The sequence below is a fragment of the Micromys minutus genome, assembly GCF_963924665.1.
Source record: "Micromys minutus genome assembly, chromosome: 17".
Lineage (NCBI taxonomy): Eukaryota > Metazoa > Chordata > Mammalia > Rodentia > Muridae > Micromys > Micromys minutus.
The window spans coordinates 28,619,850-28,748,562 of NC_137952.1; the positions used below are offsets into that span (position 1 = coordinate 28,619,850).

At 42.1% G+C, this 128,713-nt stretch overlaps 3 protein-coding genes across 6 annotated transcripts; 1 reads left to right on the top strand and 2 right to left on the bottom strand.

Moving 5' to 3' along the window:
• Positions 1 to 7,030: 7,030 nt before the first annotated feature.
• ZSCAN29 (zinc finger and SCAN domain containing 29) lies at positions 7,031 to 10,762 on the bottom strand (the record flags this gene model as incomplete). Its single annotated transcript, XM_080930965.1, is given in 3 exon segments — positions 7,031 to 7,758; positions 10,503 to 10,518; positions 10,522 to 10,762. Coding segments are annotated over 3 exon segments (927 nt in total). The 5' UTR covers positions 10,705 to 10,762.
• A 1,366-nt stretch (positions 10,763 to 12,128) lies between these two features.
• Positions 12,129 to 38,269, top strand: TUBGCP4 (tubulin gamma complex component 4). 2 transcript variants are annotated; one of them, XM_080931256.1, is made up of 18 exons: positions 12,129 to 12,246; positions 13,916 to 14,044; positions 15,707 to 15,829; positions 16,128 to 16,181; positions 16,829 to 16,885; positions 19,432 to 19,511; positions 24,411 to 24,612; positions 25,295 to 25,460; positions 25,624 to 25,748; positions 29,030 to 29,080; positions 29,418 to 29,523; positions 30,659 to 30,766; positions 31,112 to 31,253; positions 33,981 to 34,158; positions 35,486 to 35,620; positions 37,001 to 37,117; positions 37,692 to 37,831; positions 38,187 to 38,269. In XM_080931256.1, the coding sequence occupies exons 1-18, from the start codon at positions 12,169 to 12,171 to the stop codon at positions 38,197 to 38,199; spliced, it is 2,004 nt and encodes a 667-aa protein (XP_080787382.1). In that variant the 5' UTR covers positions 12,129 to 12,168; the 3' UTR covers positions 38,200 to 38,269. The 2 variants fall into 2 exon arrangements, with proteins under 2 accessions (XP_080787382.1, XP_080787383.1); XM_080931257.1 differs by having other exon boundaries at positions 31,115 to 31,253.
• A 1,432-nt stretch (positions 38,270 to 39,701) lies between these two features.
• On the bottom strand, positions 39,702 to 107,675 carry TP53BP1 (tumor protein p53 binding protein 1). 3 transcript variants are annotated; one of them, XM_080931254.1, is made up of 28 exons: positions 107,552 to 107,675; positions 106,808 to 106,992; positions 106,493 to 106,583; positions 106,183 to 106,267; positions 97,314 to 97,441; positions 94,647 to 94,805; positions 92,003 to 92,132; positions 90,449 to 90,615; positions 86,765 to 86,891; positions 86,009 to 86,103; positions 82,312 to 82,514; positions 74,872 to 76,183; positions 70,137 to 70,256; positions 69,200 to 69,403; positions 65,710 to 65,767; positions 63,445 to 63,537; positions 57,416 to 57,902; positions 52,076 to 52,228; positions 49,595 to 49,863; positions 48,890 to 49,039; positions 48,243 to 48,673; positions 45,589 to 45,780; positions 45,017 to 45,232; positions 43,190 to 43,405; positions 41,590 to 41,684; positions 40,923 to 41,122; positions 40,294 to 40,439; positions 39,702 to 39,939 (listed from the first exon to the last, which is right to left on the bottom strand). In XM_080931254.1, the coding sequence occupies exons 1-28, from the start codon at positions 107,556 to 107,558 to the stop codon at positions 39,752 to 39,754; spliced, it is 5,907 nt and encodes a 1,968-aa protein (XP_080787380.1). In that variant the 5' UTR covers positions 107,559 to 107,675; the 3' UTR covers positions 39,702 to 39,751. The 3 variants fall into 3 exon arrangements, with proteins under 3 accessions (XP_080787380.1, XP_080787379.1, XP_080787381.1); XM_080931253.1 differs by having other exon boundaries at positions 49,595 to 49,866; XM_080931255.1 differs by lacking the exons at positions 106,183 to 106,267; positions 106,493 to 106,583; positions 106,808 to 106,992; positions 107,552 to 107,675 and adding an exon at positions 98,722 to 98,755 and having other exon boundaries at positions 49,595 to 49,866.
• Positions 107,676 to 128,713: the final 21,038 nt, after the last annotated feature.

The window sequence follows — 128,713 nt, forward strand, 5'->3', positions numbered from 1 at the left end:
CATCTTGCCATGGTTGTCTTCTCTCTGCCCTGCAGGAGTTTCTGCTGTTTATCTCTCAAAGTCTCCTAAACTCATTTTTCCCAGAGCCGCATTGCTGTCCTCTCATCAGTATTCACAGCACAGTACAACTCAGGGTCTCCCTCTAGTAGTCCCTCTCTCTGCTAAATTGATTCTCTGCAATAAATGGCTATATCATGCATTCATAAGGTTTTTCCTGCTTCAAGTTTCAGTGAGCTTTATATCTTTTTGGCTTTTGCTTTGCTGTTTTACCATTGTTTTACCACCGAACCAGTTTTACAACTAGTTTTGTAAAGTCTGCCCCACTCTAATTTACCATTACTTTCCTTCATCTGTTCTTACTGTTTCCTGAAAAAAATACTATACAGATTTTTCTCAGAGAAAGTTATGTTAAAATGTATGTCTTGTGTAGTAACACTACTAAGCTTACTATATTTCTTTAAACAGTTGCCACCTTTCATGGTGAGGTCACACCCTTACTATTAGCATTTTGACGACTTAGGTAGTCAGATCTCCATGAGATCTAGGACAGTGTAATCTCTATAGTAAGCAAACCCTGCCTTTAAAAAATAATAAATGTTGCAACTATATATTTGTGCCTATATGTTTATGTATTATCTGTTCTCCAGTATCAGGACAGGGCAGGGTGTTTCCACTATATGTCTGTGTATTATCTGTTTTTCAGTATGAGGACATGGGACTTTATCATACATCTATGAATATGTGGGAATTAATTCAATACCACTTGATTATGGAAACTTATAATTACTTTTGTGTTCAAATAGATATTTTTATTTATATACAGTTTTGTGTGTGTGTGTGTGTGTGTGTGTAGATTGGTAGAACCACCACTTTTCCTTGTCATTTAAGAATGAAGTGTGTTTTAACTGTAATTGGAAAAATGGCAGTGGTTCTGCTTCTTGCAGTTAGTATTGAGCACCCAAAGGCTGCATGACTATACTAGATGTGTGGAGTGTAGGAGAAACAGGTGACTCCTGCTGGCAGCTTTGCCTGCTTTTTCTATTACCGTATCTCTAATTTGCTCTTTTGACTGCTAGTCCATAAGAGAGAGATGAAATTTAGATGGACAGGAAGAGGAGGCAAGGAAGGAAAAGGAGAAAAATCAAGATGCTATAAATGCAGTATATTCTGTTGTAGAATATACTTCCACAGTCCTTGTAGGATCTGGAAGAAACTAAGAAATTCAGTGTTTATAGGAAACTTACATTGTTTCATTCTCTATCTGTCTCCATCCCCGAATGTGCAAGTTCGTGTGTGTGTGTGTGTGTGTGTGTGTGTGTGTGTGTGTGTGTGTCTCGGGTTTGAATCCAGAGTCTTGTGCATACTAGGTAAGTGTTCTACACTGAGCTATACCCCTAGCCCCAGATTCTTAGGAAATGATAGAACCAAGATGGGCTTTAAACTCTTTAAAGATAAATGAAGAATATACATAGATTTAAGTGAACAAAATGGCCCAAGTCTTACAGCTTCTTGAAAAACTGATGAAATGGGTTTTTCGATTGATGTGCATGGATTGACAGTGTGAATGAAGGATGTATGTGAGATCCACAGCACACACCACCATATCCTCTCTCGGGGAACAACACAGGTACCAAGAGGGAAGAGGTATTACCATCAGTTCAGACCAAAATCTATTTTTTAATCTGAAAGTCACTGGCATTGGCCTCATCTAGATCTGGGAAGCATAAGAAATAAAGTGGCAAAAATCCTAAGGAGTGCTTCCTAAGACAGCTGGGCACAAAACAGGAAAGGACTTTACAAGTGATACATTTACTGAGGCCTTTCCTTAGGCACTTACTTAAGCACTCACTATGACAGCAGCTTTTCTCGTGTATGAATCTCTCTGTGTTTATTAAGGGCAGAGCTCTTACTGAAGCACTTGCCACAATCATGGCATCCATAAGGTTTCTCTCCTGTGTGGATTCTGTGATGTACACGTAAGTCAGAACTCTTACTAAATCTCTTACCACAGTCAGGACACACATGGGGTCTCTCCCCTGTATGTATCCTCCTATGTGCATTGAAATGAGAACTGTTATTAAAGCTTTTCCCACACTCTTCACATTGATAAGGCTTTTCTCCTGTGTGGGTTCTCTGGTGAATTATAAGGCTTGAGCTCTGATTGAAGCGTTTTCCACATACACCACACTGATAAGGTTTTTCTCCTGTGTGGATTCTCCGGTGGGTAATAAAATTGGAACTGTCACGGAAACCTTTCCCACAGTCAAGACATTTATATGGTTTTTCTCCAGTGTGGATTCTTTGGTGTCTGATGAGGCGTGCACTCCGACTGAAGCTTTTCCCACAGTCAGCACATTTATATGGGCTCTCTACCTCATGGGAGTTTGATCCAGAGCTTTTGCCATACGTGAGATATTTATAAGGTCTGACATCCAAGCCCGGTCTCTGATAAGTCAGGACTTTACTTAGACTCTTCTCTGGGAATGCCAGTTGTCTTTTTTTCTCTCTTTGAGTCTTTTCCCACTGGCTTTCTGATGAACATTCATTCTTACCAGCTTTACTTTGGTTAACATGACGGGGCATTTTCCGTTCAGACCTTGCAAGTAATGTCCTATGCAGCTGCACTTCCTCAGAAATATCCCTCTTTGAATTCTGTTCATTATCAAATCCAGCCTCGAAACCTAATACAAGAATACAATTTGAAAAGTTATTCATTCCCTTAAGCACAACAAATCAAACCTGGGAGAAACAAATATTACCTAAGAGGATTACAAATAAATGGTCAGTGAGTTTCAGGTTTTGAATTCATAAGTTATTTTGGGGGCTGGGGGGATGGCTTAGCAGGTAAAGGTGCTGGCTGCTCAGTCTGATGACATGAGTTCAATTCCAAGAATCCACACAGGGGAATGAGAGAACCAATTCCATGAATTGTCCTCCAAACTTGTGCCATGGCATATGTGCTCTCTAAATAAAAAAAAAAACATGGGCGGTGCTAGAGAGCTGGCTCGGGGGTGAAGGACATGCTGCTTTTGCAGAAACCGGAGTTCAGTTTCCAGCACCAATATCAGATGGGCTCCCAACCACCTGTAACTCCAGCTCCAGTGACTCCAACTCTGACACCTGTATCCACATGCACGTAGCCCACACATGCACAGACATAATTTTTTAAATTATTTAAAAATGTTTTCAAACTGATGGTACATACCTTTAATCTTAGCACTTGGGAAAAAGAGGCAGGCAGAATGATCTCTGAATTTGAAGTCAGACTGGTCTACAAAGTTCCAAGCTAGCCAGGGCTGCATAATGAGAGACCCCATCTCAAATAATAATAATAAAGCAGAAAAGCTCTTGTCTCCAAATTACTATTATATTAAAATTATTAAAATTCTAGTGTTTTTCTTCCCTATGTTGGACCATCACAAGCCTTTCATCTACATAGTCTATACAGAAGCTGGTACATGTCCAGCTCTTTCTGAATATCCAGTATCTGCAGAAAAATCCAGAGCAGCAAGAAGTCAGCAGTTTTTTAAAGAAGACAATTTCTGGGTTTACAAACAGACACTTCCACATTGTTCTACCACCTCTTGGGCTTGCTGTGGTCTTGTCCACTGCCAGTGACTGAGGGAACTAGAAGGAAACACTCAGGGATATTTCCTGGAAATTTTCTAGATCCAGAAATAGTTTTTGCTAAGTCCCTTCCCACATTCCAGTATATGTTACAGGGGGGAAAACAGGGAAGACAAAAATACTTAGCATCTGTTAAAGAACAAAGGACCTCAAAAAAGTATCTCTAGAAATTCTCCAAAATCCAGATGTTGCAAAAAACATTGTAATTTAGCCTAGCTAGGCAACCTTTTTAACATTCTAGAAAGCAAATGCCAGCTTTTCAGCATTAACTATGAGAATTTACGCTCATCTACTTGTTCCAGGTTAACTTTGGCTCCTGAATTCCTTGGACTAAATCTATGAACAAAAGAATACTGAGTGTCGGCCTGTGTATGTATTTTCTAGAAGTTTAACACTAAGGTGGGCCATAAAATAGAGATTTGTTGGATCGACTGAGATCTTAGAATCTTAATATGTGAAAGTGTATTGTGCACCTCCAAGAAGATTAACATTTCCCAAACCCAATAAAATATTAACACATTCAATGCAACATCAGAAAGCTGATTTAAAGACTTACAGAAGTGATAACTATTATCTATTGAATACCTACTGTGTGCCTAGCACTGTGTTGGATACTTCACACAATATCTCAGTAACATAGTCAGATCAGCCTTGTAACATAGTTCATTTGCAGTGTGAATGATTAACCTAGAGCCTGGGGCACGTTGAACAAGCAAGCACTCTACCACTAAACTCTGTCTCCAACCCAAGTTCTTAATGCTTAACAAATTTAGGGGTTAAGTTACTTGCACTAAAGCACCTTAGCACATGAAAATAACAGTGAATCTACAGTTTGCAACTATCTCAAGTGATGCAGTAGTGTGATAAAGGAAGCCACATTAATAATTTGCATTTTCTTACTGAGCTGTTTTAATAGATAGGAAACATGAAGAAAGATAAGAACTCAGGAGAACTTGGTATAGTGGTCAGCTCTCAATCTCAAGGTTTTTCTCCTAAATCTATAGCGTCTCCTCTGCTATTTATACAGTGAGAACTGAAAGACTCTTAGTTAAGCATGAAGGCACACATCTGTAATACCACCATTTAGGAAGTAGAGGCAGAAGGATTGGGAGTTTAAGGACTTCCTTGGCTATGCAGTGAGTTCAAGTCAAATCTCAGCTAAACAAAACAATAACCCTATCTCAAAAAGTAGAAATAAAGAACCTTACCACTGGGGCTCTGGAATAAGACTGGGGCACGGGTTATAACAGTCCCTGGAGGTATCTCAGTATCATCTTCATCATCTGAATCTTCTGTGTCCTCATCTTGCTTCTCAGGTTCAGTCTCACTGGTTTTCTGGAGGTAGCAAGAAGCTGTTTCTTTTTCCTGGTCATCACTAGGTAGGGCAGCAACTTGAGCACTCACCAAAGCATCCATTTCTTCAAAGAAGGGGCAGGTTTCTGGTGCTTGGCCATTTTTGACTTTCCGATAGCTGGTCTGTAGGCTTTTAAATTTGGTGCGACATTGCTCTGGGGTTCTAAGGAAGCCATATTCCCAGAGTCTCTCAGCAACTGCTCCATATAACTGGCTATTGCGGTGACAGTTCTGGAGAGCTTCATAGAACTGAGTCTCACTAAGAATTGCAAGGTAAGTCTTGGTTTCCTCGTAGCCCCAGTGTACACCTGCACCAGAAGAGAGATTTCAGCGTCATCTAACCCAGAGCTTTAGAGCCTCAACTCTTCAGTCTTACTGCCGGCTTCCAGGAAAACCAGTTAAGCTGGAGACACTAGTTCAGAGTGTACCTCAAACATAAAAGAGGCCTGGGGTTCGATTTATAAGCAAAGGAGAGACAGAGGGAGGCCATCCAAGCCCAGGTTCCTAGACTTATCACCAAACCTATACATGAATTATAGATTGTTTTGTTTCTTTAGTGATTTCAGAAAACCTTATTAGAACCATTTGGTGACTTACAAGAAGCCTTTCTACTTGATCATTGGATCAGTCATTATGCACTGTGATGGCTAATCTTCATTATCAACTTAACTAGATATACTCTGGGTGTGTCTAGGAAGGTGTTTTCAGAAAAGTTTAACTAAGGGAAGACCCACCCTGACTGTGTGACACCATTGCATGGGCTAGAGTCCCAGACTGATAGAAGGTAGAAGAAAGCAAGCTGAGCACCAGCACGCATCACTTTCCCTGCTGCCTGACTACAGATGTGGATAACCAGCTACTTCCAGCTCCTACTGCCACACTGAGAGCAGCTCTCAACACTGTCTTTCCCAGTAGGATGCACACACTCTCCTTAAGTTATTCCCATCAGGCATTTTGTCACAAGAAAAACAGCTAGTACAGATACACTAAGTACTTGTGCACAGTACATTTCCCATCCTGTTTACTAATTTCTCTAGTTTTGATAACCAACTAGGAAAGTTACTTGTCTGGTGGGGGGTGGGGAACAGCTGCTGTCAGCCACAATGTGCCATCCCTAACTTCTCTGTTTCTCATAGAATGATTCAAAACTGGATAAAGTGTAAACTCCAATGGGAAGCTCTATGGCTTCAGAACCAATAGTCAAACTAACCGATTCTAGTTAGTTTTGGTGGGATATTGTTATTTTGTTTTTAATTTTAAGCTTTTGAAGTAAAATTCATAAAATTATAAATAATTTTTTAAAATAATGACTCAAAATTCTAAGGAACTGCCTATTTCAGAATTGCACTGCCGTCAGATTTTCATCATGGCTTGCCTTCATCTGTTACTGTCTCCATTACGCAACCCCAGCAAGAGCAAAGGCCTGAAGGGTCTTACAGCCATGTACTTGATCTGCAGGGTAGAGAACTGCAGAGGCCAGAATGAGGAAAGAAGCAAGAACAGTGTATCTTCAACCTGATACATGCTCACTGCAGGTCTCTTTAGACTTTTAGCAAAGGAACAGAGGACATTGTATCCAGGGAAAGAGAGGGAAGGTTCAGACAGTTTCTATCTGAGAACACCTCTTCATTATTTCCCACTTACTGGGAGGAAAGGAAAACAGGGAAGAACCAAAAGACCAGAGGAAAACTAGAGAGGTAGGAAAAGATGAGAACAAAGGTAATGAAAAACATTTTGTTTCAGCCATGATTTATTTTAAAAATTCCCTTTTAAAAGGGGGGAAGAGGATGGAGTTTTTGTTTTGTTTTTCCATTTCCTAAACAGGAAAATCAATTTTAATAAAAAAAAATTACCCCTTTGGAGACACTTTATTTGGGTATATTTCTTTGAAAAATTAAATCTGAAATTTGAGATGTAGCTCAAACTATCCTCTTACTATTATTTCATGATGTGCTCACAGAAGAGAATACAATACAGAGTTAAGAAATAACCTTGTTTCTATTAAAATGGCCAAGCTGGCAAGTGACAATGGCTGGTTCCACATCCAGTTTCATTGATCTTCAAACCTAATCCCAAAGCCCAAGAAAAGCTTCTTACCACTTGGGCTTCGGAACAGGACAGATGCAGGTGGGTTGTCAGGGTCCTGGGGGGTTACCTCCAGGTCATCACTGTTTGACCTTTCATCTCTAGCCTCTTCTCCATCTTCATGCTGCCAGGCCCTCTGCCCTGGCTCCTCCTCAGTCTCAGCATCACTGCCAGCCTGGCCAGAATGGGAGGCTGCCTCTTCCAGGCCATTAATGGGCAATGAAATGACCTGGGCACTCATCAGGGCTTCCATCTCTTCAAAGAAGGGGCAGGTATCGGGTGGATGACCACTCTTGACCTTCCTGTAGCTCTTCTGAAGGCCTTTGAACTTGGTCCGACACTGTTCCAGAGTCCGGAGGAAACCATACTCACGCAGCCTCTCAGCTACAGCCCCATACACTTGGCTGTTCCTATGGCAGTTTCGGAGAGCTTCATAAAATTCAGTCTGACTGAGAATTGCGAGCAGTGTTCTAGTCTCTTTGTAGCCCCAGTGAACACCCACCACCTTCTCATCATCAAAGACCCAGTGATCCTGTTCCATCCAGCCAATTCTCTCTCTCTTGGATGGTAATGGACTGGCTCCTGTGCTGTTGCCTTTTGGGACCTCCTTCTCCTTAGAGCTAAGCAGATCTGAGATCCATTGCTCTCCTTGATCCAACCTGGACACCACACTGTGTTTAGGAAATGGAAACCCTGTTTGCAGGGAAGGAAACCGAAGTATCACAGATTGGACTGATCATACAAACAACAAAACACCTTTCCTCTTTAATTCAAGAGATACTATCTTCTTTGTTTGAAACAGGGTCTAATATAGCCCAGACTAGTCCTAATGAGGCTACATAGTAGAAGATGACCTTGAACTTCTGATCTTCCTGCCTCCACCTAAGTGCTGGAATCATAGGTGTGTAACACCTAGCAGAATTTTATCAGATGTTGGGGATCAAATGAGGCCTTGTGCACACTACATTCTACAAACAGAGCTACATTCACAGCCTCTATCTAAATGATTTTAAAGGAGAAAGGTGGTGGTGCTGCAAACCTTTAAACCTAGCACTCAGGAGGCAGAGGCAGGTGGATCTCTGAGTTCCAGGCCAGCCTGGTCTACAGAGTTCCAGGACAGTGAGGGTTACAGAGAGAAACCCTGTCTTTAAAAACAAACAAAAATTGTAAAGGCAATGTTTTCAGAGTTCATTGGGTTGAAGAATAGAAAATACAGGCAACCTCACAGGGTGTCAAAGAGCTTGATTTGTCTTCTAAAGCAGAACAAGAGAAGAAAGTGTTCTGAGCAGGTATTTCCATTCCAGGTTGCTCCCTAGTCTCTACACCACTTTTTGCAGATCTTTCTCAGTCAGTCACTCCTAGCTGTTGTTTTTTGTTTGTTTTACTTCAGTCCTGAGAATTAAATTCAGTGATTTCAGGAGGTTGGGAGGGGGGAAGTTTCTTTACAATCAGTCAACAAATTGTAAATGTTTCCCTCAGCATGTGTTCTCCTTTCCATTCAAGTCCAGACTCTCAATCTCCGCATAACTAGCAACACAGCACTTGCTGTGCTAATTGCTCCTCAGCTCACATGCCATCCTGCAGAACCTTAATGTTGGTGTGTAGCATATTCTGTCCATTCCTGTTCTCTCAAGAATACTGTACATTTTATTCACCTCCTGTTGGCACTCACCCATCCTTTGGGAAGCCTTCTTGCCAGTGCCCTCAGGAGGCATTCCCTAGAACCCCATCTCATGGCCACACTGCTAAAAACCCTACAGGACAACTGAACAAGTCCTTAACACTTTTTTTCCAGACAGTTGAGTTTAGTGCATATTTTTAATTCACTGTGTGCTCTTATATTGTAAGCTCTTTGATAACAGGTACTTTAACAAAATGTTCATGTGTATGTATGATGTATGTGGGAGTGCACCTGCTATAGTGCATGTGGAGGTTGAGGACAACTTCATGGACTTGCTTCTACTCAGGTCATCAGGCTTATGCAGAGGGTACCATTATCATCTGAGCCAGCTTGTTGTCCGACAGGTACCTTTTCTTACTGCAGTGTGTGTCCTTGTGGCAAACAGTAAGAGAGATTCTGCAGGCTCTTATATCAAGGTTGAGGTACTTGAAGTGGATGACTAAAGACCATTATTAAACTAACCAAGAATGCTATTGCTGGTCATATTGGATGATAAGATCAGAATTCAAAACAACCTCAGTAAATTTGAAATAATAATAAACAAAATATAGTTCAATAGAGCAAAAAGAAGAAAAACAAGTTCTACAAAATGAATAAGTGACTGGGTCCAAAGGCAGAGGAAAGCTAAGAGTCATGGCTTTACCAGGTGAACAAAGATCATCTGTAGTCATATGCTGGGCTGTACTACAGGAGGCTGCAGAATTCTGTAGTAAAATTCTTACATCTTTACAACAACATCTCAGAAATAATACAGATATCATTTTCTTCATGATAAAGTATTTAGAGAACTTCAAGGTTCTAATGTAGAGAATAAGAACTTAGATCTAAAAAATGGAGCTGACGGAAAGAAAAACTGGAACAAAGGTGTCTTCAGTATATAAAGAGGGTGTCTAGAAAATAAGCATCTATCAGTAGAAATAAAAGTATTCCAGTTGTAATAAAATCTAAGGAGACTTATCAAAGGAAGAAATGTAATACTCTACCAGAGGGTTGAACTAGCTGCCTTTCCAGGGTCCCAAAACATCACATTTGGCAGGTGCCACTATCTCTGAAATCCCTTTCCCCACTCACTACTCCCAACTCCCTACTTCCAACTCAGAGGGCTCTCTCCCATACGAATCTACTCCTCACCACTCCTTTGAAAAGGTTTGAGATTCTCCTTTGGGTTCTTCTGCTCCTGTAGTCTCAGGGCTGGACTTCTTGCCCTCTCTTTCTTGGATACACCCTTGGGCCGGGGTTCCACAGACTCCTGCAGAACACTCAATAACTCCAGTGATGATTTCAGGGGTGTCATCTTCTCCGAGTGCATTTCCTGCCCCTTCACAGAGACTGTGACCTAGAAATAACCCCCTGTTAATTGTCATGGTCATAACAAGGGGCATTGGGGGAGGGGATTATTTAATATTCCCAAAGAGACCATCCTCTGAGGCCAGGCCAGAGTGGAGGATGGGGAGGTTAGGACAGACAAGTGTTTATTACATTATCATTAGCTTAGAGTGGCTGGAACTGCAGAAAGATCAAACGGAAACCCAAATAGCAGCTGGAAAAAAACTTTTCCATTTTTCTTTCTTAAGAAACTGAAGTGAACACTTAATGTAACAGAGTAGGCATCTCCAAGCAAGCCCTGCCTGAAAAAGCAACCCTGCCAGACCAGAAGTATAAAAATCACCAAACCTCTTTACATCTGACTCATTAAACTGCCCGTTATCCTTGCCTCTCCCCAGACACACACTTCTGAATTCCCCCTCCTCCTCACCGGATGTCCAGGTCTTTCAGGCTCTCTTTCCAAATCTTCCACCAGAGTCACCGCCTCCTCTCCATTTTCTGGACATTGCTTCTGTACCCAGTTCTGGATCTCCCCAGGTAGCACGGTCAGGAATTGCTCTAACACTAACAATTCTACAATCTGCTCCTTGGTTCGCACCTCTGGCCTCAGCCATCGACAGCAAAGTTCCCATAGTTGGCTAAAAGCCTCCCTGGGCCCAGCCACCTCCTGGTAATGGAATCTTCTGAAGCGCTGCCGTAAGCTTTCAGAATTAGTGCCATTTCCTCTCCCAGTGGGTTTGGCCATCCTTAACAGCAGAAAGCAGTTTCCCTCCTCAGTGTCTGGGTTCCAGGACTTAGTACATTATCTTTCCATGCCCTTGGAGAAACTCCGGCAGAGTCTCTGTAAAAGTTTTATCTTAGAGAGTAGAGAGAAATGGCACTATCAGAGGAGAGTATCTTTACACGTTTAAAATCTTGCCAGAGCCAGCCTGACTTTCTATATGCTCCGATGGCCTTCTGAGGCAGTACCATCTCAGGACTGCAAATCAATGAGCAAGGAGAAAATGACCTTATAAAAACTGCATTCCTAGGTGATGTCTAGAATATCCCCGGGAAGTTGCAGAGAACAGAAAAATTTGTCCGCTTCACTCCCACCTCATGTAAATCTGATCATATTTAGTGCCCCAGATCAAAGTTGATACTGAATGCGAACCGCACGGGATGCCTGAGGCTGGCGGACTGTAACGGTAAGTCAACATTTAGCTGAAGACAACAGAAAGCCTCTGTCCAGTGAGTGCCGGCTAATCTCTAGAACCACCGCTGTCCTTCCAGAAGCTCCTGCTGTCTGCTCCACCCCTCGAACGCCAAACTACAAGATTCCATCCCGAACCAAAGCCAAGTGCTGAACACTGGGTCTCTTGCTCGCTCCTCCGAACGGAGTAAGAACTCAGCAAGAGTTCCGGAGCGACAGATGGAAAAGGTCACGCACCGGGGAAAGCTGTCTTGGGCTTTTAAATTGAGGTGGACTAGGGAAGAGTTTCAGGAGTTGGTGAACCGAGGAAGCCCGAGGGGCTGCACTAATGATTCTGCTGAGAACTGGCCGGTGCTGGCCAGTGCTGACCAGTGCTGCGAGTCCGCAGGCTTCGAGCACAGCTCCACAGCGGTGGCGGCCAAGTTCCGGCTTGGTTTTCCTCCCTCTGGTCACTCTGAGAGACGTCGGCAGTCGGTCAAAATGCCACAGACCCTGCCAAGGAGTCCTGAGGACTCCCTCCGGCCCATCTCTGGCCGCGTCTCTCTCAACCAGCTTGTCAACTCACTCGCATCCCTTTCCCTGAGCCAGCCTCATCCGCTTGGGTCCAGCTAGACCAGTCTCTCTAACAACCACAGACCGGGCTCTCAAGCCGGAAGTCCGAGCAGGCTGCTCCGGGCGCCCAGGGCGCATGCGCGCTGGCCCGGCGCCTCCTCTTGCCTCCTCGCGGCTCCGCGGCGGCGGGAGCGAGCCGGTGGGCGCCTCAGCCGCGCGCACTTCCGGCACGCGGCGCGCGGCTCTGTTGACTGCGCGGAAACCGGGCGAGAGCTTCAGCTGGGTGTGAGTGGGCGCCCATAGAGGCGCTGAAAGAGGTGGTAGATCTAGGGACTCCGGGGTCGCCCCAGAAATGATTCACGAACTGCTCTTGGCCCTGAGTGGGTACCCAGGGTCCATTTTCACCTGGAACAAGCGGAGTGGCCTGCAGGTATGGAGTGGGTCAGAGACGAGCAGCGGCGAGAGGGTTGCAGCTGAGCCGCAGCGAAGGGCGGGACCCGGGGGACTGACGGGAGCCGGCGGGCGAGGGGAAACCGAGGGCCAGCCCTGCGGAGCTCCGGTTTGGGAGCCCCTGCGGTCCCGCCACTCCTGCTAGGGAGCCACTAGGAGTGGGTAGAACTACACTTCTTTTCACTGCATATTGATTTGTTGTTAAACTGAACCCCTAAGTGTGTAGCAGGTATCAGATGATAGTTTGTTATTTGAAGGAAAAGGGGTGGGGGGAGTTTGGGCACTCCTGTATATCTATGCTTGCATTGATTCAAATTGGATTTAGAAAGTAGTGGGAGTGAATACAAAGAGCTCAAGACACTATACTCAGTAAATCGTGTTGGATAAAAAAAATTAATTTGTAAGTATATGGTGTTTCCCTCCAGAAATTTCTGTACCAGGTGAAGAACTTGAAAGGGGTTCTGATTAGAAGAGTATAAGAGGAATGTACCAATTCGGTGTTTTCTTTTCCTCTCCCCTTCTCCTTCCTTTCTCTCCCCTCCTCCTGTGAGAAGCCCAGATGTAGCATGATGCTCAATATTTTCCTGAAACTAAATTGGCAACATTGAGTTTAAAAAACTTACTTGGAGCCAGGCATAATATTTGTGTCTGAAACCCCAGCCTTTGGAAAGAAAGGAGGGAAGGAAGGAAGGAAGGAAGGAAGGAAGGAAGGAAAAGAGAAGGAAAGGGAGGGAGGGCAGAGAAGAAAAGAATGACAATGACAACTACAGGTGTGGCTTTCTAAGTGTGTTGTGTAAAATGGCATCAGTAACTTCAAGGTGCGGTTTACTTTTTCAAGGTAATTAAGCCTAAAACTAGATTTTCCCCCCTTAACTAGAGTATGTGTATATGTTGTATGAGTGTGGGCATACATGTCACAGAGTGATGAAGAGGTCAGTTTTGTGGAGTCACTGCTCTCCTTCCACCTTTATGCAGGTTTCAGGGATTGAACTCGGTCTTCAGGTTTGTGTAGCAGATGCCTGACCCTCTGGCCCATTTCACTGATCTTAAACCTAGAACTTTTCTAAAACTCTGTCAACAAAAAGTGTTCAGATTTGGTGATAACTGTGTAGAAGTTTCATCAATAATAAAAGACACACACATATGTATTGAACACTTAACTGTGATTAACACCTGTCATTTATATATAAAATCTAATTATCACAGTTCTCCACTAAGACGTTGAGGGGTGCCATAAATATAACTTGCCTAAGCTTTCAAGCAAAATATAATTTGAAGATACAAGCCAAGGGAGTCTCTGTGTCTCTCTCTGTTCTGTTTACACCCCCTCTCCCCTGTGTAGGTTAGAGGACAACTTGCAAGAATTTCCTACTATGTGAGTCCCAGAACATCTTTCCAGTCCCTATTGTATGAAGTCTTTACTCTAGGTTACCTATTTTAAGAACAAGCAGTTACATGTGAATGAAGAACACTACCTTGTACTCTTATAACAATACCTTGTAAATCAGAATTACCAACCCAGTAGCAAGGAAAATTAAAGCCAAGTAAAACCATGGGCAAAGAGAATGTAAAGCATTTTAAGCCCCTAAGAACCTTGGCTGTTTACTAGCAGGTATTAACTTTCTTTATGACTATCCCTCTTCCTGCAGGTTTCCCAGGATTTTCCGTTTCTTCACCCCAGTGAGACTAGTGTCCTGAATCGACTCTGCCGGCTTGGCACTGACTACATTAGATTCACTGAGTTCATCGAACAGTACACAAGCCATGTGCAGCAACAGGTGGGCAAGAGGGCTGTCAGGCTCTCAGTGAAGTCACTGGTAAAGTAAGTTAGGAATGTCTGGAATATTCCCGAATTTATGAATCACTGGAAATGCTCAAGGGAAGGCAAGATCTCTGATTGGATTTTCTTGGGTAACAACAAAAATTCTTTACTCGTATTCCTACACAGACTTTGTATAATGAGAATTGCAGTAGAATTCCTACTTCTCAAGTTCTAAAGAAAGTCCTAATGGTGTTTTCCTTTTTTCTTAAATAAGCAACAGGAGCAAGATTTTGTGATAAATGAAGACTCATTCCAGTTTTCTATAATGCCATAAGAGCAGGATAAAATTGGCTGGTTGTAAACCAGTCTGGTTCTATGTCTATTCTATAAGCATTTTTCTTTAGGAACTTCAGGATCCTCCTGGTATTTTTTATAGCATCTTCTGGCTAACTACACTGTGTTCTTTAACCTCTGAACTCGAGCTCCTGTAGCACGCCTGGGGCTGAATTCTGTACTTCTGTACTCTGAGAACCTGGTTACCCAGATCTCTACCTCCATCATAGCCTCTAGCTGTTAACTTACTCCCTCATATAAAACTATATGAGAAGTTTTATATGAAACTGACCAGATTCACTAGGTTCCTCCCTCCAAAGAATAATGAAGACTACCGAGTCACACTCAGACAAGCCTAGCTACAGAGAAGACTCTCTGTCAAGCCAAGCTGCCTGGAAAGCAGCAGGGATTAACCAGACAACTTGAAGGATTCCTGAAAGACAAGCCGTATTTTATATAACCCTTTGATAAGAGTCTTAATGTTTTTAAGATTTACTTTTGTTTCATGGGTCTGAGTTTTGTTCGCTGCATATATGTGCACCATGTGCATATCTTGTACCTGCTCAGGCCAGAAGATAAGGAATTCCCCAGGAACTAGAATTACCACCAGTTATGAGCTACCACTGGGACAAGCACCTTAAGACAGAAAGTCAACAACTTAGAACAGCTTCAGGAAGTCCCTAAAACCAGGCCCCTCCCTCTGAAGCAGCCCAAAAGAAGCAGAAACCAGCTTAGAAGAGGCTCAGACAAACTGAGCTACCTGGACAGGATACTCCAACCTGTTGAGCTGCCTGTAGGCTGTGCAGTGTGCTCCAGGTTCTCAATTTGTGAGCTGTCACCTGTGTTAGGCTGGGGTTTGGTGAGTAACCCCCCACTCATATTCCTGAAAATAACCCAAATAAAACTGATTGGTTTACAGACCTATCTATACTTTGGTCTGTGATGGCTCCCCGTCTAGTGACTAGAGGAGGCGTGTGTGTGTGTGTGTGTGTGTGTGTGTGTGTGTGTGTGTTTGTGCATGAGAGTACATGCGAGCACACTCATGCATGTATGTATTCTATTTCTTCAGGAAAAATCTTGTCGCAAAGCAGACACTAGGAACCAAATCCTACAACAGACCCTTCCCCTTAACCGTACTGTGGCCATGAAGAGGTCATGTCAGTGCTTCTTTACTTAGCCCCCTCAAGTACATTTCATCTTCAGTCATTTTTCCTCCTTCTCTTGCTAAAACACTGCTTTTATATGGAATTATTCATAAAAATGTAAGTACTACTAATAAAAGACAATGTCTTCTGGGTTTCCGGTTCTGAACTGAAAAGCCGCCCTTTTCTTTGTTTATTTGCAGGATCACCATCCATCCCAGCAGGGCCAGGGTGGGCTGCATGGGATCTACCTGAGAGCCTTCTGCACAGGGCTGGATTCAGTTTTGCAGCCTTATCGCCAAGCACTGCTTGATTTGGAGCAAGAGGTGAGAAAGAGGTAATACAGAAAACAACATCCTTAGGGGATAACAGATTAGAGTGTGTTCTTTACTTGGAAGTGGCCTTTGATAAGGTTAGCTAGTTAAGAGTGAGCTCTCTCCTGTGTGGCTAGCGGGCACAGTATTCGAAGTGGCTCCATCTTGTCATCTGAAAAGTCACTCTGTCATCTATTAGTTCTGCAGACCTTAAAGCAAACACTGAGCTCTTTGTCACATTTGCTCCGAGTTTATATAGAGCGAATTAAGTTATTTGTGTAGGCTTCTGATAAGTGTGCTTTTATTGCAGTTTCTGGCTGACCCACATCTCTCCATATCACATGTCAATTACTCCTTGGATCAGGTATGCCTTGGAATGCTAAAATGCTTTGGAGTCTGTTGCTGTTTTTAAATAATACAATTTGTGGCACCATAGTAAAAATGTTTTAACCTAACGTCACTGCCCAATACATATATTTTTCTCAATTTTATTAGCTGTGCTTTGGTAGATGAGAACTGCTTTAAGAGTGTGATCTCTGTGGGGTCTGCCTGTCATCCTGGTGCTCAGGAGGAAGGGGCTAACCTAGTCTACAAGTTTTCATCAGTGAGTCCTGGGCCAGCTTAAAAAACAAAACAAAACTAAACAACAAAAAGAGTTCCACATTTAATTAGCCCTTAACATGATATGAATATTTTCCTGTTAAAATGGATAATGGCAGGGACACATGACTCAAAGGTACAAAGTGTTTCGATGTCAGATTGACTTAGGATGCACAACTTGTGTTACTTTTCTCCCCATTCCTCCTCCCCCATTGTGTGTGTGTATATGTGTTTGAGACAGGGTTTTTCTGTGTAGCCCTGACTGTCCTGGCTGTGTAGACCAGACTGGCCTTGAATTTACTGAGATCTGCCTATCTCTGCCTCCCAAGTGCTAGGATTAAGTTATGTACTTGAGTCAATCATTTTTAATCTTGTATTTAATTTATACCCTGGGTTTTCTCTGTTTTGCAGTTCCAGCTCCTTTTTCCCTCTGTGATGGTTGTAGTGGAGCAAATTAAAAGCCAAAAGGTAAGAACTTTGTTATGATAAACTTCAAAGAAGATCTAGTAATCAGTGCTGCTTTACAGTCTTTTTTGGAAGAAACTGCTTTTAATATTTTTTATTTGTTTAGCATTATTCCTTTGCCATTCATTCAAAATGTTAGACATTCAAGAATAAGACATTATTGTACTTTCTTTAAACACCTTGTGATTGAGAAAGTAGAGTATATAGATCTACCTAAGAATGTTGCTGAGGTTAGAGAAAATACTTTGGGTGTTTGGTGCTGAAAGCAGGTTGTACTAAGGGTTCAGAACCACTGGCTTTAAATATGGAGAAGAACCCACTTAGAAAGAAAAATGGTTTCCTGAGAGTTAAGAGTCACTGGGTAAAACTCAGCTTGAAGTGTTCATGCATGACACCAATTGTCACAAGTTTGATCACACACTGAACAGTTAAGTCCCCCACATCAGAAGATTGCCTTTTTTGAGTGGGGTAGTATCTATGAGGAAAATCCTGAGGTACTTTATACCATAGGAATTCTTTTCTTCTGTTTACTCATTATTGAATTAAGTAGACAAATTAATCATGATCAGCTCAGCTCTCCATGTTTTCTGGCCACAGTGTCTGTGCCTTAGGTTGTCCTTCATAGTGTAGTTAACTAACTGACTTACTCTGTAGCTGCTTTACTTTTTCAGTGAGTTTAGAAATGCAAAGCTCTGCTCCATTGACTCTGCTCAAGGTCATAGACAACAAGATAAATGACAAGATCTGTGTAACTCAAAGACTGTGTGCTCTTAACTACTCTGTTAAACTTGAAATGGGAGGGAACCTCCTTCATGAATGGAGTTAGTGAGGGTACAGAATTCCATGCCTAGCTGCATATTCAGTTGACTTTCAGCTTCCATTGGCTACAGGAAGAATGGGGAACAAATAGAGTGACCCTTCCTACCTGGCCAGGTAGTGATAAAGGAACTGGTGAGGGGAAGAATGGGAACCAATTGCAAATAGGCTAACCTAAGGGGATTGTTTTTGGAGTGATGGACTATTGTAAACTTGTATTAGAGTGATGGTTGTGTAATACTGTACATTTACTAAAAGTGCTTAAATAATACTGTTATAGTAAATATTAAAAAAATAAAAAATGGTTTATCTCTTTATTGGCCCTGAGGTCCCACTCCTCAGTCCCAGTTTTAGTTCAAACCCGAGAGCACCTCTGTTGCCCTGTCTGAGCTGCAACCACGGCCCAACTTGTCCACACAACTCCCTTCCCTGGTTGGTTTTCTACCACCTCTTCTCTGCCTCTGTGCCAGGATGTTTCTGTACCCGAAAATCCCACATAAATACAACTCCACAAGGTTTATATATCCAACTCTCAATCCACAAACCTTCTACACAACAAGATTACATCAAATAGACAAAGATACAAACTGCCCTTTGTATCTATATGAGATATTAGACCTATAAAATCCTTGATGTTCATAGCTATTTAACACTAATCAATCCCATCTGGGTCCAGCTGGTCCCTGAGAACCTCCATGTTGCTACAACCTTTAACCTCTGACCTCCAGACCTCCCCCCCCCCACTGGTTTTCCTTTATTTTACTAATTAAAATGGGAAGGTTCAGATGAAGTCACCTCTTGAGTATGTGACTAGGCAGGCCTTCTTGGGGAAGTGGAATTAACATTAAAATACAAACAGCTTCAGGACAATCTAGATAATACATTTAAGACTGGCATGTAAATTTAGGATATACTAATTATACCTCAAAGTTATTTGTTAGGAAAGCCTGGAGGGCACAGAAACTTCAAATTAGGGGCAGGGATCATATAGTCTGACTTGAACCTTATGAAAGACTTTTCCATGGTTTTGAAATTCCAATTCCCCATGACTCTGGTTTCTTCAATAAATTGACTCTCAAACCAAAGTGTATATTTGAGTGTATTAACAAGCACCTGGGATGCTTGTTAAACCACAGAGGTCTGAGCTTTACCCCCAAAATTTGCATTTATTTAAAATTTTTTAACCAACTTGATAAATGAGAGTCAATTGAGAAAAGGAACCTCAATTGAGAAAGCACCTCTGTCAGATTACCTGTGGGCAGATCTTGATTAATAGTAGTGCATTTTCTTGATTAATGATTGATGTGGTGGGAACAGGTCACTGCAGTAAGTGCCACACCCCTGGGCAGGTGGTCTTACATAATAAGGTAGGCTGAGCCAGCCATGGGGATGGGAGAAGGGCACAGTAAGCTAGTAAGCAACATTTCTCTATGGCCTTTGCTTCAGTTACTGCCTTGAGCCCTTGCCCCTAATTGCCTTCATAATAACCTATAAACGGAAATAACCCTTTCCCCACCAAGTTGCCTTTAATCCTTTAATCAGCTTTAGAAACCTGAGACAACAGGTAACACTGATACTTAGGGCAGGGATGTCTGTCTGCCTTTGCAAATTGACTGACTGTACAGAAATCTGGTGAGGGACTATATTAGCCTTCTCTACTGGACTATGCTTTCTTGGTTGATGTAGAGTATGGGTTTGTGTAACCTAGATTAATAAGGCTATCTTTTCCACAGATCCATGGCTGTCAAATCCTGGAAACAGTTTACAAACATAGCTGTGGGGGGTTGCCTCCAGTTCGAAGTGCATTAGAAAAGTAAGTCCTGGCTTTTGTAAATATTGGGAATAGAGGAGGGAGTCAAGTGACTTTACTTGTGGTTTGTTTTCAGGTCATATCAGGTGGATCATCTTCTTAATGTGTTCTTGGATTCTGTTTACAAGTATATAATTGATAATTTTTGCATCGATGTTCATAACTGAAATTGGTCTATAATTCTCATTCTTTGATGGATCTTTAAGTGGTTTGAGTATTAGGTAATTGGCCCCAGGAGACAAATTGGACAGTGTACTTTCTGTTTCTGTTTTGTGGAATTATTTGAGGAATATTGACATGAACTCTTCTTTGAAAGTCTAGTAGAATTCTGTGCTAAAACCTGGGCTGTGCTTGGTTTGGAGACTTTTAATAACTTTTATATCACTAGGGATTATAGGTCTGTTTAAATTGCTTATCTGATCTTGACTTAACTTTGGTAAGTGGCATATATTGAAAAAATTATCCATTTATTTTATATTTTCCAATTTAGTGGAGTACAGGTGTTTTAGTCAGGGTTTCTATTCCTGCAAAAACATCACAACCAAGAAGTAAGTTGGGGAGGAAAGGGTTTATTCAGCTTACACTTCCAAAATGCTGTTTATTACCAAAGTGAGTCAGGACTGGAACTCAAGCAGGTCAGGAAGCAGGAGCTGATGCAGAGGCCATCCAGGGATGTCACTTACTGGCTTGCTTCCCCTGGCTTGCTCAGCCTGCTTTCTTATAGAACCCAGGTCTACCAGCCCAGGGATGGCATCACCCACAATGGGCTGGACCCTCCCCCCTTGATCACTAGTTAAGAAAATGGCTTACAGCTGGATCTCATGGAGGCATTTCCTCAACTGAGGCTCCTTTCTTTGTGATGACTCCAGCTTGTGTCAAGTTGACACAAAACCAGCCGGTACAATAGGTTTTTAAACTGTGTCCTTATGGTTATCTGGATTTCCTCTATGTCTGTTGTTATATCCCTCTTTTCATTTTTAATTTTGTTAATTTGGATCTTCTCTCTCTCTGCCCTTTAATTACTTTGGATAAGGATTTGAAAGTCTTACTGATTCTCAAAGAACCAACTCTGTTTCACTGACTCATGTTATTTTATTTCTATTTCCCTGATTTCATCCTGAATATGATTATTTTTTGCTGTCTACTTCTTTTGAATGTGAGTTCTTTTTGTTCTAGAGCCTTCAGGTATACTATTAAGCTACTAGTAAGAGATCTGTTCTTTTTTTTTTCTTTTTTTTTTTTTTTAAATAAGTGACGAATAGCTCATTTTATTTGTTTGTTTATATTTTTTTAGGGAGCAAGCCATCTGCAGGTACACTTGCATGCCAGAAAAGGGCATTAGAACTCTTTATAGATGGTCACGAGCCACCATGTGGTTGCTGGGAATTGAACTCAGGACCTCTGGAAGTATAGCCAGTACTCTTAACTGCTAAGCCATCTTTCCAACCCCATTTCTCCAGGTTTTTTAATGCTATGAACTTGCCACTTAGAATAGCCTTTATTTTATTCTTTAAGTTTTGATATATTGTGTATTTATTTTCATTCAATTCTAAAAAGTCTTCTTTTCTTAATTTCTTGGCCTAGTTTTCATTCAGTAGTGAATTGTTTAGTTTCTGTGAGTCTGTAAGGTTTCTGTTATTATTGATATTCAGTTTTAATCTAATCAGATAGGGTATAGGTTGTTATTTCAATTTTCTTGTAACTCTTAAGACTTGCTTTGTTTCCAAGTATGTGGTCAATTTTAAAGAAAGTTCTATGAAGTGCCCAGAAGAAAGTATATTGTTTTGTGATTGGGTGAAATGTTCTGTAAATATCTGTTAAATCCATTTGGCTTAAGCTAAGTCCAGTTAGCTCCAGTATTTTTCTGTTTAGTTTTGTCTGGATGACATATCTATTGGAGAGAGTGGGATATTGAAGTTACCACTGTGTAAAGGTTGGTATGTGATTTAAGCTGTAGCCATGTTTCTTCTATGAACTTGAGTGTCCTTGTGTTTGATGCATGGATGTTAAAAACTGAGTGTCTTCTTGGAATTTTCCTTTGATAAGTATATAATATCCTCTCTGTCTCTTCTGATTAGTTTTAGTTTAAAGTCTTTTTTCAGATATTAAAATGGCTATGCCAGCTTGCTTCTTAAGTTCATCTGCTTGAATTAGTGTTTTGCATCATTTTACCTTTAGGTAATGTCTATTTTTGATGATAAGATAAGTGTTTGTTGATTCTAGTTATTTTGATGGTGCTGGTGGTGGTGCTCGTGGTAGTGAGTGTTTCTCCTTTTTGATTTGCTGTCTGGAATTATTCATTCCTTATGTTTTCCTGGGTATAGTTGACCTCATAAGGTTCGATTTCTTTCCTCCTAGTGCCTTCTATAGGACAGAATTTATAAATATATATTGCTTAAATTTGGTTTTGTCATGACTTGAGATATGGCTCAGTGGTTAAGTTCCTGAGTTCAAATCCCAGCAACCACATAGTGGCTCACAACCATCTGTAATGAGATCTGATGCTCTCTTCTGAAGTGTCTGAAGACAGCTACAATGTACTTAAATATAATAAATAAATCTTTAAAAATAAACAATTCAACGAGTGCTTTTAAAAAGAACATTTGGTTTTGTCATGGAATATGTGATTTTAATCCATCAATGGTGATTGAAAGTTTTGCTGGGTATAGTAGTCTGGGCTGGCATCTGTGGTCCCTTAAAATCCATAACATATCTGCCCAGGCTCTTCTGGCTTTTAAAGTCTCCTTTGAGAAACCAGGTGTTATTCTAATGTGTCTGCCTTTATATGTTACTTGCTCTTTTTTTCTTGCAGCTTTCAATATTCTTTCTTTGCTCTGTAGGTTTAGTGTTTTGATTATGTGCTGAGTGGACTTTCTTTTCTCATCCAGTCTATTTCGTGTTCTGTGCACTTCCTGTACTTGTCTGTGCACTTCCTGTACTTGATAGGTGTCTCCTTTAGGTTAGGGGAGTTTTCCCCTTTGATTTTGTTGAAGATGCTGTCTATGCCTTTGACTTTGGTTTCTTCTCCTTCCTCTATATTATTTTTAGATTTGGTCTTCTCATCATGTCCTAGATTTCCTGGTTGTTTTATGCCAGGAGTTTTTAGATTAACATTTTCTTTGACCGAGGAACTTATTTCTTCTATCTTGTCTTCCATGCCTGAGATTCTCTTTTATCTCTTTGTAGTCTGTTGGTGAGGCTTGCCTCAGGTTCCTGTCCAAGTTCCTACATTTTTCATTTCCAGATTTTCCTCAGTTTGGGTTTTCTTTATTGAGTCTATTTCCATTTTCATGTCTTGCTTAGTTTTATTCATTTTCTTCCACTCTTTGCTTGTGTTTTCATAGCTTTCTTTAAGGGATTTATTCATTTCCTCTTTATGACCTCTGTCACATTCATAAAGGCCATTTGAAGGTCTTTTGTGTGTGTGTGTGTGTGTGTGTGTGTGTGTGTGTGTGTGTGTGAGAGTGAGATATTCATCTATGTTGCAATACTCCGGGCCTGGTGTTGGTAGCTAGGCTCTTCCTGTGTTTTCATACTGGCATCTAGGCATCTGGTTTTGGGAAATTTTTAATTCTAGCTGATGATATCTGGTCTTGTCTTTGTTTAGTGGGTGTTTTGTTCTTTGGGTTCTGCTTCTCTGGTTCTTCAGATTGTGGTCGCATTGCTTGATAGAAAATGCTTCTGGAATTCTTTCTGATAGTTGTGACCACTAGGGGTTTAAGATAAGATATGTTTCTCTGTACTGGAAGCTGACACTTAGGAAAGGGAATTGGCTGGAGAAGGGACTGAGGGGGTTCAGCAGTATCTGCCTAGTCCCCTAGGAATGAAGGCAGAGTGAAGAGAGTCTTACATTTACTACAGAGCTGGAGGTGAGACTGGGGAATTGAATATGGAGGAATAGAGGGAGAGTAAGCCTACTTGCTTCCTATTTAGTGCCTATGGGTTCCTAAGGGAGTGCCTGCTTGAGTTGGGCTGGGGCAAAGTGAATGGGGGGAGGGAGGAGGTAGGTGAAGGTCTGTTCGAACTAAAGGAGATGGGGCAGAGGGGCAAGGGAGGTTGATGCAGGTGTTCTGCTGCAGAGCTGGGGATGAGACTGGGGGATTGGATTTGGAGGAACAAAGGGAGAGGTTAGCTTACCTGCTTCCCTGGCCAGGGTGCTATTTAATTTTTTGTTTTAAATAGAGAATTTCCTTCAAGCTTCTATATTTTAAATAGTAGACTAAAGTTCTATTTCTTCCTCCCTCCCCAGCTCTCATTTTGAAAAATATCAATCCTATGAAAAAATTAAATATAAAGCACTTGATTTTCTTTTAATTTTGCCAATTATTAACATTTTGCCTAATTCGTCTTTTTTCTCCTATACACATGTGAAATATGTACACATCTTCCAATTTTGTTGTTGGGACATTGGGAAGTAGTTGCAAATATCCTAACTTAACTCCTAAAATAATATTTCCTGAGTTTAATCAAATATGTAGTACAGGTTGGACTTAAGTCTCAACTTATGTATGAAAGTTTAATTGGCAGCTGGAGAGATGGCTCAGCGTTTAAGAGCACTGACTGCTCTTCCAGAGGTCCTGAGTTCAATTCCCAGCAACTACATGGTGACTCACAACCATCTGTAATGGGATCTGATGCCCTCTTCTGGTGTGTCTGAAGACAGCTACAGTGTACTCATATACATAAATAAATCTTCAAAAAAAGAAAAAAATAAAGATTAATCAGTCTGTCTGTAAGCAATTAAATGATCACAGTTATCTTTATCTTGTTTCTCCCACGAATCGATCATTAAACTATCATGCTTCTGTCTGCCCTATCAAAATTTCAAACATGATCTCTAGCCGAGGTTTGTCTCAGTATTCTAAGTAGACTGGTAAGGCTCTCGCTTCCTTCTCTCCTCAGAATCCTGGCTGTATGCCATGGAGTCATGTATAAACAGCTCTCGGCCTGGATGCTGCATGGACTCCTTTTAGACCAGCATGAAGAGTTCTTCATCAAACAGGGTCCATCTTCTGGTAATATCAGTGCCCAGTTGGAAGAGGATGAGGAGGACCTGGGCATTGGAGGCCTGACAGGAAAACAACTGAGAGAACTACAGGACCTGGTGAGGATACAGCAGGAAGCCCAGGGCAGCCACCTATCAGGAACACCTGCAGCTGACTCATCTGACTTGGGCTCATCACAGCCTGGCTGCTTTCCATGAGTGGATTAGTTAGAAACACCGGGCTTTCTCTTAATTAGTTAGAGACTACAAAATAGCAAGTGATTTTAAAATCCTTGTTTCTTTCTACACGTTACATGCTTTTACAACTTTAGTGATGTTTTATATTTAAAAACTCAGTGCTAGGCTGAGGGATTGAGTCCATTGGTCAAAGTGCTTCAGTAAGTGTGAGGACCTGGGTTCAAATTCCAAGAACCCATGTAAAAGCCAGATGCTGTATACTGTTAACATCTGTAATCCCAGTGCTCCTGCAGAGAGATGGAGGCAGAAACAGGATCTCTGGAAGCCTGAAGGCTAGCTAGCTTGACATACACAGCAGAACAGCAAGGAGATCTGGTCTCAAGGACAGATGTGAGGACAGCACAAGTGAGCCACACTGACACACACACAGGTAAATTAAAAGATAAGAACTCGGTGCTTTCTGCCATGCCAGTATTCTCCATGAAAGTGTGATACATTTCCAGTGCTGGTGATTTAGGAATTGTACTTCAGATTTACAGCTTACCAGTAACACAGATTTAAGACCTGTCATCAGACATCACTGACGGGTTATTTTCTTTACTAGCGCCTAATTGAAGAAGAGAATATGCTGGCCCCATCTCTAAAGCAGTTTTCCCTGAGGGTAGAGATTTTGCCATCCTACATTCCAGTGAGAGTTGCTGAAAAAATCCTCTTTGTTGGAGAATCTGTCCAGATGTTTGAGAATCAAAATGTAAACCTGACAAGGAAAGGTATGAATCCTCTCGTTCTGTTGGTCACATCCTCAGAGGCTCTTCATCTCCAACACTCGACCTGGGTCAGAATGGCTGATGGCAGCAGTGAACTGCTGCAGCAAAGCAGCTCCCATAGATTTGCTCTGACTCCTGTCTGATGATTTGTCATCATACTCCACAGGCTCCATCTTGAAAAACCAGGAGGACACTTTTGCTGCCGAGCTGCACCGGCTCAAGCAGCAGCCACTCTTCAGCCTGGTGGATTTTGAGCAGGTGGTAGATCGGATCCGTAGCACTGTGGCTGAGGTCTGTCTGTCTTATATTGTTCCAGTAGAAATGAGTTTGTAGAGCACTAAAGGGCAAGAAGGGAGGAGGGGGGAATCTATAGGGCTGGAGAGATGGCTCAGTGGTTAAGAGCACTGGATTTGACCTAGGTTCAATTCCCAGGACCCACATAGTGGCTTTCAGCCATTTGTAACTTCAATTCCAGGATCCAGTGCTCATATTGATATATACAATCATTTAGGCAAACACCTCATACATAGAAAGTAAATAAGTAAAAGTAAGTCTGCTTTTCAGATAGAAATGGAACTGACCCTTCCACTGGTGTATTTTAATAAGTTGATTAAAGGGGAAGTCTCCGTTTAATTCCTAACACTCATGAATTTGAGTGATGAAAAGCTTTGTGTATGTGTCTGTCTGTGTGTGCTTCAGTATCTACCATGTATTTATTTCACTTGTATGAGGTAATCTTACAAAAGGAAAGCCAAGCACACAGGTTGGTGGTCCTGGCCCTTGAGATAAGTGGGAAGGGATGTATGGGGATTCTGGGTACTGGTACTTCTTGAGCTGAGGGTGCTTATGTTGATTGGTATGTTCATGTGAACTTCAAGGTCTAAGCTTATGATTTATTTGTTTTTCTGTATAGTAGATACTACTTTGATAATAAGGTTTTAAAATTTTGGATATGTAAGAGAAAATTTCTTGTATCTTCAGTTGTTTATTTTATATGGAGACATAGTAATGCTAATTTATTGCTAGCTAATCTTACACATTCCCCTCCACTCTGTCTAACTAACTAACTTATTTATTTATATACTTATTTTTGTATGTGAGTACACTGTTACTCTCTTCAGATATACCTGAAGAGGCATTGGATCCCATTACAGATGGTTGTGAGCCACCATGTGGTTTCTGGGAATTGAACTCAGAACATCTGGAAGAGCAGTCAGTGCTCTTAACCTCTGAGCCATCTCTCTAGTCCCTGGGTAACTAACTTATTTCTGGGATTTGATACTATACATTTTTTTATGTACTAAAGATGACATCACCTGAAATTATAAGTGTTTTACTACATTTCTTCCACGTTTAAACACCACCCCCCATACATTGTTCTAGGATCTTTACTGATACAGTAGACAGGTGGGCTTTGTTTTTGTAAATTGTGTCAAACAGTAGAGGTAACATTGGACATCTCAGATTTCCTGACTCTTAGAGATGCAGAGAATTCCTGCATTACTATGACATTTACTGTAAGCTTCTAGAAGGAAGTTAATAATAATAATTATTAAAGTTAAATAATTCTCTTTCTAGTTAATTGAGTTTTTATCCTAAGTGATGTCAGTTTTACCAGTTGCCTCTTGGTTAGTTGAAGGAGAGCATTCTTGCCTTGAATCCATTTCTCTTTCATAAAGTTTTTATATCTGTATGTATTAGTTAAGAAAGACAATTGTCTGTCTTGTCTTATTCTTGGGTAGTTTTTACATAAGCCTAATAAAATGGGTTTAGTAGCTCTTTCTTTTTTTTTTTCTTTTTTTTTTTTTTGGTTAAAAACAGTCTATATTAGTAATTGTTACTGAAAGTTTGAACTTACCTGAAAAGTGATCCAAGCTCAGCTTTCTTAGGAAGAAAACTTTACTGGTTGAGTATGTTTTATAATTAAATTACCATAAAATTTCTTCTTGTAACAATTTTGATAACTCTGTAGCTTTGAAACTTGACTATTTGTTAGATTTAATTTTTTAAAATACTTGTTTATCTATAATTGTGTTTTGTTTTGCTTTGTTTACTTAAGTTTTGTCTTTTAAAAATTATTTTGTGGCCTGTCAGTGGTAGCATTGAGGAGGCAGAGACAAGTGGATCTCTGAGTTTGAGGCCAGCTTGGTCTACAGGACAACAGCCAGGGCTACACAGAGAAACCCTATCTAGAAAAAAACAATTAATCAATCAATCAATAAACAAATAAATAAGGTGTGTGTCTGTGTGTGTAGTATATATACTTATGTTACAAGGTGTGCATGTGTGTGAGTGCGTGCGTGCGTGCAGGAGCGGAGATTAGTTTCAGATATCTTCTGTCTTCACTCTCTACCTTACTTGTTAGGACAGCATTTCTCTGAACCAAGAGCTCACCATTTTGGCTAACCTGGCTGGCCAGTGACCTCCCCAGCATCTCCCACTGTCTCGTAGTCTCCCAACATTACGTTATAGGCATGAGCTACTACTGCACTCAGCTTTTACATAGGTGCTGGAGATCTGAACTCAGGTTCTTATGCTTGCTTAGCAAGATTTTTTGTCACTGAGTCATTTTACCAGCCTCAGTTTTTCTCATTATTTAGTCTTGTTAGGCTTTTATGAAGATTAATAAACTAGTTAGAACCAGCTTTTTCCCCTTAATTTAAAACATACTAATACATAAATGGAAAATCACTTATTTCAATGCATAGTTAAGTTATATGATTTTTTTTTAAATGTATGGGTGTTATGCCTACATGCATAACTGTACATCATATGCCTGGCTGGTGCCCTCAGAGGCCAGTTGTGAGTACCGGATTCCCTGAAACTACAGTTCCAGATGCTTGGGAGCCACCTTGTAGGTGCTGGGAATCAAACCCAGGTCCACTGGAAGAGCAGCCACTTTCTAACTGATAAGCCATCTCTACAGTCCTTTTTTCAAAAAAAGAAAAAAAGAAATGGGATTGCTGCATATGCAAGGCTGTCCTGAAGTAGGCAGCTATCTTTCTGCTATAGTTTCCAGTTTCGCACTGTGGGCAGGTACCAGGAAGCCTAGATGTTCTTTTCCATTTTATAAATCATGAACTAATGGTGAATTTTAGCCAATGCTTTTTCTGCATCTCCGGGTACCCAGATTTTTTTTTCCATGAACTTTACTGTAATAATTTACACTTGTGTTTTTTTGAGACAAGTTCTCGTTAGAAGAGACTCTTCCTGTTTGGAACCCACTGTATAGATAGATGAGGCTGGCCTTGAACTCAGCAGAGATTCTCCTCCCTCTGATTCCCAAATGCTGGAATTTAAGGCATGAGCCACCATGCTTGGCTACAGTCATGCCTTTTCAAAAGCAGATTGAGAAAAAATTCATAGAAGTATTCAACTTTGCAGCCATTTAAAAATGGTGTTTAATCCAGTGTTTTTTTTATTTCACAGAGTTGTGTATATAACTCTTACCATTAATTTTAAGGCATTTTTATCTTGCATAGATCTTGTTTCTAACTATCTATTTATTCCTAGGATTAGCTGAACTTGGGTTCAGTGTAATGAACTTTTGTGTTTTTTTAATCTCATCACAGCACCTCTGGAAGCTAATGGTGGAAGAGTCAGATTTACTGGGTCAACTGAAGGTAATAACTGATGCCCTTTTAAATCTTGAAATGATTCTGGAAAGCATTCTTGCCTAGACTTCCACAGTAGATTCATGTGTTCTTACTCAAGTGAGGAAAATAATTTTATTCTACAAATCTTTTGTACTCTAAAGATTCAAGCTTACTTCTGTTGTGATGTAAATACCATTAAACACAGTCTTTCTGCTTTGAGAGGCTGCTCTGTACGTCTCTTTAAAACGTCAGGCCTGTGTCCTTCAGATGGCTAGTATCAGCCTTTCTGTGTCTAATTCCCTTGGGGTGGTAAGGGCCTCCAGACTTTGATTTACTGAATTGTACATTGAAATTCTTTCCTCAGATCATTAAAGACTTTTACCTTCTTGGACGAGGAGAACTATTCCAGGCCTTTATTGACACAGCTCAGCACATGTTAAAAACACCACCTACTGCAGTAACAGAGCATGGTAATTTTCCTATGGCCCTGAGAGTACAGTTTGCTCAAGTTGCAGGGTGTTTCTTGGCTGATGTGTGTTGCATGTTACCTGCAGAGGCCAGAAGAGGGAGGACTTGAGTCACAACCATTTGTGAGCTGCCAAGGTGGATGCTTGGAAGAGAATCTGGGTCCTCTGCAAGGGCAACCAATGCTTTTTTTTTCTTTTTTCTTTTTTCTTTTTTAGATTTAATTTTTGTGTATATATTTGTTTGAATGAATGTATATATGTATGTGTACCTTGTGTGCAGTTCCTAGAAGCCAGAAGGCGGCTCTAGGTCCTCTGAGACTGGAGTTAGAGTTGTGAGCTGCCCAGTGAGTCCTCTAGTTATCTGGAAAAGCAGCCAGTGCTCCTAACCATTGAGCCATCTTGTAGCCCAAAGCCAGTATTCTAAGTTACCAGTGCTCCAACCCCACAATCCTATTTTTATTTTGTAAATAATGGAGACCTAACCTCAGAAAGCCTAGTTTTAAAATAATTTGCAGTTATATCTAAAGTTTCCTTATGCTTGGGGTATAACTGTGTCTCAGAACAACTAAAGCAAAGGACTTCAGTACTTTCAAGACTTTTCTCCTTACCCTGATGAACCCCCAAGACATCAGTAACAGCCCAGCCTGGTCTCTAGCAGCAAATTACAGAAATCTAGTAAAGTGCTTTGTTTTAATTGGCCCTTCCCAGATCGACATGGCTATAACTGTTAACAGTGAAGAAGTCAGGCTTAAGATATGCCTCTTTCAGCAAGTGTCTTCCCCTTGGCCAGTCTAATGGCAACCCTCATCCAAGTACTAGAAGAGATTAATATAATAAGGTTCTGAGCCAAGACAAAGAAAATTGGAGGGAAAATGGAGGGCCTTAATTGTTTAAATCAAGTCTATAAACAAAACAGCCAAAATGTAGTTTAAAAGAAAAAAATCAGCTGTCATAATCCATTTGACATGCTGTGTCCCCAAGAATTGAGTATTGCCAGCCTAACTAACACTGTGGGAACTGTATGGAGCAAGGATGGTTCTCTCAGGATTGTGAATAACAAGGAGGAGAACTTAGTGCTGTCAGGCAGAAGCCACAGATGCCCTGACCATGAACTGTGCTTCCATGTGCATTCTTGCAGATGTGAATGTGGCCTTTCAACAGTCAGCACACAAGGTGTTGCTAGATGATGACAACCTTCTCCCTCTGTTACACTTGACGATTGAGTATCATGGAAAGGACCACAAAGGTTTGCTATTCTCTGATTGCTTCCGCTCTGCATCTTCTGTCTTTATTATCCCTCTACAGAAACTGCATCCTTTCAGACTGTAGAAATAACCTAGTCTAGTACTCCAATTACAGATAGAAATGTAATTCCAGAAAGGTTGAGGCACTCTGTCCAAGGTTGTTTTTGAGATGCGTCTATATTTCTCTCTAAAGCACCTCTCAGGAAAAGCCCTCACAGAGTTTCCTCCTTTCCACCTTTATTGCCTCTCAGTGCTGCTTTTTAGCACCACTGAAGTCTCATTTTATGTGTGTAACTCATCTTCTCTCTCTGGTTCTAATTAACAAAGTTATTATCTTCCTTACATAGCAGATGCCACCCAGCCAAGAGAAGTGCCTTCTCGTGAAACGTCCCCCAGGGAAGCTCCTTCTTCCGGCTGGGCTGCTCTAGGGCTTTCCTACAAAGTACAGTGGCCACTGCACATTCTCTTCACCCCAGCTGTATTAGAAAAGTGAGTATTTCTGAGTTTCTCCCAAAATTACCCGTTACATCCAAAGGAAAAAAAATAAGTGAACAGGAATAGGATTGAAAGAAGCAAGGCAGTCTTCTAGCTAGTGGTCTAGAGGTTGCAGACTCAGCCTGTCTTCACGAGCTAGACAGGGGTCTAATTTGTTTTCTCTTGCTGTGAAAAGCAGCTGATAAAAAGCAACTTGGGAGGAAAGAGCTTATTTGGTGGTGCATATGTTTGGACAGCAGTCCTTCATTGAGGGCAGTCAGTATAGGAATCCAAGCAGGAGCAGAGGTAAACCAGAGGAATGCTTCTTACTGGCTCGCTCTTCAGTTTGCTCTCTTACACATCCCAGATCCATCTGTCCCGGTGTTGTATCACCCACAGTGGCTGGGCTCTTCCACATCAATCATCATTTAAGAACATGCTCCACAGATTTTCCCACAGGCAAATTTTGTAAAGGGAGACATGAGTTTGAGTCCCCAGAATGGACCAGAAGCTGAGTATGACCATGCCTATAAACCTAGCATTTCTAATATGAAATAGGAAGTAGAGACAAGAGCGTATCAGTAAGTCCACAAGCCAGCCAGTTTGGCATACACAGAGGCAAACAGCAAAAAGACACTGTCTCTAACAAGGTGTAACGGGAGGTCTGGTTTGGTATTTAGATGAGTGCTATAGCATATGCCCATCTGCATTCACTTCACACACACACACACACACACACACACACACACACACACACCAAAAATGACATTTTTTTAGGAATTTTTATGTGGGTGTGTGTCTGCACACATGCATGCTGGTGCCCATGGAGACCAGAACTAGAGTTGCATGCAATTTTGAGGCACTGGTATGGGTGTTAGAAACTAAATTCAGCAAGTGGTCTTAACCACTGAACCATCTCTCTAGCCCCAGACTTTGTTTGACTTAAGTCTCTATATATATCCCTGGCTGTCCTGGAACTCACTATGTAGACCAGGCTGGCCTCAAACTCAAGAGATCTGCATGCCTCTGCTTTCCAAGCACTGTGATTAAAGGCTTGGATCACGATACTCCTAGCCCAGACATCTTTTAATTGACAAATAAACAATTGTAGGTTTGTTATTTGTAGACTAATTTTGTGGCCTTTGGAATATAAAGACTAAGGTAAGATACTAAGTTCTGGCACTCGACTATTCCCATCAGTTCTTAGAACTTTCTCCCGATTTTTATTGTTCATTGTTAACTGTTCAAGATGCTAATGTACTTGGGACCCTTGTGTAAGTTAAGTTTCGGTTGTTGTGGTGAAGACTATACCCAGAAACAAAGGGTTTTGTTTTGGTTTGAGCATTTAGCATCAGGAAGGAAAGAGCAGGAACCTGGAGGCAGGAACTGAAGCAGAAATCATGGAGGAGTGCTGTTTTACTGGCTTGTTGTTCATGGCCAATTCAGCTTGTTTCTTCATACTACTTAGGACCACTGCATAGGGATGGTACTGCCCTGTGGGTTGGACCCTACTACATCAATCATTAATCAAGAAAGTGCCCCCACACACTTGTCAAAAGGCTACTCTTAAGAAGACATTTTCTCAGTTGAGCCTTCCTCTTCACAGACCTTAGCTTTTGTCAATTAAACTAAGAATGAATCAGCATGATCCTTTTACACATGGAGAGACAGCTAAGGTAGGAGAATGGAATGAGGGGGCTAAACCATGATTCAATGTGGACCATGATGCAATGCTTTGATTACAATCTTGTCCCTTGGAATGAACATCTGCTCAGTGCATGATGGGACAGGATATCCGCAGGAAGTAAGAAAAGTGCACTGCACCCTGAGAAAGGGTAAGGAAAGCATTCTTAGTATGGTTACAAGAGTAAGGAAAAGACCATCTCTTTTCAGCCTACCTCTCTAGCCTACTCACTTTCCACTGCTCACCTTTTGTTTACAATACTTAGAAGAGGGGTAAGGGGTAAAAGCAGGAAATGATGAGGCTGATAAAGATTCTGCAACAGGTCAGAACTCACAGTCCAGGTAGACAAGATGTACAGACCTTGTGCAGACTCCAAAATGTGGCTACTCAACAGTCCATTTACCTCCTTGTTTGATGTGGGCTTTACCTAATATTTAATATTGCTTAAAAAGTAATGCTTTGAGAGCCCTGTGAAGGCTCAATAAGACAGTATAGGGGAATGCCAGGGTGGGGAGATGGGAGAGAGAGGGTAGGTGGAAGAAGACTTTTCATATAGGCAGGGGGAGGGGGCATGGGATTCTAGAAGGGAAATCAGGAAAGAGGAATAACATTTGAAATGTAAGTAAAAAAAAAATACCCAATAAGAACAAACAAACAAAAAGTAATGTTTCTAATATTTAAAGTGTTGACTATTTTAATATTTATGGTAAAATATTTTAATGTTTAGTACTATTTTACTATTTATGTCATTTTTAGTATTTAATGTTTTTGTGTATTCATGTGTGATGTATATGGGGTATGTGTGTGATATGACTGACTGCAGGGTTAAAAGGATATTGGATTTCCTCTCTCACTTTCTACCTTGTTCCATTGTGACAGGCTCTTACTGAAGCTTAAGTTATTTTGTTGTTCAACTGAAATTTGTTTCATTTTCTCTGCTAATTTACTACACAAATACACTATTCTTGTCACTAAAGAGGTAACAGGAATAGTCCCTGTGTCTGTCTGGGGGTGTGGGGATGTTGTATGAGGTCTGTATCTCAATGCTTCTGCCATAGATACAACGTTGTCTTTAAGTACTTACTGAGTGTGCGCCGTGTCCAAGCTCAACTGCAGCACTGTTGGGCGCTCCAGATGCAGCGCAAGCACCTCAAGTCTAACCAGACGGACGCCGTCAAGTGGCGCCTAAGAAACCACATGGCCTTCCTGGTAGATAATCTTCAGTACTATCTCCAGGTATGTTCTGAGCAATGGGTGGAAGAGGTGGGAAAAGGAGCCTATAAAGCAGAGAAGGGTCTGCTGTTCTATATTTGGTAAAACGCCACAAATGGAGAAAATTGAGTAGTACCATCACCAGGTATGTGGCATTTTAAGTGAAAATAAATGAATAAAGGGAATTAGGATTCTTACGAGCAATAATACACTTTGTTCTTGAATTCTCAGATACGTCCAACACATTATGGCGTGACATCGTCAATTAAAAAGTTCACATCAAAGAACCATGCAACAACTCCCACCCACAATGCCTGGCTAAAAAAGGAAAAAAGAAAAAAATCTCATAATCTTTTGACTAACTTTATAACTTAGGTGTTCCTTGACTATGTGTATCCCATACCTATCCTTGACTACATGTGGGAAAAACTGCTACTGCTAACGTAGTCAGTGGAAGGGATGAGGCATGAGTGGATTACACTGGGGTAGGGGAGAATGATCTGCAAAGATGTTTGAAGCTATTAAGAATCACACACCCATGGAGGTAGGAAGATGATGTAGCAGTTAGAATCCCTGACTGCACTTGCAGAGGACTAGGTTTGTTTTCTAGTATCCACATGGTAGCTTCAACCACCTGCAACTCTAGTCCCAAATGATCTGGCATCCCTTTCTGGCATCTGTGGCATCAGGTTCACACCTGTGTATGTATATGGTGCACATACACAGACACAAGCAAAACACACCTTAAAAAACTTTTTAAATTAACAACTGTGACTGGGAATGTAGGTCAGTCAGTGCATAGAGTACTTACCTGCTTTGAGTGCAGGCACTGCAAAATGTCAGCCTGTAATTCTAACATTTCAGAGGTGGAAACAAGAGGATCCGAAATTCAAGGTCATTTTTGGATATTCAGTGAGTTATGCGCTACATGAGACCCTGTCTCAAAAACAGAAATTTTATACAACAGTTCTGTTGACACACAACTAAAACATCCACACTGGGAATTCTCTCAGGAAGGAGGATTACAAAGCCTAGCAAGATCCTGATGCAGGGTGTAGCTCAGTGCTACAGCCTCCCCTGCAACACACACACACACACACACACACACACGGCTCAGCAATTGAAACATGTCACTGGTCAGCCTAAAGTGGTCAGATGGTTCAGTAGGTTAAGGCTGGAGCCACCAAGCCTGATGGCCTGGGACCAACCCTAGGAAGTTGTCCTTTGCCCTCCACATGTACTCTGTGGCATGAACAATTAATTCACACACACATACTAAAAAGATGAGAAGAACCATAAAATAGGACACGCAGGATGTGCCAGATGCTAAAAAGTTCTATCTGTCTATCAGGTAGATGTGCTGGAGTCTCAGTTCTCACAGCTACTTCATCAGATCAACTCTACGAGGGACTTTGAAAGCATCCGTTTGGCACACGACCACTTCCTAAGCAATTTGCTTGCCCAGTCCTTTATTTTGCTGAAGCCTGTAAGTAGGGGTGGTTGTTTGCTTAGCCAAATATATTCCTATAGGTGCGTGGAATTGATAAGGTTATGAAACTGTTATTTAGCACACATTCAACTCCATTTTTACATTTTTGACAAAGTGAAACAAAGAGTATTAAAAGGGAACTGGATTGCTAAAGGGTATGGTAAACGGATATAGAGAGAAGAACTGTGTGTTTAACAACTGCCACTCCCACCCACACCCCCCAAAAAAATGACTTACAGAAATTCAGACATCTCCCTGACTCTACAGAAAAACAACAGAGTTCACTTTTAGAAATCTGTTAGAACAGGATTAACCAATCATTTGAAAAAGTTGTTTTCTTAGATACATAGTACCTATCACTCTGGCTGTTTGCTCACCTGTATGTACACACACTTAGCACTTCTAGCAGCTACTAGACATTGACTACATATTGGAATCATCTGTTATCTTGTAAAAAAAAAAAATCTAAGGCCAGAAAACACTTAAGTCAAACATGCAGACTGGGATCTTTGCACCAATAATTGTAAGCAGATGAGGCTGGTCCCAATCCCAAGATTAAAAGTGGGACTGAAATAACCCCATAGTGCTTATACTTTAGTCTCTGTGGTAAGTTGTGCTGCTCAGAGCACCAACCATACATGACTTCTTTTTACTCTTATTTGGGGCTGTTACTTGCTACACCAAGAAAGAGTAACTTAAGTAGCTGCCACTCTAAAGGGTCCTGTGAATTGGGAAGTGGGGTGAGGGATACAGTGGTAGGTAGGGACTCTTCTTACGTGGCATGGCAAGGACCTTGAGGAAAAGGACATCAGAGCAATGGGTCATCATAATTGAAGTCTTTATTGAGTGCTTACTGTATGCAAGGCACTGGGGATACAAAGAGGTATAAGTCATGGCTCTGCCCTTAAGGAGCTCACAATCTAGTTGGAAAACAAGACATGTACATACGAAAGTCAGCAACAACACAGGTGGCCCGGACAATCACCAGTGAACAACACAGATACTACAGCAGAAGAAGGGTGGAGATCACTAAAGGCTGCAGTGGGGGAAGGAACATTTCACAGAGAATGGGGCTTAAACTGTTATTAAAGAGAAACAACACTCATAGCTCAAAGGCAAGAGCACACTCAGGTGGGTCTAAGAAATGATGCGTTAATGGTCACTAAAGCAGAGGTTTTGTGTAGGGAGTCAGAGAAACCAGCTGTCCCAGGAAAGGATGTTCATTCTATGTTGCTTTGGAGAGCCAGAAAGCTTTGGAAATTGTGGTGTCTCTGCCGAGATCAGACATGGGAGATTAGCTATTAAAAACTATTTTCCCAAACCTTGCATTTCTCAGAGATTTCTTCATTTAATGCCAGCTATATTATTTTTGGGTAGGTGTTTCACTGCCTGAATGAAATCCTAGATCTCTGTCACAGTTTTTGTTCACTGGTCAGTCAGAACCTGGGTCCACTGGATGAGCGGGGAGCTGCCCAGCTGAGCATTCTCGTGAAGGTGAGTCTGCCGAGCCACTGAAAATACTTACTTCCACCCCACCTATGAAGCGAGCAGTTTTTGCTCCGAGTCAATAAAGCATTTTCCAGAACAGACACAGAAATGACAAGATAAAAAGGTAAAAGCGCTGGTATCAGTGAGTTTGAAGATGATTAATGTGCTGCCTCACAGTGTTCAGAAATAGTTCAGCCCTGAATAGTTTATTCAGCCCACCAAGTATTCATTGGCTTTGTGCTCATTTTCTCACATCCCACTTCCTTCCCTGAACCAGCCTCCTATCTCACTTGTAATTATAATCTCATACTATATTTATCTCCTTGTAACAAAGCAAGTTCATTGCGATCCCAGTATGTGATGGAATATATTAATCTTAAATGAGCTGTTAAATCCCCACTAATGAGAAAGTACTTTCATGGGAGTCATGCATTTTATAGACATGGTACTAAGAAGTTAGGAGTGGATAGAAATGGGAATATGGGAAGGCCAGGTGGTTCTGCAAACATTTAAGCAAAGCTTTCCCAAGACCCTCCCAGGAACCTCTGCACAGTCACTGACAGCTCGGGTCTCTCAACAGGGTTTTAGTCGCCAGTCTTCGCTCCTGTTCAAGATTCTTTCCAGTGTTCGGAATCACCAAATCAATTCAGATTTGGCTCAATTGCTGCTCCGGCTAGACTATAACAAATATTATACCCAGGCTGGTGGAACTCTGGGCAGGTAGGAACAAATGCTTACTAGATTTGGAGGAGGGAGTTAATGAACTATAGAAGACCAAAATGCAACTCTAGCCATCATCTCCAGATTGCCCTCATATATATAAGCAGGGCTCAGAGATACAGAAGGGGTGGAGGGTACAGGGGGAGGGTGATCATGTTCCACAGTTTTACTGTAATTCATCAGCATAGTAAAATACTACAGCTGAAGATAGGCTGTGTTCTCGGGGCTTCCACAGCCTGCTCTGACATGTACTAGCAGCAGTGCAGCTGTGTTGTTGCCATGGTGTTAGCTATATCTCAGATTGTCATGCTTCTTTGGAAGGCATGACATTAATGAAACTTTTCTTCTTTTACAGCTTTGGGATGTGAAAACTGGTTCATAAAATGAAATAAGAGTCAGCCCTACCACATTCTGATGTCTGTAACAAATCTCTAGTCATCAAATGCTACAGACTGCTAAAAGGGTCTTCTAGAAGAAGTCCAGAGGTATAAATCCTTCCTACCATTCCTGTAGGGAAACTGGGGTCTGATATCCCTCTGCTGACTACATGAATACTTTGATCCTTTGCGCTAAGACATCTGCTGGATGGGTTCATTTGTGTATCAGTGGTTTGTTGAACTTATTATATTCCTATGGAAGATAAACATAGTAAACAATGGGGATCGATAAAATATTTTTAGGCTTGGCTCACACATAAAAAAGGAACCAGGTTTTTGAATAGGTCAGCTTCTATGTTACCACCAAATTAGAAAACCCTTTAGATGGGCTGTGGGCTTTTTCTCTCTCTGTATCTTGTAATTTATAACTATATAATTTATCTTTATCCTTCAAAAAAATTTAAGATTTGAGTTCCCTTTATCTGAAGAATTTAGCCAGTGGGTTCATAATTCTTTCAGACTAGTAAAAGGGCAATTCTAGCTAAAGATGATAGGTCACATTGTTCAGAAAGTCTACCTACCACTGGCTGAGAACATACTAATGTTCTCATAAACAGAAAAACACTTCATTGACATACCTTTGCCTCCAAGCTGGACAAGAATGCAGCATTCAGGCCTTAGTCTATAGTCACTGAATCCTCTCTTCATCTATACTGTCTACTACCCACTAAGAGAACCTGAATCCCACAGTTGTCAATTCCTTCCATTGTTAACTCTAAAAACAGGGCTTAGCAGATAATAGCCTGCTGCTTGTTTTTGTAAATAAAGTATTATTCAAACAGCCACACATACTCATTTACCTACTGTCTATGATTGCTTTCATCTCACAGCAAGTTGAGATAGACAAGTGACCACAAAGCCTAACAGTATTTACTGTTTGGCTCTATAGAAAACCAAGGATAGCCTTTAGAGAATGAGAAGCCAATAGGATTATGATGGTGGGTGTGCGGAAGTAATAGCTTCCAACAGTTGTGACAACTTATTTTACAGAAAAAGGTCCCAGCAGATTTATAGTCACTGTCCATTACTGGTCATGTTCCCAGCAGCTGTCTCCAGTCCCACTCAACTTTAGGACTACTTACTTTTCATCTAGGCCCTCACCTACTTTAAACTGCTTTTTGGCAGCATAACATTTTAGGTAGCCTGGATAGCCTTTTGACATTGACAGTAGTGCCACAGAATAAAGTTCATTCCTAAACCTTTAATCTTTGTTTGCTGTACTGCTAAAGTGACAAGCCTGCTGAAAAGCTCCAGAGAAGACCCTATGTTTACCATGTTCTGAGATTAAGCTCAAAGAAACAGATGAAGACATCCCAGTTACTACAACCAAAGAAATTCAACATTTATTTTATCATAAAAGTCCAGCAAATAAAACTATGTACAAGGTCCATGCAAATACAATTACACACAAGACACACTTAAAACCTGATTAAAACACAATCTCCACAATAGCAGGGAATAAAACCAGTAAGACCAAGTATCTTTAGTGAGAAACATAATCATGTTTATATTTTGGATGCTGCTTGAATCCAATTCTCTCCCCAACAATGAGGCACTGGATCACCCATTCTTGTGATACCACAGGCAGCTGCAAGGCTTCAGCACACTTGAGCACCGAGGCTGGGCATGAGGGGTCTGTCACCACCACATCAAATACCCCTAAAGCAATGTCTGCAAAAAGTAGGGGGAAGTGAATGAGGAAAGAATACTCAGTTTGGCTCCTATTTAAAAAAAGAAAGGCAGGTGTGTCTTCTAATCAGTATTCCCTACTCTGACAAACCAAAGCCCTCTACTATAGATACTGTATATTCACAATCTAAAAAGTTGTGATCACTACTTCTAACCTTGGAGAGCTATTGAATGGAAAGGCCACTGGAGACTGTAGAAGCCTAAACAGTGTTGTCCTTCAACCTACCCTTTTTGAAGGTAGAACTTAAAAAATGAGGACAGACTTAGAATACACAGGCTAACAAGTGAATTTAAGAACATCCCTGGAATGACTATGAAACAGATGCTTTCCAGTACCTTTGTTATGGGCACTTGAATGGTGCTGCTTCACAGAGGCTGCCCCTCCAGTCATAAGGATCTCAGACCAGAGCTCCAGGAAGTTCTGTTGTTGATCTGACACCAAGAGGACCTTCAGATTCTGGAAAGGGTTTTCACGAGGTTGCCTGTGAAGGAATTGGAGACAGCTTATTGGAGACAGTTTAGGAACTGGAAAGAAACCTAGTTCTGCAAAGAGAGCCCTTCATGCTTTTCTAACTATGCCGTGTCCTGCCTCTCCTCTGAATGAGGTATGCATTCTAGGATCACTTTAGTCCCTTTAAGTTTAATGATTGAAACTTAATCCTAATTTCAGTGCTTCCTCTAATAGGGAACACTAGCCACTAGTCAGAAGGTTCCAGCCAATGTAAAATGAGGCTCTGGCAATAAAGTATTTTAACTGCTGAAATCATTTCAAATTCACTCAAATTCTGACTTAGTCTACAGGCATCCCAGTTTCTAGTAACACTTCAATTTCCTCTTATATTTTTGGTTGAGAGCCTAGCCTTTAACAGCTGAGCCATCTCTCCAGCCCAACACTTCAATTTCTCAACTTCCCAAATGCTAGTCTTCCTGTCTTCTCAGCTCTAGATGGGCTCCCAAACACTCACCAATCCAGAATTCGTTGCTCCTCAAGGCTATACCCAGCAGGCAGCAGATAATTACGGTAGTTTTGAAGCTGGTTTGCATGGCAACTGTCATGGACCCAGACATGAGACACACAAGGAATGCCACTGGCAAGGCACAGGAAGTACTTCCGGGTTCGACAGTGCTGGTCCGCAATTAGGAGACACTGGTAGGCTGTGTTACACTAGGAGAAAAGAGGCCCGGCTGACTTTGTCTGGTCAGGTATCTAAACCTTTCCTAATTAGCAGCACCTAATGAGCCCTCAAAAACAGATGTAAAGACTTCCAATTGGTATCAAAAATACTATCTAATCTGTTTTTGTACCTAAGGCTGCATGGGCTGAGAAGCCCAAACTGCTTCCTGTGACAGTTTACTTATTTCACCTACATCTTTTGGAAGGCCTAAATCTCATGGGTAAACACCACCTTCCAGGCTAGGGAAACATCACCACCAATAGGCCTTCTACTACATAAGTTCAATCTGTTGCTGACTCTATAGGGCCACTACCACCTAACACAAGTTCTAGTTTCTCTTGTGTACAATGGAAATGCTGGGCTGGAGTAGTACAGTGGCACAGTACCCGGGACTTAAGCGAACCACCCCACTTGGGCTTTTTCTCAATACCGAAAGAGGGCAGAAAGAAGTCCTCACCTGGGCTTCATTGAAGTCTTCAAGGATATACCCAGCTCCTGCTCGAAGCTGGCATTCTGTGTACTGCTTGTTGAAGGGAGGAATTTCTAAAAATTCTGTATATATAACAAAAATAATTATTTTTAGTGTTATAAAATTTAAATAATGGTTTTCAAGGTGCTACTTTAATGCCTATTTGTATCTGCTTCTTACATTCCTCTATTGGTGATTAGACAGACACAGATTTACTAACATTCAGTCAGCTTTCTGGACTATTCCAAGCAACAAACGTCTATGTAGAACACCTATGCAGAACTGTCTTATGAAGTCTGGTTTCAAGGGCTAAGTTGTTAAAGCAACACTAGAAAAGCAAAAGGCTGCAAACCATCTCTACTGCAATGCCAGACTGCCGCTTGGAATTCAAGGGACTCCTAATACTAAGTCACTTCTTGCACAGCAAGTCACTGCTTTTTTTTCTTCCACTGTACATATCTGAATTGTTTGACAAACCATACGTACTACACTTGCTTTCAAAACCCAACCACCCATCACCAGAACATCTCAGATATGCACCTTCCAAGCCATAAAATTCTGAGTGCACCTCCCAGATCACTTTTCTTATGCCCCGTACATGTTTCCATGGCTCTAACTAGTGAGTAGAGTCATCTGTTGGCTTAAATACATCTTCAGCTATACCATTTTATGACAATCACATTTTCCTCATTTTAGTTCCTTCTTGCAAGACTCAACATTAGTCAGAACTCTTTAACTTACAAAACAACAATCTAGTTCTCAAGCTTGGACAGATATCTGGGGACTATTGTCATTATATACGTTTGATCTACACATTCTCTGATATGTTCTACCAACTGACCATAGACTTCACCTAGTCACAAATTAATGTACACAACATAAACGTGGCACACAGACATGATGAAAGGTCCAAGAATTGAAAGGGCCTAGAAACTAATTCTTCTCAAACTATCCTGGGACACTGGAGATCCCGCAATTCCTTTCTTACACTCAGAATGAAATACATCTTCCAAGTAAGTTTTCTTAAGTAGATGCTAGAGCACAAGTGGGGAAGGTGGATGGACATCAGGAGCCTGGTAAAGCCAGCACTGTGTTCTAATTCTAAGTCTGTCATCGTTGAAGCTGTTTAACCCTGATAGACAGATTTTTATCATTCATTTTATGTAAAAAGGAGACTCTTTCCCTAGGCCACCAAAATGTCTCAGAAGGCAAAAGCTGCCAAGCCTGGTGACTGAGTTTGATCTCCTGGAGCCCCTTACATAGGAGGAAGAACAGTTCTTCCACACATGTGCACACGTACACATCCATGCATAAATCTATAGAGTGTGCACCTGTATCAGGTAGTATGTAAATTAACAAAAAGATAAATATTTCCCAGCTGCCTACTAAGATTACCTTGAGAACCACTCGATAAGAACAGTTTTGTGTAAATTCTACAAACCAGAAATAGGGTACAAGTTAGTTTTACTTGTTAGATTTACAGAATCACAATCACAGCCTGCTTGGTGCACTGCTCTACCTGAGTGAGAGATGCATCCCTTCACAAAGTAAATGGAAAGAGTGCATAGGTAGCACTCTGGGAACTCACCCTCCTCTTCTTCACTGCTTCCTGTGGGACCATCTAGCAGCTTAGAGCGGCTGGCCAGCTTGTCACCAGTTGTAGCCATGGTGAGGAGAAAGGCATACCCCAGAAACAAGGTCTTGTTGAGAGGCAAAGGCCCTCTTGGCTCTTCCAGGACAGAAGGTTCACCTGTGTTGTCTCCACTCTCACAGGGGCTCACAAACTCTGCTGCCCCCACTGTTCCTAGAAGGACAAAATACAGTTACCAAAATGATGCACACAGATCACTACTTGGACAAAGGCCCAGCAATAAGTGTGACCAGATAGGCCATGCCCTGGTCTAGGGCCAGATTTACAACAAAGACAAAATAACATTTAAATTTGACATGACCATTACACTGGGCAGTTGCTTTCACATGGAAATGAACTGGTACTATAACATCAAATTCTAAGGCCACCTGAAATCAAAGGTGGTTCTAGAACAGGAAAACTGTAGTGTTTAGAAGTCTTTAACCACCTTCATCGCCCAGGTCTCTTGACATTTTGAAGCAATCTTTAAAGAGGGGGGGAACTTTTACTGCTGCCAAGAACTGTCCCAATCAGATTCTCCCTGTGCCTTAGGCTCTCACCAGAATAATACCAAATACTTGGTGATAGAGTCTTTATGTGGAAGTGAAGCTACAACAAAATACCCCACCTCAACACTGCTGTCAACGAAGGTAAGTGTGCCACCATTCCAGAACACCCATGCTAAGATGTGCCCCAGGAAGTCCTCCAAAAGGAAACAGATACCTACTGAAGCCGAATCAGGTTCATAAGGAGGCTAAGATGACGACTTGCCTCCTGAAATAAAACCAGGATCAGGAACAGTCAGAGGCAGAAATACTATGTGGATGGCACTGGACTAAAGAACCAAGCCTACCTAAATTTGCGATCTGGCTTATTCTGTCACGGTGAGAAAGTTTTCTGTCTTAGGCTCTTCAAAAATATAAAAGTAAATTCTAGTACATATGCTTTAAGAGATTATATAAGGGAATAGGAGTGAAAATATCTAGGCTTCATGCCTAACCCAGTAAATATTTAATAACCTATTACTGTTTTTTTTTTAGATTTATTTGTTTATTTTATGTTTGTGAATACACTGTCACTGTCTTCAGAAACACCAGATGAGGGCATCAGATTCCATAACAGATGGTTGCAAGCCACCATGTGGTTGCTGGGATTTGAACTCAGGACCTCTGGAAGAACAGTCAGTGTTCTTAACCGCTGAGCCATCTCTCCAGCCCACTATTACTGTTCTTAAATAACCTTACATACAAGGCAGTGGTATTAGGTGAGTAAGCAGATGACAACTCCAACAGGAAAAGCCAAAGATCTGGTGCTGGGGAAGAAAATGTGGAATGCAGTCATGGTGCTAGCCTGAGAGGCCCCTATCCAATAGAGATAAGACTTTACTACAGAAGCCACCGTGGCCAGGTCGGGGTCATTTACAGACACTTGAACAACTGACTGAATGTTCTCATAATGAACAGGAGTGACTGAAAGGGATGGGCAGGGGAAAGGGAAGATTCAGGCTGAAGCACAACCTTTCTATAGGAAGCTTGGGGGAAAGAATAGTGGAAACAAAGTCTACCAAAAAGCAGGTGATAGCAGAGGATAAAGTCTAAGAAATTATACTTAAACTTCATACTTACATTCCCCCAAAGAACCCACAGAGTCTGTGATCAAGTCTTGCCCTATTGCTGGGTTCTGAAGGATGGAATGTAGCTCATACCAGGATAACCTATAAACTTGTAGGCACCAATCTGTGACCAGCACAGAAAGGACATCATCGTGTACTAGTCTCCATCTTACCAGGTTTCACTGTGGCAGACTTTCGGCCTCGCTTAGCAGGGGACCGTTCCTCTTCAGAAGTTGTAAGTTTCCTTTTGCTTGACGGAACTCCCGTGGAAGCACGGGGACTCTCTGTGGTTTTACGTGCGGGTGTTGTGCTGCTGCTACTGGAGGCAGTGGGGGTGGCCGGGGAGCTGATGTTACTGCGCCGTTTCCGCTTTCCTTCCACCAAATTATCTGATGAATAAGCCAAAGGCTAGTAAGACCAGGTTAAGTAAGAACTTAAACCTGACTGACAGTACTGTGCTTACTACAACCTCCCCCAATCAGGAAGTCTCCTTTAAAGCCACACGTTTATGTTCCAGCACTGACATGACTGAGATGTACTTGCTTCCCCATAGAACAAGAAAGGCCAGAAAAACCCTAGAAACTTCTCATTTGATATTTGAAGGGAAAAAAGTATGGCAGTAACTTTAGAAAATGACAGGCATTGCCATCCAATAAACCACACAAGGGAGTCAGACAATCATTCCTAACTACTGTAGAAACCATTCCTCCTTTTAAGCAAAGCATGGGATCCAGAAAAGTCTTACCTAAGCTGATATCTGCTGCCTTCGTGAGCGGTGTGACAGCCTCGTATGGGCCAAGCCCATACTGCTCTCTCAGTCTGTTTCCTTGCTCCAAGGACAGAATGACTGCCATTCGTTTATACCACTTCCTTTGGCCTTCTTTTTCAATGCTGTAATACAGCTCCCCAGACTCCTTCCTATGTCCTTTCACCACTCCTGGAGATGACATTATAAAAGATTCATAATCATAGGCTGCTTAGCACCCTCTCAGAAGGGCTCTACAAAAGCAGGCCTGAGGCAGGGAACACAAAGAGCCAACAGTGTGGGCTGAACTTGGCTGTCCATCCCAAATGATTTACAACATTTGGGATCTATGTAGCTAATACACTACGATTAGACAAGGTCTTCTGAGAGGAAGCAGTCTTTAGCTATAAAATAAATCCCAATGATGGACTTAAGGATTATTAGTGTCTCAAATGAATCCTGAAGTGAATAGCATGGTTTCTTAATGATCCTATAGCAATCTCCTATTTCAGGTTCTTTGAAGAATGAGCGATAGTCCTAAGTTACAGGTGAAAATGATGATTCTAAGAAATCATGTACATGTTTGTCTATTGTACAACAAAATCAGGATGGAGAGAGAAAAGAAAGGGAAAAATAAACCCTGCTTCCCTGCTCTTCTCTAAAAACCTTGTTGTTCTTGCACTGATACACAGTACAGATAGGCCTTTAGGGTAGGAGTACAATGGGTGGCTGATGCAGAACTCAACCAACCTGAGTTTTGGCCAAGCTCTGTTATGTGAGGATTAATTAGGCAAGATCTATTTCCAAATCTATGAAAAAAGGGGGGAAAACAAAACAAAACCCACACTCCTTTCTAATAACCAGTAAACAGCATATATCTCACACACAACATAAAAATGGCCCACCACTGCTGATATTTTTCATTCCAGTGAACAGGAAGGTACACTTCATTCTCCATTAGCTTGTTTTCAACAAAGGGCTAAGGGACCGAGCTATCCTGCCAGAGAGAAGCAAGGAGGAGGAAGCAGGTCCTAGTTCCCCTGCTGTGCACACAATTCCTTTACTCAGCTCCTAGCTTCTATCAAACTACATCATGGAGACCGTCTCAAACTGACACACATACCCAAGGCCAAAAGGACACTGACCACCGAGAAGTGCTGCTCCACTAGAAGCAGTGTAGCACTGACATTGGTAAATAGCCTCAGCAAGTGGACAGTCAAATCCCTATCCCATGATGCACATGTACTGCTGATACCAAACTATCTTGAAAGGGCCAAATGTCAACCTCTAAGATGGCTTCATACCAGAAGACAATACATACAAACCATGAGCTGTTAGTACCATGTACTGCTCCTAAGTAACACCACATAACCGATGGTGTTATCTAGTGTTACAAGGTAAAGTGGCCCAAAAACACCAAAACAAGGGAGCAAAAGCATGTACTTGGGGAATCCTAGAACACAAAAGCCTGGAAGCTCCCAACAAAAAAGTTTGTTCTCCAATTCTAGCCATGCATACTCAAAACAATATCCAGAAAGGACATTTCCAAATGACCGTCAACACCACATAGCTAAGAAGCTATATATGAAAAAGTAAAAGCACACAGAAATACCTCACCCTTACCAACAGTGGCTATTACAAAAAGGGCAGTGACCTGAGACCACCCTGAGAAAACAAAAAAAGAGCATCATTCTTCAAATCAGAACAACATGCAGCATGCTGAGTTCTCTTCCTAAGAGAAAATATCTCAGTGTACCACCACAGTATCTGGTTGAATTCTTATCAATGCAGTCAGTGAACTTAAAAAGTCAGAAGTGAAGCCTGGCATAGCAGCACACACCAGGACTCGGGAGGCAGAGGCAGGTGGATTCCTGTTAGCTTGAGGCCAGCCTGGTTTACAATGCAAGTTCTGGGACAGCCAGGGCATAAAGGTGGGTGTAAAAAAAGACAATACAAAGGGGGAAATGCTAATGTTAAAGTGGAGAGACCTGGAAAGTGCTCACACCAGTGATGTAAGGTGATGTCACATGCCTCCCTCAGCCCCATATACAATATAATAGGAAGGGCACTTCACCCCTAATGGCATTCTTTACAATGAATTAAAAACAAAATCATAACTCCAATCTAATGTGAATCAGGTCTCTCAAAACTGTCAAAGTCATGGAAAAACAAAAGACAAAAATTGCCACAAACCAGAGGAGACCAAACGAAACATGATGACTAAATGTAATGTGGTATCCTTGACTGCATCCTGAAACAGAGAAAGTACATTATAGAAAAGACGGTAAAATCCAAATCACGTTTGGAGTTTAGTTAACAGTTAGGAATTGAGATTGGCTTCTTGGTTCTGGCAAAGTATAAGACGAATGTAGGACATTACAGATAGGGATGCTCGGCAAGGAGGACACAGGGATCCTCTACCCTAGCACCATTCTGTATCCCGGCAACGTTTTAATTCTATAACTATTCCAAAATAAGTTTACCGAAAACCAAACTACAAACAAAACAGTCCAGGGCAAGGGTAAGCGAGTGATAGGAATCTCTGACTTGTGAGTCCAGAGAAAAAGTTGGGCTGTGAAGATAAGACTGGTAAGTGCTGGCAAGATGGACCAGCTGGCACAGTACATCTGTAGGAACTCTGCTTATTTTATTACCTGCACTGAAATACTCATCTTCTGAGAGGGCTGTCACTTCAGTGTCCAGAGGTATGGGGTCACACAGGAGAATGTCTTTGCCCAACACATCACATTCATACCCATCATCAAAGAGCAGCTTATACTTCCCAGCTCCAACATCTCGTGTGATTTTCCCAGAATAAAAGTAGCCATTGGATGACCACTTGGCTACAACACGGAGCCCTACAAAGCTGTTTCCTGAAGACGAGGAATCCAAGCCATCAGAGGAACCAGTAGCAGCCTGAAAAGGAATCTCTGGAGAATCACTCCGCCGCAAAGCAGTAGAGCTGGCATCTGTCCGTTTGGTAGAGTCTGGCACACGGGGCATAATGCGGGTGAAGGACTTGTCATCTGGTGACATGCTAGGTGAAACGTCTTCTATGCCCAATGGACCAGACACAACTGTTTCTCTAAAGACAGGTAAGAGAAGGATGTGAGAACGAGACAGGACCTACCTTCCAACTCTTTTTCTTAGATCTTTACCCATTCTTTATTAACCCTATCACAGGTATGAGCCAAATGTCTCAGTGGCCTCAGGTGTCAGTGTGGTCCTCTCCTTTCCCTCTTACATCCTACACTCCATTCTCCTCTTCTCTCTACTCCTATTTTTGCCATTACCCAGGTACCTGGTTCCAGTGGTCCGAGAAGGTGGGCGGCCCCTTCGCCCACGCCCACGAGGTGTAACTGGAGCCTTCCCTCCTTGTCTCATGCCAAGACCTGTGTCACCATCTTCTTCACACACTGCTGCCCCTGTCTGACTGACCCCTTTTCTAGGACTAAAAAATGAAGACAGGTTAGTTTGATAGCAGCTGCTAATGAATACATCCTTTAACATCTCCCCAGGACCTTCCAACTATGTCAGGCAACATGTGCTGCTCCTCCAAGGCACCAGGAAGCTGGCTCACACCCATCAAAACTCATCAAAACCTCAGCCAGGGAATAAGGGGGAATGGATAAAAGGACTTTTTCCTGTATCAAAGTCTGCTCCCTCCTGACGTAGCTTCCTGCTATTTAAGATGTCAAACCCATTTCTGCCGACCTATGGATACCCACAGAGCAGACCAAACACCAAGGACATAGGACACAGTGGGGGCCTATTCCAAGTCTGTACTCCCAACCAAAATATGGGTAAGCTGCAGGATATAGGGATGGCAGGAGAATGTACCCAGCATTCCCAACATCCCCTAAAGGACTTCTTTGTCCACAGGGGAGGAAAAGGCACTGATTTCTCCATCTTAAGGCGGGGCATTCCCCAATATTTCTAGTCATGTAATAGTAAAACATTAGCAGCCCTGCCCCTGCAGGGTTCTTTCTGGAGAACCTGTCTGCACCTCAGTTTTCCTGGGCCTCCTCGGGAACTGGGTAAGGCAAAATCTGCAGGTTCTGTCCCACTGGTTTTTCCTTTGAGTGGCCCAGCTCCTCGCCCTGAGCTGCCACTGCTGTGTATGGCTGAGAGACTTGTTCCACTGGATGTGTGGTGTGAGCTGGAAGCTTTGGAAGAGAAGGAGCTGATGTCCCCCAGGTCCCCAGAGGAACCTCCAGTCTGTGAAGGGGAAACTTCTGTTTCACATTCCTGACATTCTACGATTGGTTCTTCAGTCTCCTGAAGGGAAGAAACAGACAGGGAAGCTAAAAGAAAGCACACTAACAGAAAGCTAAGGTGATGGCTGGGAAATCTTAAGAGCCTGCAGGAAACGTCACATCAGCCAGGTGGGAATCAGGAAGGAACTTTCTGAAGCAATGAAAATATTCTCTATCAGTTTTGAGCCAGGACTACAAAATTTCTTTCAAAGCATAGCAAGGTATGATGGCACACATCTTTAATCCTAGGAGGCAGAGGCAGGTAAACTGAGTTTGAGACCATCCTGATCCATGTATCAAATTTCATTCCAGTCAGGGTTATAAAGTGAAACCCTGACTCAAAATTAAGTAAGTAAATATTGTTTTTAAACTTGTTCAAAGCTATTGAATCAAACACTTAACATATTACATGTAGTGAAACATTAGGAAGAAAGAACTCTTTCTATGGCACGTGAAATTATCTTTCTATTGGGAAAGCTCACTAAGCACAGGCTACTAACAAAGACTTTAACCCAAAAGACAGAAGCCATTTCCTGAGGAGAGAACTAAGATCGCTGAGAGGAGTGGGAGGAGCCATTCTGGGTACATCATTAACATTAGTTCTTCTTTAACTGACCAAGGAAACCGAAAATTATAAGCAAAAATGAATTGATTTGGAAAAAGGAAGACAAAAACATTATCTGAGCTGAGAATGTATCGTCATAGGAGAGCCCTGAGTTTACAGTTTTAAACTCCATCCAGCATGGGTCGAGGGGGCTCACATTGTAATGAAAGTACATGCTGGGTGTAGTCACACACACCTTTAATCCCAACACTGGGAATTGGATGCAGGCAGATCTCTATGAGTTTAAGGCCAGCCTGTCTACATGCTAAATTTCAAAACAGCCATGGCTACTAATGAGATCCTGGCTCAGATGATGATGATGATGAATTTATGATAAGTACAAACCACTAGACTATCAGGCTGGCTTTACTTCACATGCACACTTGGTGCTAGAGCTCAGCTGTAAGTCAGCTGTGAGATGAAGCTCAGGCAAGGGTCTAAGACCAAGACGAAACACCCTCAACAGGCACAGCATAGGGAAATGGGCATACACAACACAATTTTGTCTTCATCATCTAAAATGTTTACAGAGCACCATGCTAATTGACATGATGTGGAGAAAGAAGACTCTCCACAAAGACAACATGTACCACACATTTATATAATGCTACTAAAAGGTAAACAAATGGCTATTTCTGACGCCTTCCTTTTGTAAAGTTTCTTCTTTAAGAATTTATAGTTTAATTTAAAAAAAAGGGGGGGGGGGCTGGAGAGATGGCTCAGCAGTGAAGAGCACTGGCTGCTCTCCTGGAGGTCCTGAGTTCAATTCCCAGCAACCACATGGTGGCTCACAACCATCTGTAATGGGATCCAATTTCTCTTCTGGTGTGTCTGGAGACAACTACAGTGTACTTAAATAAATAAATAATTAAAAAAAAAAGAAGTTATAGTTTAAGGGAGGGCAAGGATAAATAGCAAAATGGCCCATAAGATGTTTCGTGACCCAAATCTGATAACCCAGAGCTGACTTTGAAAGCTGTCCTCGGGAGCTGGAGAGATGGCTCAGTGGTTAAGAGCACTGGCTGCTCTTCCAGAGGATCATATGCAGGCAAAACACCAATGCACATTAAAAAAAAAAAAGGCTGTCTGTCCTCCAAAAGCTGTCACATATGGGCCACTCTAACATACATACATACACATATACATACATATATATACATACATACATACATACATATATATATATATATATATATATATATATATATACACACACACACAGGAATACACACATTGAATAAATACATGAATAAATGTTAAAAGAAAGCCCACAGGGTTGGTGGAGTGCTCCCCTCACATGCATGTGACCTTAGGTTTGTCATAAACATAAACAGATATGGAGAGAGAAAGATCAGAAGTTCAAGAATGGCTACACAATGGGTTAAGAAGCTTGAGCTAAAATAAAAAGACAGTGGTAACACTCAGGAGGCAGAGGCAGGCAGATGTCTGTGAGTTAAGGCCAGCCTGGTCTATAGAGCAAATTCCAGGACAGCTAGGGCTGTGCAAAAAGACCCTGTCTCAGGAAAGAAAATGGAACTGAAGTGTGCCAGTGCCTAGTGACCAAGGACAAAGAGGAGAGGGAAGGACTTGGGTAGGAGGGGCAGGAGCAGGTGGATGTAGTCATTACCTCCGTTACTTTCCTTTCCACTTCTGTTCCATCCACGTAATAAACATCTGTGATGACACGGGTGACAAGTGTACGGACTTCTCGAATCGTTCTTGTGTGACGATGCAAGACATGGCCATGTGGAGGCTGGGGCATTTCAAATTCTTCTTCTCCCTACAACAAAAGACACAACAGTATAAACAAAACCAGCGAACAGAAACTGAAATGGAGTCACAGTTTTCACCGAGACTCATGAATATGATGTGATAAGCGGTCCATTAATTCACAGGGAAGACTGAGACTAGGCTGTGGAAATCCGTGTCTGCCTCACTTGACCTGAAATGACAAAGCTCAATCATAGTATCTAACACATTATTTTGAAAAAATAAGTATTCTAAATTTTTTCAACTCTTTGTTTCACTGTATAGTTCAGACTTGTCTTCAATCACTACGTACTTGTGATCCTCCTGCCTCAGACTCTAAGTATGTGCCACCACAACTTCTAGTCCTGATGATAACAGTGCTTTACCTAAAAGGCAGGGGCTCTTTGACTCTTAAGAGAAGCTCAGAATCAACACCTGTTAACCAGTGAAAACCAGTTTAGTAATAAAAAAGACACTGCTTTCTCCTGAGATCAAATAGGAAACTGTCTGTCCCAAGGAATAGTTGTGGGGGTTTTGTTACTTAGTTGAGATACGAGGTCTCCTATAAAGGTCACCAGCCTCCGCTTACTCACCAAGCTGTGCTGCCCAGTTTCAGGTTAACTTAACAGTCATCACAGGATGGAACCTCACTTATGCCTCCATAAGATCTGGCTGTAGGGCATTTTCTTACTTAGTGATTGTTGTGGGAGGGCCCTGCCCACTGTGGGTGGCGACACCCTTCAGCTGGTGGTCTTGAGTTCTATCAGGCTGAGCCAGGCAGTGGTGGGATCAGCACTCAGGAGGCAGATGGAGCTCTCGGAGTTGGAGGCTAGCCTGTTCTCCGAAGGGAGTTCCAGGAAGGGGAGGGCAACACAGAAAAACACTGTCTCAAAAAGAAAACCACAAGAACAAAAATAAAAACCAAAACAAAACAAGAAAGGAGACTAGGCAAGCCATGTGGATTAGCCACTAAATGGAGCCCCTCCATCAGCTCCTTCCTGTCTCAGGGTTCCTGTTGTCAGACTTCCTGCCTTGGCTGCCCTCAATGGCCTAGGACTCTGGATATGTAGGTCAAAAAAACCTTTTCAGCCCCAAGTTACTTCTGGTCATGGTGTTTCGTCACAGAAATCCCATTTAAGACACAAGGAATCGATTTTTAACTAAAGGGTTAAGGTAGAAAGCTGGGCATGAGGCTGGAGAGATGGCTCAGCATTAAGAGCACTGCTCTTCAGGTGTATCTGAAGACAGTGGCAATGTACTCATATACATACAATAAATGTTTTGGGCTGGGGAGATGGCTCAGAGGTTAAGAGCACTCACAGCTCTTCCAGAGGTCCTGAGTTCAATTCCCAGCATCCACATGGTGACTCACAACCATCTGTAGTGGGATCTGATGCCCTCTTCTGGTGTGTCTGAAGACAGCTACAGTGTACTCATATGCATAAAATAAACAAGCAAATCTTTTTTAAAAAAGAAAGCTGGGTGTGGTAATTTACATCTATAATTCCAGCACTTGGAGGGAGAGGCAGGAGAATCAGAAATTCAAAGCCATTTCTAGACTATATAGTTTGAGGCTAGCACCTAGGTAACCTGCAACACTGTCACCAAAAAAATTTTTTTTTAAATTAAGATTTGATATCTAGAATGAAAAGAGACGGACAGCACAGTGGTTAAGCACCCCTGCTGCTCTTCAGAGGACCCTGCAGTTCAAGTCCCACCACCTACATGGCAGCTCACAACTGTCTATAAACCCCTGTGCCAGGGGATCCAGAACCCTCTTCTGGCTGCCATGGGCACCAGGCATGCAAATATATGCATGCAAAACATTCAGACACATAAAATAAAAATAATAAAACCATTTTAATATTTACCACTAAAAAATAGTTTGAGGGCTGTGAGATGGCTCAGCAGTTAAAAGCACTGACTATTCTTCCAAAGGTCCTGAGTTCAATTTCCAGCAAATGTGGTGTCTCACCATCTATAATAGGACCCAATGCCATCTTCTGGTGTGTCTGACAGCTACAGTGTACTCATATAAATCAAATCAAATCTTTAAAAAATAGCTTGAACAAAACCCTAGTTTTTGACAACTTCATGTTACCTAAAGAAAAATAAGCTTTCAGTCAAAAAACATTATGCAAATATTTGATGAATAGCCTATGTGCACCATGCATTACACTATCCAAACCTGCTAGAAGAATCAGGACAGGTGTAATTCATTCAAGGGCTTGACAAATTTAAATGCACTATTATTGATTAATAGAAAAATAAACTAAGACTCTAGACACCTATTCAAACAAATAAGACAACAAACAAGAACTAGGCTGTTTCATGATCATAATTTTTTCTAAATCTGTGTGCATATGTGTTCACACACATGTGCCTATGAGTGTTCATGAAAGCCTGAGGGTCAATGTGTCTACAATTACTCTCTCCCCTTGAACCTAGACTCGGCCAACTCAACTAGACTGGATACTGCTCAGCACGTCCCAGGGATCTTGTCTTTGCTACCCCAGTGCTAGGCTTACAGAATGCGCACTCCTCCATCAGGTTTCTTTACATGGGTTCTAGTGCCCTCACGCTTGAGCACTGAGCACTTTATAAACCCCACCTATCTCTCCAACCCTCATGCTCACAATTTCTATTGCCAAATGGGCCAAGATTATGCTTTAGTCAGATTTGGAGGATTTTGATAAAAAGGACTGTTTGTAAACTAGATTTCAAAGCCCTATTTGCTCGTTATCCCTAATCATTAGCTTCTTAGAGCCGGCCAGTGTTTATTACTTAGGAATTGCTGGTAGCTAAAACTTGCCAGCATTTGATCTGTCTACCACATCTCAGAGCTTATATCTCAACTGTCCCATCCTCATCCCACTGGCTCTGCATCCTATGAGGAGCAGGAAGTAATTTACCCAAAGCTTTCAATAATATAACTGTATGAGTCTAACTCTGTCTTTAGCTATGGAATAAAATAGAGAAAATTTAAAACATGGACCCTAAACCAACTCTTCAAACTGTTTCCATATATGTGAGTCTGCTTAATAAGGTTAGAACATAATAGCTATTGTGTGTCGATAATCATGTACCAGAACCAGGCATGACAGCCTCAAGTGACTTGTGCAGTCTGACTGCTTCCCAATAGCTGGTCCATCTTGCATCCGGGGATATAAAGAGTGTCTGCCCATAAAACTGAACACTTCAAGAACAGACTTAGTGGTTAAAGACAAGAGTCAGAGAAGGAGGCAGATAATCTATGCTAACTTGTGAGAAGAGTTTCCAAAGTTAAATAACTTGAATAGTCCATTATTACTGGGTGGAAGAGTCATTTCCAGCCACAGAAAACCTAGTTCTATATACAGTTCACACACACAAGTTTAGGGAGTCTGAGAGTGGCAGCCTGGACTTTCACCAAGCACTGGCCTGAGTGTGAGCTATTTCAGAGAGATTGTTTTAAAAACCTCTGACACTCAGAAAAACTCCATCTAGCATTTCTCTCTAACAGTCCTTCCAAAGATCACACCAGTTTCAAGTTCTCCATACTCCACTTGCTAGAATTCCACCCCCATCACTCTTTACCACCAGCTGCATTTTCCGAGCACTTGTTCTTAGATTCATTTTATTTATGTGCATATATCTGTTGAACATATGCCATATGTGAGGGTATGTGCACTCAGAGGCCAGCTGCAGTTACAGACAGGGGTGAGCTGTTCAGTATGGATGCTGAGAACTAAACTCAGGTCCTCTAGAAGAACAACAAGGCTCTTAACACACTGAGCCATCTCTCCAGCCCCTAGCACCTCTCTTAGCAGGAGAAACTAGCTCTGAAACACATCCTCTCAATCTGTAAGATATCATAGTAATACCTATCAAAAGTGGTTGCTAAAATAACACCCATAACAATCAATAGGTAGGAGCTAGAGAGATGGCTCACTGGTTACGAGTACTCACTACTCTTGTAGAGAACCAAAGGTCAGTTCCCAACACCCACAGTAAGGTGACTCGAAAATGCCTTTTAAGTCCAGCTCTCATAGATCCAACACCCTCCTCTGGACTCCACAGGCACTTGCTTTAATGTGCTGACACTCGACTGCCCACCCCCCGCACGGGCGGGGGGAGAGCATTAAAAATAAAATTTTAAAGGGGAGAATGGCTTATCAATTAGGAGCACTGGATGCTCTTACAGAGAACCCAGGTTTGGTTCCCAGCATTCACATGGCAGCTCACATCTGTCTGTAACTCCAGCTCCAGAGGATCTGGTACCCTCTTCTAGTCCTTATGAGTACCTGCACTAACATGGCATATACAAAAAATACACATCAACAGACACATACAAAAAATAAAATTAATCTTCATAAGAAAATCAATAGGTATCAGTACTAATAAGTATCTTCAGACATGTTGGATGCATCAATAAATGTTTTATCCCTCAACTCTTAAAGCATTTCCATTAGCATTTAAATCTGGTCCTTAATGGCTCATTTATGGCCCATCCACCATCATTACTATCAACAATCATTATGAGAAACAAGTAATTCCCCTTTTACAGAGCATGAAGACCTCTAAGACAATTCTACCAATACTGTGACCCCTACAACAGAAGCAATCCCTAGATAACATACCTCATCCCTACTATCAATCTTTTTCATTTAAGACACTATTAGCCAGACCATACTGGCACACACCTTTAATCCCAGCACTTAGGGGAAGCAGAGTCAGAAGTATCTTTTTGAGTTCAAGGCTAACCTGATTCTATAAGGTCCCAAGCCAGCCAAATGAGACCCACAAGATTTAAAAAAAAAAAAAAAAAAAAAAAAAAAGTCATTGGAGGTGGGGAGATGGCTCAGTCAGTAAAGCGTTGAGGATTTAGTTCAGACTGCCAGAAGCAATGTACAGAGCTGAGTACAGTGTTAAATCTACTCCCAACAATGGTGAGACAGAAAGAGACATGACCCCAAACTCAGAGTCAGCTAGCCGGGCCTGTCTAGAGAAGTTTCTAACCAATGAGAGGTCCTGTTTCAAACAAGAATAGAAAACGTCTGAGGTCCAACAACTGAAGTTGTCTTCTGACTTGCACGCACGCGCACACACACACACACACACACACACACACACACAGAGAAGACTAAAAACATAAGATTGCTATTAGAAGCACATAAATGAGACCCTCAGAGAATGCAATCTGTAGTGGGGCCCCTCAGGCACCCAGCTGTGCTCCCACCTGGCTGTGGAGGGACTCTGTGTCATCCACAGGAGCACTGGCAGGTTTCTCTCCGCTCCCCCTCTCAGTCTGCACAGTGGCATCTTGTTTCCCAGAGTTCTGCTCCACTGTACTGGTCCCCTGCTCACACACATTCTTCACAGTCTGGGTTGCTGCTGAAACAGTTTCTGGGGCACATAGGGAATGGTCCATGGTCTGGATTCCTATGTTACTCTGGGGGGGCCTTTCCAGCAAGATCTTACTAGGTCTGTCCTGGTTAGCACCCAGTCCTTGTAGCAGGTCTGTTTCCATCACTTCCCCTGGAGGACTGACCGACCCCGGGGAGGCCCTCTGCTGGGAAACAGAGGAGGCAGAGTCCTCAGAAGCAGCAGCATCCTTGACAGGTTCAATCGACTTCACAGGCTGTTCACTCTGGCTAAGTTTTGGGGTAACATCCGGTTTTTCTTTGTCTTCTTCTTGAGCACTTGGAAAATGGAGCAAATTCGCCCTGAAGATGATAAAGACACCACACGTCATAGTATGAATGCAGCTTATCCCTCTAAGACAGTGTGGTGGGACACATCTATAGTCCTAGTACTCAGAGGTTGAAGGTCATGGGTTCAAAGACAACTAAAGCTATAAAGCAAAACTGTCTCAAAACATAATAAAAATAAAATAATCCCCACTGCGATAAGGTATCAAAAGGATAAAAGGTAAATCCAATTGTGTACAGTGTTTCAGAGTTAGGCCTTTGGGAATTATTTAAAATCTGACAAGGTCACTGGGGTAGGGCATTTATGAATAAATACTGGTGGCTTCATAAAAAAGATCTGTGAGGTGTGATGGTGCACCAGTACCCAGAAGGCAGAAGCAGTGAGAGCTCTGTGAGTTTGAGGCCAGCCTGGTCCACTATCAAATTCCAGACCAGCCAGGGCTACATATTGAGAGTCTGCCTCAAAACAAAGACTTACATATCCTCTCTTAAATGTGATGCCCTACATTGACTTAGGAGTCCACCATTAAGAAAGTTATCACTGGCCAGGTGGTAGTGGTTCATGTCTTTAATCTCAGCACTCAGGAAGCAGAGGCAGGTGTATCTCTTGAATTCCAGGCTAGCCTGGTCTACAGAGTGAGTTCCAAGACAGCCAGGGCTACACAGAGAAACCCTGCCTTGGGAATGAATGAATGAATGAATGATAAATAAATAAAAACAAAAAAGAAAGTAATCACTGGATGCAGCTCCTTAATCTTCAAGCACATCTGTGAGTCAATTACACTTCCTTTCCTCCTGGCTTGGGCTCTATAATCAGCAACACAAATGCACTAAGTGAAGTAAGACAACTCCAAAAGCACACCCAGGAACAGGGTCAGGAACCCTATAAACTCCAAGCAATCCAAGGCACTTAGCTATCCACTTCGGAAGCTTAATTGCTGCACTCAGGATCCAGAGGCAGGCCAACCACTGAGTTCCAGCCCAGCCTGGTCTACCTTGTGAATAGCAAGACAGCCAGGGCTACAAGGTGAGACTCTTTAAAAGAAGAAAAGAAACCTATCCCTCACTGATGATGTCTCATTTGGTTTTATGAACAGCTCTAACCTTCTCTACTGATGCCTACACTACACATGTGGTCTGCTCCCTCCAAAACAATAATTTAGGAGGAGAAGTCACAGTTTTCAAGGAAGAAAGTTGCAGGTAACATTCTGGTCTTACCAGGTCAAAAGGCCATTTGGTGACCACAGCATGTGTCCAGTGTTTCAGAGCTGAGCTTCCTAGGTATATCTACACCTAAACACCTCAGAATAACTATAAGACATTGCTTAAGAGATGGCCCCAGCGCTTCATTAGTTTTCCATTTGTGGAAATTAAGAACCAGTGTGTCTTAATTAGGTTTTTATTGCTATGATAAAAACCATGACTAAAGGCAACTATAGCGGACAGGGTTTATCTGGCCTACAAATTACAGTCCATCAAGGGAAGATAAGACAGACTGGTAGCAGAAACATGGAAACAGAAACTGAAGCAAAGACCAGAAAAGGAGTGCTGCTTAATGCTTGTTCCCCATGGCTTGCTCAGCCTGGTTTCTTATAGAACCCAGGACCACCTGCTTAGGAGCACCACCCACTGTGAGCTGGGCCCTTCTACAATGAGTCAAGAAAATGCTACCACAGACATTCCTCAGGTGAGATCCCCTCTTCTGATTTATTTATCCTATAAGCCTTAGCTAGGTATTGCCTCTAAACTAAATACTATAGTTTCCAAAGTGACTGAAGGTTTTAAATGTTAACAGTTCTCTAGAATAATATCTGAAATACTTAACATAAAGCTTGATGAAACACAGGTTATCTTTGCTTGGTTTCTAGTGCTAGGATAAAACACTGACCAAAAGCTATTTGGGGATAGGAAGGATTTATTTGGCTTACGGATTACAGTCCATTGACAAGAGAAGCCAGGGCAGGAACTAATGGCAGGCAGGACTTGGAGGCAGGACCGAAGCAGAGAGCTTGGAGGAGAGCTGCTTACTGACTTGGCTTCCTCTGGGTTGCTTCAGCTACCTTTCTTACTCACCCCGGGCCCACCGGCCTAGAAACGGTACCACCCACAGTCAAGTAAGCCCTCCTCCATCAATTGCAATTAAGAAAATGCCTCACAGACATGGCCCGAGACCAAACTAATCTGGACAATTATTGAGTTGAGGTTCCCCTTTCCAGGTGACCCTAGGTTTGTGTCAAGTTGTTATCAGAAGTTAACTGTGACACAGGTGCTTAATATCTGCACTTTGGACAAAAGAATGAATATTCCATAAATCAGTAAACTACAAAATCAGTAAGCTACTGCCATATTAAATAAACATAAGCAAATGCATTTCAAGGCTATGTCACATGTAAATAGATGGAAAATAAAGGTGAAATAAATGACCAGGTGTAGTGGCTCACACCTTAATCCCAGCACTTAGATAAAATTGTGGGGCAGGAGGACTGCCGAACCTTCAAGGCCTGCCTTGGGGTCACAGTTGAGTTCTAGGTCTGCCTGAACTACAGACTAAGGTTTTCTAAAAACAAGCAAACAAACAAAAATCCATTCTGGGTGTACAATGTCCTAGCCCTGCAGAACAGATATAAGGAACTTAAAAACTATGGTATATTGTTACCACATGTTTTGGCCAGAGAGAAACAAAGCTTGGAGTTCTTATTCACAGCAGCTACGTCTGCCTAGGTGGGCACAGAAAGCCTGTTAGTGCTCTTCCTGCTTGGGTCATGAGTTCTGCAGGTCAGTCAGCACTAACAGGCAATGGACTTGAACAGCCTTCCACCTGAAAGGAGCATCCTAGTTGTTGGCGCCTGTCCTATTTGTCAGGAACGCTGGCTGAGTGACGGTACACAGGCCACTGAAAATGGGGACAGAACACACTACAAGAAAACTCATGAGTAGCAGTTAAATCTTCTTGACCTATGGATGATCAAGTGTGAAGGAGCTGAGCTCAGCAGACACATGAGCACTGCAAGCTGCACAAAACAAAGCAGTAAGGAAAACCCGCCTTCAGATTCATGTTAAGCTTTACGACAACTAACACACAAACAAGCCACCACGCAGGGTGTCAATTGCTAATGCCAAGACTGCAGCTGTTTCCCATCCTTAAACAAGCTTGCACATTCACCTCACATTACAGAATGAATCAGCTGCAGAGCACATAAAGCCCAACAGCCCACAAGCTGCACTGAGAGGTGAGAGCTTTGGGGAAGCCAACACATGACAAAGGGACAACTGTCCTGACACTGTAAGTGCATTTGTAAACCACTCCCGGAACTACCAGTTCTAATCTTCAACTGCCCAGACCCCACGAATGTTAAAAAATACATTTCTGTGGCTCATAAGCTACCCAGCCTATAGCAGTTATGTGGTCCAAGAAACTAAGATACCCTAGAAACTATTTATTCAGGGTAGAGCCTGTTAATATAATTTTACTTCTAAAGCAAAGTTATGTTTTGAGAATTGTTTTCCAAAGAATAGATATTTTAACATTTACTCCTCCCCAATTCCAACCCTGTCTCTAAAGAGTTAATTAGAACTTTTATTCTTTAAAAGGCAAAAGTGATGGGCAGGGCATGGTGGAGCATACCTTCAAACCCAGAAAAGTGAGGTGGATCTGTGTGAGTGTGAGGCCAGCATAGTCTACATAGTGAGTTCCAGGCCAGCCAGGGCCACACAATGAGACCACGACTCAAGAAAGTCTGGGTGGGGGTGGGGTGACGTGACTTATTACAATATTGGCAGTGTTAGCAGATTACTACCAAACATCAGAAATTTGGTAGTTGTCATTCTCCTAGGAGCACCTGACATATCATCAATGCGAAAACTGTGTCATAAACACTTAGATTTGTTTGACAAGCCTGTGTTGGTAAACTCTGTGCTTTGTGGTAGGGAAACGATGGAAACATGAGGGTCCCTGAGCTCATTAGTCAGCAGATCTAGCCAATCTGTGAGCTCCAGACTCAGTGAGAGACACTGTCTGGAAAGAACAGAAAAGGGGGGCTAGAGAAATGAACGGGAGGCGGTGGGTGTGAGGGGGTCGAGGGGGTAGGGGTGGGGTTAAGAGTCCATACTGCTCTAGTGAACTCTCTCTCTCTCTCTCTCTCTCACACACACACACACACACACACACACACACACACACACACACACACACAAAAGAACACATTACAAGTGAATTACAAATTCATTTTACAAAATTGAGTTGTAATGAAAATAAATTTTTGTAATATAAAATTACAAAAGATGTAGATTGTCCTGAAGCTGTTTGTATTTTAATGTTAATTCCACTTCCTCAAGAAGGGCTGCCTAGGGCTGGAGAGATGGCTCAGTGGTTAAGAGCAATGACTGCTCTTCCAGAGGTCCTGAGTTCAAATCCCAGCAACCACGTGGTGGCTCACAACCATCTGTAAAGAGACCTGATGCCTTCTGGTGTGTCTAAAGACAGCTACACAGTGTACTTACACATTATAAATAAATAATAAGTAAATAAACTTAAAAAAAAAAAGGGCTGCCTAGTCACCACTCAAGAGGTGACTTCATCTGGACCTACCCATTATTAATTAATAAAAGAAAGGAAAGCCAGTGACTGGGGGGGGGGGGGTGAGGGAGAGAGGAGAGGTCTGAGGAGGTCAGAGGACAGGTGGTGGAGGTCGTGGCAAGATGGAGGTTCCCAAGGATCAGGTAGACCCAGGTAATATTGATTGGTGTTAAAAAGCTATAAACATTAAGGATTTTACAGGTCTAGTATCTCATATAGAAGGGCAGTTTGTATCTTTGTCTATTTGATGTAATCTTGTTGTGTAGAGGGTTTGTGGATTGAGAGTTGAATATATAAACCTGTATGAAAATCTATCAGTCTGTAGAGTTGTGTTTGTGGGATTTGGGGGTACAGAAACACCCTGGGACAGAGGCTAAGAACAGATGGTAGAAAACCACCAGGGAGAGGAGTTGCATGGACAAGCTGGGCCATGGTGGCGGCTCAGACCTGACCGGGTGCCAGAGGTGCGCTCGGCTCCATATCAGGGTCGGGCCTGAGGAGAGAGATCCCAGGGCCAATAGAGAGATAAACCATTTTTTATTTTTTAATATTTACTGCCAACAAAAAGAATATTTATTTTTAAAAATAAATGAATAGCCAGATATGGTGCCTTTCAGATCTCTGAGTTCAAGGCCAACCTGGTCTAGAAAGCAAGTTCAAGGACAGCCAGGGCTACAGAGAAATATTGTCTCGAGTAAACTAACTAAATAAACAAACAAACAAAGAAATGCGCCTGTGGTCCTATCTACACAGGAAGCAGACACAAGAGCAATGCTTAAGACCAGAAGCCTAGGGCAAATCTGGGCAAAACAAAATATAATATAGCAAGTAAACAAAACAGGTAAATATATAAACAGAAAACACACCAGACAGTATGGCACAGGCCTTTAATCACAGCACTCAGGAGGTAGAGGCAAGTGGAAGTTCAAGGTCAGCCAGTGCTACATAATGAAACCTCATCCCAAAAAAGAAAATGTTTACCTGATGGGTGCAGAGGGAGGATCCTCACTTTGAGCCTCCTTCTCTTGCTGGGCCTCACAGATGCAGCCAAACAGAGACACGGGCTTCTGGGGACTAACACAATACATTAAAGCAATGCATCTTGTAAGTTTCAAATGGAAAAGTACCTCTGGAGATCACTCTACTTAGACACAGAGTTCCTTGGCTTCCCAAACTCCAATCTACATTACCCCCAAAAGCCAACTCTTTGACATGTTTCAAATTAGCACAATTAAAATCTCTCAGTTTAGGAACTGAAGAGATATCTCTGAAGTTAAGAGCACTGGCTGCTTTTCCAGAGGACCTAGGTTCCATTCCCAACACACACATGACAACTCAGAACCATCTGTAACTCTAGTTCCAGGGTACCTGACACCCTCTGACCACCATGGGCACCAGGTACATGTGTGATACACGCACACAGATGCAGGCAAAACAAAGAAGAAACCTTCAGTGAGGTCACTGGAGAAACTCTATTAAATACTAAAAGGATATAAAGAAAAAAAAATCAGAAATAGATAGGATGGACAATCTAGTCCCTTGAGAAGATAACTTGGAAGAGGAAAAGGGGAATTTTGATTTAAAAAGCAAACAAAACTAAATATATTAATTGGATACAATTTGTAAATTTGGGATCTTGATAACACCAAATACTTCATAGCATTAAGAAATCACTATTGTCAAAAGTATGATAATAATTGCTTAACTTAAAATAAGAATCTTATCTTTTAGAGCTAGCATTTAAATATTTACATAAAATGATATGAAATAGAATCATCTTCAAAATAACCCACTGGTAGAAGGGGGGTACTCCAAGATTTTATAATCAAAGAAGACTGGCCACTTACAATGTGGTTGTTCATATTACACTACTCTCTATTGGCTACACTTTAGTCTTCCCACAGTAAATGACTGAAAACAATAAGATGGCATCAAGTACTCTGAACAGAGTCCAGGTGCTTTTCACGAGCACTCAAATGCTTCACCTAAATGCAGAGGATGCAACAATCACGTACAATACAAATCTCACTTAAATGTCTTTTTCTAACAATTTGTTTTTATCTTTTTACATACAGGTATTTTGCCTGCATGTATGTCACTGTACCGCACAAATGCCTGCAACTCAAAGAGGCCAGAAGAAGACACTGGACCTCTGGGACTTACAGACAGCTGTGAGCTACCGTGTGGGTGCTGGGAATTAAGATCCTCTGAAGAGCATCCAGTGCTCTTCTTAACCACTGAGCCAAATCTCCATTCTCTTTCACTAGCTTCTTAATATGAACCCAATGGTCAAAAATTAACAGATTTCTTAAGCATAACATAGATTTTTAAATTTAAAAAAACTGCTTCAGGGCAATACCAATGACTTTCATCTTTTTCCATAACCCACCATCCTTTGCTTTTCCCTCATCCTGCTTTTCTCCCTATATTCTCCTCAACAGTTCAGAAACCCACAAAGAGAGTCATTTATAGTCAGTAGGCACTTATGTTTTTTAAAAAACTTAAAATTCTCTTCAAATTTTTAAAGATTTGGTAATAATAAACTTGAATCTCTTTTTTTTAAGTGTTACTTATTTGTCATAGGGACTGAATGACAGCCCTCAGTTAGGCAAGCACAACACCTGGGCTCTAACCCAGCTAGCTCACTACAAACTGACAGCCACTGACTGGCAGAGGCAAAGGACTCTTAAAGGAGCACAGGTGTGCTGACATTCAATCGGCTTTACTTACGGTGCCCGCCTGGGCTGGCCTCAGAGCCCTCACCTGTGTGTCTCCAGGCTTGGGCTTTCACACTGGGATGACTCACACCAGAAAACAATCCTATTCTCAGAGCCACCAGATGGCAAAGCTTCACCACCAAAAACCTACACATCCCAGCACACTTCACTGAACACTTCACAGCATTCATGACAAAGCAAAAACAGCTCAGCATAGCTCAGTTGGTAAAATAATGACAGAATGTCCTGAGGCTGTAGCCTAGTACAGAACACAGGACAGTGTGTCTAGTCATCTCCTCACCTTGGTCATCGACAGAAAAAGAAAAGGGCACATACAGGAATGGTGGGAAAACCACTAGGCATTCTAACAGTAAGAATAACAAAAGTTTGTTAGACATAAAATTACCGAGGAAGCCTATAATTCAACACACTGCTGAATTCTTTATGCTGGGCTTTGTTTTCACGTGTTCCTCTCTTTAAGCAGCACCTTTGTATTAAACTCCTCTAAATAACAATGAGCCCTGGTTACCTGGCAACAGGCTCAGCAATGGCAGTAGATCCATTTTTTCTCTCAGCAGTTGCAGGCTCTGGACAAAAACAAAAACAGTGAAAGGAAAGAGAAGCAGACATCAGTCACCCCAAGTCTAATGCCTCTGCCTGCTCAGGAAGGAGAAACAGACAACAGTCAGTCAGCCCTGCTTGCCACACCAGCAACAAAAGAAATACAAACAAGGAAAACTAAACGTCAACAGAAAAGACATGCTTTAGCAGCACAAGTTTTTCTCATTTCTGCCATTTTATTTCATTTCAGATTTCCTACAGAAAATGTATGTTCTTCACAGCAGACCTGCAATCTATAATACCTGCAAGTGAAAACTGGACCATCTGAATCATGGGTCACCTTCCCATACAAGAAATTTAAAATTCACGTGAGAAAATACAAAAGAAAACCTGAAGAAGGTGGGGTTGGGAGCTGAAAGATGGCTCAGCAGTTAATAGCACTGACAGCTCTTCCAGAGGTTCTGAGTTCAATTCCCAGCACCTACATGGTGACTCACAACCATCTGTAATGGGATCTGATGCCCTCTTCTAGTGTTCAAATGTATATGCAGACAAAATACTCATATACATAAAGTACATAAATCAATCTTTTTTAAAAGATTTATAAAATAAAAAGAATTTTTTTCAGGGCCTATGTAGGCTACATTTGTCTCAAAGTCACAGAAACCCCCCCAAGTTTTGAGATTAAAGGTATGTACCACCATGCTGAGCTAACACTTTATTTAAAAACAAAAAACCTGAATAAATTACATGACAAGCCAGGTTAAGTAGGACACACCCCTGTACTGTCAACATTTTGGGAAGCTTAAGTTCAAGGCCAAACTAGGCTACACAATAAATAATTCTAGGGCAGCCTGTGCTATATAATGAAGCTCTCAAAATAAATAATAAAATGTATAGGAAAATATGTTAAGTTAATGAATAAATTAAGTGGTTCATTTAGAAACACTCACACGTAGAAGGCATCCAAGACCTTGCCAAAGGACTTTACCCATACTTGTTGCTCTTGGGGACAACCTGGGTTCAGTTGGTTCCCAGCACCCACATGGTAGCTCACAACTATCTGTAACTCCAGCCCCAAGATTCTTCTGAACGTCATAGCGTCATAGGCTCTAGGCACACGAATTTCTCTCTCTCACACACACACACACACACACACACGTGAAACTCATACATATAAATTCACTTTTAAAAATATTTTAAGGACAGATATTTGAAAGGACACTTCCCACAGAAGAGCCAGCAACAATAACGTAAGTGCAAAGCTAAGAGGAACACAGCATTTTCACAACCATGTCGCTAAGTGTCAAGGGATTATATTGTGTTCATTTCATTTGCAATTTATTCCAGTCTCAGAAAAAAACACAGCTCTTAAGTATTTTCAGACATTCACAAAACACTCAGGGCTCAACATAAGCTCAACTGTCTATCAAGGAAGCAGCAGAGTTCAGTACTTAGAACCCTCCCTGTTCAGAAAAAGAAAGATGGCTAGACCTGAGCTTAATCAGCCTAGGGGTAAGCTACCTCCATTTTCTCAGCTCAGAATGGCCTTGAATTTGTGGTCTCCTGTTCCAGACTCCCAAATACCATCAGTATATTGAAGGGACTCTAGCCAGCCCAAGCATGGCAAATATGGCTCTGGCAGGCCTTGCCCTTCTCCCCACCCCACCCCCTTCCATGCTAAAAACTATTAGTTCCACTCCCAAAGCTAGCCACCAAGGTCTATTCTCTTATTTGGCTACTTCCTCCTCTTAAGGCTGACTACCAAGGTCCAAAAACCAAAGGCTCCCTTTGGCTCACCTAATAAGCCTAGGTAAAATTAAACACCTCATCCTAACACAGGGTTTCCCCTTTTACCTTTGTAAACCTCCATTTGCCTAAGGGCCAGTCTGTCTCCTCTATCCAGAGACAGTCCTTTGTCACCATGGGAATAAACACTCTTTCCCCTTCTCTTCCCCCTCATCCTTTGTCTCATTCCTGGTCTGTTGTCTCTCAAAGGAAAATAAGTCTCCCTTGTGCTGAGAATCTAAGTGTCTTAGACCAAAACCAGCCCCTTTCTCAGACACTCTCTGGATAGGCTCTTATTTCATCTCCAAAACAACAATAAGGGTAAAATCATGTAATACTTTAATTCCCATTGACATTCTAAGTTCAAATTAATAAGCCTTGTGTTCTGTCTGGTCCAGGGAATGATCTATAACAGTTATGTCTTCAGTTTCAAATGAGTGAGTTTACTGTTTACTAATTATACAGCAAGAAAAAGGAAAAGAAATGGTGAATAGCAGCAGATAGAAAAACATCATCCAATCAGGTGCTAAAAACATCCAGCAGAAATAAATTGGGACAATCCCAATGAAGTAGCTAACTAGGGTCATGACTGAGACCACCCACTCTCTCCATGACAAGCTTGCTCCTTCTCTTTCCCACTTTCATACTATCGGATGAGCAATGGTAACATAGCTATTTCTAAGGCTGCAATGTCTCTAACACCCTTAGCTGCCTGATGTTTTCTCCCTTTTACATATTTGGGTGCCAGCCTGGCCCAGAACAGGGATTTTTTGGGGTTTGCCTGTTTGTTTGTTTTTAGACAGGGTCTTTCTATGTAGCCCTGGCTGTCCTGAAACTTAACTTTGCAGACCAGGCTGGCCAAAATTCAAAGATCCGCCTGCCTCTGCCTCCCAAGTCGGACAGGGAGTTTTGGAAGACAATGACATAAACATGTTTAGATATGCTCTAGGAGAGGGGATGACTCCACTTCCAGAACCAGCTTCTCAGTGAGCTCCAACACCATATGACAGTTTACTAACATGAGGCTTCAGCTTGGACCAAGGAGAAGACTGCAGACAACTGGCAGCCTCGAGCAAACAGAATCGTCTTCTACTACTAAGGCCTCATGTTTGCATGACTCCCATTCCTAGGGACCACCCCATATTCCTCAAACTAACAGTATTTGACCTATCCTACTAGACCTCAGCTCCTACCATCTGACACTGTTATTCTCTTGTAACTTTTCCCTTCACAGGCTTACACCTGATTTATGAGTTCCCTTTTTGCTTTTTTACAGTCTCTTTTTAAGAATTATTTTGGGGATGGAGAGGGGAGTTGTCTGGAGAGTTCCAGCAGTTTAGAGCATCTATTCCTTCTCAGGACCCAGATTTGATCCCAGCACCCACATGGCAACTCACAGCCATCCGTAACAACAGTCCCAGGGCATCTGACATCTTCTTTTTATCCTAAGCAAACAACTTGTATTCATTTAGAAAAGTGTCAACATAACTTTATAGTGTAAACCCACAATCCTACATTTTCTATTCTAGACTCTTTTATTTAAATTATGTGGGGGGGGGCTATGTGTTCATGCATGCAGATGCCACAGAGGTGTCATATCCACAGGCATTTGTGAGGCCCCTGATGTGGATAACCTGAAGTAACTTATCACCAAACAAAACACAACTTACTTTCCAGGCTGAACTGTAACGATTCTTCACTGGCCTCTGTCTCAGGACTAACCAGTTTCATTTTCAGAGACAGTTTTCCATCCATTTCTGGGACAGACTCAGAGTCCCCTTTTTCATTCCCAAGTAGAGGATCGTTAATCTCCACCATGCTTTCAGACATGACATCACTGGTCGCTATGGTGCTTTCTGGATAGTTGCTGATCCCTGAAAGAAAGGAGGCAGGGAGGAAGAAAGAAAGAACACTAAAATACAAACATGAAAGACAGCAATCTGAAATGATCAATTTGCCTGTTTGGCTCCACCACTCTGCAAGATTAAAGAGGGTCCCTAAGATAGATCCTGTTATAAGTATCAACAACTACCAACTAGTATTGACACCTGGTCTTAAGAGGATTCAGTTCCACTTCTGCATCTGGACAAAGGATGCTGCATGAGCCCTCAGCCAACCCACATCTGCCAGCATCAGGCATAGGAAACAGGAGACTCCAGGCGGCATGACTGTTACCTCCCAGCACTGACTAGAGAAAACAAATAGGTTAATGTAGACATCCACCCGCTGCTCCGAGGACGGAGGACCTACGTTTTCTAGCCCTATGCAGCAGCAGGCTGATCAGGTAGCATACTGCTTCTCCATACTCCTTGTCTCATTCTTATAAAACAGTCCCATATCCCAGCTTAGTTCCAGTTCAACCACTGACCAGTGATAAGACAGACTTGATGCTCTTCCCTCCTTCCCTCCACCTTCTCTCTCCATCATCTGACCACCTCTTATCTCTTGCAGTGAGGTCAGACCCTGCTCCTCTAAACCAGACATCAGCCCTCTCAGTCAGGCCAACTCCTCAAATAGAAAAGTACCACTTGCACATAGAATATTTCAGAAGGTCTTTAAATAGCTTTTATTTTAATGCCTTAAATATCTTTGCTTTTAATCACTCACCAATAGGAGTACTATGTCTCTTGGGCTCCAATTTTAGGTGCCCAATAAGAGGTGGGGTTGCGCCAGTCAATGGTGGGATAATATCACCTTCTTTAGGCAAAGTGAAATGAAATGGGGTTTCTGAAACAAACAAACAAACAAACAAAAATGAAAACACAATTGAAAGAAAAACACACAAACCACACAGAAGTGTACATTACACAAAAATGAGAAACTACAAAAAAAAAAATCCCAGGTGCTCTTTTCCCAAATTCTTAGTGATATCACTTCAGAGCCAAACCAGGTCCCTGCTGCTAGAAAGACAGCAGCTCTCTAGTCATCGATAGCAGCATTGATAAACAGGACATCACCAGAGGCAAAAAGGAAACGGGACTGAGCAACACTGGGTCAGCATCTGCTCCCCAAATACTGTATCTAGACACACTGAGCAACATGGATCTGGACACTTTGGAGTCTAGACAGACATCATTTGGTAAGTGCTACCTAGCAATGCATTCTCCAAGACTTCCAAAGCAAAGCCTGATATATGGTCCTCTCTGAAAGGTGACACAGAATCTCTTAAGCCAAAAAAAAAAAAAAAAAAAAAAAAAAAGATTTCAAATTAGTCATTGATTCTAAGAGCCAAATCTGAGGCTTTCTGTCAGCTGCACTGAATAGCACACATTCTAGATGGGACACAGAGAAGCAACATTCAGAACTCAGTTTCTGCATCTGGCAAATCCCTAAGAAGGAGCATTCCCAGTATGCATATTTAGTTGGGTGCTATTAAATTGTTATAAACACTAAACATTTTTGAAGACATAAAAGTATGTTTTAGCCACGTGGCAGCACACAGCTTCACTCCCAGCACATAAAGGGTAGAAGCAGGCAGACAAATGAACATGTATGTGTAACATGTAAGCATCTTATTAGTGGAAATTGTTGCTTCTTGGTGCAAGATTCCTTTGCGCAATACTAGCTAAAACTTATTACAAATAGTTTAAGACTATCTGATTTCAACAATATAACTTAATAGAGAGTTGAACTGTTCTCCAGGCCCCCAGGGGCAGCCCTGCCACAACCTCTATCCAATCTTTAGCGTCCCTATCCTTGGACTATACAGCCTACCAACCATCTCCTCAGCCTCTCACCAGCTCCCAATTCTTGAGACAGTGTAACCAGAGAGAAGCTGCTAGATAACATGGATTTGAAGAGGCTGGCTTCTAGTCAAAATCCTTTGATGCTTTTAACTCAAGAACAATTCCTAACTCTTTGGGATAGAAAAATGGCTCTGCAGATACCTTGCAGAGGACCCAGACTTTGTTCCAAGAACCAACATGGTAGCTCACAAGCATCCATAACTCCAACTCTAAGGGATGTAATGATCTCTTTGATTTCAGTGAACACCAGGCATGCACATGGTATACATACATACATGTAGGCAAACACTCATACACATAGAATAAATCCTAACTCTTCAGTCAGCATGCAGTTAATCATTTCCAGAGTCCTTCTTAGTTATCCTAATTATCCATGTTCAATGTCCTCCAAGTGCTTGTCCATTCTTTGTACTTAGGAGCCATCGTTGGGCTCTACCAAATGAACTACATTCTGAACCCTCATTCTTTTTAAGCTGAAGAATCATTACCTCTCCACATTCCTCTTTTTTAATCCTCCTAAGTTTTAGCAACTAAACAATTGTATTTTGTGCTCCTGTTTGTTTTTGCAGTGAGGGGCTCTAAGGTGGTTGGAATGGGTGTGTTTGAATGCTTGGCCCACAGGGGATGGAACTGCTAGGAGATGTGGCCTTGTTGGAGGGGATATGTCACTGTGGGGGTAGGCTTTGACGCCTCCCAGGCCTAAGCTCTGCCCAGTGTAGAATTCCAGTCTCCTCCTGGCTGCCTGCAGAACTATCTCTTCTGGCTGCTTGGATATCAAGATGTAGAATTCTCGGGAGCTGGAGAGATGGCTCAGTGGTTAAGAGCACTGACTGTTCTTCCAGAGGTCCTGAGCCAATTGCCAGCAACCACATGGTGGCTCACAACCATCTGTAATGGGATCTGATGCCTTCTGGTGTGTCTGAAGACAACTACGGCGTACTCATATAAATAAAATAAATAACTCAATAACTCTTAAAAAAAAAAAGAAAAATATAGAATTCTCTTAGCTCCTCCAGCACCATGTCTACCTGCATGCTGCTATGCTCCCCACCATGATAACAGACTAAACCTCTTAAACTACAAGCCAGTCCCAATAAAACGTTTTTCTTTATAAGAGTTGCCTTGGTCATGGTGTTTCTTCACAGCAATAGAAACCCTAACTAAGATGGGATCAGACCTAGGCCCTTAGGAATCAAAGCAAACTCCCTACAAATGAGCTACACCTCTAACTCATAAACTATATTTTAAACACTTAATAGATTTTCTTTTATATCATCATTCTTTTAGACTAATTCTCTGACACAGAAACTATTATTCTTCGTGTCCTAATTTCTAAATAAGATTTTTCTTTTTTTAGCAACTTTTTACTTTAATCTTGCGCCCAGGTGTAGATGTAGGCTCCGGATGCCCTGAGGCTGGCAGTACTTATTGTTTCTCTTGAGCTGGACACTGGGCAGCATTAGTCCCAGAGGTTTTTCATAGACAGTCTACGGCATAAACTAATCAGGTCTATCCTTAACTAAAACTCTTAAGTCTTTTATTTATTTTTATGTGTATGTGTACTGTGCCCCAAGTCTATGTACAATGTGCAGGGTCTGGTACCTGTGGAGGCCAGAAGAGGGTATCAGATCCCCTGAAGGTGGGGTTACATCTTCAGGGTTTTGAGTGGCCCAAAGCAGGTGCTAGCAACCAAACTCTGATCCTCTGAAAGAACAGTAAGCATTCTCAACCACTGAACCAGCTCTTCAGACCCTATGTTTAATTCCTCTTATCACTGTTTTTGTTCTTGCTTTTCAAGACAGGGTTTCTCTATGTAGCCTTGGAATTCCCTATAAACCAGGCTTGCCTTGAAATCACATAAAATAACTTTTTTTCAGATATTGAAACAAAGACTCTACTATCAAACTGCATCATCAAACCCTAGAAGAGAATCACTTCTGAAGAAAAGGAAAGAAACCATTTTTAGGATGCCACCCTGCTGCATGGAGCAGCTACTGTATTTCTCAACAAAATGGGGGCAGGGGGAGCAAAGAGAATAAGAGGAAGGAAAAAGGAAGGAAAAGTCAAAAAGAAGATGAAAGAGGAGAGGGAGGAGAGGAGGAGGTGAGGAGGGAAAAAAGGAAAGAGGATGGGCAGGAGGGACCGGAATGGGAACGGAGGAATTGGAGAGAAAGGACAGGGCAGAGGTAAATGGAGAGGGAAGGGAAAAGGAAATAAAGTCATTTTCCAGCATTTTTAAGAATCCAGATGAATATTAGTAAAATAAATTTTAATAAGAGTCTATGAGAAAAAAAATAGTTCATTCTTGCAACAAAATAATCTGTAAATTCATAAAGAATACTATTGCCATAACAACTAATATCTCAATATTTTAGAATATTCTTTTGCACACACACACACACACACACACACACAACTATAAAAAACAGCTAAAAGATATTCCTGCCAGGCATGGTGGCACACACCCACAATCCCAGGCCCTGAGATACTCCAAAGCTTGTCAAAAGCCCAGGACCAGGGAGATCAAAGGCCACACCTGGGAACCTACTGCTGTTATATTGGATGGTCAAACTGTCACCCCGCCTTCTAAATATCTATGTTTATACCTGTAGATTTTTGTTGCTCTCAATTTTGGCCAGAAAAGCTTTTTGCAGTGGACAGCAGTTGCTACAGAGACTCCTATCTACCAAGTGGCCATGAGTGCTCAGCTGAGGATGAACCATCTCCATTACGGCTGGGAGGACTTTGCAGAACAACAGGAGAAAGATGGTGAGAGCTGGGGGATGAGGGCAGAGCTGTGAAACGCTGACAGCAATGCACAGCGCCCAGGACTTCCCGCACTGGACCTGCACACATCAGGCCAGTCAAAATTCTAGCACAAATGGGGAAATTAGTAGCAGTTGATAATGCTAAGGGAGAGCTCTCCTTTGCTGCTACAGCCACTGGGAGGTTACTCATACCCCAAAGGATGTGCACAATAGCAGCACTGGTCAGACTCGGGGCTGAGTGTTAAAAACAAGCCAATAAAAGGAGAACAAGAAGTTGGGAGGGTGATGGGGTCAGAAGCAGCAGGAGGCATTTGGAGGGAGGTAATAGTAGATAGATATAATCAAAATATTTTGTACAAATGTATGGAATTTTCAGGAAATGAATTTAAAACATTGTTTTAAAATAAAGTTGTTAAATATCAGGAAAGAAAAAAATGTGAGGTCATTTTGGCCATAAAAATGAAACCTTGAGCCAAAAAAAGACAAAATAGAAATAGATAGACAGACAGACAGGGGAATCACCTGCCTAGCTCACATGAGTAGGGTGGGAGCCTGAGGGTAGGACCTAAATAAACAGAAGAAAGTAACCTGTGCAATTCCTAATTATCGACTACTCTTGAGCTATGGTGCTGATAAACCTCTAATGATCTCTGGTCATACAAATAATTACAACTATGAAAGAAAAAACTAGAACCCCTAATCTCAAAATTTCCCAAATACTGTTCCTTCAAGCTAACGCCAAGTCCTGACACAGTATGTGGGCTCTCCTCTTCCCTTTCCAAATAGGAACCTAACAGGATAACTCCAAATGAATCTGCCATCACTCACCACTAGAACTCTCACAGAAACTTTGGGAGGCACGGACAGGCGCCTTCTCAAGCTGCTGGCAGGAACCCTCTGATCCCAGCTGCTTGTCATCAGTCACTTCAGCATCTACAGTCACTGGGCTCTCCTTCTCTTGAAGCTGCTGCACCTCCTCCTCTGGTCTGACAGGTTCATCTCTCACTGAAGGCAAAGGAGGTTGTGGAGAGTCTTCTGTTACAGAGTCCTTTTCTGTGGTCTCTGCTTTTGAATCTCCATCACATTCAACACTCTTTTCCTCTGGAGTATTGAATCTATTCTCAGCACATGGTTCTTCCTCTGGAGCCACACCCTCCCAGGACTGGGAGTCTGAGCATTTTTCCACTCCCTCCAAAGGTTCACAGGAAACATCAACTCTAGAAGAGGCCTCTTTCACATCAACAATAACAACACTGGAATCCTCAGAAGTAGCTTCTTCCCAAGTTTCTGGATCCTTATGTGCTAATTCCTGGTCAAGTACTGGCAGCTTCTGGGGGGAGTCAATACTAATCACACTGGTTTCAACTTCCATAGCTTCTGGGCATTCCTCTTTGGGGGGTTCCTTCTGAAGACACAACGCCTCAGACTGAGTTTCAGTCAGAGAAAGGTGCAGTGGGGCACTCTCCATTGGTTCTTCTTTGAGCTCCTCACTGTGACTTCCACAGGGAGTCTCGGGGACTTCCTCTACCTCAGATCCCGAAAACTCTTCCTCTGGATGGTGTTCTTTAATTTCCATAGCCTCCTCCTGATCTAAGACACTGGAAAGTGCCTCAGAGCGGGTAGCTGGAGAAGGAACTGCCTGACTCCCAGAATCACAAGTGAGGTCGATGCAAACGTCTTCCGCAACCGTGTCTTCTCTGCCTTTACAGCCAGCAGCTAAAACATCAACGTCACCTCTATCCTCCATTACATCTTCTTTTGTTTTAGCTACATTCTGACTCATTTCCACCTGGTCGTCCTGTGCTGGACTCACCATGACATTTTCACTTTCAACAGGAAGTTTAGAATTGGTAATTGGAGATGAGGGTTGAGTATCGTCAATCTGTGTATTCTCTCCGTCTTCCTCAGCCCTGGGAGAACCCAAGCTCTCCATCTTTGAGGACTGACTGTGCTCACTTGTAGAAAGCATCAGTTTGCAAGAATCCCCTGTCATGGACAGCCCAAGGTCATCAGTGAAATTCTTTGGTTCACTCTCTGAAGTCTTAGAACACTCAACAGTGAGAGATGAGCTATGCAAACCTCCACCTTTCTTCACATCATTTGATGGTTCTTCCAAACTTGGTGACGGAATGAAAATGTCCTAAGAAAGAATGAAAAGAGTCAAGCTATCAGCTGTCCATATCATGTTTCTTTTATATCTAACTCTTGGATTCATCGACATTTCTAAATCATGTAATCAAAAACTAAAGAATTCCAGCTAGGACTAATTCCAGAACTCCAAACCCTACAAATATTCCTTCAACTACACAAGTCACACTGTTCAGTGTTTTTCTTATAAAATCCCTAGCAAAGAATAGGCATAATCCAAAACAAAAACTTCAAAGTACTAGCTTATTAAGTTCAGGAAGATCCAAATTTAACTTTATCATCAAACCATTAAAATTATGTGTGTACTATGTAACAGACCCTGACATATACTTGCAGAACCATCTCTAACCTCAGTCTGGCTATGTGCTCATTCTGCTTCTCTGAGCACTATGAGCATTCACAAAGCAGATGTCAAAACGCAAAGATATGGGGCTGAAGAGATGGCTGGGGAGTGGTTAAGAACACTTGCCAGTACCCACAAGGCAGTGCACACTGTCTCTAACTCCAATTTCAGGGGATCCAACAACCTCACATGATATACCTGCAGTCAAAATGCCAGACATATGTTTATAATGCCCAATGCACATAAAGTAAAAATAAATTTTAAAAAGTAAAGATAGACGATTTCTAAACGCCAGCAGAGAAATGTAACAAAAATAATAAACCAGGCAGTGGTAGTGCACACCTTTAATCCAGGTGGCAAAGGCAGACAGGACTTCTGAGAGTTTGAGGACAGCCTGATCTAAAGTGCATTCCAGGACAACCAGGGTTCCTCCCTCCCTCTCTCTCTCTCCCCCCAGCCCTCACCACACACACACACACACACACACACACACACACACACACACACACACACACAGCCTAAAAAGTAAGAAAGAAGAAGCCATAAAATGACTAAGGTTCTAAACACTCACAAAACCAAGCATCAACAACTATATGAAACAACTGTAATCCTCACGCATTGCTGGGAAAAAGCAAAACAAGCAGCTACAGCAGGCAGCACCTCTTGCTTGATTGAACACATGACTCCAGAATTCTCAGTATGAGCTGCTGATATTCTACTTGCTCGGTTGGTGGAATGCTTGTCTGACATACACAAAGCTGCCCCAGCACTCCTGAGGCAGAAGCAGGAGAATCTATGTGAGTTTTAAGGTCTACATAGAAAATTCCAGGTCATCCATGAATACACAGAGAGACCCTGTCTCAAAATAAAATAAAATAAAATAAAATAGCAACAACAAAAAAATGTAAAAGCTACACAAAGCCCTGGGCACCTTGGAACAGTCCAGTAATCCCAGAGTTTGGAAGGCAGAGTCAGGCAGATTAGTGTAAATTCCAGGCCAGCTTGATCTACATGGAGAGTTCCAAGCCACCTAGGGCTACAATGTATTAATACACACACCCATGCACACTATGCTGAGGCATACAGCTTTAATCTTAGCACTTGGAAGGAAAAGACAAGCAGATCTCTATGCCAGCCTAGTCTACATAGTGAGATCCAGGACAGCCAAGGATACACGGTAAGAATGTCTCAATAATAATAATAATAAACGTGTGTGTGTGTGTGTGTGTGTGTGCACATATACAGAGAATATTCTTCCAAGCACAAATACTATTTGGAGGTGAGAAGATAACTTTTGAGAGTCAATTCTCCCTTCATTGTTGTCCTAGTGATCAAACTCAGGTTATCAGGCTTTTGAGGCAAATACCACCATGACCCAAGCCATCCTGCTGCCACACCTGCTGCTTCTTTATTTTATTTTTACTTTTTGAGGGGTGAGAATAGGGTGAGTGTTGAGATAGAGTCCCATGCAGCCCAGGATGACTCTGAACAGCTGCTCTTCCCATCACTCCCATCCATGCTATAACTACAGGCATGTGCCTCCATGCTTTGCTTTAAATTGACATGTTTAATTATTTTTAATTGTCATTACTGTTTGTGTTTATGTGCATACATAGTACATGTATATGAGCATCTATCTGTACTGTAGCACATGTGGTGATCAGAACAACCCTCAGGAGTCAGCTTTCTCTTTCCAGCTTTAAAAATAGTATGTGGGAGGGCTGGAGAGATGGCTCAGCGGTTGAGAGCACTAGCTGCTCTTCCAGAGGTCCCGAGTTTCAATTCCCAGCAACCACATGGTGGCTCACAACCATCTGTAATGGGATCTGATGCCTCTTCTGGTGTGTATGAAGACAGCCACAGTGTACTCATATACATAAAATAAATAAATCTTGGGAAAAAATTGACATACAATGAAAAATTGAGGGAACTCACAAAGTAAAACGGTAGAGTCAGTATCTACTTTATTTCTGAAACCCTGCTAAACAAGGATAAAGCAATTTTTTCTAGCATACATAATTCTCAAAAAAGGGAGAACTATAATATCTATGTAGTTATACACAGATGAATATATACATATACATATTCATACATGCACTCACATATACATACATACACACACATGCACATACATGCATATATATTTTCTGGAAGAGTAGCAATCCACTTGGCAGACAAGTGAAAGGTAATTGTGAGGCCAAATAAGAGAAAGCCAAGTTACCAGGGTGATACCACCACACTACTATCATGCCCCCCCAAAAAGGACTTAGGACTTGGCAGTAACATCAGATAATTTTAAAAGTGATGATGAGGTTGCTGCTAAAAACAGGAGGAGGACTGCCTGGAAGTCTATTTAAGAAGCAGTTCAACTCCCATATCCTGTTCCCCTGCCCAGGAGAAAATAAAACACAAAGCCCTGGACAGGAAGACACAGAAGAAACAGTTATGAGAGCACCACCCGAAAGATAGAGGGATTAAAGAAAACCTACATACCGAGGGAAATCCATCCCTGTGTCTCATGTCCTTCACCTCAAACCTCCTTCCTTTAAAGGACTTATGTACAATAACCACCAGCCCTGTACCCAGCAGGCAGGAGATTAGACTTTCCTGGGGAACTGGACCAGCCCAAGATGATCAGGACTCTGACACTAGGGCACTCCTGACAAAATGCCCCAGGAGATCATATTCACTGAATCTCAGAACAAGTAGTTCACCTCAAAACCAGAGTTCTGGTGTTTCACTCTTAAATATCAGCAAATAAGCAAAAGCTCTCGATTAAAAGACAATAAGCTCCAGAAGTGAAAGGACGGCTCGGTGGTTAAGAGCACTGTCTGCTCTTCTAGAGGTCCTGAGTTCAAATCCCAGCACCCACATGGTAGCTCATAACTGTCTGTAACTCTAGTTTCAGAGATCTGAACACCTTCATATAGATAGATATACATTAAAAATAGCAATGCACATAAAATAAATTTTTAAAAGAAAAACAGCAAGGGCCAGTAAAATGGCTTAGTAGGCGTGGTAGTCTGAACAAAAATGCCCCCCACAGACTTCATATTTGACTGTTTAGGCACCAGGGACAGGTACTATTTGAAAGGATTAGAAAAATTAGGAGGTATGGCCTTAGAGAAAGTATGGCACTGGAGGGTGAGATTTGAGGTTTTAAAAGCTCACATCAGGCTGGAGAGATGGCTCAGAGGTTAAGAGCACTGGCTGCTCTTCCAGATGGCCTGAGTTCAATTCCCAGCAAACACATGATGGCTCACAACCATCTGTAATGAAATTGGGTGCCCTCTTCTGGCCTGCAGGCATACGTTCAGGCAGACTGCTGTATACATAATAAAAGTGCACATCAAGCCCAATGACTCTCTGGCTGCAGAACAGCATGTAGCTCTCAGCTACTGTCCCAGTGCACTGCTATGTTCCACCATGGTGATACTGGACTAACCTGCTCACACTGTAAGCAAGCCCGCAGTTAAATCCTTCTCTTACAATATTTGCCATGGTAGAAGGTAAAGGCACTAGAGCTTGTCAAGCCTGATAACCAAGTTTGGTTCTCAGACTCACAAGGTAGAAAAAGAAAACCAATACATTCAAACTGTCCTCTGACCTCCAGAGTGTATTAGACCACACATGTATGTGTAAACACACATACACTGAACAAATTAAATGTGAAAGACATCAAAACAAGAAGACAATAAATTTGCAAGAGTTCGTGCCTAACATGCACAAAGCCCTGGATTCCAACCCTATAATTAATAAAACCACTCAAAAAGCTGGTCATAATGGTGCACACCTTTCATCCCCACACTTGGGAGGCAGAGGCCAGCCTGGTCTATATAGTGAGTCCTAGGGCAGCCAGAGCTACACATGAGACCGTGTCTCAAAAGAACACTCAGCAAAACTGTGTGATAGAAGAACACATTCCACCACTCAGGAGGTAGAGGCAGGATAATCAGAAGTTCCATGTCATCCTCAGTTACTATGTGACCCTATCTCAAAAAAAAAAGAAAGAAAGAAAGAGAAAGAAAGAAAGAAAGAAAGAAAGAAAGAAAGAAAGAAAGAAAGAAAGAAAAGAAAAGAAAGAAAGAAAAGAAAAAGAAAAAGAAAAAGAAGGAAACAGAATTGGTGTGTGGTTAAAGCAGCATATCCACGTCATTCACCCACCCAGACGGCTTGGCTCCTCACACTGGTATGGTGATGCCTGTAATCCTAACAGCTAGCAAACCAAGGCTGGAAGTTCAAGGTTCAAGGTGAACCCAGGTTACAAAGCAAGACTCTGTCTCAAAAATCAACAAATAAGGACGTATGTTCAGCGGCTGAGGCTCTGGACTCAACCCCTAGCACCACTTAAATAAATACACTATTAAATAAACAGACCATTAAATAAATACACTATTAAAGCATACTGAGAATAATGACTTGTAGGGAAGAGAAAACTTTCAAAAAATTATTATTAAAGAAAAACACAGACATAAGACAAAAGCATTCATAGGGGGAAAAAAAGACTTTAAGAATTAAAAACAAAGGCGCAGAATTAGTAATTGGGAAGATAAAAATAGATGCTAAACCCCAACAATCACACGTACACTTTTCTTAAGAGAAATAAAACTCGTTTTCACACAAGTCTGTGCATCAACCTTGGCAGCATGACTCACAGAGACACAAAAGAGAAATAAATTCAATGTTGATCAACTGACAAACTAGAGAGTAAATGTCTTATATACACAAACAGTATCAGCAACAACAAAACCGTCTGAAGGTTTGCTCCACGCAGTAACACAAATAGACCCTGAAATCATACTGCCATAGTTTACTCAGCTGTCAACCTGACACAATCCAGACACATCTGGAGCTCAGAGTACACACACTAGGACAAAGAGAAAACCCTGTGGGATTACAGTAACAACAACAAAAAAAAAAAGTCACAGGACCCAAAGCAAGATCAGAGTGGCTTAATGCTACTCAACAGAAGCACCAGAAATTAAGACAACAGCAAAATGCCTTTCAAACCTTGAAAGGCAAGTATTCCCAATCATCTATAATTCCATGGCATTCAAACTATAAAATGAGGAAGAAGGTTAAAAACGGGCTCTTAGAAAATGTCCCCAACCAGTATGAGGAACTAGATTAGTGGTTCTCACCTATAGGCTGTGAACCCTTTGGTGGTCAAATGATCCTTTCACAGGAGTCATATATCAGATATTTACATTAAAATTTGTAACAGTAGCAAAATTATTGTTATGAAGTAGAAATGAAGATATTTTATGGTTGGGGGTCACTACAACATGAGAAACTGTATTTAAGGTTTGTAGCGTTTAGAAAGGTTAAGAACCACTGACCTAAACCAAACAGGCCAGCAAGCAAAGGTGGGGTGTAGATAAGCTGCAGGACTGACGGATGCCCAAACATCCTCTGACCTCCATCTACACTCGCAATGACATGTATGACACTCACACACGCATGCACAACAGAATACCATTCTTTCTTTTTGGTTTTCTGAGACAGGGTTTCTCCGTGTAGCCCTAGCTGTCCTATATAGACAGGCTGGTCTCCGGCTCACAGGGTTCTGCCTCTGCCTCCCAAGTGCTAGGATTAAAGGCAAGTGCTGATACCACCACCTGGCTTAGAATTCTTTTTTAAAGACTGATCTAGATACGTAGTTCTGTGGCAAATCACTTGCCTAGAATCTATTTACCCCTAAGCTCACATCCCTGACCAACCAAGTAAGAAGTGAAGGAAAAGCAGCTGGAGATGAGAATTCTTCTTGCAAAACTCACATGAGAGAACTCCGGCTGGGACGGGATGGGAAGTGAGCCAGGAGTAAAAACTGGCGTGCTGCGAGACACTGGTGTTGATGCTTGTGGTGATACAGCGGGCTGAGATGGGAGAAGGGGTTTTTCTATCTCCATTGCTTCATCATCCTGAAGCTTCTGGAAAGGCTCCCCTCCTTCAGGTATCACTGACATATCCATGGGCTCATCTGGTTCCATACAGAAAAAATGAATTATAAAATTAGCACTTACCAATATTACTTATGTTCCAATACCACCAACAGCTTTTATGTTACAGAAACTTCCATTCCTAAAACACAATGTCCTACTTTTCAAAACACTGAAATGACAGTAGGTTGTGTCCCACCAGTCCTACCCTGTGGGAGGAAGGGAATGTACTAGTACATGCGTGTGCACACATATGGCACTCAGAGTTGGTTCTCCTTCCACTGTGGGCTCCAGGGAGCAAACTCAAGTTGCCAGGCTTTCCAGTCAAGCATTTTTAATTAGGTCAGCAGCCCACATCTAATTTTAGACATAGATTAAAATGGTTTTCCATCTGAGAATGCTCACCCCATCCATAAGAAATATGAATTATGTCTCCTCTAAACATTCCCAGATTATCCTAGTACATTTTCACATCTTCTGTAGGAATAGCCAGATCCACTTTTTCCTGTGTTTCTGTATGTGGTAGGTGTGCATGTATATGAATGTCTACATGTGTGTGGTTGCAGTATATGTACATGTGTGGTGGTACCTACGGAAGCCCAAGGTTGATGTGGAGAATCTTCCTTGATGACTCCTGCTAGTATTGCTGGTCAGTGTGCTCCTTGGATCCCATCAGGGCTTCTGAAGCTAGATTTAGGAGCAGGCCCCATGCTCTCATAGCACTTACATGGGTTCTAGGGATCCTAACAGTAGTCCTGCTGTTTACACAGTAAGCACTTCAATACCACCTAGTTTAACTACAACATATTCTGCCCAAGACCTTGAAAGGCAATGAACTTGCTCATCACTCCAAGTCGATTATCTAAGTCTGTTTGAAGTCATTATGCCTGCAGTAAATACTGCTAAGTGCAGAGATTGACACCAGTACAAATACAGAGTCACCAATGCCAATCGACACTGATTTATCTCAGAACCAAGACACTAACCCTAACACAAACTGTGCAAGAGGAAACAAACACTTTGAACACTATTGCTATTCCTGGGGCTGGGAGATGGTTCAGAGGTTAAGAGTACAGGCTACAGTTCTTTCAAAGGACCCAAATTCGATTCTCAGCACCCAAATGGCAGCTCACAGCCATCTGCAACTCCAGTTCCAGGGGATCAATCATACAAGTAGTACACAAACACACATGCAGGCAAAATACCCACACACATAAAGTTAAAACCACTATTTCTGCATGATATACTACCAGCCTTAAGGCAACCAAGTCCATCCCCAGAGCCAGCCTAAGTAGCTATTTAATTCATCAGGCTTTTGACCCTTATATTTACAGCTCGATCATGACCACTCCAGTAAAAAACTACTTACTCCATTTAGCTTTCCCAGTTTACATTATGTTCCCAATTACCTACAATCCAAACTTCAGTGCCTACTCTGGCTGTTTGCTTGGCCTCACACTCACATACCAGACTGATAAGATTTTCTGATCCAGTGCTACACACTTTGATTTAATTTAATAATCTAAGATAGATAACAAAGCAGATGTAAACTGCATTTGAGATGTCACAAACAAGGGTGCACATGATTCAGGGTTACATGGGGAAAAAAGAAGACTGAATCAAATACATAGTGATGCCAACTATATAAAAATACTTTTTCATATGTACAGAAAATGCTCTGAAAAACACAACAAATACTATACTGTGACCCATGGTAATTTTTATTTTCTTCACATTACTCTCTTATACCTCTTCCAAATCTTATATAATGAGTATTGATTATAAACAAGAAGAAAAAGCATTTCAATGATTCTTTTTATATGTTTATATTACAGATGGAAGATATCCCATCATTCTGACTAAAGATGCCACTAATTATGCGTATAGTTAGAAGGCTCTACACTGAACAGACACAAGCAGAGAGAGGAGTCTGAGGCTAATCCTGCATGTCAGTACTTCTAAATACACCCAGACTCAGCAGCACAAACAACACACTGTCACAGGAGAACATCGGACAAGTTAAAGCAAATGTTTTCAGAGGCAAATGCTTGAGTTCAGATCCTAACTATAGTACTAGTTCCTAACTATATTACTAGTCATGAAATTTGTGACTTCATACCCTCGTATGCAACGTGGGGATAATCCCAGCACCGGGAAATAGAGGCAGGTGGATCTGAGTTCAGAGGCCAGCCTGGTCTACAGAGTAAGATCCAGGACAGCCAAGGCTACACAGAAAAACCCTGTCTCCAAAACAAACAAACAAACAAGAAACCTTAAGTACTACTTAGGATTTTTGTGTGGATTCTCTGGGGGGTGAAAACAGAGAAATAACTGAGCAAATGAAAAGCAACTACAATAACACCTGGCATAAACAATGTATTTAACAACAGTTAATGACGGAAGACTATGAGCCTACTGACATATGAATGAAGAGCACTCAAGTACGGTGCTTCAAAGCTGAAATGCTAGCACTCGGGAGGGAGAGGAGCTCTGACTCAAGGGCAGCTTGGGACATATAGGCAGACCTCCATCTCAAACACAAAACAGAGGAAAAAGAAGAAATTGATAGAATTTACAGGAAAGACTTGGAAGAGACAGATATTTAGAAACATGTAGACATTTAGAGATAGGCTAGGAATCTAGCTCTGTGGGTAGAATGCTAGCCCACCATGCTCAAAGCCCAAGATCAGATCCCCAACACCACATAAAGCTAGGCACAGTGGCACACATCTATAATTGTGTATTATACAATTTATAACTGTTATAATTATACTTATATATTTATAAATATAATAGGGAGATTTATTTACTTATTTATTCATAGTAGAGAGAGGTAGAAACTGGGGGATCCAATATTCAAGGACATTCTCAGCTACAAAGGAGAGCCTAGGATACAAGAGACCATCTTGGGGAGGCATTAATGGGGATACTAAGTCCTCATAAGACAAAGTAAGTTAAAATTTTTATCAGCTCCTTCAAGGTACCCTCAACAATTTTAATAATAGCAAAAATAAAGAGTCTAAGAAACAACTGCTGGCTTTCTCTCACTTTGAAACATGTTATGAATCTGGAATGCACTCGGTAATTAATAACAAAATCCAGAACTTTCCCATAACAATTTACTTGGGTTCAATTTTTCTTTTAAGACTTATTTACTTATTATGTAAGTACACTGTAGCTGTCTTCGGACACACCAGAAGATCCCATTACAGATGGTTGTGAGCCATCATATGGTTGCTGGGATTTAAACTTAGGACCTCTGGAAGAGCAGTCAGTGCTCTTAACCACTGAGCTGTCTTTCCAGTCCAGGGTTCAATTTTAAAAACAAAAAATTTTCACCAGAGCATTTCTTTTTTCTAGATTAAAACAGTAGAAGATCTATACTTAAAGAGCAAAGAGCTACAGCGGTTTATCCTAGGTACATGAGTCTCCGGGGCAGTGTTGTGAAGCTCAAGGAAACGTGCATTTGGCAAGGCTGGAGAGCACTGCACCTCTCCTAGGCTGAGATGAACAGACAGATCGGATGAAGGCTCACCTTTTCTCCCTCCTTGCTCTGTGGGACTGCTAGGAACGATAAAAGGGGTAGATCGGAAAGCATCAGGGGAAGGAGCAACAAGATCTGAGGAAGTCCTTTATATAAAGAGAAAATCACAGGTTATTTTACTGCAGCCAAGGTTCTGACATGTGCTTTGACTTCTTAACAAAAACGTCCAGCACACATACTTAATGGCATATATATATGCACACACACTTAACAATGTTTTTCTTGAGTAGCAATCTGAGACTCAAACAGCTCTCAAACACTTAAGTTTTTAAAAAGTAAGGGCAAAGTAAATGAGAATCACAAGATTTAATGACTAAACAGGACATTCACAGGTCCTAGCATTAAAAAAAAAACTCACTTTACATATTATGAAGAGTATGTACATTTTATTTTTAAAAACAAAAACAAGCACAAAAACAAAACACAAACCCTTTGCCCTAGCAAATCCATTCTGTCCTATATTAAGTGACAAAAAAAAAAACAAAACAAAAAAACAAAACAAAACAACGCTAGAAAGGGGAGGGGCAAACACTTGATTCTCATGCATCACAATTATAAACCAAAAGACACTGATGTTCTAGTGAAACCTTTAGCTACCACCATAAAGCCTCCAATGGGAAATACATGTACATACTGTAAACAGTTCCTGTAAGTTCTCACTCCAAATTCCTAAGTCCTGGACTCCAGCTTTGACAGGAGCTCTCGTTTGGATGGCAACCTGGCTCTCAGGCTCTCAGGCTTACTTACGTGGAAAGACTCTCCTGAACAAGGGGCTTCTGACCAGATAGCTGCAGGAGCTGCAGGGTGGTAGCAGGTGTGGACACCGGAGAGCACCCACCTTCCTCCCTTGAAGGAGTAGAACAACCATCAGAAGCTAGTGGGGGGAGAAAAGTTAGAGTTGTATTTACTTCTCAGACTGACATCACTACATGGGAGAACCTACTCAGTGCTGCAAAAACAGCAATACCCAGCCTGCCACACTTCAGAAAAAGAAACCCTTTCTGTGAAAGCACAACTCAATGGGACATCACAGGGACACAAATTCTGAGTCAACACTAATCCCATACCCCATTTCAGGTTGGTTGGTTTGTTTTTCTATTTTTCAAGACAGAGTTTCTCTGTGTAGCCCTGGCTGCCCTGGACCTCACCCTGTAGACCAGGCTGGACTCCAACTCAGAGAGATCTACCTGCCTCTACCTTCCGAGTGCAGGGATTAAAGGCATAAGCCACCACCACCCAGTCATATTTTTAAAATAAAGAATTGGTTAAACGAGTTCCTTCATCCTTTCTACCACAAATTCTAATTTGAGAAGGAAATGGCTCAAAACACATGCCCGGACCGGCATGTCTGTGCTCTAACTGATACGTATCAGACATTCCATTTCAAAAATGAAAAAAATAATCCTGAAAATTGGTTCCAAGAATTAGGGTCCAGCCAGTCATGAACCTGACTTTTGGATCACATCCTCTGAAACTGGTTTGCATGAGAAATGTAGAATTGTTTGTAGGATAAAGCCTTTAAAACACTGTGAGAAGCTAGGTGAGAGTCTGTAAGACCAGGATGCAGAGAAAGTGCACACAGTAGAAACCTGGATCACAAAGCTTTAGAGTGAAAAAGGACTCAACTAGAAATGGAGTCGCTCATGATATATTCTAGAACTGCTGTCAACCCCTCATGACATTCTACAACTGAATATAGACCATACATGGTATAGTCTAGAAAAGATCTGCACTCTACCCATGTCCTAAGAACTTGAGGCTGAATTCATAAGCAATGGACACGCCTTTAGCACCAGCATTTGAGACAGAGGCAGGTAAATCTCTGTAAGTTCAAGGCCAGCCAGGACTACATAACAAGTTCCAGTACAGCTAGGGCTACAAAGTTAACGATCTGTCACTAGGGAAGTCAGAAAAAGTAATGAATTAATTTGCTTGACAGAAGAAACTACATGTCAGGAAAGCACTCTGTTCACTGTTCCTATTCATACCAACAGTGGAAGAATAGAAAGCTATGAAAATGTTCAGTAAGTTTAAAGATGTAGAAAAGATTGTAAAGGGAATGTATATGTAATGTTAATCACACCAATGAAGAGAAACCACTTCCTGTTCTTCAGTGGGACAACTATGGGTAAGAAACCCACCCATTTCACTTGCAAGGAAAAGAGGCTAAACTGACATCGCCACCACATGGGTTCCCTGCTGCAAAATGGCTGCCAAGGAAAGTGTTTCTCCAAGAGCACCCTCAAAGACAGAGGTCACTGCAACTGTGATCCAAGAGGGACAGGCTACATCTGGAGCCGGCAGAACTGGGATCATCATCCAAGTAGCATTGTTTTTTTGTTTTGTTTTGTTTTGTAGTAGGCATGAAAGATGTAAAATCAAGAGGGTCACTGAAATTGAGGACACCGAAGTTTCAGAAAGCTGATGAGTGCAGGCAATGTGTGGAAGGGTTAGTTCCCTGCAACAAGGCCCTTCAAAGCCACTGCATAAAGTTTGGAAGGTGAAACTTAAGTCACAATGGAGAACCCAGGAACATTCAGAGGTGCCAAAAACATAGAAAATCTGCCCAGGGAAACTGCAGCGGACCTAGTCCAAGGCAGAGGCTGTCTGTGCTGAGGGCATCAGGACGGGAGGAGAGAGTACTCAAGGCTGCTGGAGCCCAATCACACAGCCACAGTTTTTGGTGCTTGCCCTGCTGGATGTGAGGCTTGCCCTGCCTCCTTCCCTCTCTTAAACCTGATTTTCAGCTTTATAGAACCTCATAGTTAGGAGATATGGTCTCAGAAGTTACTTACAATTTTAGACAATATTGGAGTTGTTTCGGACTATGGGGACTTTTCAAACAACTAAATGCAATTGCATTATGAGATGAAAATGAGATTTTAGGGACAAGGGGTGAAATGTTACGATCTAAGGTGATGTGCTAGTGTCAAGCTGACAAAGGTTGGAGCTAACATGATTAGTTTTTTTTTTTTTTTTCCCCAGCTTGGCTGCTTTTGGAGTCACCACAGAAACACAGCTTAGTGTATCTGAGGGTATTTTCAGAAAGGCTTAGCTGAGGATGAAGCACCCTCACTGAATGTAGGCAGCAGCCCCATGGGCTAGGGTCCCAGGCTGAATAAAAGGAGAGGGAGCTGAGCAGCAGGCTCTCTGCTTCCTGAGATGGACACTGAACAGATTCTCACAGCCTCCCTCATACAAAGACCAAAACTCTCAAAAAAAACCTTTGTTTGTAAAAAAGTTAGTCATGTTTATTATTTTGATGTATATGTGTGTGTGCCTACAAGAGTTTATGTCACTACATGCCTGCAGGAACCCATAGAAGTGAGACAAGGGAGTTGGGGTTACAGATGGTTGTGAGCCACCATGTGGGTGCTGTGAACTGAACCTGTGCAAGAACAGCGAGTGCTCTTAACCACTGAGTGTCTCTCCCAGCCCCAAAACCTTCCTTCTTTAAGCTGTTTCTGTCAGATTTGTTGTTGTTGTTACAGCAATAATAAAAGTAACTACTATAGAGAGGAAAAGCCAGAATCCTTATACCTCTGCTTGGCTGCTCTTCTTTCTTGTGATGCTTCTAGAATAAAACAGCAAGCGAGCCTTTTATTCCAAGGTCTACCTAAGGTGAAGTAAAGCTCATGCCATGATGCAGATGGGAGAAGTCAAAACAATGCGCATGACACCTGATGGTATGAATGCAGCAATTTTCATGATTAGAACTTGAGCCTCCTCACAGGAGACAGAAAATACTAATAATAAGATACATGAGCAGCCAGAGTGACTCACATTATTAAGTTCTCCATGAACGGAGAATATCAACTTAGACAGACTGAATATTAACTATATTAGCCCTATAAAGAAACACTCTAACTACACCCTGGCAGCTTTAGTGGATGCCGTTGATGTTGTACACACTAAGTGCAGCACTGATTGCAAAGGGGCACAGCCTACCTCCTCCCTGCTGTTCCCTAAGCATCTTGCTTTCTGAGACTGTAGAGTAGGGGAAGACTACAGGAGTGTGAAACAAATTCCATTCTACACATCTAAGCTTTGTGTCCTTTCTTCTACACCTTAATTTACATGTTATGTCATCTAATAGATAAGTAAATTGTTTCCTAAATGAATAAGAAAAACCACAGTACACAGACAGAAGAAAAAATGGCAACTCTGTCTGTAACACCAAGCTTTACTTGATGTAGTCCTATTTTACCTCAACTTCCAGAAGGGTGAAAGCTACTCCAAATGCTGACTAGTACATTCTCTGCAGTCCTCATCGCTGACTGGATAGGATATATTTTTCTTCCATATCATTCTTCTATATCATTAGCTATTCCATATCATAGCTATTTTTAAACTTAAACAGTAGCCTCAGAACTAAAATAAACATGTAGAACAAGTGGAAAGAGGAGCTGTGAAAATAACCAACCTTCCTACCTGTTTTACTACTCTGGTCAAACAAGTCTTCCTGAGTTGAGGAAACCTCAGGCTCTGATGACGTCTGAACCTGCAGCCCCCCTTCCAGCAGCTCTTGGGCAGGTACCTGTTCCTTTGTTTCCACAGCAGCAACAGAAACTTGAGGACTGGAAGGCAGGTCTTCAGACCTGGAAGATTCATATCAACAATGATGAAGATTGCTAAATTCAAATGTTTCCCTTTTTCAACAAAAAGTATTCAACAATTTCAAAAATACTAATAGCCCTAGTGTACATAACCTACTAAAAGTGAAATGACATTTCAAAGCCTGTGATTCCCCCTCACCCCACAGACAGACCTTTTTCAGTTTCTTGTCTGTTGGACAACTCTGACAAGTGACTAAGAAGTGCTACAGAGTCTTTATACAGACTTACTGTGGCTTTTCTCTTCACTGGTGCCACAAGCACATCTGCTGCCTGCTGACCTTTTCCAGGATTCCTTTACACACACTGCTCAACTGGAAAGACTCAAATTCCTGACCCCTTCCTAGAGACTTTTACTTACTCTAATATTCCCAAGGAAAATGAAAAAAGCAAGACTAAGAGGAAAGCCAGACAGGTGGCCTATACCTATAATCTCAGCATTACAAAGGCTGAGGTGGAAGCATTTGCCTTCGAGGTCAACCTGGGCTGCATACTAAGTCAGAAGACTACAAGTGAGCTCCTGTTTAAATAATAATAATAACAACAACATAAAAATTAAATTGAAGTAAGGACTTTGTAAAGAAAAGCCATAATGGATCATGGTGGGACACAAACCTACAATCCTACCACTAAGAAAGTTGAGTTATGAGGAAAGCCAGCCTGGGTCACATGGCAAAGCACTGTCTCAGTAAATAATAAAAAGCCTAAAAGCCATGACAATCACTGTTGCTGAGGATCCCAACCCCAACTTCTACTGAAGGAAATAATAGAAGGATGCTGGTTGTTTGTTCATCTCCTCTCAAATTAAGAAACCAGTTTTCCTCTGCTACTGGCCAGTCAATATAGTTTGGGATACAAAAACTACCACAGACCAAGCAGAGTGTACTTCCCCATTCCTACCAAACTAAGATCCAGAAACACTTGGAAAGAATACCTGCATCTTGCTATACCATAAGTTAACAGAAGGGTGATACTTAATCCAAAGCAACGTGGGTCCTCAAGAATAGAAACTGATTTTCTAATATAACATTCATCTACACCTTTATTAGCCCCAGAGAAGCACAATGATTTCCTACAGACATTGACTGATTACCCAGACAGATATCAACCAAAGATTAAGGTTTATAGTTACAGAAGCAATAATGCACCTTAGTAATAGGCCTAAATTAAGATGAAAGCCCACGCACAGTAAAACTGCATAAGCAACCCATATGTATAAATAATCAGTATTTCTACTGGACAAAACCAAAATGTCAGTATCTGTAAAATGTGACAGGGGAATTAGCAATTTCTAATACTGTTTCCATTGCCAAAATGAAATTCCTATAACCCTACAATACAGCTCCACAGACACTCTCAGAGCATGACTAACCTTACAAGTGGTGGGTTTTGTTCTTCTACCACATGGGTACCTTTACTGGGCTGTACTGTAACAGGGATGTCTTTGCTGGGTTGTTCTATCATGGAGATATCTTCAGTGGACTGTTCTTCACATTTAATTGCTTAAAATATAAGAAGAGGGGAAAAAAAGACACAAAGCATATATTAACTCTCCAAAGTATCAGAGGCAACCCATATAACTCTCAAAAGGCAAAATACATTGCCAGAAATTAGCCTAATTTTAAAATATCAAAAGTTATATTATAGAGAGACAATATTCCAACTAGACACCATACTCTACCAAACAAAACCCCAAGTGCCAAGAGTGAGTTACCACCTTGAGATGTTGGTTATTAGGGTCCCCACAGACCTCTCAAACAGTACCGTTTATTGACACTACTACCAACTGCCTTCCAGACTATCCAGAGGGTAAGACCCTAGGGCTGAAAGCACCACACACTTGAGTCATAGAACATGGAGAAATCTAGCTAATACTTAACTAGAAGCTTCATCCCGATAGCTAGTATTCATAGTGCTACAAGGTGTTACGCATGCTACTAGAGAAAAAAAGTGGTCATCAGTAGCACCTAGCCATGATCCTGAGTCAGATAAGCAGCCTGGAGACTTAGGCCCGATGGTATGGGAGTAAATTCAACAATTACTTCTTTAAAAAATGGATTCAAGGCCTGTTTCATGAGATAAAGCCAATAACTGACACTGTCATAACCCAAGAACCTGAAGCTATCAAGGTCATGGCTACAGGGGAAAGACTACTCTCACTCTGCTGAACAGACATGGCAACAACGTGACTCCCAACTGACGTGTGGCTGTAACAACACACCAGTGTATCACTCAGTCCTCATCAGTGAAGCTGCTTCCTGCAGTAGATGGCAATTAACAACTGTTCAACATGCAAAGAGTAAGAAGCTTTGTAATTCTCAGAACTAAGTGGGATGTCTACTTCATATCTCTGTCCTTAAGGTTCTGGGATCTATACAAAAGAGAGGGTTAAAAAAAAAAAAATCAAGAGCCAAAAGTGGTAGATAACATCACAAAAAACAGTATTTTCCAAAACCAACAGGGCAAACATATACATGAACTCACAGGGACCGTAAAGGTATACACAAGATCGACACAACATCAAACCAGACAGAAATCTTAGCATGGAGAAAGGTGGGCTAGCAGTTCTACCCCGAGGTAAGGAGCTATAGACATTTAATTGCTACTGGGAGAGGAGAAGTCAGTTTTCTTTGGTTCCATAGCAGCTAGTATATAAAGCACATTCCAGGGAAGGCCACATGCCCAGGAAGTGTCAGCTATCACAAAAGGGGATTGCATGGGTTTTTGTTTTATTTAAGAAGAGGGAAAGAGGGAAGGAGAGAATATAAAGCTAGGGGGTAGAGCAGAGCCTAGAGGCGTTAGGTAAATAAAATCAAAAAATATTGTATGAAATTCTCAAAGAATAAAAACATTCCTTAGATAGATAGATCTATATAAAGAGAAATGTAGACAGACAGACAGACCAGTAGACACATACACATACACATACACACACATACACACACAAACACCCCACCCAAAAAAAATGTTTCAGAGGTTAAGAGGGCTTGCTACTCTTTCAAAGGAGCAGCATTCAATTCCCGGCGATCATACTGAGTAGCTTACGACCACCTGTAAGTCAGACTCTAGATCTGACACCTTCTTTTGGCCTCACGGACACCATTTATATATAAGTTTAATTTTAAAAATATATAGGTACTGGGTTTGGAGAGATGGCTCAGTGGTTAAGAGCATGGCTGTTCTTCCAGAGGACACAGGTTCAATTCCTAGCAGACACATGGGAGCTCACAAAGGTCTATAACTCCAGTTCCAGGGAATCCATCACCCTCACACAAACATACATACAGAAAAACCACCAATGCAAATAAAATAAATAAATCATTAAAAAAATAAAAATCTTTTTAAAAAAAAATGTATCATCCCAAAAAGAAAGTAATCAGTGACCTACTTAGAAAAAAATGCCAACCTGCAAGCCATCACTTGACAAGCACAAGAGCAAGCAGTCTTACTCTGCAAACTCATGATACACTGATTTGGAAAGCTTTAAAATGTACTGGGAAGCCAACCATGGTGGTGCACAACTTTAATTTCAGCACTTCAGAGGCAGAGGCAAGCAGATCCCAGAGTTCAAGGTGACTCTGGTCTACACAGAGAAACACTCACTTGAGAAAGACACTGCCCCCAAGAGCACTTCTTGCTCTGGCAAAGGGTCCAGGTTTCCTTCCCAGAATCCACAATAGTGGCTCACATCTGTACTACAGTTCCAATCTGACCCCCATTCTGACCTCTGTGGGCACCAGACAAACATGCTATACTCATAAATACATAAAACCAAAACAGTCATGTAAGTAAAATAAACAATTTTTCTCTAAGCTTGAAGAGAAGCTGCTAAATCTCTGAGCTAGGGCCATTCTGATCTACATAACAAGGTCCAGGCCAGCCAGAGCTGCATGGTGAGACTCAAACAAAACAAAACACAACAACAAAAGAAAAACACTTTAGAAGAAAAAGAAACTTGTCCTAGAGGGGAAAAAAACTTATAATCAACTCCACATGTGAGAAAACATATTTCATACCAGTATTTGCATCCACATCAGACAGCTCGGTAGAACCTGAGTTAGTGGTCACCAACTGCAGATGCTCTTGGTTGACATCATATGGCACTGTATGTTCTTCAACATCCTGACTCTGGGATAGTTCCAGAACTCCAAAGCCCAACTGTGATGAAGCAGAATCTAGGAACAAAACTACAAAAATTAGTTTTCAACCCACAACACTATCAGTGTGCAAGGGGCTGTTTTATCTAAAGAGGATCATGTTGAAAACAATCTTTTGCATTTGTATGTATATGTCCATGAGTACACACACACACACATCACAGCTGAAGTGAGGTCAGAGGTCAACTTGCAGAAGTCAGTTCTTTGCCATCTGGCTTAGCTTAGCTGGCAAATACTCTTACCTGCTAAGCCATCTTGCCAGCTCCAAGGATCACATTAATTCCTTCATATCAAAGCCTTGGCACACATAATTTTTTCAAAACAAGACATTAAGGAATTGGGCATAGGGTGGCTCAATCCCAAGCACAAGAAAAGAAAAAAATATCAACAATAAAACTATGAGACTGGGTGTGGTAGCCCTCACACATGATCTGAAAAGAAACCAGAGTATTGGGGAGGCATCCTTATAATACCAGCCCTGGAAAGGTAAAAGCAGCGAGAAAAAAAATTCAGGTCCATCTTTAGCTTTGTAGTAGATTCAAGGCCATCCTGGACTATGTAAAACCCTGCTATAAATAATATAAATACTGAAATATGGGGGAGGAATCAGCTAAAGAACACAGACAGTAAAGGTTCCTGCTGTCATTTGAGTTTGATTCCCTAAAATCTATGTGGTAGAAGAGAACCAACTCCCACAAGTTGGTTCTGACTACAAACATCATTAAATTAACAAAATTTAACTTTTAAAAGGAGGAGGTACATAATAAAGCAAAAACTTAGATATATAAAGCCTTATAAACACTTAATATAGTAAACAATAATCTGTAGATACACCAAAACCACATCTGAAGGTACTCAGAAAAGTAAATGCAAAAGAAGAAACAAAATGCAGAAAATGTTCTAGTCAATGAGCAATGTAATGATTCACTTGTGTGTTTCTTGGTTTTGAGAGGTTATACTATATAGCCGAGCCTGGCCTTGAACTTGTAATCCTCCCTGATAGCTAGAAGTCTAGACATGTATCATCATGCCCAGCTTACTGTTATGTTGGAGTCTTTAATATTAGCTTCTCAAAGAGCATGAACTGAAAGCTTAGTCACTGTCTATGGTATCATTATGAAGTGGTGGAACCTTTTTATATTGTTTTGATTTTATCAGGGCCTCACTCTGTAGCCCAGGCTGGCTTCAAATGCAAAGCAATTCTGTCTGAACTCCTAGCTACTAATATCACAGCTGAGCACCACACCAAGCAGTGAACTCTTTAAGAAGAAGGCCTAGAGGCTGCAAAGATGTCTCAGTGGTTAAGAGCACTGACTACTTTTCCAGAGGTCCTGAGTTCAATACTCAGCAATAACATGGAAAATATTGTTTTACAAAATTTCTTCCAATGTTTAAACTTCATTTCTGCCCGCCCCCCATACGTTGTTCTAGGATCTTTCTTGAGAAAGTAGACTAGTGGGCTTTGTGGAAATTGTGTCAAATAGTAGAGGTAATGTTGGACATCTCAGATTTCCTGACTCTTAGAGATGCAGAGAATTCCTGCATTACTATGACATTTACTGTAGGCTTCTAGAAGGAAGCTTAATAAAGTTAAATAATTCTCTTTCTAGTTAATTGAGTCTTTATCCTAAGTGATGTCAGTTTTACCAGCTGCCCCTTGGTTAGTGAAGGAGAGCATTCTTGCCTTAAATCCATTTCTCTTTCATAAAGATTTTATATCTGTATGTATTAGTTAAAAAAGACAACTATCTGTCTTGTCTTATTCTTGGGTAGTTTTTACATAAACCTTATAAAATGGGTTAGGTAGCTGCTTTTGTTCCTTTTTTTATTTGTTTGTTTAAAACAGTCTATATTAGTAATTATTACTAAAAGTTTGAACTTACCTGAAGTGATCTAAGCTAGGCTTTCTTAGGAAGAAAAACTTTACTGCTTGAATATGTCTTAAAACTAAACTACTATAAAATTTCTTCTTGTAACAATCTTGATAACTCCATAGCTTTGAAACTTGACTATTTCAGGTAGATTTAGCTTTTTTAAAAATACTTGTTTATCTATAATTGTTTTCTTTTGTTTACTTAAATTTTGTCTTCTGGTGTGCCCGAAGACAGCAACAGTATAGTCATATACCAAATAAACAAAATGTTAAAAAATATTTATATTAAAAAGAAGAAGACGAAGAAGAAGAAGAGGAGGAGAAGAAGAAGGCCTAGTAGAAGGAAATTAGGTTGTCAGGGACAGGGCAACCCATCTCCCTTCTGTCTCTCCCTTGTTTCCCAACTGTGAGGTAAAGCAGCTTCGCTCTATGTGTATCCAGCCATGACAGTCACATGATAGTCTGTCTAGTCACAAGCCCAAAGTAATAGGGGGAGGGCTGCTTAGCACAAAAAATTCAGTTATCAAATTAAGTGAGACTAGTGATTCTCAGCTTAATCATAAGAAATCTATCACATGGTAAAGTTTAGCTACCTGAGTTTTCATAGTAAAGGGGCACGAGAAGAATCTATATTCTGAAAGGGCACAGGCTACCTTCAGCAGCAAAGGAGTGTGTGTCAGCATCAGGAGCATCTGCTCCCACCTCTTCTTTCTCGTCTTCTAACTCTTCCTCCTTCTCCTCCTCTTCGAGAGAAGCAGCTTCTACTGCTACTCCCAGAGCACTGCAGAGAAAGAACACAATCGTGTCATGTCCCCAGATAGAGGGTGGCTGGCTGGCTATGCTAAAAGCACACTGAATTTTGCTGACTACCTTCAAGCACCAAGTACCCCTTAACCAAATTAGAAATATAAACAAACCAAACCCTCATGATTTTAGTGCTACCTGTAGAAAGTACATAAAAGGTTAATGATTCAAAACCCTGTACCAAGTTAAGTAACAAAAACTAAACAAAGAAAAAGCACAAATATATTTAAATTTTGTCATCAATTATTTAAATATCTTATTATTTTATTAAAGGTATGCACCATCACTGCCTGGCAAAAATACATCTTTTTTTAAAGACATTATTAATACAATATTCAAAATATATAATATTAAGACAAAAAGTAATCAAAAACATTAGTGACACATAAAACATAAACTACATAAAAGATACAGAATTGATACAAAGAAACCGAAGATATGAATGGTAATAATGAGGTCTAAAATCAGAGACTCAAGGATCTTTGAACTTATAAAGAAACCACAAAAAATTTACTGCCAAAAAAACAAGAAAGAAAGAAATTTTAGCTAGGCATTATAGCACAGGTCTATAAAACCCAACACTTGGAAATGGAAAAACAGAATCAGAAGCTGAAGGTTAGCATCAGCTAAATATAGTAAGTTTAAGACCAGTCTCAGCTAATTGACACTGTTATAAGAAAAAGAGAGGGAAAAGCCATATACATTTAATATATAACACACATACTAAATACTATACTATTGCTCAGTACTACACAACTAAGAGGAGAAAAGAATGTGTATACACACACACACACATTCATACACATACATACATACATAGGCTTCTTATCTTATATACGGTGAGTATAAAATGCTCCTTTGAAAAATCATTCAGAAGGATGTATCAAGAGCTTTAAAAAGTTCATAAACAACAATTTCAGTATTTTCTTTTTGAAACATTATGTAACCAGGATGACCCTGATGTTGGAATTCTTCTGCCTCCACCTAAGAATTGCAATTACAGGCATATACCCAGATTTACTTCTGAAAGTTTTTAGGTATTAGGAAATAATCTCAAAATGGGCAATGGTGACACACACCTTTAATCCCAGTACTTGGGAGGTAGAGGCAGAGGCAGGCAGATCTCTGTGAGATTGAGGCCAGCCTGGTCTACAGAGAGTTCCAGGACAGGCAGGGTTACACAGAGAAACCCTGTCTTGAAAGAAACCAAAAAAGAAAAGAGAGAGAGAGGAGACTAAGTGAATTTACAAGTATTACCTGCAATTTCTGAACTTGGGAGGCCGAGGCATGAAGATCTCAAGTTTGAGTTCAACATGTACCACACAGTATGACTTTGTCTCAAAAAGAAAAGGAAAGGGGCGTAGGATATTCAGTATTGGAAAAATTACTAATGTCAGAATCCATCATTTAAAATGCTTGAAATGCTGGACATGGCAACACACACACACACACACACACACACACACACACCTTTAATCTCATCGCTTGGGAAGCACAGGCTCATAGTCTGAGTCTGAGGCCAGCCTGGTCTACATAGCTCCAGGAAAGCCAGGACTACATAGAAACCCTGTCTCAGAAACAACAAAAAGTTTAAAACAACTTATATAACATGTTGTTATATTGAATCCTAAATACAATAAATAAATAAAATATAAAAGACATCTTTGATACAACTGGAAAAAATTCTGAATCTAAATTGAATTGATAGTATGAAATTATCTGTTTACCTATTTAATTATTTTATTTTTATTCCATGTGTATTGGTGTTTTACCTGCATGTCTGTGAGGGCACCAGATCCCCTGGAACTGGAGTTACAGATGGTTGTGAGCTGCCATGCAGGCACTGGCAGCTGAACTCAGGACCTCTGGAAGAGCAGCCAGGGCTCTTAACTACTTAGCCATCTCTCCAGCCTTGTCTGTTTCTATATTTAAATTTTATATGCATGTTTTATCTGCATATATGTAATTGCACTACATGCAGTTATTTATGTATGTTATGAATGTTTGTGAGCCACATGGGTGCTGGGAACTAAATCTAGCTCCTGAACCCTTTGCTCTTATCTGCTGAGCCATCTCTCCAACCCTTGGAATTAATCTTATTATACAACATTTAAAGAGGAACTATGAGTGTGTACTATACCGTGTCAGTCCCTCACAAAGTAGACACAGACACAGAAAGGACAGACATGCACAGGTTTATCTCTTTTCAAATAAGGACCTGGGCAGGAGAGGTGACTCTGTAATTAACAGCATGAAGTCAGTCTCTTGCAGGAGACCTAAGCTCAAATCCCAACATCCATCTCAAATAGATCACAACCGACTGACTACCAGTCAAGCTCCAGGGGACCCAATGCCCTCTGGTGATCTACACTAGCACCAAACACACAAACTGTCACAGATACATACACTAAATGAGAAGTAAAAATAAACTTGCTTTTGTTTTTCAAGACAGGGTTTCTCTGTGTAGCCCTGGCTGTCCTGGAACTCCTTCTGTAGACCAGGCTACCTGCCTCTGGCCCCCAAGTGCTGGGTTTAAAGGTGTGTGCCATCACCACCTGGCTTAATAAATAAAATGAAAAACTCTGGGCCAGTAAGATGGCCCATTGGGTATTACTTGGGTTCATTCTCTGAAACCACATAGTGGAAGTAGCAACCCGAACTCTAACCATGAACCTCCATATGGTAAAAGAACCAACTGCCACAAACTGTATTGACCTCCGAACACAGGCCATGACATGCACGTGTCTACACACAAACATTTTTATTTTTAAATGTAAAGGAATCACACACACCTGAGCCTTTTGTCTATTGATGGTTCTTCCTTATGTCCCAGATATAACGGTGGAGGTGAGCTTGATTAGCCTCTGGACCTCTTCTCCAGCTGTATTCAACCCTTACTCAGAATCAGTTTGGATTGTTTGTTTGTTTGTTTAAAAGAGTTTCAATATAACCAGGCAGTGGTGGCAGGAGCTGATACAGAGGCCATAAGTGCTGCTTACTGGCTTGTTCCCCATGGCTTTCTCAGCCTCCTTTTTTATAGGACCCAGGAACACCAGCCCAGGGGTGGCCCTACTCACAATGGACCACTAATTAAGAAAATATCCTGAGCCTGGCTTGGTAGCCAGCCTGGTCTACAGAAAGAGTTCCAGGACAGCCAGGGTTACACAGGAAAACCCAAAGAAACAAGAAAGTCTCAATCTGCATGACCCAGTGTGTAACTGAGGCTGACTTGAACTCAACATGGTCCTACTGCCTTAGCCTCCAGAGCACTGGAGTCATGGATGTGCACCACCACTCCTGGCTCCCAAAGTTTTAACTACAGCACTATCCAAGACTCCACTTCTGATGGGTCTCCACCCATCTACAGTGCAACTGTCTCTCCTTCAGTCTTCTCCACCTCAACAACCACTCCACTCTAGCTGCTCAAACAAGACCAGAATTGTCATTTCCACCTTCCTGCTAATGCTCCACACATATTCCATCTTCAAATCCTATTTTCAGATCTCAGAATCGTACTGACTCCTCATCCACTTCTACCCTGAACTTTCTAAAATAAACTAATCATGTTATCCTATTAAAATACTTTTAAAATGTCATAAAAACATAAAATTTGCTCTGTGAAAAACCTTACAAAGGAAAGAAAAGACAAGCTACACAGTGAGAATATTTACAAACCAAACCAACACAGTACAAAGGACTACATCCAGAATTTACAAAGCACTCTCTAGACACAATAGGGACCAGAGAGTGGTAGCACGTGCCTTTAGTCCCAGAACTCCAGACACACAGGCAGACAGATCTCCATGAGTTTGAGACCAGACTGGCCTACAGAACATTCCAGGAAAGCCAGGAATACACAGACACCCTAACCTGTTACACAGACAACCCTCCCCCATTCCTCTACTCCCACCCCCCCCCCCAAAAAAAATAGGTCTAGGGACATAGTTTAGTAGGAAAGAACTGTGCCATGAACAAAGCCTCAAGTTCAACTGCTAGAATGTGTGGGGGAACAAGTGAAAATAAGTCATTCAATTTAAAAATGGGCAAAAGACATAAACAGATATTTGCCCTGAAGAGGACAGCAAATGGCAAAGAAGCACATAAAAAGTTCAACCTCATTTGCATTAGGAAAATAAAATTTGAAACCACATGAGATACGACCATACACTTATCAGGGCTGGCTCAGTTGGGAAAGTGCTTGCCTAGAGTGCATAAGGCTAAGGACTCCACCCTCAGTACCACATAAACGAGGCAAGTGATACATGCCTGCATTTCCAGTGATTGAGAGGTAGAGGCAGGAGCATCAAAAATTTAAGGTCATCCTCAGCTGCACAGCAAGATGAAGGGTTGAGGTTGACCTGGAATATGTAAGACACTTTCAAAACATATTTTTAATATGTATATATTGTAGTTTATAAATAGTGAAGAGGGGCTGGAGAGATGGCTCACTGGTTAAGAGCACTGCACTGACTGCTCTTCCAGAGGTCCTGAATTCAAATCTCACAATCATCTGTAATGCAATCTGATGCCCTCTTCAGGTGTGTCTGGAGACAGCTCCAGTGTACTTACCTATAATAAATAAATAGTTCAGGGGCTGATGGTATGCCCTAGTCATACAACACTGCTTAGCACGACTAAAACCGTCAGTTCAGCCCTGAGCACCCCAAATGACAACAGCAGTGACATTAGCAGCTGGTGAGTCCAGAAGTTAGGACACTTACACATCACTGGGTACCATACATGCTCTTGAACACTCTGAGTTTGTTCACAAACCTAATGCAACTACCACATAGCCAAACAAAAACCTGGGCATTATTAAAGAAATGAAAGCTGAATTCACATAGACAATTTACAGAGTGCCAAGCATGGCAGCCACACCTTAATCAAAACAGGCAGATCTGGGAATGGAAGACTAGCCTGGCCTACATAGCCAGTTCCATGCCAGCCAGAGCTACACAGTGAGTTGTCACTCTAAAGAAAGAAAAGGTAGTGCCTTTGCCTGCTGAGCAGTCTTCCTAACCTTTGTGTAGATACACACATATCTTTATACACACACATTAAGTCTGTCAACCTCATTCAGTCCCCAGGACCCACACAGTAGAAGAAAATCAAGTTGTCCTCTCTGACTGCCACATGCACACCTACACATATACACAAAGACATAAATAATAACAACAATAACAATAATAATAATTTGTACAAGTATTTATTATAAGTTTTATTTATAATACTCAAAAACTTAAAAAGAAAAGATATGGGCTAGAGATGGCTCAGTAGTTAAGAGCACTGACTGCTCTTCCAAAGGTCCTGAGTTCAAATCCCAGCAACCACATGGTGGCTCACAACCATCTATTAGGGGATCAGATGCCCTCTTCTAGTGTGTCTGAGGACAGCAACAGTGTACTCATATACATAAAATAAATAAAATCTTTAAAAATCTTATTTAAAAAGAAAAAAAGAAAAGATATGCTTCAACCTATGAATAATGGCATAACTGACATACTCTGAACTCTCACATATACAGAAACACTTTGATGGGCTTCCCAGGAATTAGGCTAATAGAAAAAAAATCCACATTACTTGCATATTTATATGATATTTTGAAATAAATTTGCTAAATTAAAATAGGTTAATGATTGCTAAGGGTTCGGGTACAGCCATGAAGGGAGGTTTGACTTTAGAAAGAATATCAGACATCCCTGTGCATCACAACTGTTCAGTCTCTTGACTGTAGTGGCAGACATACAATCCACACAAGTGATAAACTAGACAGACAATACGCAGCCACAATATAAGAGAATCTAAGAGAATGCTGTGAATCGGCATCCTGGCTGTAATAGTACAGTTTTGTAAGAAGTTACCATAACATACATGATCAAAGTATACTCAATTTCTCCTTGTATTCTTTGTGTTTATTTTTAGTTTTGTTTGTTGAGATAGATTCACTATGTATGCTAGATTTTTCTTGAACTCATATGTAGTCCAAGTTGGCCTCAAACTCCAAACTGGTCCCCTTGCCTCCATCTCCCAATTGCTAAATTTACAGACATGTACTATCACAATGAGCTCTGCAATATTTCTTACAATAGTGTGTGAGTGTACAATTATCCTAATTTAAATATGTTTCATGGGGGCTATAAATATAGCTCAGAAGTAGACAGCTTGCCTAAGATACAAAAGCTCTAAATGAAATATGAAAATAAATGTTAGACTACAGAGATGGCCCCACAGTCAAGAGCACTGGCTGTTCTTCCAGAGGACTGGGGTCAATTCCTTGCACCCATGTGGCAGCTAGCAACCATCTGTAACTCAGGTTCCAGAGTATCCAACACCTTCTCCTGGCCTCATAAGGCACTCACTACATGTTGTGCACAGACATAAACATATAGGCAAATTCCCATTACATATAAAATGAAAATAAACAAAATCTCAAAAAGTACATAAAAATGAATCTTTAAACATGACACTATTTGGAGCCAGGAAGATGACTTAGTCAGTAAAGACACTTGCCACCAAGCCTGTTGATCTGAGTTTGAATCCCAAAATCCACATGGTAGAAGAACTGACTCCTGGGAGCTGTCCTGTCCCTTCACAGTACATGGGTGTATCTGCCCATCATTCACAAAACACAGTTTTAAAAATTTAAAAATCTACATTCCTTCCACTCTATATTATAGGACATTCCCTGTTTAGGGACATCTATTTATATCATCAGAACACTGAGTAAAACAAGTTTGTCTTTTTGTTTGTTTGTTTGTTTTTGGTGGGGGGGATTATGACACAGAAAAGTTTTCCCAAGTAGAGTTTTTATTTCAAAATATGTGCTGTTCAAAATAAGATTCCATGTGCATGATGTATATGTGCTATGTATGTATGTGTGCTATGTGTATACATGTATGCTATGTGTATGTATGTGTGTGTGTTTGTGTTCTGAAAAACTTCCATTCTTTTGGAATCAGCCTTAAATTTCAGCTTTGTGGCCTTTGCATATGAAATTTACTCTCTGGAAAGATCTTCCTCTCAAAAGGCTCAGCAGCTTCTCAACCCCTTAACTGTGACTAACACATTTTTGCATTTATTATTTAGACTACATTCATCAAAGAAGTATTTCTTTACTCCCAACTGGTTTACTTATATATTTTCTTTTTGTAATGATCATAATTGCAACTTAGGACTGAGGTAAAGACTGGGTCTCCCCCTATTAAGTTACAAGCCCCATGATAACAAAGCCCTCAAGTACATGTCATGGCACATCTATTGAACGTGACCATAAAATCTGTATTTACACAAAGAGCAAGAGCAACACACTGATTTCAAAACAGAAAAGCAGCATGGAGCATGGCCAGCAGTACTATTGGGTTTACAACCAAGTATGTCCAGTTCTTGTCCCACAAGCCAGAAAAGCACATCTGCACCAGGTACCGCTGCTCAAAGACATTATAAACCAAAGCAAAGAAAGATAACAAACAGGTAAGTGGTACCAGGAGTGAGGGCTCACCCGTCATCTCAGCAACTGAGGCCTGAGACAGGAGGATCACCACTACTAGAGGTCAGACTGCACAACACAGAGTTCCAGAACAGCATGGACTACAGAATGAGACAGACAGCACAGTCACATAAGTGAAGCAGCTGCGTACAGGGACAAGCCACGTGACAAATGGCCAGGAATGCCTGGCGGAGGTGTCCCCCTGTAATAGTGAGTTCCACGGATTACGGCAAAATGCAGACATTAAGGACTAGCAATCCCAAAAGCCAGAAATGCAAATTACAAGAAATTTACTTACTTATTTATTTATGTATTTATTTATTGAGAGTAAGGGGAAGTCCTCGCTACATAACCCTGGCTGGTCTGGAACTCTACTTTTTGACCAGGATGGTCTTGCATTCACACAGATCTATCCACTCCTGTCCCAGTAGCACTGGAATTAAAGTTGTACAAGAACAAACCAGGCTCCCATTTTCAAATTCAAACTCCTTCAAGTATATTTGAACAATACGAGCCTAATGAAAGTTATCCAATGGCCAAGATGAGCCCACAGTTTGCAGACTGTTTAAAAGCATCCATTTCCTCTTGAGGGAAAAACTACGTGCAAATACAATATAAAACAGACTTTAAAGTAAAGCAACAATTGCAAACATGTCAGGCTAACATCCCTCTCTGTCTTAACTACCTCTCCCTCTGCCTACCTCCGCAAGACTACTAAGGTTGTCTGTGTTCTTTGGCCTTAGAAGAACTGGGCAGAAGCCTGAGAAACAGAGTAGTAATAACGAAAAGGAATGGCTCTCCCTTAACACAGTCAAACAAGTCCTTTAACTTCCCTGCCCATCAGTGTCCCCACTATGGACAATGACTTCACTGCACAACTGCTTAAGGACAAAATTAAAAAGGATTATGTCAGAAGTCAGTATCGGGCCTGACACAGAGGACGCCACCCACCATAGTGATATGCCTGTATGCATGCAACACAGTAAAACTTGAAAACTCTTTGGGAGATACATTGCAATTTGAAGTTGTAGTTACACAAAGTGTTACTTCACAAAAGAGATCCCAGCTCTTAAGTTCTAAAACAATACTACCTATATAATCCCCAAATCCCACTCCCTAATTCACAAAACAAGATTAATCTCCTTATCTTTGGGATGAGTCAGCAGAAACAAGATAAGATTTAATTGAATGATAAATTGAAATATATTCCTTTGGTTGAAACAGCAGTTTACCTGCTTGTCCTGTTTGGCTGAGGTAACCGCTCTATGACCTGACTTATGGACCCACTCGTACCCAAATGAGAAGACTCCACGGGGTCTGAAAAAGACAGCAGTCGTGGGATGTTAGCATGTGCCACCAAATTTTAATACAAATTCAGAAATGTAGGCAACACCAAACTAATCATGGGTTTCCAAAGGCTTACTGTACACTAGATGACAAACTAGGCTTCCTTACACATAATCTCAACTGTATATTTAAATCCTTCCACCCCAACGGGGCCCTTAAACACCACAAAGGAGATCCAAGTCTTAAACTGCTCACCTGAAGCTTTGTTTTCCTTCGGATGTTCATTGAACAAGCTATTACTGTCTCCTTGTTCTGCAGCAGTTTGTTCCGGATTTGACACAATATCCTAGAAAATACCAGTACATAAGATCCTCACAGTACACAATGTAGTACAAAAGGTACTTTTCTGTGTGTGAGAACACGCTGATTTGATTTTTTGCCACCAACTTTATCCAAAAGATAATGATCAACTAAATACATTAGTTTTCTGGGTTAGCTTAGTTTAGGGGGCGGAAAAAATGAGAACTCGACTCCGTTCAACCATTTTCGAACAGAGCAACACTCACTCACCAACACGGGGTTCTCTTTGTGCATCTGCAGATTGGGAAGGTGTCGAGACAGCACGCTGAAGTGAGAACCCGCATCTTCCTCCAGAACCTGGCTTTCAGGCTGAGAATCTTCTATTATCAGGCAAGGAGTGTCTTGCTGAGAGAAATCTGAATCCAATTGACTTCCAGTAGGGTCCATCTGCTCCCCTGGAATGGAATAACAAAAGATCAGTTCAGAGAGTAACCCTACTGAGCCTTCCTCACACAATCTGAGACTAAATAAATGGGCGGAAGTGTGAGAACGAGAAAGGGACCATTCTAGGACTCCTCAGAGTAGCACCTTTGCAATTGCTAGTAGTACTTTCTCGGCTACCTCCCCAGCCCTTGGTTCGCCGTAATTTACCACTGAGCCTCTGGATCCTTCGATCCCTCCCTCCCTCCTTTCTCCTCACCTTCCCTCAGACACCCTTCCTTCCTCACCTCTTCTCCCCGCCCCTTTCCATCCCCCACACAACTCTCCCCGCGTTCTCACGCCACTGAGCCCCGGGAAGACCTCTATGCAACCCCGGCGGGCGGGAAGCCCACGGCCCTCACGCGGCCTCAGGACCACCGCGGTGGCTGCCTCCCCACCCCCTCCCCGGCCCTCCAACCCCGTCCCCGTCACCGCCGCCATGCTTGCCACCCCGCCCCCTCCGGGCGGCCAGCCCTTCTAGTCCGCCACCCTGGCCTCCGCGGCCGGCTTGCTCGACTTCTCTCCCAGCACTACCTGGCATCCCGGCGGGAGATCCCTCGCGCTGGATCTAGAGGTCTCTGCACGCTGCCCAGGCCCCTCCAGGTCGATCCCCAGGTCGCCACTGTCGCCACCGCCGCCACTGGCCGCGAGCTCCCCCTTTTCCCGTCACGTCACGCAGTATCGGGCCGCCCATTCGCTGCTGTTGTCTGCCACTCAGGAAATGCTATGGATGATAGGTGGCTGAGGTAAAGTGCCCGCCCCCCGCGTAAGAAAAGGAACACGGCGGCGCGTTTCCATGGTAGCATGGACGTCGCAGGCCCTCCCCCTAATACAGCAAGAATGACAGTATCCTTGAACCAAAGGGACATTAAGAGGGCATGAAATAAATACCCCTGCCTGAAGGTCGGGGGTACTGACTATTCACACTTGAGGGTTTCAGCCCCTTCACTGACTTCCGTGAAGAAGGAGAGTCTCCTGGCTTTTCAAAGAAAGGGCAAAGAGGAGAATTGAGGATAGCTAATACTTCTGAGATGGTGAAACGGAAGAGACAATACTCTATGGGGTTTGCCAGTGTCGATCAGGTTCCCTTCAGTAGACCTCTGCCTAAATTTGAAGACCTCCATTTTCTCACACTATGTCTGGCAGTTTTGGTTTTGTTGTTGTTTTATATTGTCTTATTATTCCCTTTCAAGCTTCCTATTTGTGTCTCTCTGCCCTTATATGGGATTGCAGCAGCCCCAGACGCTTTGCACCTCCCGTTGAAAGAATTAAGAGAATTGAGCATTGTAATTCTCAAACTAGTAGCAAAGAGAACAGCTGTCACCCCTACTAACTCAATGACCTAAAGGATCCAGGCCCAGAGATTTAATTATTCTAATTATGGTGTCAGGGTCTTATAAAGGGTGTGGCAGCTGTGACAACTATTAATGAACTGAGCCCAAGATACATACATGGCTTCATTGTCATTTTAATTTAAATAGCCGGTGGATCTGGGCTAGACATCTAACCAAGCAGCTGCCAGTGGGGAAAGCACCTAGCACAATGCCAAGGATATACATAGAAGGCATTAAAATGGAGGTAGTTTTCTCTACTCCAGACTCAGAATTATTTAGGCACAGCCCATACATGGTTCTCAACTTCTATAAATGCCCAGTTTGGCGCTTGAAATAAGCTAAGCTTAGAGAGGAGCATCCTACCAGCCAATCTTCTCTCTGCTGCTATAAATTACAGTGATCATATTTTCATAGCCCAAAAATCAAAGCATGTTGTCTTCATATTCATTACTTGTGGGAACAAAAGGATCGGCCTTAAATGAAACTGTTCTTGAAAATTTAGGATCTGTTATTGTTAAAACTAAAATTCCAGTCCTAGATTGTTTGACAAGTAGAACAAAAATAACCCAAATCACAGAGACACATCTCACTTCTTAATCCTAAAATTATTCATGATTGACTCCTGTGTTTCTCTACTGAGTACTAGACATCAAATCAATGCAATTTAAAAAAAAAAAAAAAAACTCCACCTCAAGCCGACATCAACTGTAGCAGAACTCTAGGTCTATCTGTCTGCTTAGCCTGAGAGGGAGGAAACCAACTAGGTCTAAAGACAAGGCAGATTGATGCCAATTCCTACAGAAGCCTCCTCAGGGCCACCATGTTGTCATTCTCCTCCAACTTGATGCTGCAGTTCTCCTTCCTTAGTGAGACATAAGTACCCAGATCTTTCTGTTTACTTCGATGTTTTTAAAAAAAAATGTGTTTGTCAAAACTCATAAAGATGCTCAGCAGTTAAGAGCCCTGCTTGCTCGTCTAGAGAACCCAGGTTCTATTCCTACTACCCACACAGTGGCTCCCGACCTTCTGTAACTGCAGGACCAGGAAATCCCATCTTCTCTTCTGGCCTTGATGGGCACAGCATATACATACTTGCAAGCAAAAGCCCATACAAACCAAATAAAAATAATTCTTAAAGAAAGTTCAACGCGGGGGCTGGAGAGATGGCTCAGCGGTTAAGAGCACTGACTGTTCTTCCAGAGGTCCTGAGTTCAGTTCCCAGCAACCACATGGTGGCTCACAACCATCTGTAATGGGATCTGCTGCCCTCTTTTGGTGTGTCTGAAGACAGCTACAGTGTACTCATATGCATAAAATAAATAAATCTTTAAAAAAAAAAGAAAGAAAGAAAGTTCAACGCATAAAACTAAGAATAGCACATTAAATTAAGATTAAGTAAATGAACTTGAGCCACTACTAACTAAATCAAGAGATTTTTTAAAAATAGACTTTAGAAAAGCAGGAAGGGGGGCTGGGGAGATGGCTCAGTGGTTAAGAGCATTGACTGCTCTTCTAGAGGTCCTGAGTTCAATTCCCAGCAACCACATGGTGGCTCACAGCCATCTGTAATGAGATCTGATGCCCTATTCTGGTGTGTATGAAGACAGCTACAGTGTACTCACATGTATAAAATAAATCTTTTTAAAAATTAGAAATACTGGGAAGAAAAACTGTGAACTCCTTGTTGGGTAGAGTGGTGATTAAGTTAGCCATTGCGTTATCCCAGAAGATGAGAAAATACAGGCGGAATGGCGAGCCTGGGGCTCTGACTGACTTGTACTTAGGTGGTCCCAAGCTTTAAAGCCCCTGCAAAGGAACATCAGCACCTCCATTTGCAGCTCCATCTCTACTCACCCCACAAAAGTCCTTCCCTGAAAAGAAAATTTCAGAAGACCCTATGTTATCTTCCTTTAAAGTTTAACACGTTTCGTTGTCAGAAAATATTTCTCTTGGTTAACCTACCGAAATCCCTTCCTCTGAAGTTTAAAGCCATTTGCTCTCAGGTTGTCTCTAATATTAAGAAAACCTACAGAGAATCTCATCAAGCTGGCATCACCCCACTGGGTCCCACAATTCAATAATACATTTCAACCAATCAAACAACAATGACAAAATGTGATGTGACTTAGTTGGTCGAGTCTTTTTTCTCATGTTTCCTCACAGATTTCTCCAAACAAAAGAACCCTAGCCAGTTTAACCCATACTGACCAGCCTTTCGATGTGCTAAATGGATGCCCATAGGAAGCATAGCTTTAGACCTTGGTGACAGAGAACTCCACTAGGGATCTGAGAAGTACTTAATTTAATAAATAGGGACATAATCCTACATCCCCTTTCAGCTTTGAGAGTAAAGTAGTCCAGGCTGATTTATAACTAACCATCGTTGGTTCTAACCCTGAGCTGTCTTCGGTTGTGTTTGAACCTACAGAAGCGCGGCCAGTCACATGCCAGTATTAGAATCAGGAGTGTCTATTACTGTGTATTCACCATGTGGCAGACGCTGTGCTGCTCAACATGACCTCACCTAATAGCATCATACGAGAGATACAGATGAGCAGACCAAGGCTTAGGGACATGGAAAATAGATAGATAGATAGATAGATAGATAGATAGATAGATAGATAGATAGATGATAGATAGATGATAGATAGATAGATAGATAGATAGATAGATAGATAGATAGATAGATGGGTAAATCGTGCAAGGTCTCTGAGGTCATAAGAGTTCCCATTTGGTCCCAGTCTGTATAGCTAAAGAGGTTAGCAGTGACAAATTGCCCAATGGTTAATGCGGAGCCTTTGTTTGGTTTCAGAATGTATTTTCCCTCCATTGTTGATTATAGGTATTCCCAGTGGTCCAGAGGCTCACATTTAGACTAATGTGAAGAAAGCAGGAGAAACTGAGACATTGTCGACACCACATCCTTGGAAAGAAGTTAAGACAATAAAATGGTGACAATGATGGCAAGATGGGAAAGGGAAGCTTCTGAGGTCATTTATGAACTGGAATAAACTATCTCTAGGAAAATCCTATCAATGCATAAGGACCCAACAATAGACTCAGCCCTAGGCAGCATGCCTTACCACTACACAACCCCTCTGTCAATCTTTTTAATTTAAAAGATATTTTAATTTAAAATAATTTAATTAAGAAGTTATTAGCCAGGCATGGTAGCACACACCTTTCATCTCAGTACCTGGTAGGCAGAGGCAGAAGGATCTCTCTAAGCTTGAGGACAGTGTGGTCTACATTAGCTGTGGAATCTGTTCTCTCCCACCATGTAGACCCTCTCTCCAGCACCCAGATGCTTTTGTTTTAAATGATGGAAGACTGCTATTATGTTATTGTTGCTGTTGTGTTTTTGTTTTTCTGTTTTGCTTTGTAAATTTTTGTCTGATTTTTGTTGCTTTGTTTTTGTTTTTGAGAAGAAGCCTGATATAAAGCCTGGTCGGGTTGAAATTCACTGTGCAACCTCAGCTGGCCCTAAACTTTTGTTGATCCGCCGGTCTTGATCTCCTAAATTCTGGAATTATAGTTGTGTGTCTCTACAGCCAATTTAGAGGTGTGTGTGTGTGTGTGTGTGTGTGTGTGTAAAACAGGGTCTCATGGAAATATCCTCAAAGTCACTATTTTGCTAAGGCTGGCCTTGAACACTTTACCCTCCTATCTCTACATATAGAGTGTGACGATTACAGGCATAACCAGGCAATGTTGGCACACACCTTTAATCTAAGCACTCAGGAGGCAGAGGCAGGTGAATTTCTGAATTTAACAGGATAGTGTAAATAGTAAGTTTCAGGGCAGCCAGTTCTTGTTACTCATACACACACAAGCCCTGTCTCAGGAAGAAAGAGAGAAAGAGAGAAAGAGGGAAAGAGATGGGGGGGGGATGGCTGGAGAGACAGCTCAGCAGTTAAAAGCACTGACTGCTCTTCCAGAGGTCCTAAGTTCAATTCTCAGCAACCACATGGTGACTGACAACCATCTGTAATAGGAGCTGATGCCCTCTTCTGGTGTGTCTGAAGACAGCTACAGTGTGCTCATAAACATGAAATAAATAAATCTTAAAAAAAAAAAAAAAAGAGCAAGAGTGTTTCCATAATATTAAATAGGAAAGAAAGAAAGAGCAAGAGAAAGAAAGAAAGATTATAGACATGAGCTACTAAATCATATTCAGAGTCATTTTTAAAAGGAATTTTTAAAAGATGTATCTATTTTATTTTGTGAATATGAATGTTTTGCCTGCATGTATATGTCTAGGAGGCCAAACAAGTAGATCAAATTTTCTAGAACTAGAGTTTACAGGAGTTGTAAGCCACCATGTTGATGTTGGGAACAGACCCTGGGTCTTCTGCAAGAGCAACAAATGCTTTTAACCCATGAGCCAACTCTCCAATCCCTAAAGATTTAATTATTTGGGGGCCCTTCATTAAGTTTTTATCATTTTTCTTCATTGTTTGTTTACTTTACCTCCCGATCCCATTATTTTATTAACGTGTATGTGTGTGAGAGAGAAAGAGGGCTACATTTGTGCACCCTTGAAAAGGCCAGAAGAGGGCATCAGATCCCCTGCAGCTGAAGTTACTGGCAGTCGTGAGACTGACATGGGTGCTAGGAACCCAACTCCAGTCCTCCAGAAGAGCATTGATCTGAGCCACGCTGAGCCCCCAGAGCCATTATTTTTCATAGAACATTTTTAAAGTAACTCATTATTTATAACCCAACTTCAACAACTATCAATAAAGGCCCAATAGATATCTTCTGAAGTCCTGGAAATCAAATCCAGATCTTTGCCAAAGCATTCTACCACTGAGATCTACCTTCAGCCCTACATACCCATCTCATTAAATCTATACCCACACTTATTACTCCCAAGCTGGTTGTTCCTAAGCAAACTCCATAGGTCACATAAGTTCATTTGTAAACATTGTTATGTGTGTGTAAAACACAGAGGAACCATTTAAACATAAGGCCATCAATAACACACCCAATGATGACTAATAATGACTTAATCTTACCAAGTGCTTAGTGTTCAACTTTAAAATGGGGAGGGAGGGAGGGAGGGAGGGAAAGAGGGAGGGAGGGAGGGAGGGAGGGGGAGAGAGAGAGAGAGAGTGGGAGTTTATTAACAGACATTTTGGGAGTTGGAGAAATAGCTCAGTGGCTAAGAACACTTTCTGGCTTGAGGGGAACCCAGGTAGGAGCTGCTGGCCAGGTATTCCAGCTAAATCATTAAGCTCCAGGTTCAGTGAGAGACCCTGTTTTGAAAAACTCAGATAGAGTGACAGAGAAAGACAGCCAGCGTTAATCTCGGGCCTCTGAGCACAGACAAGTTCTACAACATGCAGCTTGCAATATACACACACAAAAATACTAAATGAGTAACTTAATGAATTAAAAACCAGGACTAATAAAGAGAAAAACCTAGGAAAAAAATAAGGCATACCCAAGAGCATGGATGTGACTCTCTCTCTCTCTCTCTCTCTCTCTCTCTCTCTCTGTCTCTCTCTCTCTCTCTCTGTGTGTGTGTGTGTGTGTGTGTGTGTGTGTGTGTCTCCCTCAATATCCTTTTAGTATATTATATGTGTGTTTTGCTTGCATATATGTATGTGCACCATGAGCATGCCTGATGCTTGCTGAGGTCAGAAGAGGATGTTGGATGTCCTAGAACTAGAGTTATAGACAATTGTGAGCCACCATTAGGTGCTGGGAATTGAACTGAGGTGATCTGCAAGAGCAACAAGTGCTCTTAACCACTGAGCCAACTCCTCAGCCCAGATATAGGCTTCTCAAGAAAAAGCTGCCTGTGTTCGATTTTCTTCACCTCACATTTGTTTCCTAATTCCAAATGAACACTGGATTGTGTGATATTTACTTATCTTTTTAACCTGTGAGTGCTCTTTGTTGTCTCTTTTTCTTCCGGTGGGGATAAATATCAAACCCAGGGCTTAGCAAGTTCTGTGCCACTGAGCCACACTGTAGCCCGCTGTTTTCTTTCCTTCTTAAATCAGTCTTTTAAATTCTTAATTGCCTTTATTTATATGTATTATCCTGTGAGAACCTATACCTATCATGGTGCATGTATAAAGGCCAGAGGACAACTCACCGGAGTCTCTCTATTCAGTATGTGGACACCAGAGATCAAACAAAAGTCATCAGGCCTGGAGACAGGTTCCTTTGTCTACAGAACCATTTCACCTGCCCCCCCTTTAATTTCCTAATGGGTTTATTTCTCTAATAAAATATGTCATTTGTTTTGTAAGATTTACCACATAATAAATTACCACAAAATTATGCTTTCTAATTATTTTTTCTGTTTGTTTGATTGAGACAGTGTCTCAATGTATATAGCTCTGTCTGGCCCAGAACTCTCTGTGTAGACCAAGCTGGCCTTGAACTCACAGAGATCATCTTGCCTCTGTCTCTGCCTCTACCAGGCCTGGTGCTCATTTAACCTTTTGACATACTGATGCCTTTGACATATGATGGCTATTACCTGATACCCTTTCCCAGAATTCAAGCTCTAAAAAAAAAAAAAAAAAAAAAAAAAAAAAAAAAAAAAAAAAGAAAAAAGAAAAAAGAAAAGAAAATAAAATCTTTGTATGTTCCATTTGCTAGCACACAGAAAATGCTCATCATTGTGGGAAAAGTGAGTGTCTTCCAAGTATGCTAAACATACTTATACCTTCATATGGAATACTATATTTAATTATAATTTTTAATTAACTATTTTATATGTATGAGGGGTTTGTCTACATGTATGTCTGTGTACCATGTATGTGCCTAGTGCCTGCAGAGGCCAGAAGTCATTGGATCCCCTGGGACTAGAGGACTAGAGTTATAGACAGTTATGATTTACAGAAGGATCTCTGTGAATTTAGGCAAGCCTGGTCTACACAGTGAGTTCCAGGCTAGTCTAATCTACATAGTGAAGCCCTTTCTCAAAAAATTCTTTTTCATTTATGTGTACACGTGTATGTGTCTGTGTGAATGTGTGCCATATTTGTGTGTGTGCTCTCTAAAGTTGAAGGAGAGCGTTGGATATCCTGAAGTTAGAGTTCCAGTTATGAGCTACACAATGAGGGTGCTGGGAACTGAACTTGGGTCCTCTGCGAGAGCATCAAGTGCTCTTAATGATCAGGCCTTATCTCTAGTTCCTATTATTATAATTGTAATGGCTAATGTAAAAACAACTTGGAATTTCATGTGTTAGCATGTATGCATGTATATACATACATGCCATGGCATACATGCAGATGTCAGGAACTGGTTCTCTCCTTCAACCAAGAGTTCCTGGGATCCAGCTCAGGTTGTCCGGCTGCACACAGCAAGCATTTTTTTTTCTTTTCCTTCTTTTCTTTTTTGTTTTGTTGATACAGGGTTTCTCTTTGTAGCCCTGGCTGCCTCTGCCTCCCAGTGCTGGGACTAAAAGCATGTACCACCCAGCTCAGCTAAAACAGCAAGCACTTTTAACCGCCAACCCACCTCCCTGCTCCCTATGGTGATGACTTCACGGGTGATGAAGCTAAAGCACAGAGAAGGGAATCACATAGCTAACAAGCAGGGAAAGCGGTTTTACAGAAGGTGCTTACATTGTACTCTGTGGAAGGAGACAAAGCCTTATTCCACAAATAAACTGAGAATAAAAGTAATCGCAACTAGACAAACCCTTTGATGGAAATTAAGAGCAAAGCATTCGAGGAAAAGGCAAAGGCTGAAGTGAGGGGCCAAAAGGAGGGAGAGAAAGGGTTGGTGCAGGACAGCCACAGAAGGATTGCGGCAAAGGGGAGTTAGGCATGTTCCCAAGTGCCTTCAAAGTCTGCTGCTGGTGGCAATCCCAGCACTCTGGAGACAGAGGTAAAGGAACCCCTGAGTTTGAGGCCAGCCTGGTTGGCAGAGTAAGTTCCAGGACAGCCAGGGCTACATAGGGAAATCCTGTGTGTGAAAAAGAAAAGAAAAAGAGGGTCTTCACAAAGTAACTGAGGAGAAAACGTACTTGTGATTTTGTAATACCAAAAGGAATGCTTTTGTCCACCCCAGACATTCTGTGAAACACATTTTATGAATACTCTGGGGAGGACCTCAAAAGAGTTACAACAGACACGTCACTTCTGCACCACAGAGACAGTCCCTAAAAGTGCCCTGTGGTAAGAGACCTCTCTCCTCAGACAAAAGGAGGACTGGAGCCAATCATGTTGGCTGGAGCCTGCAGTCTCAGCATTAGAAAGGCAGAGAGGCAGGGGGCTGGAGAATTAGAATACAGCCTGGACTACATAGCAAAACCCTGTCTTAACAAAACTAAACTAAACAAAACCCACAAAGTTGTGGTGGGGTTGGGGGATGGCTCAGTAGTAAATTACTCACTAAGCAAGCACAAGAACTTAACTTTAGATATGCAGGACTCACTCACACAACCCAGACAGGATAGGACAAATCTTTAATCCCACAACATCTATGGTGAAATGGAGAAGCCCCAGAAACTTGAGGGCTAGCCTGGTATATGCTGCAGCTGCAAGAGCCCCTACTTCAAACACCACGGAAAGTGAGAAAACACAGAGACAGAGTTGCCCTCCCTGGTCAAAATCAGTATCATGTATGTGCTTGGAAGGACTTATACACTGTTGGTGGGTATCTTAGTCCCGGTTTCTATTCCCGCACAAACATCACGACCAAGAAGCAAGTTGGGGAGGAAGAGGTTTATTCAGCTTACACTTCCATATCGCTGTTCATCACCAGAGGAAGTCAGGACTGGAACTCAAGCAGGTCAGAAAGCAGGAGCTGATGCAGAGGCCATGGAGGGATGTCACTTACTGGCTTGCTTCCCCTGACTTGCTCAGCCTGCTTTCTTATAGAACCCAGCCCAAGGATAGCACCACCCACAATGGGCTGGGCCCTCCCCTCCTTGATCACTAGTTGAGAAAATGCCTTACAACTGGATCTTATGGGGGCATTTCCCCATCTTAGGGTCCTTTCTCTGTGATAACTCCAGCTTGTGTCAAATTGACACAAAACCAGCCAGTACAGTGGGAAAGTAAATTACCTAGCAACTATGAAAATCAGTATGTAGATTCTACCGAAATAAGATTATATGAGGGCTGGAGAGATGGCTCAGTGGTCAAGAATACTGATTACTCTTCCAGAGGTCCTGAGTTCAAATCCCAGCAACCACATGGTAGCTCACAACTATCTGTAATGAAATCTGATGCCCTCTTCTAGTGTGTCTGAAGACAGCTATATATATAATAAATACATCTTTTTTTAAAAAAAGATTGATTTATCTTAAGTATGTGAATATACTGTCACTGTCTCAGACACACCAGAAGAGGACACTGGATCCCATTACAGATGGTTGTGAGCCACCATGTGGTTGCTGGGAAATGAACTCAGGACCTTTGGAACAGAAGTTAGTTTTCTTAACTGCTGAGCCATCTCCCCAGCTCTATAATAACTAAATCTTATTTTTTTTAAAAAAGATTATATGATCATATACCACTCCTGTACAAAGAGAGGAAAGGAAAATGTCTCAATATTTTTTCTTCACAATGCTCTAGAAGAGAAAGAGAGACTTAAAGTTCTATCCATATTCTTAAGTGAACAAGTCATAATTGGGGAAATTATTCAGTAAATATTTATTATGGGTCTCCTTTGAGGGACAGACATAGGAATAAATGCAAAATTCCTCTTTAATCCCAGTACACAGAAGGTAGAGGTAGGAGGCTCTCTGTGAGTTTGAGGTCAGTCTGGTCTACATATCAAAGTTACATGAGACCCTGTCTTGAAAAACAAACAAAACAAACAAACAAAGCTCAAGAGATCAACTCCTACCTTTTGGGGTTTGACTCCAGGTCTTACAGATAATCTGTCTATTTGTACTAGGAAGGTGACCCAGTGATTTGCAGGTATACCTTATAGTCACTGTATTTTTCCTCAGAGCCAAGGACAAGCCTCTGACACAACAACCTTGTAACCCAACACTCCGCTCTCCCCTCTCTGTATCAAGAATGCTTTACTGGCAGAACCAAACCCAGCATAGGCTGGGAATCTGAGCTCCTGTTAGATATTCTGGTTGATAAAACCAGGCTAAGAGGTTCTACCATATGAGCTCAAACCCCAGGACAGCTAATGACACTCACCAGGCTACAAGTCAGAGAGGGGCCAGCATCTTTCATGTCAGAGTTACCAGAACTGGCTTTAGTCTTATGGGGACTTTGAGCTTGGATTTGCACATCTCTTGCCCAACAACATATACAGTCAGAATGAGTCTAGTTAGTTAGAATAAACTCTGTTGTTCTCACAAAGACAACTTCCATATTTTAACTAGCAAGCATGAGGTTATTTTCAGAAAAACCTTAGCGATGCCCCTTTTTTATTTATCCAACACCTAAGTCACCATTATGTTTTAGTATCTGATAGAGGCCTGAGCTGTGAGCTCCCAAACGTGTGTGTGTGTGTGTGTGTGTGTGTGTGTGTGTGTGTGTGTGTGTGTTAGTAACTGTGCATGAATCCACAAGTGTGAAGGTCTGAAATTAAACTCAGCTGTTGTTCCTGAGGACTTTCTTAGTTAGGGTTACTGTTGTGGTGAAAAACTTCATGACCAAAAGCAACTTGGGGAAGAGAGGTGTTTTGTTTTTCATCTTACTGTTGCAAATCACAGTCCATCGCTGAGGGAAGTCAGGCAGGAACCCGAACAGTGCAGGGACCTGGAGGCAACCGCTGATGGAGAAGCCATGGAGGGGTGCTGCTTATTGGCTTGCTCAGCCTGTTTTCTTACACAGCCCAGGACCACCGGCCCCCAGGGACAGAACCACCCACAACAGGCTGAGCATATCAATCACTAAAACAATGCACTACAATCTTGCCTACAGAGAAATCTTATGAAGTCATTTTCTTAATTGAGAATCCTTTCCCCCAAACCACACTAGCTCAATATCAAGTTGACATAAAACTACCCAGGACAGGATTCTTTTCTACCTTGTTTGTGTGTTTGTTTGTTTTTAATTTATCTATTAATCTAGTGTGTATGTCTGCACATATGTGCAAATCTGGTGCCCATAGAGGGTAGAAAAGGGAATTGGTTCCCCTGAAGTTACAGATAGTTTCGAGTATGTAGATGCTTAGAATTTAACTCCAGTTAGACAGTGTTTCTCCCTAGAACACAGGGCTCGACAGTTTATTTAAGCTGGTTGGCCAGCAAAACCCAAGTATCCTCTTGTCTCTGCCTCCTTAAGTGCTGGGATTACAAGCATATACCACCACATCGGGCTTTTTATGTGGGTTATAGAGGTTAAACTCCGGTTCTCATGCTTACACAGAAAACAGTTTATGGACTGAACTATCTCCCCGGCCCTCCAGTTTTTGTTCTATGACCATGCCAGTGTATGCCTAAGGGAAAAAGTCTGTACTGGTGTCATTCTCTTGCACTAATGGACTTCTCTTCCAATGGTGGGTTCTCAGAGATGCTTCAATGTGCATAATTCAAATGAATTAATTATACCCGATATCTGTTATGGGGGAGTCCTAAAGATCATCGGTGATGGGCAAAGGAATCCACAGTTAAAACACTAGAATGGACTCTGCAGTCACTTAGAACAACTCTATGCACTACAGACATGGCCCTATTACATTGATGCATATCACGATTTCCCAACAATCCTCTGGGTGGGTCTTTGATTTGTTTTTGCTTTTTTTTTTTTTTTTTACTTGATACAGAGTCTCAATCACAATGTAGTCCTGGCTGGCCTGGAATTTACTATGTAGATCAAGCTGGCCTTGAATTCGAAGATCTACCTGCTTTTGCTGGGATTAAAGGCCTGCAACTACCACACACCAAATAAATGGGCCTTTGAGTAACATACTTTGACTATACACTTGTGACACAGCAGAATTTTGAGCATGGACACAAAACAGGTAAAGGAAAAAAAAAAAACCTGTTTCTTGGCCTTTATTTATTTGCTCTGTGAGACAGGGTCTGTTATGCAGCATGGATTGGTCTTCAATGTGCTGTGTAACCAGGGATGAATTCCTGATCTTCCTGCTTCTAACTCCCAAGTGTGAGGTTAACAGATGTGTGCCACCACCCTGCTCTTCTCTATTCAGCTTTCTATGTCTTCCCCATACGTTTCTTGTCATTATAAATTCTGGCACACAGAGTCTGGAGACTCAGTGGTCTGATTACTGAGCTGGAGAGATGGCTCAGCAGTTAAGAGCACTGACTGCTCTTCCAGAGGTCTTGAGTTCAATTCCCAGCAACCACATGGTGGCTCACAATCATCTGCAGTGGGATCTTGGTGCCCTCTTCTGGTGTGTCTGAAGACAGCTACAGTGTACTTACATACATTAAATAAATAAATTGTTAAAAAGAATGATTGTTGCTCTTGCAGAGGACCAGAGTCTGTCTCCAGCATGGACACCAGGCAGCTCACAGCCTCCTGTAATACCAGTTTCCTTTTAGCCTCAATGGCTACCCAAACCCAAGTGCTCATACACCAAGAGACACAGATATACAAAAATCAATTAATTAGAATCTGGACAAGCATGTTGGAGCATGCTTTTAATTCAAGCACTTGGAAGGCAGAGACAGGGAAATCTCTGAGTTCATGCCCAGCCTATTTACATAGTAAGTTCCATTCTAGCCAGCCAGGGTGATGTAGGAAGACCCTGTTTCAAGAGAGAGAGAGAAAGAGAGAGAGAGAGAGAGAGAGAGAGAGAGAGAGAGAGAGAGAGAGAGAGAGAAGAGAAGCATATATGCAAACACTCCAGCTTTCTTTGTGCAAATATGTGGATAATTTAAGACTTAAAAATATTTTTGTTGTTATTGATGGGATTTTGCTTGTTTGAGTTAGGGCCTCATTATGTAGCCTAGTCTAGCCTTGATTTTTCCAATCCTCTTGCTTTGTTGTCTAAGGGGTAGGCAGACATACTCCAGCACTACATCCAGCTTTTAAATACTTTCTGGTACTATAATGATGGTAATGGAGACATCACCCTGAAGAAGATGGTGAAGAGATACCAGGAGCCAATCTTTCTACGATCTTGTCTGCCTTTGGTAGAGGGACCCACTAAGTAGTTACCCAGTACACACATGTGATTGTTAGCACCATTACAGTCTGCATTTGCAGCTGTAATTACTAAGACTTGATTCTAGCAGGGTCTAAAACCAGAGTCCTATTTCTGCCCCTGCTGTCTAATCTGTGTGTGATTCCCCTGTACCATTTACACCTACTGTCTAACCTCTGTTAGCTTAATGGAAGCTGACTCTCTACTTAGCTGCTGTCCCTCAGACAGAGACCCTCTGCTGGTTAAAAGGCTCAGCTCTCCAGTTGCTATGGAAACTGTCCCCTTGCTCTCCCCACACTCCATTCTGGCTCCCTGCCACATGTGCTACTCTTTGTGACTGTAGTAAAGGCCTGCCCATTTTTCCATGCCATTTTCCACATTCAGGAAGGCGAGTGGCATTGTGCGGGATGAGGCACCCTACATCTGATGTCCGTCTTGTCTCTGCTACAAAAAGGATTTTCATGGCATGTCCAAAGTATTTACAGTATGGCCTGACTGGCTAGGTATAGAGTGTTTCATGATAGGGCCAGGATTTCTGTGAGGTACTTAACAATCAGAACCTGGCTCACTGGTAGCCTTGTGGTATCTGCTATTATCACTTCTCTACCTTGTAAGAAGTGAGATTTCATGTGTGTGCACATGTGAGTGTAAGAGGACAACCTGGAGTGTTGTTCCTTGGACACCCTTTACTTCTTTGTACTATAGATACCAGGATCTCTCACTGGCCTAGCTGACCAGCAAGCTTCCAGGGATTCACCTGTCTCTCCCTCCTATTCACCATCTCTGGGATTGCAAGTGCACACCACTGTGCCTGGCTTTCTTTACAGTTCTGAGAGTCTGAACTCATGCTTGCAGTGGGAGTACTTTGCCAACCGAACCATCTCTGCAGCCTTTCTTCTCTCTCTTTTATTATTTTTATAAATTTGTTTAAAGATTTATTTATTATATATAAGTACACTTTCGCTGTCTTCAGACACACCAGAAGAGGGCATCAAATCTCATTATAGTTGGCTGTGAGCCACCATGTGGTTGCTGGGATTTGAACTCAGGACCTTTGGAAGAGCAGCCATCTCTTCAGCCCAACCTTTCTTCTTTTACCATCCCCAAAGTGCAAGGTAAATGGGAGAAAAAAAGCAAGTATAATTGGAGCCTAAACACAGGCCTTGTGTGTGATGCACACAACAGAATGACTTGGGGTAAGACCAGCTGTAGTAGTGGAGAGTCTCTGAGGAATGGGGAGTTAGGGGTACAGCAGGAGGAGAGGGCAAGGAAAGTAGGGGCTGGAGAGGAGGAGAGACAGAGAATATTAATTCAGTTCTGTACAGTAATTACACGGTCCTCTAAATTTATCCACTGTGTCACAGCCCTAGTCGTTGGAAAGTCTTTCCTGGGTTTTACTCAAATCCTCCTTGCTGCAGTCTGAGCTCATTGCACTCAGCAAAGATGGAGACTGGCCAACCACCATCCTTGGAATAACTACTCTCCAGGGACTCCGGGTAGGAAGGTCATCCTGTCCCCTCCAATACAGCGCAGCCTGCTTGACCACGCCCAGAGCTCGGGCAAGGACAGGGAAACCCAGGTTGGTAACCTAGACCCTGGCAGGTAGCGAGGGTAAAAAAATTTAGACAACAATAGCCAGATGGAGACCACCACAGAAACTCCGCAGACAGCGAAGGGCAAGATGGCTCCCCAAGGTTTGGGAGAAACTGCGGAACTGCCTTCCACACTGTGCTCAACGCAGACACAGCCTAACTAGATGTTGTTCTCCTGCGGAGGCCTTGGACTCTGCCCTCTGCTGGGTCCCGTAGAACCCTTACCCTGGCTCAAGTCGGACGGGGACACATGGTCAGGAAAACTGCAGCTGGATGACTGCAGACACCACCCCAGCGCAGCACAGCGACCGCATCCCGGCTCCGCCCCTGCGGCGCCTCAGCCCCGCCCCCAGACAGGCACTGACCAATGACCAGCTCCTGCCGCGGGCCTTTAAGAACCGCGCGCACTCTCCCCGCAGCGGATGCAGCCAGCCTAGCACTCCGCGGGAGTTTCCATGGCGACCGAGGCCGGGACCGCGCGGCCTGGCGGCGTTGCCATGGAGACAACTCCGGAGCTGAGGCTCCAGAGCCTCAGCGCACCGCCGGCTCAGAACCCGGCGGAACCTCTATGCGAGGCCCGTGCCGCGATAGCGGCAGCGCGCTGGGACCTGCAGAAATACTCCTTGCTCATCGTGATCGGCGATATCGGCACAGAGAGTCAGCTGAGGGCCGTGCGGGCCCACCTTGAACAAGGTGAGCCGCTCTCCAGACTTTTACGCAGCACTCCATCCGTGCCTCTTACCATCTGCATTCATCTCCCAGTGCACATTTTTGTCTCCTCCATCGCTGTGTGCACTTCCCGAAAACCTGCAACCCTGTCACCTGCTTCTTCCCTGAATGTGCCTCTGTCCTCTCGAACTGCCAACGTCTTGCTTGCCCAACCTTTCGCACACCCCATTCTGTTCCGCAGTCTCCCGGAGCAGAAGGAGCTCCGTGCAGATCCTGGGGTCCCTCTGGTCACACCTCTTTCCCGAAGCGTTTGGACCACATATCCGAGAGTCCTCACCAGACCCTGAAAAGTCCATGTCCCTACCTTACAGTTTCTTCTTTAGGGGAGGTTTCGAACGCGGGGTACACATTCCAAATCTCTGAATGCTGGCAGCCAAGTTGAGAGAGAGTGACCTTCGTGGCTCCGCAGCTCACCTCCCTCAGCTGTGCCTGTGGCGCAGTGCTGCGGAGCCACCTGCGGGTGAAAACAAGGGAGGGGGCATAGGAGAATCTAGAATCGAGTTTAGGAAGAGGGATATGAAAATAGACCCTCGGGTGTCACTTCTACCGTAACTGTTTTGCCTTGAAAAACAAAACAAAACTTCAAGCCCGTTTATTTATTAGCAAATTCAGTCTAAACTCTGCTCTTTGCCCTCTGGTTCCCAAAAAGGGAAAAAGCAGGCATCACCTCCCTCACCCTTCCTCTCCCAGGAGCTTGACAGTGCTTTCTGCAGATGACTGTCTAGAACCCTCTTTTCTTTTCCCTTTTCTTTTACAGGGATTCTCTCCTGGAACATTGACTTATCATCGTTTGACTTGAACCAACAGTTGAGACTCTTCATTACCCGGCACCTAGCTCACTTCTCCTCAGAGGTCAAAGGTTAGGACTAGGGTTATTTGTCTCAGTCCTCTGGGTCCAGTATCCAGAGCTGGCCTTGTGGGAGGTTTGGGTAGGCAAGGGGGGGGGGGGGGCTTGATGGCTCCACAGCTATCCACACCTGCTGTGGATAGTGCCCAGTATACGCTGCAACCCACAATACGGTGGTAGAACATAGGTTTGTCAGGAAGACTGTTGTTTGTATACAGCAGTTGACAAGCCCTAAAGTAGTGATCAAACCACTGGAAGGCAAAAGCTTTTCCTCTTTGTTCCCTTTCTGTATACCCCAGGTTCCCTGCTTCTCTTTATAAACATCCCAGAATGCTTCATTCACCCTCCCAGACCCTTTTTTCTCACAGCCCACCTTCCAGGACTGGTTTTTCTTGGCTTAGCCAGCAGACCTTCAGAGGAGAGCAGATCACCAAAGGCTAATCAGATCAGCACCCTGGGATCCAGGCTAGGACAAAGGTCTCCTGGATTTGTGAGGCTTGGTTCTGAGATCAGGTCTGATGGGTGGGAGAACTAGTCTAGAAATGTGAGGTAAGAGTTTAATTAGCATTCTATGGCATGCATCTACAGAGAGGGTTCGGAAAGTCCTACATCCCTTGATAAAGGTGTTGGGCATCTGGTCATATTCTAAATGCTGACATACCAATCAATGTAGCTTAAAAAAAAAAAAAAAAACAGGATCTCACTATATGGTCCACATGTAGTCTAGGATGGTATCAAACTTATCCTCCTGCCTCTATCTCCCGAGTACTAGAATTGTAGGCATGCAGCCACCACACCTGCTTCCATGTAGTCTTATAGGATGTAAATTTCATGTAGTTCAATAGTCATTGCTATCAAATAACAGACGTCATATGTTACCAACTCAACAGCAGGTAGCCGCCTCTTTCTGCCTCACCAGTCTAGTCATTTCCTCATCACTGAATGTCCATGAGCTGCTGTGGAGAAGTTGGAAGAAATGAGGTTGGCACGAGTAAAGCTCTGTCACACTCAGAATATGTGCGGCAGCTTAAAAACTGTGAAATTGGCATCTTCCTGGTGGGACTGGCTTCCTGGAAAACTAGCCACTCGCTCCTTGGAGATTACCTTCTGCTGAGGATGACCCATGGCATGCCGTCCTCTGTTGTTCCCTATGACCAGAAGATGGTTTTGCCACTTGCCGCTCCCAGAAGCAAAGCTGAACAAAGGGATGGTATAGAGTTCAACTAATTCCTGACTTTGGGTGTTATCTCCTGCTAGGAATTCACACGGGATTCTCTAACCTTGTCCTTTCGGCCATAGAGACCTTGAGTACTGTAAGAAATGAACAGAACTTGAGGCAAAGCCCTTAGCTGTTCTTCAGATGAAGATGAACGGAATGCTTGGGAAGAGGCTTGCAGGGAGTCATATTCTCAGAAACAGGCATTGGAATAGAAACACCCACTGATGTCCTCAATCAGAGATTTGCTATGGTGTCCTTAAGGGGCTTGGGGCCATCCACTCAAGAGTAGGGCTTCCTTTTAGCATACAGATTTTTGTTTTCGGTTTAGACATTGTCATAGTGGCCTCTGTCCCTAGAGAAAAGTGGGTGGGGGGAGGGAGGCACAGAGCTTAAGGCAGCTACAACCCCACCCCTGCTAGCTTCTCTTTCAGCTGTCCCTGAACACAGTCTGCCCAAAGCAGCTGCAGACACTGCTTCCTCCTTCAGCCTCCTTAGAGTGAATAGGGTAAGGTAACCAAGAGCTGGGGTGAACTGAAGGAGATAGATAACTAAAGGTCTCATGGTTTGACCTTTTTGGCCTACTTAATAGGGTAGACCACCGTGGCAGGAATAATGAAGGAACTAAATATGTCTTACAATGATAGGAAGAGTATGATTATTTCTAGGTCTACCCCCTCTACATTTATAGTCATGCCCTACCCCCACCCCACCCACACACACATACAGAAAAGAAGGGGCCCTCAGATAGTCAGTGGCCCAGCTCCTTCTAGTGGTCAAGTCTGGTAAAAAAAAAATTTTTTTTTTTTAAAGGGTAGCTTTCATTCTAACCTTCAGCAGAGATTTGGGGCCTTCCTTTATAGTTCCCATTCCTCCCTCCAGATCCCTGAAGCTTCAAAGCATTTTAAACATAACCTTAGAAAAACTTAGGATAACTGAAAACTGTATGTAAGGTCTGGGGTGCAGCCCTCCTAACATGCAGAAGGCTGGACCCGTGGTGGGGGTAGGAAATGGTGGGCACACACTGACACATCACTACTGAGTTTCAATAAAACTGAGACATCTGCTGTTGAGCTCCTATAGGGAAGGGGGATCGATGTTGTAAGTCTAAGAAGTATGGGCTAGCCTAGTGTTGTGGAGCAGGCCTGTAATCCCAGCACCTGGAAACAGAGGCATAGGATCAGCCTTGGCTATATAGCAAGTCCATGACCAGTCTGGGTTACCCAAGACCCTGGAGAGCTAGAAAGAGGGGAGGGGGGGAGAGGAGAAGGCTGAGGAATTCCTTTGAGTCCTTCGGTCTGACTCTGTTACTTTCATGTGCTCAGAGGATCCTGGATTAGAGGTTTAAGTTGTTATCTGAAATGGGAAGGCGGAGAGAGGGGAACGGTGAACGGAAGTTAAGCCTCATTCTGAAAACATCTCCAGTTTGGGTTTTGCCTGAGAACTTAGGGTACCCCAATTACTAGTCTGGACTGGGATTCTGATTTAGGGTAATTCTGAAACCTCCCACAACGAGAAAAATATCATGTTTATGCATTGCAAAGTTAGGATTCTAGTCAGGAAGAGGAACTTCTTCAGATGAGGTCGGTCCTCATAGGGTGGCACTGCGCTCGCTAGCCCAGAGAGCAAGCTCTGAGATTGTTTATCATTTAGTGGCATGGTTTACAAAGTGGTGTGAAGTCAGGGGCTGCTCAGACCTCCCTCTCTTCTTTGGCATCTCACCATTTTGCTTTGTGAGAGAGGGATTGGGGGTTAAGGACCCACTGTCACAAATGCATGGTTGCTTAGAGATGGGGAGGGAAGGAAAACCAACTGTGGCCTGAAATCACCCCCAAGGTGTGCCGTGGGAGTGTGTGGCTGAACAAGGGTGGGCTCTGCTTTCAGTTGGAAGATGATATTTTGTTCTCAATCTCGGTGTCTTCTTAGTAAAGTTGTGCCCCTTACTCCCAACACTGAGGGAGATCCCTAAAAAGCAGAGAGGAGACAGGAGGCTGGAGGCAGGGTGAAGTCAGAGCGATGACATTGCAGAAGGTAGGGTACTACTCCATGATGCTCAGGACTGAGCTGGTTTACATTGTGTCTACACCGATGGCCTCTCCTATTCAAATGGGGAAATGGCACGTTGCTACTTTGCATCCTGGATCCCAAAGAGGGTTCTTCTCCCTCTCTGTTCCCCCTGTTCCCCAGAGTACTGGTGACTCAGCTACTTCTCTCCTCTTGGCTGTAGTTAAAGCGGGGTGGGGGGTGATGAGAGCAGAGACTATTTTGGCTTCTCTGACCTTCAAAAGCAGCCCTTGGCAGCCTGGAGCAGGGCTGGGGCTGGCTGGTGAGTGGGCGGAAGGAGCTGACCACACCCAGGGAGAGTTAGGGACGGAGAAGAGGACAGGATGTAAGAGTATGAACCTCACAGGGCTCAATCTCTCCAGATCTTTCCTTTGAGTCCTGGGGCACTTGGCTGAGGTGGAGACAGAGGCTAAGACTGAGGGCACAAGGTCAGTGTAAGACTGTTCAAGATCAAGAAAGACACAGCACAGCTACAGGGAGAGGGGAGGAGCAATTGGACCCAAACACCCTCAGAGTCTTTATAAGATCATCTCTAACCCAAAGAGTGCTTTCTATTAAATTGCTCTACAGTGAGAAGGCAGTGCTCCTGGTAGTGGTGCTCCTTAACTTGTTCAATGAAAGGCAGAAACCTCTCTTACCCTTCCACCGCTGCCTCCTGACAGCCAGTACTCAGAAGCAAGTGTGTGTGTGTGTGTGTGTGTGTGTGTGTGTGTGTGTGTGTGTGTGCTCTTACAGCCATGCTGTTAGCACAGACCTGCATGAAGCTGTCAGGGTCCCTGTGCCCCACCCCAGTGGGGGACTGCTCCAGAATTTCATACTACCTTCCAGTCTAAAATGTCCTCCCCAGCTCCCCATTGC

Excerpts from the sequence above, each read along its gene's own strand:
- TP53BP1 (XM_080931253.1), bottom strand. Across the intron at positions 106,584-106,807 it reads ACAAAGAGAACCCCGTGTTG|GATATTGTGTCAAATCCGGA; the intron begins GTGAGTGAGTGT and ends GGTATTTTCTAG. Across the intron at positions 70,257-74,871 it reads TTTCTGTGAGAGTTCTAGTG|AAACCCCATTTCATTTCACT; the intron begins GTGAGTGATGGC and ends TGTTTGTTTCAG.
- TUBGCP4 (XM_080931256.1), top strand. The coding sequence starts at position 12,169 with ATGATTCACGAACTGCTCTTGGCCCTGAGTGGGTACCCAGGGTCCATT. Across the intron at positions 12,247-13,915 it reads ACAAGCGGAGTGGCCTGCAG|GTTTCCCAGGATTTTCCGTT; the intron begins GTATGGAGTGGG and ends CTCTTCCTGCAG. Across the intron at positions 34,159-35,485 it reads ATCTTCAGTACTATCTCCAG|GTAGATGTGCTGGAGTCTCA; the intron begins GTATGTTCTGAG and ends TCTGTCTATCAG.